The 114,168-nt window shown below is 42.2% G+C and overlaps 6 protein-coding genes across 19 annotated transcripts in view; 4 read left to right on the top strand and 2 right to left on the bottom strand.

The window, feature by feature from the left end:
* Positions 1–15,449, top strand: part of LOC118368469 (APOBEC1 complementation factor-like) — a 23,435-nt gene extending 7,986 nt beyond the window's left edge. For 2 of the 3 annotated variants that reach the window (XM_035752594.2, XM_052491816.1), the window contains 5 exons: positions 4,569–4,848; positions 5,830–6,032; positions 6,254–6,390; positions 12,273–12,409; positions 12,682–15,449. In XM_035752594.2, coding sequence (XP_035608487.1) covers positions 4,569–4,848; positions 5,830–6,032; positions 6,254–6,390; positions 12,273–12,409; positions 12,682–12,833 — 909 coding nt within the window. In that variant the 3' untranslated portion in view covers positions 12,834–15,449. The remainder of the gene's footprint in view (positions 1–4,568; positions 4,849–5,829; positions 6,033–6,253; positions 6,391–12,272; positions 12,410–12,681) is intronic. The other variant, XM_035752611.2, reaches the window with a different exon arrangement.
* Positions 15,450–27,559: 12,110 nt separating this feature from the next.
* Positions 27,560–65,448, bottom strand: LOC118368448 (phosphatidylcholine:ceramide cholinephosphotransferase 1-like). Of its 4 annotated transcripts, none has more exons than XM_035752560.2 (6): positions 65,218–65,448; positions 31,598–32,435; positions 31,320–31,437; positions 29,540–29,693; positions 29,189–29,355; positions 27,560–29,049 (listed from the first exon to the last, which is right to left on the bottom strand). In XM_035752560.2, exons 2-6 carry the CDS (start codon positions 32,206–32,208, stop codon positions 28,870–28,872), a joined length of 1,230 nt encoding a protein of 409 aa, XP_035608453.1. In that variant the 5' UTR covers positions 32,209–32,435; positions 65,218–65,448; the 3' UTR covers positions 27,560–28,869. The 4 variants fall into 4 exon arrangements, with proteins under 4 accessions (XP_035608453.1, XP_035608464.1, XP_035608479.1 ...); XM_035752571.2 differs by lacking the exon at positions 65,218–65,448 and adding an exon at positions 64,418–64,661; XM_035752586.2 differs by lacking the exon at positions 65,218–65,448 and adding an exon at positions 45,767–45,886.
* A 171-nt stretch (positions 65,449–65,619) lies between these two features.
* On the top strand, positions 65,620–74,304 carry LOC118368431 (multiple inositol polyphosphate phosphatase 1-like). 4 transcript variants are annotated; one of them, XM_035752532.2, is made up of 6 exons: positions 65,620–65,702; positions 66,569–66,625; positions 67,742–67,936; positions 68,062–68,159; positions 68,271–68,401; positions 71,222–74,304. In XM_035752532.2, exons 2-6 carry the CDS (start codon positions 66,595–66,597, stop codon positions 71,568–71,570), a joined length of 804 nt encoding a protein of 267 aa, XP_035608425.1. In that variant the 5' UTR covers positions 65,620–65,702; positions 66,569–66,594; the 3' UTR covers positions 71,571–74,304. The 4 variants fall into 4 exon arrangements, with proteins under 4 accessions (XP_035608425.1, XP_035608444.1, XP_035608435.1 ...); XM_035752551.2 differs by having other exon boundaries at positions 65,625–65,696; XM_035752542.2 differs by lacking the exon at positions 65,620–65,702 and adding an exon at positions 65,924–66,223.
* A 104-nt stretch (positions 74,305–74,408) lies between these two features.
* On the top strand, positions 74,409–83,101 carry papss2b (3'-phosphoadenosine 5'-phosphosulfate synthase 2b). Its single transcript, XM_035752469.2, has 12 exons — positions 74,409–74,588; positions 76,269–76,383; positions 76,488–76,723; positions 76,982–77,120; positions 78,037–78,155; positions 78,303–78,416; positions 78,539–78,650; positions 78,877–79,082; positions 79,197–79,332; positions 79,491–79,759; positions 82,018–82,247; positions 82,433–83,101. Exons 1-12 carry the CDS (start codon positions 74,562–74,564, stop codon positions 82,572–82,574), a joined length of 1,845 nt encoding a protein of 614 aa, XP_035608362.1. The 5' UTR covers positions 74,409–74,561; the 3' UTR covers positions 82,575–83,101.
* Positions 83,099–93,650, bottom strand: LOC118368410 (outer mitochondrial transmembrane helix translocase-like). 3 transcript variants are annotated; one of them, XM_035752482.2, is made up of 11 exons: positions 93,632–93,650; positions 92,802–92,877; positions 91,897–92,079; positions 91,658–91,756; positions 89,102–89,222; positions 88,767–88,967; positions 88,528–88,634; positions 88,200–88,289; positions 84,721–84,771; positions 84,505–84,641; positions 83,099–84,325 (listed from the first exon to the last, which is right to left on the bottom strand). In XM_035752482.2, exons 3-11 carry the CDS (start codon positions 92,068–92,070, stop codon positions 84,208–84,210), a joined length of 1,098 nt encoding a protein of 365 aa, XP_035608375.1. In that variant the 5' UTR covers positions 92,071–92,079; positions 92,802–92,877; positions 93,632–93,650; the 3' UTR covers positions 83,099–84,207. The 3 variants fall into 3 exon arrangements, with proteins under 3 accessions (XP_035608375.1, XP_052347715.1, XP_035608383.1); XM_052491755.1 differs by lacking the exon at positions 93,632–93,650 and having other exon boundaries at positions 92,802–92,895; XM_035752490.2 differs by lacking the exons at positions 92,802–92,877; positions 93,632–93,650 and adding an exon at positions 92,483–92,771.
* Positions 93,651–93,853: 203 nt separating this feature from the next.
* LOC118368423 (phosphatidylinositol 3,4,5-trisphosphate 3-phosphatase and dual-specificity protein phosphatase PTEN-like) lies at positions 93,854–111,305 on the top strand. 4 transcript variants are annotated; one of them, XM_052491710.1, is made up of 10 exons: positions 93,856–94,836; positions 97,310–97,394; positions 98,663–98,707; positions 99,466–99,509; positions 99,632–99,870; positions 100,447–100,588; positions 105,855–105,923; positions 106,338–106,504; positions 106,684–106,944; positions 107,309–111,305. In XM_052491710.1, the coding sequence occupies exons 1-10, from the start codon at positions 94,758–94,760 to the stop codon at positions 107,492–107,494; spliced, it is 1,317 nt and encodes a 438-aa protein (XP_052347670.1). In that variant the 5' UTR covers positions 93,856–94,757; the 3' UTR covers positions 107,495–111,305. The 4 variants fall into 4 exon arrangements, with proteins under 4 accessions (XP_052347676.1, XP_052347670.1, XP_052347678.1 ...); XM_052491715.1 differs by having other exon boundaries at positions 93,864–94,836; positions 106,684–106,935; XM_052491716.1 differs by lacking the exon at positions 105,855–105,923 and having other exon boundaries at positions 93,854–94,836.
* Positions 111,306–114,168: the final 2,863 nt, after the last annotated feature.

Genomic DNA, 114,168 nt, shown 5'->3' with positions numbered 1-114,168 from the left:
GGGGAAGATGCCAGAGCTAAGTATGATGTTAAAGAGTTTTAGTATAGCCAGTTGGAATTTGTTGTCTGTATATTTGATCATTTCATTGAGGATACCATCGACACCACAGGCCTTTTTTGGGTTGGAGGGTTTTTATTTTGTCCTGTAACTCATTCAATGTAATTGGAGAATCCAGTGGGTTCTGGTAGTCTTTAATAGTTGATTCTAAGATCTGTAGTTGATCATGTATATGTTTTTGCTCTTTGTTCTTTGTTATAGAACCAAAAGATTGGAGAAGTGGTTTACCCAGACATCTCCATTTTGGATAGATAATTCTTCGTGTTGTTGTTTGTTTAGTGTTTTCCAATTTTCCCAGAAGTGGTTAGAGTCTATGGATTCTTCAATTGCATTGAGCTGATTTCTGACATGCTGTTCCTTCTTTTCCGTAGTGTGTTTCTGTATTGTTTTAGTGATTCACCATAGTGAAGGCGTAGACTCAGGTTTTCCGGGTCTCTATGTTTTTGGTTGGACAGGTTTCTCAATTTCTTTCTTAGATTTTTGCATTCCTCATCAAACCATTTGTCATTATTGTTAATTTTCTTCGGTTTTCTATTTGAGATTTTTAGATTTGATAGGGAAGCTGAGAGGTCAAATATACTGTTAAGATTTTCTACTGCCAAGTTTACACCTTCACTATTACAGTGGAACGTTTTACCCAGGAAATTGTCTAAAAGGGATTGAATTTGTTGTTGCCTAATTGTTTTTGGTAGGTTTCCAAACTGCATTCCTTCCACCTATAGCATTTCTTAATGTTACTCAGTTCCTTTGGCTTTGATGCCTCGTGGTTGAGTATTGCTCTGTTTAAGTAGACTGTGATTTTGCTGTGGTCTGATAGGGGTGTTAGTGGACTGACTGTGAACGCTCTGAGAGATTCTGGGTTGAGGTCAGTGATAAAGTAGTCTACAGTACTACTGCCAAGAGATGAGCTATAGGTGTATCTACCATAGGAGTCCCCTCGAAGCCTACCGTTGACTATGTACATACCCAGCGTGCGACAGAGCTGCAGGAGTTGTGACCCGTTTTTGTTGGTTATGTTGTCATAGTTGTGCCTAGGGGGCATATGTGGGAGGGGATGCTGTCACCTCCAGGCAGATGTTTGTCCCCCTGTGTGCTGAGGGTGTCAGGTTCTTGTCCGGTTCTGGCATTTAGGTCGCCACAGACTAGTACATGTCCCTGGGCCTGGAAATGATTGATTTCGCCCTCCAGGATGGAGAAGCTGTCTTCATTAAAATATGGGGATTCTAGTGGGGGATATAGGTAGCACACAGGAGGACATTTTTCTCTGTTAGGATAATTTCCTTTTGAATTTCTAGCCAAATGTAGAATGTTCCTGTTTTGATTAATTTAATGGAGTGAGTTAGGTCTGCTCTATACCAAATTAGCATACCCCCTGAGTCCCTTCCCTGTTTCACACCTGGTAGTTTGGTGGATGGGACTACCAGCTCTCTGTAACCTAGAGGGCAACCAGTGGGTCCGTCTCCTCTATACCAGGTTTCTTGCAGGATGACAATGTCTGTGTTACCGATTTCTTTGGTGAAGTCCGGGTTTCTGCTCTTTAGGCCAAAGGCAGATGACCTCAGGCCTTGGATATTCCAGGATGATATAGTGAAGGCTTTTTGTTCCATAGAATGTCCAATGTTGTTGGTCGTGTGGTTTGGCCTCAGGCCAGTAAGTGTGAGCAGAGCCTGCTGAGCATCTGGTACATGCTATTGGCTTGGGCGAGTGTGAGAGTGGGGGTTGGGACTGTTTGCCCGCTCACTACCTGGGCGTATGTGTGGCTTCCATGTTGAGGCCGTCTTTGCGGGGTGGGGTGCATGGGGTGGGCAGGAGTGGCATAGGTCTGATCTGAGGGGGCCTAAATGGGGTGTGGGCATGGTTGACGTGGGGGGTGTTGATTGGTTGGGGTGGGGGTGTGGATGTGTCTGGGTGTACTGTGGTCTGGATGTAATTCCTCTTGGCGTGGGTCCTCTATGTGTAGGTCCAGGGGGTCCTGCAGGTCTGGGAGGGTGTCTCGCTGGTCTGGGTGGAGAGTCTATTGATCTGTTGCTCCTGTGTGAAGTGTTGGGGATACGTTTGAGAGCGATGTCCTTTAGGGTCCTGGCAAAGGTGGGCACTGCTGCCTTGTAGAGGTGGACCTGGTCATAGAGGCTGTTCAAGTCCAGGGTGGAGTGGTGGGCCAGGAAAACATTTGGTTTTGAGGCACAGTCACGGGAAATACTTGCGTTTACCCGCTGTATTGTGGCAGGGTGGAAGTCTTTTCGTGGTAGCAGGGTGGAGATAACCACTTGTGCGTTGGGGAAAGTAGAAGAAGCCTTTTCAATCACTCCCTTCAGTGCTGTTGCCACCCTTTCCTGCTGTGCTCTCAGGTCGTTTGTGCCTGTGTGTATTATTATGTGGCTGGGTGAACCTAGTTGGTCCTCAGACAGAAGGTCGAGGGCACGCTGGGTGTTTGGACACCAGAGTTTAGACACACTATGTTTGGGAAAAAGTTTTTTTCTTCTATATATTTCCCATTTGAGTCCATAAGTAGTACAATCTGTGTCTTGTGTTTGTCCTCAGTGGGTGTGAGGGGTTGTCAGAAGGGCTATCAGGGTGGCTGACAGGGGGGGTGCTCGGAGGGGGTGAGAGCCGCTGGGCTTGTGGTTCTTCATTTGTCTGTTCTGCTGTGGTGTCGACTCTATGGTCAGGGTCTGGTGTGGACTGTTCTGCTGTGGTGTCGAAACTTTTGTCAGGTGCTGGGGTGGGCTGTTCTGCTGGCTTCTCTGTGGGGGTGGCCACCTCTCTAGTGGGTTGTTCTCTGTCACACGCCGTCCCCCTCAACCTCTCCTCCGTCCCCCTCAACCTCTCCTCCGTCCCCCTCACCCTCTCCTCCATCCCCCTCAACCTCTCCTCCACCAGCAGTCCGATCCTCTCCTCTAATGCTCTGTTCTTCTCCTGATTCTGCTCTTTCTCCTGTTGAAGTTGTCTCACCACAGTCCAGAGTGCAGATATGTCTCTGTCCACCTCCAGCTCTCCGGGTCTGGTTAAGGGGGTGTTGTTGTGCTGGACTGTTGTCTGGGTCTGTGCTGACTGAAGTGTAATCACCTGCTGTTCCAGCTCCACCTGTCTTACCTCCAGCTGGGTGAATTTGTCCTTCATTTCAATGAGGGAGTGGTAGTCCGTGCTGGGAGGTTGACTCTCCGCTGGGGGTTGCTCGTCTGTGGTGTTACATAATGAAGAGCTCTGGTTTGACCCGCTCGGGGTGGGGGTATCTTTATCAAGGGAGAGCTTCTCCTGTTGGGCTAATACTTTGATTAGGTGAAAGTCCAGCTGAAGCTGTTTGTGGTTACTTTGTACGATCACTGTTCCGGACTTATAGATATTTATATTACATGACTCAGAGTCCTCGTTATCAAGTATTCTGAGTTTCCACCCCTCGGTAATCCCCGCTCTCGTAACAGAGGGGTAGTGTGCTAATATAGCACTGTGCCATGCCCGGGATGGTTTGTGTGGAAGATAAGGTTGCTGATGTTCCCATTTTTGTAATAGTCAGCAAAAAGTGTCTCTTGATTTTCCATAAGGAGCTTCATTTTGTAATCTTTTCTTGACTTCTCATTCTTTACATGCACAGGGTACTGTATTTTAATTGCCTCTGAACAGCGGGAGGGAGCTTCTAAGGCCTCTCCATTTGGTTGGGGTAGACTGTGTGACTCTCCTGCCATTGTTGGGCTAATGGGCTTTGACACCTCTCACTTGACACGTCAGTGCTAGTTGAAGCTGTATCAAGCTTGGCAGAATTATGTTAGAATTCAGTCCTTATAAAGTAATGTTGTGTATTTTTCTTCTTGGCTTTTGGAAATAAGATATAGTTTCAGCCTAAGCATTACTCACTCAGTTCCAGGTTGGATGGTGTTTTCAGGTTTCTGTTGTTTTCCAGAGAATTTGCTGTATAGAGTAAAAATCCTTGGTAGTTGTGAACCTTCCAGGTGATTCCGTAATTCCGTCCAAAATCAGGTTGTAGGTTTTAAGTTTTGATTTGAAGTAGGGGTTATGTTGTAGAGGGTAAAATCCAGTATGTGTTCCAGACAAAAAAATCTAAGTTTATCTGACTCTTAATCTATCTTTTTTAAAGAAAATGCTGAAAAATGCAGGAGCTGATCTGAACCTGACCTCTCTCTCTCTCTACCACACTCTAATTCTCTCTCTCTCTCTCTCTCTCTCTCTCTCTCTCTCTCTCTCCCTCCCTCTCTCCCTCTCTCCCTCTCTCCCTCTCTCCCTCCCTCCCTCCCTCCCTCCCTCCCTCCCTGGCCTCTCTCTCACCGGCCTATCCCAGGACATGTAATGTCATGGTGACACATGCTTTTATCAAAGTGACTCACAGTTAGCACATATTCAACATATTCAGTTCATATGGGAATCAAAGTCTCATCCCTACCAGGCTCCAGCTGAACGATAAGCCATCAGAACCAAGCAATGTCATACAACAATGCATTATCCAGCCACAACCTGCCTCTACACGGAATAGATCCAAATGTCAACTTCTCCCCTAGCTGGTGGATGGCTCTCCCGTGGAGGTGACCCTGGCTAAGCCGGTGGATAAGGACAACTACGTGCGCTACACCCGGGGTACAGGTGGCCGCGGTGGGGCCGTGCTCCAGGGGGAGTACACCTACACACTGGGCCAGGTGTATGACCCCTCAGCAGCCTACCTGGGTCCCCCCGTGTTCTACGCCCCCCAGATATATGCTGCTGTTCCTGATCAGTTCCGCTTCCCCATTGCCAAGGGGCTTGTGGGGGGCCGTGGCCTGGTGCGCACGCCCTCAGTCAGAGGTGGGTACCCTCTCTCTGATTCCTCTCCACAGCTAATCAGTGAGACGGACACACATATATATATATATATGGCATTTATCTACCAATCTGTGTCTTTGAGTAGCTGATAAGGCCAATGGAATCTGCTATAATCACTTGAGATATCCAAATCCAATGCAAACCAGCCTCATAGAGCCTCCCGGGTGGCGCAGTGGTTAAGGGCGCTGTACTGCAGCACCAGCTGTGCCATCAGAGTCCCTGGGTTGGCGCCCAGGCTCTGTCGTAACCGGCCGCGACCGGGAGGTCCGTGGGGCGACGCACAATTGGCCTAGCGTCATCCGGGTTAGGAAGGGCTTGGTCGGTAGGGATGTCCTTGTCTCATCGCGCACCAGCGACTCATCGCGCACTGTGACGGGCCGGGCGCAGTGAACGCTAACCAGGTCGCCAGGTGCACGGTGTTTCCTCCGACACATTGGTGCGGCTGGCTTCCGGGTTGGATGCGTGCTGTGTTAAGAAGCAGTATGGCTGGTTGGATTGTGTTTCGGAGGACGCATGACTTTCAACCTTCGTCTCTCCTGAGCCCATACGGGAGTTGTAGCAATGAGACAAGATAGTAGCTACTACAACAATTGGATATCACGAAAATTGGGAAGAAAAAAAGGGGTAAAATTCACACAAAAAAAAGTTTGATCTCCTAATAGAGATAACGTACGTTCATGCATTGAGCACTATGAATAATGCTGTACTGCTTTATTTTTAGCAGTAAGAGATTTAGTATGCCTGACTGTCATTCAAAATTTGCTCTCCATGGCTGCCATGGCTGCTATGACAAGTACGATCATTCAATCAAGTTGGATTTGGGGGGAAATTTAACATGTCAAAAATGGAATCGCTGTACTGTGCTGGCCTGGATGACCTATGATCAGTCTTTACAAGGTATTGATTGCCTCCCAGGTGATTTCTGGTGATTTGATTCGATATAATGCCTTCTTGCATTCCTAGAAATTTACATGAATGTACCTGTAGGGGCAGCGGGCATACGCGGGATGGGTGGTCGCGGATACCTCGCCTACGCAGGTTTAGGCCGAGGCTACCAGCTAAAGACAGACAAGCACCCCGAGGACAAGCTCTTTGACCTGCTGCCAGGCATGGAACTCACGCCCATGAACCCTGTGAAGCCTCCCGGTATCAAACACACACCACAGGTACACACACACACACACACGTCCAGACCTGATGAGAACTGACGGGACAACAAACACATACGCACTTGAATACTTATTAGCCGTAAATAAGGTATTCATCATTCTGCTCACACGCAATTAATTACTTATAAGCCATAAATAAGGTATTCAGCATTCTGCTGACACAATAATTGAAATGTTTCAGAAAAACACATCTATTGATGTTTCATGTCTTCTTCCAGATCTTGGAGGATGTGTGTCAGAAGAACAACTGGGGGCAGCCAGTTTATCAGCTTCACTCTGCCATCGGACCTGATCAAAGCCAACTGTTCCTCTACAAAGTCACCATTCCGGCTCTGTCCACCCAATACCCTAATGTGTAAGAAACACAGCCACCTAATAGCCACATCTAATGTGTTTCAGTAGTGGCTTCCTATATCAAAGGATAATATAACCCTGTAACTGTCACGCCCTGACCATAGAGAAACTTTTATTTCTCTATTTTGGTTAGGTCAGGGTGTGACTAGGGTGGGTAGTCTAGTTTTTCCTTTTCTATGTTGGCCTGATATGGTTCCCAATCAGAGGCAGCTGTCTAATGGTCTCTGATTTGGGATCATATTTAGGCAGCCTTTTCCCACCTGTTGTTTGTGGGATCTTGAGTTTGTATTGTTGCTTTTCAGCCCGACAAAGCTGCACGTTCGGTTGTTACTCTTTCTTGGTTTTTTTTGCCGGTTATCGTAAATTAAAAATGATGAACCTACTTGGTCCGACCATACCTCCAACAACGATCGTTACAGTAACCTTCTCCTCTAGCATTGCAATTATTTAGCAGACACTTTAATCCACAGTGATTTACAGAAGCAATTAGGTTGAAGTGCCTTGCTCTAGGGCACCCTGGCAGATTTTCACCTGCTTGGCTTGGGGATTCAAACCAGCAACTTTCGGGTTACCGGCCCAACGCTCTTATCCACTAGTCAACCTGCCGTCTCTCTCTCTCTCTCTCTCTCTCTCTCTCTCTCTCTCTCTCTCTCTCTCTCTCTCTCTCTCTCTCTCTCTCTCTCTCTCTCTCTCTCTCTCTCTATGCTGGGTGTTTTTGGAGTTTGAGTGTTTGGTGTGGAAAGCTCTATCCTAACTAACTTTCTTGATTCTATTATTTTCTTTACATGTTATTTTCTATGGTGGAGGGTTAATGCAATATTTGTTTTTAGCGGTATCCAAAGTTTTTTTTTCAAAGTTAGGGTGGAAGAGGACAGAGTAACGTTCCTGGGGGTTGGAAGGTGTAGTGTGCGCAATGGCTTCTCAGCCTAGCGCGGAGGAGACGCTGTCGATACAGCATGGATTCAGGTGTGTTCCTGAGAATGGAGTTAAGGTGGAGGAGGTTCTGCTCGCGGTCGGTGAACAGGTAGGAGCTGAGTTTATACATTCTGCTTCTAGAATGAACAAAGCTGTGGTTGTGTTCATGAAAAGGGCTAATTTGGTCGGTAGGCTAATTGCTAGCGGAATATTTGTAAGGGATGTGTTGGTGTCAATTTCACCTCTCTCTACCCCTTCAACAAGAGTTGTAGTGGCAAATTTGCCTCCGTTTATTACGGATGATCAAATTAGGAAAGAGCTGAGTCGTTTTGGTAAGTTTGCTAGCGGTTTCCGTGTACTGTCAGCAGGTTTTCAGGCAGATGCCGTTAAGCACGTTGTTTCGTTCAGGAGGCAAGTGTTTATGTTTCTGAACAATAATGAGCAACAGCTAAATGTGCATTTTAAAGTGAGGCATGGGGAGGGGCTCTATGCAGGTTTTGCCAGCACAGATAGTCTACGGTGTTTTGAATGTGGGGATTTGGCGCACAAGAGCTTTGCGTGCCCACATAAAGGCCATAGACAAGGATGAGGAGTTATTTTTTTCAGACTCCTCTTCAATTGGCCCGGAGCTGACAGCCAGTCAACTAGAGGGGTCTAAGTACACGTTGAGAGAACTGACAAGGTTCCTGAATGAGACTAAGGGGAAAAAAGTTAATCTTGAGGCTTTTTTTCCTGATCCTAGAAAGTTTGTAAGATCAGTACAACATGCTATGAGAAATGAGGGGCATGGTGTACTCTCACCCAGGAAACGGTTTAGGTTGAGGAAGTGGGTCACAACAGTGCGTAAAGGTTTACCTTCAGACACTGTTTAAATGTTTAATTTCTTACTGACACTGGGGCTTTTTGAGCTTTGCTATTGGTCTATTTCTCTGCTGGCTTTTCTCCCACTTCTTATGGAGACTCTTCGGGTAGGCTCTCTCAATATAAATGGCGCCAGAGATGCGGGAAAGAGGAGTATGTTGAGTGAATATGTAAAACAAAAAAAGTACAGGTGTTGTTTCTGCAGGAGACGCATAGTGATGTGGTGAATTAAGTTGATTGGGGGATCTGGTGGAAAGGGGCAAGTGTGTTGAGCCATGGGACAAATCTTAGTGCAGGGGTGGCAGTCCTTTTTGCACCGGGTCTGGCTGTAAAAATTTGCTCCTCAAAGGAGGTGTGTAGGGGTAGGTTGCTTGTTGTTAAAGCAGAAATTAACAACATGTGTTTTGTCTTTATAAATGTGTATGCGCCTAACACAGGGAGAGAATGAGGGGTTCTATTTGGGAGTCTTAGACAGGAACTCTCACAAGTAGCGCCTGAGGAGACGCTGGTGATCGGTAGGTGACTGGAACTGTACAATGGATTTTACAAAAGACAGAAATGGGGAAGAGCCTCATTCAGTGTCAGTGGGAGTGTTAAGGGACATCTTTAATCAGTTTGACCTAGTGGATGTTTGGAGAACTAAACATCCAAACACAAGACAGTATACGTGGGTGAAGGTTTTTGGGGCTAGGGTGAATGCAGCTCGACTTGATCGTTTTTACATGTCCAGGAATCAGAGCAATAGGCTGCTGGGTGCTACCACTCTCCCAGTGGGGTTTTCGGATCACCACATAACCATGGCTCGGCTGTCTATTTCACCAGGGAGTTAGGCAGGCATCTTATTGGAAGTTCAATGTAAAGCTCTTACAAGATGCCACTTTTTGCTCAGGTTTCCAGACTTTTTGGGAAAGATGGGGGCAGCGAAGAGAGGATTATGAGTCTCTGAGTCAGTGGTGGGATGTGGGGAAAGTGCAAATTCGGCTTTTCTGTCAACAGTACACAGCTCTCTCATCCTCAGAGGCTAGGAGAGTATTGGGGGAACTAGAGCGGTGTATTAGTGAGATGGAGGTAGAGATGGTGGGGCAAGGCAATGTAGGCCTCCAGGCTAACTTTGCCGAATTACGTAGGGACCTGGGCAGTTTTTTCCAGGTTAAAGCAAAGGGAGCACTTGTAAGAGCTAGGTTCTCCATGCTCAAGGAGATGGATGCTCCCAGCTCCTTCTTCTTTGGTTTGGAAAGACAGAGCAGTGAAGCCAAGGGTATGCATTGTCTACGGCTGTCTGATGGGCGGGTGACCTCTGTGGTGGGGGAGATGCGGGAGCGGACTGTGGAGTTTTATACTGAATTGTATAGGGCAGAAATGTGTGATCCTATGTGTGCTCAGGTCTTGTTCGCAGGACTCCCTAAGCTCTCTCGGGCACAGAGGGATGAAATGGACATTCCTCTGTTGTCACATGAACTGGCAGAGGCAGTAACCCAGATGTCCCCCGGTCGTGCACCCGGGGTCGATGGACTTCCAGTGGAATTTTACAAAAAATTCTGGGGAACAATTGGACAGGATTTCTTTTGCATGTTGCGAGAATGCGTCGGGGTAGGAGAGTTGCCGATGAGCTGCCGTCGGGCGGCTCTGACTCTCCTGCCCAAAAAAGGGGACTTGAGTGAACTTAAGAACTGGAGGCCTGTGGCATTACTCTGTGCGGACTACAAGATTTTTGCCAAGGTCCTCTCTAACAGACTGAAGTCCCATCTGGACTCTATAATACACAAGGACCAGACATATTGTGTACCGGGACGCTCAATCACGGACAACTTGTTCTTGATTAGGGACATGTTGGACTTGTCGAGAGGTTCTAATGTGAACTTTGGACTGGTCTCTTTAGATCAAGAGAAGGCTTTTGATAGAGTGGATCATGAGTATCTGTTTAATGTGATGTCTGTGTTTGGGTTTGGGAAGAGTTTTGTGACCTGTGTGAAGCTGTTGTATGCTGGGGCGTCATGTATGGTTAAGGTGGGAGGGGGGCTCAGTAGGCCAGTCTGGGTGAGACGGGGCATAAGACAAGGATGCCCTCTATCTGGGCAGCTGTACACACTAGCCATTGAGCCTTTTTTAGGACTGCTACGCAGGAGACTGCGGGGAGTGTGCTGGACAGGCATGGATGTGGTGACAGGAATTGCAGTCTCAGCATATGTAGATGATGTTTCTGTGATGGTCAGGGATGGGCAAGATATGCAGGAACTAGAGACCAGTCTGAAGGTGTATGAGGGAGCTTCATCAGCTAAGGTAAACTGGAGAAAGAGCAAAGCTCTGTTATGTGGGGCATGGGGGGATAGGGCTCCTCCTCTGCTTCCAGGGGGTTTGCAGTGGAGTTGTGAAGGGCTTAAAGTGTTGGGGGTGTACCTGGGCTCGGAGAGGTGGGTCAGCAAGAACTGGGAGGGGCTGACACAGGCAGTGGTGTCAAGACTGGCCAGGTGGAGGTGGCTCCTGTCCCAAGTGTCATATAGAGGGAGGGTGCTGATAATCAACAACCTGGTGGCATCTTCCTCGTGGCATAAACTGGCTGTCCTCAACCCCCCGCCGGTCTGCTTGCAGACCTGCAACGCAAGCTGGTGGACTTTTTTTGGTCGGGACATCACTGGCTGAAGGCAGCAGTTTTGTACATGACCGTCCACGAAGGAGGACAGGGCCTGGTGGAACTGGAGAGCAGGATGGCTGCTTTCCGACTAAAGGCGGTGCAGAGACTGCTGTACCACACTGCACCACACTGCTGAGGAGAGCTGGCGGATTAGGGTTGGACCGGCAGCTGGTCCTCATGAAGCTGGAGCGGCTGAGTACAGCAGGTCTCTCAGAGTTTTACTCTGCGGTGCTGAGGGCCTGGCAGCTGCTAAGGCCCACACGAGAAGGGGGTGTGGAGCCTGGGCAGTGGGTGTGGGAGGAGCCCATCTTCCACAACCCAGCCATCCCTTTGAGATCGGTTCAGTCGGCCACCTTGCAGAGGCAACTGATGGCAGGGGGTTTACAAAGGCTGGGTGACCTGAGACTGCTGGGAGAGGAGGGGTGGAAAACCCCGGAGGTCTTGGCGCAACAAACAGGAATAACGTCTCTTAGGCTGCTGGAGAGATTCCTGGAGGAGGTCCAGGAGGCACTGTCTGAGCCGGTAAGGGGGGTGTTTGAGAGGCCAAAGGGAGAGGGGCCACCAATGTTCCCGCCACGGCAGGTGACGGCAGAGACTGGAGACTGGCAAGGGGGTCTGGATGACTTGTTAGATTTTAACACTCCGAGCCTGGGGGAGTTTGAGGGGGTGGGAGGTAAAGCCCTCTACAACCTCTGCGTTAAGGTTAGGAGCATTAGAAGCCTAACAGGAGTGAAGGCACATCAGTGGCAGGGGGTATGTGGGGCGGAGAGTATGGTGGGTTTTAGATGGAGGGCGCTCTACAAACCCCCAGTACCAAAGAGGTCAGGGGACCTCCAGTGGAGGGTTCTTCATGGAGCCCTGGCCACTAACAGCTGGTTGGCACGGGTTGATCCGGGAATTGGGCAGGGGTGTCCTTTCTGTCAAATGAAAGAAACTGTAATTCATGTGTTTTCTGTGTGCACCAGGTTAATGCCATTAATGTCTCTGTTGGAATGTGTGTGTGACAGGTTGGGGGTGGTTTTTGCTGTTGGGATGTTTATAATGGGATACAGGTATTCGAGTAAGGAGAAAGAAAAATGTGTTTTGTTGAATTTTCTGTTTGCTCAGGCAAAGTTAGCTATTTGGCTAACAAGGAGGAACAGGGTCAAAGGTGGGGGGATAACAGACCCTTTACTACTGTTTAATGGGATGGTCTCTGCGCGCCTTAGGGTTGAGTTTGAGTTCTATAAAATGATCAAATGTGTGGAGATGTTTGAGGAGATATGGTGTGTTGGGGGGGATGTCTGTATTGCTGGGGAAGATGTTTTGGATATACGGTTGTACATGTATGCAGTATAGGATATATTTTTTATTTATTTTTTTAATTTTATTTTAGGAGTGGGGGGTGATTTTTAAATGAATTAAGAATGTTTCAATAAAGAAATACCAAAAGTCAAAGTCTCTCTCTCTCTCTCTCTCTCCATCCCTCCCTCCAGGCATCCATTCACCCCAGCCAAGCTGTGTACATCTGTGGATGAGGCCAAGGTTCATGCTGCGGAGCACGCCCTGCATACCCTGGGTCTGCAGACAGAAGGAGCTGAGGCCTCCGCTGCAGCCGTTGCTGCATTCCCAGGTATGTTGTGAATGTCCGTAAGACTAACCATCATACCACCATCTCTCTAGAGTAGATTGCTTAGAACCACATGACGGTATACACTACAAATACAAACCAAACCAAAGGCCATACATGAATTACATATACTGGCAAGTGAAAGTTTGTGATAAAAAAAACTTGTTCAAACTGAACATCATACAGACTCCACAATAACGACAATATATGAGCTTGAACAACTGAAATGCAATTTGAATAGCTATCAAACCCATGTCCTGTCTCCTGATCTGCAGGTTACACAATAGCGAACACCTCAGCCTCAGTAGCTGCCTCCCAGCTCAAACAGGCAGTCTCCCTGCACCAGGACATGGCAGCATACACTACCTACGAAGGCTATCCCGCCTTCACCGTGGCAACCCGTGGAGACGGTTATGGAGTGTTCTAGGGCCATCCTGGAACGTCATCCCATTTATCAGCATTCATTCGTAGTTCAGACTATATAAAATTACACTGAACAAAAATATAAATTCAACATGTAAAAGATCCCAGAAATGTTTCATACGCACAACATGTGTTCACATCCCTGTTAGTGAGCATTTCTCCTTTGTCAAAATAATCCATCCACCTGACAGGTGTGGCATATCAAGAAGCTGATTAAACAGCATGATCATTACACAGATGCATCTTGTGCTGGGTGCAATAAAAGGTCACTCTAAAATGTGCAGTTTTGTCATGCGAAACAATGCCACAGATGTCTCAAGTTTTGAGGGAGCGTGCAATTGGCATGCTGACTGCAGGAATGTCCACCAAAGCTGTTGCCAGAGAACTGAATGTTCACTTCTCTGTTATAAGCCACATCCAACGTCATTTTAGAGTATGACCGGCCACACAACCGAAGACCATGTGTAACGACGCCAGCCCAGGACCTCCACACCTGGCTTCTTAACCTACGGGATTTTCTGAGACCAGCCAACCAGACAGCTAATGAAACTGTGGGTTTGCACAACCAAAGAATTTCTGCACAAATTCTCAGAAACCGTCTTAGGGATGCTCATCTGGGTGCTCGTCGTCCTCACCAGGGACTTGACCTGGCTGCAGTTTGGCGTTGTAACCGACTTCAGTGGGTAAATGCTCACCATCATGGCCACTGGCACTCTGGAGAAGTGTGCTCTTCAGGGATGAATCCCGGTTTCAACTGTACCGGGCAGACGGAGGACAGCGTGTATGGAGTGATGTGAGCGAGCGGTTTGCTGATGTCAACGTTGTGAACAGAGTGCCCCATGGTGGAGGTGGGGTTATGGTATGGGCAGGGATAAGCTACAGACAACGAACATAATTGCATTTTATCGATATCGATTTGAATGCACAGAGATTAACGTGACGAGATCCTGAGACCAATTGACGTGCCATTCATCCACCGCCATCGCCTCATGTTTCAGCATGATAATGCACAGCCCCATGTCACAAGGATCTGTACACAATTCCTGAGGCTGAAAATGTCCCAGTTCTTCCATAGCCTGCATACTCACCTGACATGTCACCTATTGAGCATGTTTGGGATGCTCTGGATCGACATGTACGACAGCGTGTTCGAGTTCCCGCCAATATCCAGCAACTTCGCACAGCCATTGGAGAGGAGTGGGACAACATTCCACCAGCCACAATCAACAGCCTGATCAACTCTATGTGAAGGAGATGTGTCGTACTGCATGAGGCAAATGGCGGTCACACCAGAGACTGACTGGTTTTCTGATCCACGTCCCTACTTTTTTTTTTAAGTATCTGTGACAAACCGATGCATATCTGTATTCCCAGTCATGTGAAATCCATAGATTAGGGCATAATTAACCCACTGATTTCCTTATTTGAACTGTAACTCAGTAAAATGATCGCATGTTGCATTTATATTTTTGTTCAGTGTACGTAGTATCCATAATGTGTTTTCATTTGATTGTGTGGATCTATTTAGTTGTAGAGGAGGGCCCTAATTGGATGTTGTAGAGTCAGCAAATTGTCAGAGATCGTTTTGATTGGTTCCTATGTACTTTATCATTATTTTGACAGCCATTACTTTTTTTATACTCATTGTCTATTTTATGACACAGCTGCTGGTTCATAGTGATGGACTAGTGGTCTCCTTTGACCCAATAGTGTAGAAGTTGAAGTTTCCCCATTTAAGTTTATTAAATTATCCCTAAAAGTCTCATTTAGATTCCTTCATAAATCATCTATAGAAATATAGTTTTTAAATGTCAGGGATTTCTAGTTTCAAGGATGGCTTTTACTTTCTACCTAAATGTGCTGCAAGTACCATTTGATGTTGTTGCACGGTTGTACATTGTTACACTAAAAACACTGCCGTGGTTCGGTCACTTTTGATAGTGAGGGGTTTATTTTGTGCTATTTGTGTCTCAGTATTTACAAATGCAAACACAGAATTTGTTTCCCTCTCTTTTCCGATGTTATAGTGTGCGAAAAGGAAATCCATCCAAAGTTGCTGTGAAACTGAACTGCCTATTTTAAGATGTTAAGGGTTTGTCGTCTACGGAAAAGTGTTTGAGTCACGGTATATTTATTGTTCAAAATTTATTGTTTTACGTTGGAGTAATATGTCTGGAGTGTTAGCTATGGACAATCATCTTGACAAAGATCTGTTTCATTCTATTTAGCTTATTTCTCTTATTGCCTTACACCCAACCAAGGCCTGCGAACATGGACATAGGAAGTGTTTAACACCCTTCTCAGCGTACAAAACGACACTCTGATAAGCATAAATGCCTAAGCAGTGACAGTATTAAAGTGTGTATAGCACTTCCAACTTGTTTTTTTTTATACCAGAAATCCGACAATATTTGTATAGTTATATTGTTTTTGGATATTTCAAATTCTTTGTGCCTCAATAATTGATCTAAGAAAAATCACAAAGGAGAGAAATAAATACACATCTGAAATGTAAGGAGAAATGGGAACCCTTTTGTGAAACAACGTGTCCTGCAGCTTGGTAATTCTAACGTTTCATAATCTATAATTGCCTGTGATAAATGAACCAATTGCATTTTGAGACTAGCTTTCTTCACTTTATTCCTTCTACATAAAACTAAGAAGTGTGCCACAATATTTAAATAATTTCATTCTATTCAAAATAAGCACTGTACATAATTACACACACAAAACATGACTCAACTGATCATAAACAAATTAATTTCATTTTCATGGGAAATGAGCTGTGGAATGGCACTGAAGCTGCCCTACATTCAAAACATATTTCCGCCGTCATCCTGTTGGGCACATTCAGCGTAATGGCTTGTTGCCCGTCAACCCAAAGGCCGGTTGCGTATTGAAGCACTGGTCCGCCCCGGGCGGCAGGGTAGCCTAGTGGTTAGAGCGTTGGACTAGTAACTGAAAGTTCATATCCCCGAGCCGACAAGGGACAAATCTGTCGTTCTGCCCCTGAACAGGCACTTAACCCACTGTTCCTAGGCCGTCATTGAAAATAAGAATTTGTTCTTAACTGGCTTGCCTAGTTAAGTAAAGGTAAAATAAATACATTTAGTGCTTCAATGCTGTACATACATTGAACTGCATTGAAATAGAGAATATAAATACATCATCAAATGTGGGTCACAAGAAGTGTACACTACAATGTGCCCTATTTGGTCTTACTCAGTGACCAGCGGTTATTAGTAATACGTTCTTTTGGAGACTCCGAAGAGCTCTGACACACCCCCATTCACTGGAATCACAGGATCTGTGATCCCCTTCCTCTATTTGTCGTGTCCAAAGTGTCTGATCCGGTAGGAGAAAGTCTGGGCTGACAGGAGGATGTGCCACTCAATGGTAACATTACAAGAAATAGAGACAAGAACACTCAGTGCTCACCCCCCCACCACCACCTCTACCTCTGATGTTGTCAGGCTGATGTTGACTGAGCTGATCAAAGAGTCTGTGACCTCGTTACTGTCACACAGAGAGACATCAGGCTGTTGGCACAGGAGAGTTCTGATATTTAGAACACACTCACCATGACCACACAATGGGGGTTAACAGTAGACCAAAAGTGACCTCATTGGACAGGGCTAAATCTAACCCTAATTGGACAGGGCTAAATCTAACCCTAATTGGACAGGGCTAAATCTAACCCTAATTGGACAGGGCTAACTCTAACCCTAATTGGACAGGGCTAAATCTAACCCTAATTGGACAGGGCTAAATCTAACCCTAATTGGACAGGGCTAAATCTAACCCTAATTGGACAGGGCTAAATCTAACCCTAATTGGACAGGGCTAAATCTAACCCTAATTTGGCAAAACAAGCTCTAAAGACCACCCATTAGCAACCATCTGGCCCAACCTGCCTCTGCTTTTCTCAAAAATACTTCTTATGCTTGCAATTAATTAAGACACCCCCCCCCCACACACACACTCAGACCTCACCCAGACAGTCTTAGCAAAATTCTTGCTTGAGAAATTGCTCTTTGCTAAGAAGCTATTTTTGTTTCCTTTTTTACCATTTTAATTGAAAACAATCACAGTAAAGTCTGTCATTAATTGTTACCCAGAAATGATTTGATATTGAGATAGAAACAGCTGCATTGGACCTTTAAGCTGTGTGGTGATAATCAGCTGCATTACTGAATGTTCGCTGAGCCTCCAAGTTCCTTATCAACAAACAAAGGTCAGCTGTATAACACATTCAAATGTAATACCAAAAAATGCAAACAGAATATTTGCCTTAATGAGTGGGTGTGTATGTATGTGTGTGTGTGATATTTGATTCTCACGTGCTTGACGGCCTCTCCTGACATGGTGCTGCAAAACACGAGTAAAGTAAACAGAATGCAACCAACATGTCCTTCAACGCGTCAGCGAAACAAACACTACAGCCCGTCTGTTCCCTTCAAAACAACATGACCTGCGAGTCACAACCTATTCCATCTCAAGTCCAAGTCCAACACATCTGTTCCCTAATCACATTTTCCATGACAGCATTGGAAGGAAAATCAAACGAGGGTTTGTTAAGTTCAACCACTCACACACGTTCACACTGTAGTGGAAACTCACGTCATTTCTCCAGGGACAGCCACAATGGCCACAGGTCCTGTGGTGATCATCTGGACGCCCACAATGTTTGGGTGACACGGGAGGGGCCAGGTCAGCTAGGCCAGAGAGAACAGCACAGCCACATCTCCATGGTGACATCATGTTACAGTACACTGACACACAGTCCTAGCTTTGGAAACACAATTCCCCTAGGGTAACACCACAGTTTAAGCCATTGGAAAGTGTGAGGCTGCGCTGGGGCTACAATGGAAAAAGGCTGAAAAAGAACCGTGCTCACACCTCTCCAGTGCTGAAGAGAACAGGTTTGGGGGGTGGCAGTCCTGTGTCTCATTGCAGGGAGCTCCAAACAGTGTATCTCTAATGCCTTGCCAGGATGGGTCACCCTCAGAAAGCCCCTGTTTCAGAACAATACAATACATTGAAGAGGGGTTATCTGCATGACAATGATCTAAATATAGTACAATGAAAAGCGAAGAAGGGTTGCTAACCTTGAAATTGAGATCTCCTCCGCTTATAGTTTCTGCGGTGAAGCTGTGGCCCAGAGCTGGTTAACAGGTCCTGCTGGGTCAGAATCGCAAAATCACAGAATCCCACACCTCCTGACTGGCCTTACCATCCAGTTCCTGTAGGGGGCAGACACAGCAATACAGCAGTCATAAGACAATGGTAGATGTGGATGATGTCTTGATGGTGAAAAGAACAAACATCTGTCCACGTAACTGGTTCCACAGATCATGGAATTATAATCGGCATCTCACTCCTAGTGACTGGTAAGATTTCTTACCTTTGCAATTTTGTAAATGTTCTCTCCTATGATGGAAGTGGTGTCAAACATGTCAGATCCTGCTGGACAGCGCAACACTTTCTCTGCTATAATGTACACTTTTGAATTTGCATAGGAGTCTGCTCCAGTATTCCATGTATTCCTACAGTTTTGTCCCTCCAATAGGACAAGAGCTGTTGCGGTATTCACAGGGGAGTCCAGTGTTTGCCCAGACACTCAGGTGTCTGGGCAAAGGCTGCCACTGGAACAAGACAGAGTATCACACATACGACCCCTGGAACAAGATGCATTGTCACACATACGACCCCTGGAACAAGACACAATGTCACACATACGGCCCCTGGAACAAGACACAGTGTCACACATACGGCCCCTGGAACAAGATGCATTGTCACACATACGGCCCCTGGAACAAGACACAGTGTCACACATACGACCCCTGGAACAAGACACAGTATCACACATACGGCCCCTGGAACAAGACACAGTATCACACATACGGCCCCTGGAACAAGACGCAGTGTCACACATACGACCCCTGGAACAAGACACAGTATCACACATACGGCCCCTGGAACAAGACGCAGTGTCACACATACGACCCCTGGAACAAGACACAGTATCACACATACGACCCCTGGAACAAGACGCAGTATCACACATACGACCCCTGGAACAAGACACAGTATCACACATACGACCCCTGGAACAAGACGCAGTGTCACACATACGACCCCTGGAACAAGACACAGTATCACACATACGACCCCTGGAACAAGACACAGTATCACACATACGACCCCTGGAACAAGACACAGTATCACACATACGACCCCTGGAACAAGACGCAGTGTCACACATACGACCCCTGGAACAAGACACAGTATCACACATACGACCCCTGGAACAAGACACAGTATCACACATACGACCCCTGGAACAAGACACAGTATCACACATACGACCCCTGGAACAAGACACAGTATCACACATACGACCCCTGGAACAAGACACAGTATCACACATACGACCCCTGGAACAAGACACAGTATCACACATACGACCCCTGGAACAAGACACAGTATCACACATACGACCCCTGGAACAAGACAGAGTGTCACACATACGGCCCCTGGAACAAGACACAGTGTCACACATACGGCCCCTGGAACAAGACACAGTATCACACATACGGCCCCTGGAACAAGACACAGTGTCACACATACGACCCCTGGAACAAGACACAGTATCACACATACGACCCCTGGAACAAGACACAGTATCACACATACGACCCCTGGAACAAGACGCAGTGTCACACATACGACCCCTGGAACAAGACACAGTATCACACATACGACCCCTGGAACAAGACACAGTATCACACATACAACCCCTGGAACAAGACAGAGTGTCACACATACGACCCCTGGAACAAGACACAGTATCACACATACGACCCCTGGAACAAGACACAGTGTCACACATACGGCCCCTGGAACAAGACACAGTGTCACACATACGGCCCCTGGAACAAGACACAGTATCACACATACGGCCCCTGGAACAAGACACAGTGTCACACATACGACCCCTGGAACAAGACACAGTATCACACATACGACCCCTGGAACAAGACACAGTATCACACATACGACCCCTGGAACAAGACGCAGTGTCACACATACGACCCCTGGAACAAGACACAGTATCACACATACGACCCCTGGAACAAGACACAGTATCACACATACAACCCCTGGAACAAGACAGAGTGTCACACATACGACCCCTGGAACAAGACACAGTATCACACATACGACCCCTGGAACAAGACACAGTGTCACACATACGGCCCCTGGAACAAGACACAGTATCACACATACGACCCCTGGAACAAGACACAGTATCACACATACGGCCCCTGGAACAAGACACAGTATCACACATACGACCCCTGGAACAAGACACAGTATCACACATACGACCCCTGGAACAAGACACAGTATCACACATATGGACCCCTGGAACAAGACACAGTATCACACATACGACCCCTGGAACAAGACACAGTATCACACATATGGACCCCTGGAACAAGACACAGTATCACACATACGACCCATGGAACAAGACACAGTATCACACATACGACCCCTGGAACAAGACACAGTATCACACATACGACCCCTGGAACAAGACACAGTATCACACATACGACCCCTGGAACAAGACACAGTATCACACATATGGACCCCTGGAACAAGACACAGTATCACACATATGGACCCCTGGAACAAGACACAGTATCACACATATGGACCCCTGGAACAAGACACAGTATCACACATATGGACCCCTGGAACAAGACACAGTGTCTGAAAAAGAGTGCCACCATGTGGTGGTGGACTTTGATTGAGGTGGTGCTTTACATATGGATGCAACTGTCCCGGCGTCCCGGTTAGAGAACGTAAATGACCAGCGTCGTCCGGGTTTGGCCGGGGTAGGCCGTCATTGTAAATAAGAATTTGTTCTTAATTGACTTGCCTAGTTAAATAAAGGTTAGATTAAATCAATTACAAATACAATCCACACTTTATTACCACACACCGGACACACACACACACCAAACAGAAACACACACCAAACAGACACACACACACCAAACAGACACACACACACCAAACAGACACACACACACCAAACAGTCACACACACACAGAAAACAGGAATAGAGGAGGGAACTAGTGGAAGTGGAACTAGTGGTTGTGGTTTGTAGGTCAGCGATGCACGAACACTAGTGTGAGTTGGGAGAGTCCAGGGAGGACTGCAGGGGAAACGGTCTTTTGGAGTGCTGACGGACGATTGCCACTCACCAGGGGGACATCTCCAGGGGGTCTGGTACAGTCTGCTCTGCTCACCCAACATAATATCATAGGAAAACGTCATCCTGGCAAGTTTCTCGCAAAAAAAGGTCAAATATCACATTATCTGACGTTTTTCTTGATACATTGCAGTCAATGGGAAACGATGAGTGTCACAGGGCTGACGTTTTTGTTGTTTATCTCATGTCTGTCTCTTCTCACACTAACCTCCTCTTTACCCCTCCTCATTCTCTTCTCTCCCCGTTCCTTCACCCTCTCCATCCCGCCATCACTCTACACCTTCTCTCTCTCCTTCTCCCTCCATTCTCTCTCGCTCCTTCTTTCCCTCCCTTGACCTCCTCTCATCTCTCTCCTCTATCTCTCCCTCCTTCACCCTCTCCCTCTCTCTTGTCCCTTCTCTCTTCCTTCTCATCCCCTCCCTCCCTCTCCCCTTCTCTCTCTCTCTCTCTCTCACTTCTTGCTCAGTCACGTCAACCCTGTGACACTCATCTTTTCCCATTGATTGCAATGTATTGAGAAAAACATCAGCTACTGTGACACGTGCCCTTTTTTCCAAAACGTGCCAGGATGAAGTTTTCAAACTGATAATGGGCTGTTTACTGTGGTCCTGCTGTAGGACTGACCGTAGGCACTGGTTCCTCTGAAGTCCCAAAAAATATTACATATCTGTTGTTAACACTATCAAAAAATAAACCCGTTTTTATGAATTAGACTATTATAAATAAACTGAAGATTTTATTCTTGGCCATCATGTGTGAATGAACGTTCCTCGTATTCATAAATGAACCCCATGACAAACCCCTGCTATCTCGCACTAAAAAAAAACTACAAAGTTACCCACGAGCAAAATGAGACAAACATAGAGAAACTCTTACGTGATCTGTCTTCCCAGTGAATAGCCATGACTGAGATTAACAATGACTGAGATTCACTCCGAGCCATGGCACAACGCTACGCGTAACCAACATGGTGTTAATACTGTTAATAAAAACACTTCCTGGGCATGCGAGAAGTGCTTCATGAATGCAAGTCATTCAGCTTAAACCTTGACTGATGCACACCTGACTGATGCACACCCGCAAAAACATCTGCTAAATATGTGTATTTCATTTGATTTGAAATGATAAGCTGTATTAGTCAATTACAGCAAATAGAAGAAAGAGCTGGTTCTTGACACACATACACCCTTATTTAAAAAAATATATAAATATATATATATATATATATAAATATAAATATATATATATATTTTTTTAAATAAGGGTGTATGTGTGTCAAGAACCAGCTCTTATATATTTAACCTTTCTTTAAGCAGGGAGTCACCATTGAGACCAGGGTCTCTTTGACAAGGGAGCCCCGCTTGAGGTAATTCAATGAAATAACGATACATTATGCTTTTGCATGGACGCAATCAAATGGTAAAGGATCAGTATCAGCTGAGTGAATACTTCACCTAGCTCACACTCTGTCTAATATTCAATGACATTTCAAGATAGCAACAGTCAAAAGCAGAATCATTTCTATTACAACCTGGATGGTTTGAGCCCTGAATGCTGATTGGCTGACAGCCGTGGTATATCAGACCATATACCACGGGTCTGACAAAACATTTATTTGTACTGCTCTAATTACATTGGTAACCAGTTTATAATAGCAGTAAGGTACGAGGGTGTGTGGTATATGACCAATATACCACGGCATTGCGTAGTGCCTAAGAACAGTCCTTAGCCGTGATATATTGGCCCTATACCAGCCCCCCGTGCCTTATTGCTTAAGTATGGTACTGAATGACATACAGTGCTTTCAGAAAGTATTTAAACTACTTAACGTATTCCACATATCGTTGTGTTACAGGCTGAAATCAAGAGGTATTGAATATCTTTTTTTTCTCACCCATCTACACACAATGACCCATAATGACAGTGAAAACATGTTTAGACATTTTAGCAAATTTATTGCATATGGAATACAGGAATATCAAATGTCCATAAGTATTTAAACACGTGAGTCAATACTTTGTAGAAGCACCTTTGGCGGCGATTACAGCTTTGAATTGTCTTGGGTATGTCTATCAGCATTGTACATCTGAATTTGGGAATTTCTCCCATTCAGATTGATTTTGTCAAAGCTCTGTTAAGTTATATGGAGAGCAGTGGTGAACAGCAATCTTCAAGTCATTCCACAGATTTTCAATGGGATTCAAGTCTGGGCTTTGGCTGGGCCACTCAAGGACTTTCACATTCTTGCTCTGAAGCCATTCCAGCGTTGCTTTGGCTGTATGCTTGCGGTCATTCTCCTGTTAGAACTGATATCTTCACCTCAGTCTAAGGTCGTTGGCACTCTGAAGCAGGTTCTCATTAAGGATTTGCCTGTATTTGGCTCTATTCATTGTTTCCTCTATCCTTACCAGTCTCCCAGTCCATCCTGCTGAAAAGCATCCCCATAGCATGATGCTGCCACTACCATGCTTCATGGTAGAGATGGTTAGACGGGTGATGAGCTGTGACGGGTTCTCTCCAGACATAGCGTTTTGCATTCAGGCAAAAGAGTTTCATTTTTGTCTCATCAGACCATAGAATATTTTGCCTTATGCTCTGAGTCTTTCACATGCCTTTTGTCAAACTCCAGGCGTCCATCTGCCCATTCTCCCATAAAGCCCAGATTGGTGAAGTACTTCAAAGACTGTTGTCCTTCAGGCAGTTTCTCCCATCTCAGCCAAGGAACTCTGTAGTTCTGTCAGAGTAGTCATTGGGTTCTTGGTCATCTCCCTGATCAAGGTCATTTTTGCCCGGTTGCTCAGTTTGGTCGGATGGTCAGCTCTAGTCAGAGTCTGGGAAGTTCCATATTTTTTTAATTTCCCAATGATGGAGTCCACTATGCTTTTGGAAACTTTCAACACTCAAGAAATTGTTTTATACTCTTCCCCAAATATATGCCTATTCACAATTATATCTTGGAGATCTACAGACAGTTCCTTGTACTTCATGCTATAGTTTCTGCCCTGACATGCAGTGTCAACTGTGGGACCTTATATAGACAGGTATGATTCTTTCTAAATCATGTCCAAAAATAATTTCTCGCACCATTGGTTAGAGCCTGTAAGTAAGCATTTCACTGTTAAATAGCTGTTGTATTCGGCGCACGTGACAAATAAACTTTGATTTGATTTGAAGGAGTTCCCACATATGCTGAGCACTTGTTGGCTGCTTTTCCTTCACTCTACAGTTCGACTCATCCCTAACCATCTCAAATTGGTTGAGGTCAGGGGATTGTGGAGGCCAGGTCATCTGACGCAGCACTCCATCACTCTCCTTCTTGGTAAAATAGCAGTTACACAGCCTGGAGCTGTGTTGGGTCATGGTACTGTTGAAAAAACTAATGATAGTCCCACTAAGCCAAACCACAAGGGATGGAGTATAGCTGCAGAATGCTGTGGTAGCCATGCTGGTTAAGTGTGCCTTGAATTATAAATTCATCACAGACAGTGTCACCAGCAAAGTACCCCCACACCATCACACCTCCTCCTCCATGCTTCACGGTGGGAAATACACATGTGGAGATCATCCGTTCACCCACACCGCATCTCACAAAGACATGGCAGTTGGAACCAAAAATATCAAATTTGGACTCCAGACCAAAGGACAGATTTCCACCAGTCTAATGTCCATTGCTCGTGTTCTTGTCCCAAGCAAGTCTCTTCTTATTGGTGTCCTTTCTTTAGTAGTGGTTTCTTTGCAGCAATTCCACCATGAAGGCCTGATTCAGTCTCCTCTGGACAGTTGATGTTGAGATTTGTCAGTTAGTTGAACTGTGAAGCATTTATTTGGGCTGCAATTTCTGAAGCTGGTGACTCTGGGTCTTCCATTCCTGTGGTGGTCCTCATAAGAGCCAGTTTAGTCATAGCGCTTGATGTTTTTTGCAACTGCACTTGAAGAAACTTTCAAAGTTCTTAAAATATTCGGTATTGACTGCCCTTCATGTCTTAAAGTAATGATGGACTGTCATTTCTCTTTGCTTATTTGAGCTGTTCTTGCCATAATATGGACTTGGTCTTTTTCCAAATAGTCATATCTTCTGTATACCCCCTACCTTGTCACAACACAACCGATTGGCTCAAATGCATTAAGAAGGAAAGAAATTCCACAAATTAAGGCCCACCTGTTAATTGAAATTACAACCTCATGAAGCTGGTTGAGCGAACGCCAAGAGTGTGTGAATCTGTCGTCAAGGTAAAGGGTGGCTATTTGAAGAATCGGTTTTAAGTTTTTGGGTTCCTACATGTGTTATTTCATAGTTTTGATGTCTTCACTATTATTCTACAATGTAGAAAAAAAGTATAAATAAAAACCCTTGAATGAGTCGGTGTTCTAAAACTTTTGACCAGTAGTGTATGTAAATTAGATATTTTTGTATTTCATCTTCAATAAATATGCAAACATTTCTAAAAACATGTTTTCACTTTGTCATTATGGCGGTATTGTATGTGCAGGTGGGTGAGAGGTTAATTTAATTCATTTTGAATTCAGGCTGAAACAACAAAATGGGGAATAAGTCAAGGGGTGTGAATACTTTCTGAAGACACGAACTGCAGAGCATAATGGTTGGTGGACATGGAGTTGGAAATGCCATTACTCATACAGGTGAAGGATCTTACATTTCATCACCATGTTGCAGGAGAACATCCAATGCAGGAAGTGAAAAACTTGTAGCGTATGAGGTTTAAAAAAGCTTCAGAAGTTTTCAGTGGAAATGACAATTTCAGACTTGATTTTCCCCTCACGAAAAATTTACTGTATCAACCTCAACAAAAATGTCTAATTATAATCCACATTTCATGTTGCTGCAGGATTATTTTAGACTGACGAGGTTATAGTGTACAGTCCTGGAACAAAGGCAACATGACTTGATCAGATATTGTTTTACAGCCTGTATTAAAAACAAACTAGCAGTACCATAAAATAAACCTCAGTCTTGTCCAGGCTGTTAAGTTGCACACCTTTCAGATATCCCTTGGAAGTCATTTCACTCCAAAGGTCATAGATATACAGTACGAGTCAAATGTTTGGACACACCTACTCATTGAAGGATTTTTCTTTATTTTTTACTATGTTTTACATTGTAGAATAAAACAGTGAAGACATCAAAACTATGAAATGAAACATATGGAATCATGAAGTAACCAAAAATTGTTTAAAAAAAACATTTTATAGTTTAGATTCTTCAAAGTAGCCAACCTTTGCCTTGAAGACAGCTTTGCACACTTTTGGCATTTTCTCAACCAGCTTTACCTGGAATGCTTTTCCAACAGTCTTGAAGGAGTTCCCACATATGCTGAGCACTTGATGGCTGCTTTGTCTTTGCGCTGCGATCCAACTCATCCCAAACCATCTCAATTGGGTTGAGGTCAGGTGATTGTGGAGGCAGGTCATCTGATGCAGCACTCCACTCTCCTTAGTCAAATAGCCCTTACACAGCCTGGAAGTGTGTTGGTCATTGTCCTGTTGAAAAACAACTGATAGTGGGATTAAGTGCAACCCGATGGAATGGCGTAACACTGCAGAATGCTGTGGTAGGCATGCTGGTTAAGTGTGCCTGGAATTCTAAATAAATCACTGACAGTGTCACCAGCAAAGCACCCCCACACCTCCATGCTTCATGGTGGGAACCACACATGCAGAGATCCTTCATTCACCTACTCTGTGTGTCTCAAATACACAGCAGTTGGAACCCCAAAAAATCTCAAATTTCGACTCATCAGATCAAAAGGACAGATTTCCGTCGGTCTAATGTGCATTGCTCGTGTTTATAGGCCCAAGCAAGTCTCTTCTTCTCATTGGTGTCCTTTAATAGTGGTTTCTTTGCAGCAATTCAACCATGAAAACCTGATACACAGTCTCCTCTGAACATTTGATGTTGAGATATGTCGGAACTCTGAAGCATTTATTTTGGCAGCAATCTGAGGTGAAGTGAACTCTGCTGCAGAGCTTATCCTCTGCACCAGAGGGAACTCTGGGTCTTCCTTTCCTGTGGTGGTCCTCATGAGAGCCAGTTTATCATAGTGCTTGATGGATTTTGCGACTGCACTTGAAACTTTAAAAGTTCTTGAAGTGTTCTGCATCGACTGACCTTCATGTCTTAAAGTAATGGACTTTCGTTTCGCTTTGCTTATTTGAGCTTTTACTTGCCATAATATGAACTTAGCCCATCTTCTGTATTCCAACCCTACCGTGTCACAACACAACTGATTATCTCAAACGCATTAATAAGGGAAGAAATTCCACAATTCAACTTTTAACAAGGCACACCTGTTACTTGAAATGACTACCTCATGAAGCTGGTTGAGAGAACGCCAAGACTGTGCAAAACTGTCATGACCAAATTGTGTGGAGAAAGATCACTTCTCCAGTACATACATTTAAAAAAAAGAATCGCAGATTAAGGTGTGCTAAATATTATTTATTTCCTTTTGGATTAATTTCTTCCATGGTTACACCATAACCAGCTCTTCTCATTGGTTGGTTAACACGACACTTCTGAGGTATACATATACATTGAGAGGAGAGGAGCATTTGGGTCAGTCATCATCAGTAAGCTGAGAAATTGTCAGGACCACTCAATAAAACCTTGCTTTTAACCTCCCTCTCCATCACACTGACCTAATCTTTGGGTCAAAGGACAGCCCAAACAATGCAGCTATTTGGCATAATAGGCAAGAAATTACATGGCAATCCAATATCCCAAGCAAAAACACAAGAAATTATCAATGTAATAAATAAATCAATGGAAAATAAGAAATGTTTTTTTTTTTTAAGCAAACATGACTGACTTGGAAAGACACTAACATGGTTAAAAGAATTTCATGATTCTTTACATTCAGAAACAGGGAGAAAATGTCATGGAGTCGTAATTGCTCAACTGTCTATGCTGTAATCGGTGATCAGCATGAGGTTCATTTAAACACCCTCCTATCTGTTCAAGTGTAAATACTGATGTAGCACTTTAAAAACGGTCATTCAAGTCAACATTAATGAGGACACTGATACACTTACTGTACAATCACAACAAGAAAGGCACTGAGGAATATTGTTACTCATTTATTTTCTCCTTTTTGCTATAGTCTCCTAACTGTAAAAATCTAAAGCATTAATTTGAATAATAAACCTGTTATATGCTTAGAAAATAGTCTACACCTTGGCCAAGCTTATTTTAGACAACTACAAAAATGTAAGTCACTACAAAAAACACCTCCTGCTTCACGACAGGTCAGTTCTCAAAGCTATTTTGAACCAAAACTTGGTAAAACATCTGAGCATGATAACACCAAACTTTTGGAACAGCCCAATCGCTGTGACAAACATGTTTATTTAATAACATTTCAGTAACCGGTTACAGAGGGAGATATTCGCCTTTAACTATAGATTTCCTGTTGCGAGCTGACATAGATCTGGACCCACTTTTGAAATGCTTGCGATCCACCCACTGGAAACCATTACTTTCAGAGTAGCCTCGAGAGGATAGAATGATTGTTTTCCAATGTGAAATTTTTTGGCTGAAACGATGGTTGTCACAGTACTAGCCAGTTGGACTGGAGTGTATGTTACAGGAGGGCGTTAAAGGGAGATGGAACAGCATCAAAGTTCGATAGATAGGGCATCTTCTTGTGATTAGATGTGGCACTTTAAAGAGTGTTGTTAAGAGACCCACCATCATGTCCTCCTGGGGGGGAGGGGGGGGGGGGTCACTTCCTGCTGTCACGGGCACTGTGTGTCAATACGGCTGTACTTCACTAGACTCCATTGGGTCGGTGGCCATGACAGCGGCATCTGGTAGTTCCGAGGGACGATGCCTGTGACATTCTGTTCCAGGTACTGGAAAATTCGGTACCACCACACCCTTGAGAAAAAGTTGCTCTGAGATGATTCCTTCAGCACCTGTGAAACAAGTTAAATGTTCATGAACAACACCATGCCTTAATTGTTGATACACGTTGAACATGCAGGTAATACTAGTCTATTACAGGGTAATTACATTGGTTATTCCACTGGTAAGTGTGACCAAATATAGACTTACTTGCTGGTTGGCCATGGTGTGGTACCACCAGAATAGGCGTGTGGTGATGAAGTAAGCCACCACCACATCTATGGAGTAGTGGTCATGAGCCAAGAGAATGCAGAATAGGCCTACAGCACATAGCAACCAGCAGATCAAATGGTACCACCAGAACCGTTTTGGAGAGTCTGCGAGAAACACAGAAAATACCTTTCAGTCAATGTGACCAATCAGATGTATGCCTGTTGAGAGAACATACATCAGCTCCAACAGCTCGTACAGTTTACCACAGACTGTCTCCTCCAGTCAAAAAATAAACATCACAGACTTCACTAAGAGAGGCTATGCCGTAGTGTTGTGTAGCCTACTTACATTCTTTAATGAAGAGATAGCTGAGTGTCAGCATGACTGTGTGGCCACTGTAAAGGTAGTCCCCACACATGTGGTGCGAGCCAGTGATGGTGAGGCCTCCTCCTGCAATCATCTTCATGACTCGCCGCATTTGGGACTCCCAGTCACCAAACAGCTACAACAGAATAAAAAAAATAAAACACCACAAAAGTATGTGCTGCAGAAAGGCATAAAAACATCCAATCAGATTTACAGTAACAACCTGTGTGTCTGTGAAAGGGGATGTGTGAGCCTACTATTAGGAGCTTGAACAGTACTAACCCTGTTCGCCAGTTAGAAGCTGATCATACATGATCAGACTAACTTGGAACAAGGCCTCCAGTCAGAAACGCTGGCCCACAGCCAACTGCTTTCAACAGTTGGAAAGCTATCACTAATTTGGTTAATTCAGTTAGATTAAATAGGAAATGTGGAATTGTCAGAAATAGATGAGCCGGCAAATTTGGACTGATAACGAATGGTTTCCTCTAAGGGGATATCCTGGCCTGTGGTGTGCTGAGGGGATGCAGATTCTGGCCTTGTTCACTAGTTCTCTACTGTATGCCTCCCACTAACGTGAGGGCAGGAACACTCAAGAGGAACTGTAACGCCACACCCCTGCTTGATGACTGAACAGACCTGCTAAAAGGAGGGAGCATTGAGAAAAGTGGTTGTCACAGTAGGTGAACAAAGTGGTCATACGCAGTCAAATAAATGTTCACAGCCATTGAGTCTTAAGACCATATAAAATGTTGGCTACAGATAAAAAAAACAGTCAACTTAATTTGAGGGAATATATCAGCTTTTACTATAGCATGGCTGCGAAACTGCTGATGACATGGGTCTAAATCAAATTGACAAATGCCATCTACTATCCTTAAAAACATGACTAACATGCCACAAATAAAAAATAAACCTTCAAAGAGGCAAAAATCATCTGTTGTCATTTACCGTGAGAACATCTCCAGTTATTTCTTTTATTTTTTATCTGCCTTTTAAAATCCTGCCTGCATTGGAACATTGGGACCATAAGGGGTCAACAGCTGGAAAATAATTTTGGTTTTCTCATCATCCACATAAAAAAAATGCTATTCTCAGAGCCTTCTCACTCAGCACTTTCAACATCGACCTCTGAGGTTCACAGACATGTTAAGACAAGCTACTAACTACACAGTCATTTCACTTAGTATGCTACAGGTAACTGCCCAAAATAATGGAAACACTTGAGTAATTGAGGGATACAAAGTATATTGAAAGCAGGTGCGTCCACACAAGTCTGGTTCCTGAGTTAATAAAGCAATTAACGTCCCATAATTAGGGTCATGTATAAACATGCTTGGCAGGTCCTTGTTTTTGCTACCATAGCTATGTGGTCCACTGGGTACGAGTGGTCACTGAATGGTTTGATGAGCATGAAAACGATGTAAACCATATGCCATGGCCTTCATCTCAACCCAATTGAACACTTATGGGAGATTCTGGAGAGGGGCTTGAGACAGCATTTTCCACCACCATCATCAACAAAAAAGAATTATGGAATTTAGTGGACCAATGGTGTTGCACCCATCCAATAGAGTTCCAGACACTAGCAGAATATATGCCAAGGCGCACTGAAGCCGTTCTGGCTCGTGGAGGCCCAACGCCCCATTAAGAAACTATGTTGGCATTTTCTTTATTTTGGCAGTTACCTGTATGTTTTTGCATAATTAAATAATGCAACAAAAAGTCTATATTTCTCAGCCCAGGGAGAAGTGGCAAGTACCTTAGGAGAGCACTTGAAATGCATTCCTGGCACAGGGAGTGTGGTTATGTACATGGTGATACACCTGTATAGGTACAGTGTGCCAACTATGAAGAAGAAACGTCGACCAACGATGGACCTGAGGACGAGAAAGTAGTACATACAGAATCAAGACTTGCTGGAGCGCTTAATCAGCACATGGCAAAACATACTTTAACATGGACTGGATCCTTCAATACGTTCCGGATGTTAGAATTCAAGTCGTTATCAAATGATTGTAACTTATCTTGTTCATTTACCTATATTTTAACAGTGTCAACTGTAGAAGCCACAGGCCGACCAGTATCATGCCGTTGATTTCGCATATGGAAAAAGCCCAGTCTACTCGGTCGAAAAAGTCAAAGAACTTGTCTGGTAGGGGCGGAGTAGCCTCTTTGGGAGGCACGCGTTCGTGGACCACAGAGATAATGATGGTGGTGCAGACGAAGCAGACCATGGCATAGATGCAAGCCACGCCAGTCTTCCCCCACTCTTCAGGGAACGGAGAGCGGTTGATCTCAGGCATGTGGATCTGAACCCGTTCCTTGTGAAACCCATTGATCAGACCGTTACTCTTGGGCTTGTTCCCATTTACCTCATTGATGACGGTCAAGATGGAGTGTCCGTTGGCATGCCCATTTTTATGTGCTTCAATGTGGTGCTCTATTCTGAGAGTCTCCAACTTGTCCAAAAGCTGTCTGCCTCTGTCCGAGGTGACAAGGACCAGAGGGGCGGTCTGGAAGTCCGCCTTGGAGAGCTGCAGGAGGCCCTGGCCGTCTAGGTGGAGGAAGGCCTCAGAGTATTCCTGCATTCCCTCATTGGTCAGCCACTGGCGCACGTCCTCCGTTGACCACTGGGCTACTTTCTTCATGTCAGTCCCCGTGCCGTACGAGTGGCAAACGGGGGGAGAAACTTGGGTGGAAGAGTCCAGAAGTGTTAGCGGTTCGGTCTAACAAACCCAGAGTCCTCCTCAGGTCACACTCATCATGTAGAAAGGACATTGGGTGCTGCCGACACCTGGAGTGTCCAATCAGGCAAATCTAGAGGTTAATCCATCCTACCAAGGTTTGGGGTTGAACTTGCTGCGACAATTTTGTCCTAAAATGGGAGAGAAAAAAAATAATTCTTAAAACAATTCAAAACACATTTACAAGCATTCACACATTACTTTGACAAACTGTGTGTTACAAAGCCTATTATATAATGTATGTAATCTATTGAATCGTGTGATGACAAAGCAGATGTATTAATTGTAGAATAAAAAAATGAGCCATCTATAAATGGTAAAAGTCCAATATTCATAATGTAGAGTGCATTAAAAATCACCCATTCAACAGATTCTCTCACACACGTTCAAAGGTTTGGGGTTAGAAATGTCCTTGTTTTTGAAATAAAAGCACATTTTGTCCATTAAAATATAAAAATTGGTCAGAAATACAGTGCAGACAATGTTAATGTTGTAAATGACTATTCTAGCTGGAAATGGCTGATTTTTTTAAATGGAATATCTGCATAGGTGTACAGAGGCCCATTATGAGCAACCATCACTCCTGTGTTCCAATGGCACGCTGAGTTAGCTAATCCAAATGTATCATTTTACAAAGGCTAATTGATCATTAGAAAAACATTTTGCAATTATGTAATCACAGCTGAAAACTTTTCTGATTAAAGAAGCAATAAAACTGGCATTCTTTAGACTAGTTGAGTATCTGGAGCAGTAGTCCCACTGTTGACATAGGGACTACTGTTTTGCAGGTACTATTTAATGAAGCTACTCTAATGTACTTGTCATCTTGCTCAGTTGTGCACCGGGGCCTCCTACTCTTTCTATTCTCATTAGATCCAGTTTGCGCTGTTCTGTGAAGGGACTAGCAGACAGCGTTGTATGAGATTTTCAGTTTCATGGCAATTTCTCACATGGAACAGCCTTCATTTCTCGAACAAGAACAGACTGACGAGTTTCAGAAGAAAGTTTTGTTTCTGGCCAATTTGAGCCTGTAATCGAACCCACAAATGCTGATTCTCCTAATACTCAACTAGTCTTAAAGCCAGTTTTATTGCTCCTTTAAATCAGAACAACCGTTTTCAGCTAACATAATTGCAAAAGGGTTTTCCAATGATCAATTAGCCTTTTGAAATTAGAATCTTGGATTTGCTAACAACACGCCATTGGAACACAGGAGTGATGATTGCTGATAAATGGGCCTCTGTATGCCAATGTTGATAATCCTTATCATTTAAAAAAATAAAAATCAGCAACAATGTCTGCACTTTATTTCTGATCAATTGATGTTATTTTAATGAACAAAATTTTTTTTATTTCAAAAACAAGGACATTTCTAAGTGACCCCAAACGTTTTAATGGTAGCGTACACGCGCAAACACGTAAAGTACTCAAGTCAAATTTCTTTAGAGTCATACTTAAGTAGTTTTGGGGGGCATCTGTACTTTACTATTTATATTTTTTTTATACATATTTTACTTCACTACATTCCTAAAGAAAATTATGTACTTTTTACTTCATACATTATTCCCGACATCAAAAAGTACTCATTACATTTGGAATGCTTAGCAAGAGAGGAAAATGGTCCAACTCCTACACATCAAGGGAACATACCAGGTCATTCCCACTGCCTTTGATCTGGCAGACACACTAAACACACGAGTCATTTGTAAATTATGCCTGAGTGTCGGAGCGTGCCCCTGGCTATCCGTAAATAAAAAATAAAAACAACAGTTCCGTCTAGTTCGCTTAATATAAGGAATTTCAAACTTTTACTTTTGATACTTAAGTACCCTTAAAACCAAATAATTTGAGACTTTTACTCAAGTAGTATTTTACTGGGTGACTCAATGGAACATGGCTCAAGTAAAAGTAGCTTTCATTTTACTCAAATATGACAATAGGGTACTTTTCCCCCAACACTGTATAAATACACACATAATATTGTACACACACAGGACCGCATAATTTCGACAAGCAAGCGTGCTCTCGTTCAGGATACGAGACTGCTAATTTTAGGAAGCAAACTATCCGTTCAAATGCCAGCGAAAAGTGCTTTCAGGTGAGGAATTAGCCCACAGCTCAGTAACAATGTTATTTCATAAAACACACCGCGTCTATGACTTTGTAAGCATTTTGTTATTGCCGTATCAATACAGTATAATGGAGAAAGCAAATTCCGTGTTGAGAGTCGTATTCGTTTAAAATGTGTAGACTACATAATTGACAACAAAACGTGTTACCTTGTTGCTGCTGTGTCGCGGAATGAACAAATCCAGTTTGACAATAAGCTACTCCTCATAAGAAATTCACCAACAGCAAGTTGAGGCAACGTATGTGAAGCGCGGGTATGGGGAAACATCGAACATTCCAACAGTTTGCTCACAGGGTGGGGCACTGTTTACAAATCGGTCTTTGAGGGAGGGGGATGGTTGTTTATATTAGCAAAAGAGGAATAAAAGGCCATAATTGTGCCACTTCTCCAGAAAATTACATCAGAAAATGAAAGAAGCCTCACTTATTTTATGTGGATGGGATGACACCCATATCGTCACACGTTAACTAGTTAAATACAAATCACAGCTAAGACAGTTAAGAACAACTTCTTATTTTCAATGACTGCCTAGTTAACTGCCTGTTCAGGGGCAAATCGATAGATTTGATCGATAGATCAGCTCGGGGATTTGAACTTGCAACCACTAGGCTTCCCTGCCGCCCCATACATACACACAATAGCTCGGATAAAAACTGACAGTAACAGAAAGTGAGCGCTAAGGTGCCGCCCATAATCAATTAACCCCTCAATTACAACGATAGACCCGATTGTGTTCTGAGCCAAATGTAACAGCATCATCTGGATATGTGTGGAACAAAAGTTCAACATTCACCTTCTGCTACCATTTCTGTCAAGCCGTGTACACAGTTTGACGCACACGTTCGATAAGTCCAACATATGCACCACACACCACACTGCTTCAATGCAGCAAGTCAAACGCAGCGTTCCATTGTAAATTAATACAATTCGGGTGTAGAAAACTGCATAAACACTGTCGGTGGTGTGATCGAGGCATAACGATGCGTTCTATGGAAAGTAGCGCGTCATGGAACATACCTTCCACAGAGTTGCATTATTTTCGAGAGAACGCATAGAGTTGATTATGGCTATAATTTAACACATTTGCCCGAGATAAAAATGTGTTCATTTGCCGGTGTTGTGCCGAAAAAAAAAAATCTCCCCCTGCCAGAATCCCCCCCCCCCGCGTTTTTCTTTACTGCGACTTGCTTGCTAGTTGAAATTTCTGCTCTTCACGCCGTTGTCAGTTTAGCCTACATTTCACTGATCCCCAGTTCCGTACCAATGTGCCCAACCGCAGACATTCAAATGTGGCTACAAAGAAAACTAAATGGGACTGTAGCTATTGTGTTGACTTCAAAATCAGGGGTGTGAACTGTTTATATTCAAGCGTTGATCGACATGGTAATGGCTCTATAGTATTGGAGAAAAGTTGGAAAAAAACGGACCCTCAGTTACATCTAGACGTGGCATGTCTTACTTAACGTACAGTATACAGCACGCATAAAGCAACTACTTCTGTCTTACAATCTCTCTCCACCAGGTGTAGCAATTCTCTCATCCTTTAAAAACAAGAATAATATATATAATATATGCCATTTAGCAGACGCTTTTATCCAAAGCGACACAGTCATGTGTGCATACATTCTAGTATGGGTGGTCCCGGGGATTGAACCCACTACCCTGGCGTTACAAGCGCCATGCTCTACCAACTGAGCTACAGAAGGACAGTGACGGGGGATACCTAGTCATTTTTTGCGTCATCATTGTATGCGATAATCATTCTCAAAAACATTGTTTACTTCTAAGATCACTTTATTACCGCCCTAAAAACCCGATTCAAATAGGTATGTAATGACACATCATATAAACTCTTTATAGTGTTTTATTTACATTTTGGAGGCGATAAGGTGATAAATTGGACAGATTGAGTGGAAAAAAAGCAATTTTCCCACATGGACATCTCTCACTATCATGCATTAGTTTCGCTTTGCCACCCGCCATTTTTAAAAAGACCAGACGGGGCTCATTGCCTGCTTGAATTATGCAGAAACGGGTAGTGTTTAGGTCATGTAATTGATTCTCTTGGAAAGGGGAATTTGTGCTTTACAATGGTATTGACATTACAGTTGATCTGGAAGTATTACGTTTTTGGGGCGCTAAAATAAGGGCAATTGTACAGACCAGGGCAATGTACGAGTTTACGTTAGCTAGCCAACGTTAACTTAGCTAGGTGAGACGTAGATAACATTAGCTTGGGTTAGGTTGTCACTTGGTTCTCTGTCTATGTGCACCTGTTTTGTGTACCTTATTAGAAATCATAATGATATAGATTTTTTAAATCACAAAAAAAAAAAAAAACCTGGGTATAAAAAGTCACATTAAACCATCTGGCTAGCTAGCCTGATTGATAGAGGACAGTGTTGAAGTAGGCTAATGTTACGTGGTGCAGTGAGTTTTTTTCTTGTGAAAATTATATGGAAATTAATGACTCCGAGATAAGACATTAGCTCCTAGCTAACCTGTTGATAGGTACACAGTCTAATGAACAACAATCACAGGTAGATTATGTAACGTTATAGGCACCACAGATGTTTGCAAACGGAATAATACAAATGCATTCATTATGTCCCGGGCAAGAAGGCTCCACAAGGAGCCAACTAGTGACTCGCTATGACTTGGCCTCTAATTTTTGTATGTGTAGTGGGTATCTATGGACTGCTTACAGGGTATAGAGTTCCTGAGAGAGTTGAGTGTAAGACTTGGAATAGGGTCTTGTAGGTCAAGTATAGGGTCTTGCGAGTCATGATCCAGGCTGCGAATGAGTGCCTCTGAACTCTTACTAGGACTCATTCTAGCATAGTCATGGTTCCCCTTTCTACAAAGCAACATGCAATTAAAAAAAAAAAAAAAAAAAAGAACAGTCTGCAAACTGTTTGCATTATGACTGAATCTACAGTGATGTAGATCTTTTACTGGATGTTTACACAGCAAACTGTCTTTGGGGTTGGGCTCGTGGAAGCAAGCGGAATTGCCAGATATAAAAATGGTACAAATAAATTAATGTGTTTAATTACATAGATATGTTGAGGATAACTCCTCAACAAAAACTCCTTTGTAGTGAATGTGTAATTCCATACCTCAAATTCTGTAGGGAATGAGTCTTCCCTAAGTGTCACATGTGAATGTCTGATTTTTTACATTTTATTTTGAAATGCCTGCTGCATAAGTAGTGACACTGCCATTTCTCATTCCTGGGAATCTAAAACATACTTTTGGTCATGTAGTGTAAGTGGATATCTGCTCATCGAACATCTCATTCCAAAGTCATGGCCATTAATATGGAGTTGGTCCCCCATTTGTTGCTACAACAGCATCCACCCTTCTGGGAAGCCTTTCCACTATGATTCCATTCAGCCACAAGAGCATTAGTGAGGTTGGGCATGGATGTTGGGCAATTAGGCAATTGCATGGCTGGGTGCTTGATTTTAATACACCCGTCAGCAACAAGTTTGGCTGAAAAAGCCAAATCCTCTCATTTGAAGGGTGTCCACATACTTTTGGTGAGGTAGCGTGTATGTTTCATAATAAACATATTTAATTTAATTTTAATGTGCCTTCAGTTTTGATTATGAATGTATGTGTTAAATGAATACAATCGCATTCTAGTTCTGTGATGTTACAACTAATGAACACTAATTCAAAGTTTTATACCTATGGAAGGTAATTATTAGAATTTAACTCCACTCCTCCGGTTACTTTGTGGCAGTCAGTAAAGGCACATGCACAGGGAATTTATTCACCCTTTTTATTGCTATCCTCATGAAAAAAAAGCATTAATTCATTGCATGCATCTGGCATTACAGTGCAGAAAGTATGCTATAATCAATGCCAATTCTTTACCATTAGAGGGCACTCTAATACAACAAGTTCAAACTTGATTTATTAGATTTTTTTTTACTCTACGTGACACAGGCTAACTCTGAAATCGTAAAACGACAGGCCGTCACTGTCCAAAAGTATCTAGTTTGCTAGGTCGTTGGCTACAGTACAGTTATAGTGCAGAAGACTGAAAAACATTTCCTTTAGAAAGTTATCCAATGTTGTCACGGTGAGTAAAGATCTACAGATTGCATGATTTATTTAACCATGCTGGCTATCTTACCTGCTCAGCTAGCTATGTTTTTAGCATTGAGCTTGCTAAATCAATGACCCGATCAGCTAGCCATCTCGTCTGCAAACTCTTTTCAAAGTCATCAGCCCATTTTAATACAACTTTTATTCTACTTTATTTATCAAGCCATTTCCAAGTCATGTCGTCCAAGACTCGGAAGCCTGGTAACCGTGGCAATCTTAAATCACAATACCAGGTCCGCCATTGCACGTATCCATGAGAATACCAGTTAGACTGACAGGTTTAGAGGTTCCAAGCCCATTCTAGTAATTCTTAGAGCCAGATATTTCACAGGATGTATAAATGTGAAGCATCCAGTTGGGGTTTCCACTCACTACCAAACTTGCTTTCAAAAGCAGCTCAAACATAGGACATGTAAGAATGAACTATAACCATTTAATTCTACCGTGCTGATATACCATGCGTTATTTAAGCAATAAGGCCCGAGTGGGTGTGATATATGGCCAATATACCACAGCTAAGGGCTGTTCTTATGCCCAATGCAATGCCAGGCAATGTTACCACCATAACAGGAAATACATTGTTTTAAGTGTGAGTAACTCGGGGTAGAGCTTAGTCTAAATACACAGTGAGCTAGAGAGGCTGGTGTTTGCAAGATGAGTTAAAGCTTGCCAAGAGCATGAATCAACAACTGCGAGCTGTTGGTCTCAATGTTTTTTTTGTTTTTTTTTAACTAAATTTAGATAGTCATTAAATGCAGAATATAAATTGTGGGCATATTGTCACCTTGACATGCGGTCTGTTAAATTGTACGTGCCACAAACGTGACGATTAAAATGCCCTCAAATCAGTGTGAATGAAAAGCCACAGAGGAGCCGTGGGAAAGAAACCTGAATGCCAAAAAAAAGGGTCAGACTTGGCTGTGTCCACCACCATTGAGATCAGTAATAACATATAGGCCTACAGCAGGGAGAGTAGTTATCGTTCTAAACATAAGGGGTGGCCCAAATGGACTGATTTTAAGCCTTCAACCCTGTAGGCCTCATAGGCCAGTACACTGGACCATACAACACAGGAGGATATAAAATAATGAAGTTATACCCCTTGTTGAATAGTTATGTGAAGCAAGATTGATTTAGGATATCTAAGATAATGAATAACTAACTTGCTAGAGTTATCAGTCTGAGTTACTGTCCCTATTGAAAATCTTTAAAAAAAAAAAAAGAGTTAACATGATCAAGCAGTTTCACAACATAATTCATGATAATCCCACTGTGTGAATCCATGTCATTTCAAACAAAAACATAAATGTGAGGACTTTGAATCAACGTGAAAAAAATACTTTTTGTAAATCCAATCAGTTTAACTCAAATCCAATGACATGGTGACATTTGTTGATTTCAATTTAGTTGACATCAACCAAATGTAAATCAAAACTAGACATTGAACTGACGTCAGCCCAGTGGGATATTATGAGCACCGATTGCTTCATAGGATGAATCAGTTGTTACTGGAAGCCTACGCCTAAAAGTACAAACTAGCCTTAGTACAAAGTTGAAGTAGTAGCCTCTGCAAACTTCAGTTTATTTCCTACTCGGGTCTCTTCAAACCATGCAAGGAAAATAAAACCACTTAACATGTGCATTGCCCACACCAGGAGGCTGGTGGGAAGGATTATAGGAGGACGAGCTCATTGTAATGGCTGGAATTAAATTAATGGAACAGAGTCAGACATGTGGGCTCCATATGTTTGTGTTTGATACCGTTCCATTCCAGCCATTACAAAGATCCTTCCTCCTATAGCTCCTCCCACCAGCCTCCTCTGGCACACACATTCCCAGTGACCTTACATGGAGACAACTAGTTGACAGAATCTCAGTTGGGAACCTATCCTTATTAACAAAAACAGTGTGTGTGTGTGTGTGTATGTGATAAATGTAAAAAAAATAATAAAAAATAAAACACACATACAGCCTTGCAAATGTATTACATTTACATTTAAGTCATTTAGCAGACGCTCTTATCCAGAGCGACTTACAAATTGGTGCATACACCTTATGACATCCAGTGGAACAGCCACTTGCATCTAAATTCATCCCCCTTGGCGTTTTTCCTATTTTGTTGCATTACAACCTGTAATTTGAATGGATTTTTATTTGGATTTCATGTAATGGACATGCAAAATAGTCAAAATTGGTGAAGTGGAAAAAATGACTTGTTTCAATAAATTCAAAAATAAAAAAACCAGGAAAGGTGGTGTGTGCATATGTATTCACCTCCTTTACTATGACGCCCCTAAATAAGATCTGGTGCAACCAATTACCTTCAGAAGTTGCAGAATTAGTTAAATAAAGCCCACCTGTGTGCAATATAAGTGTCACATGATCTCAGTACACATACACACACACCCTGTTCTGAAAGGGCTCAGTCTGCAACACTACTAAGCAAGGTGCACCACCAAGACCAAGGAGCTCTCCAAGCAGGTCAGGGACAAAGTTGTGGAGAAGTACAGATCAGGGTTGGGTTATAAAAAATAAAAAAAATCAGAAACTTTGAACATCCCATGGAGCGCCATTAAATCCATTATTAAAAGATGGAAAGAATATGGCACCACAACAAACCTGCCAAGTGAGGGCTAACCACCTAAACAAAGAGGCCAAAGATGGAGCTGCAAAGCTCCACAGTGGAGATTGGAGTATCTGTCCATAGGACCACTAAGCCGTACACTACACAGAGCTGGGCTTTACGGAAGAGTGGCCAGAAAAAAAGCAATTTCTTAAACAAAATAAGCAAACACGTTTGGTGTTCGCCGAAAGGCATGTGGGAGACTCCCCAAACCTATGGAAGAAGGTACTCTGGTCAGATGAGACAAATTGAGCTTTTTAGCCATCAAGGAAAATGCTATGTCTGGCGCAAACCCAACACCTCTCATCAACCCGAGAACACAATCCCCACAGTGAAGCATGATGGTGGCAGCATCGTGCTGTGGGGGTGTTTTTCCATCGGCAGGGACTGGGAAACTGGTCAGAATTGAAGGAATGATGGATGGCGCTAAATACAGGGAAATTCTTGAAGGCAACCTGTTTCAATCTTCCAGAGATTTGAGACTGGGACGGAGGTTCACCTTCCAGGAGGACAATTTCTTAGATTTTTTTCACCTTTATCTAACCAATGACGCTAAGCATACTGCTAAAGCAACACTCGAGTGGTTTAAGGGGAAACATTTAAATGTCTTGGAATGGCCTAGTCAAAGCCTAGACCTCAATCCAATTGAGAATCTGTGGTATGACTTAGATTGCTGTACACCAGCGGAACCCATCCAGCTTAAAAGGAGCTGGAGCAGTTTTGTCTTGAAGAATGGACAAAAATCCCAGTGGCTAGATGTGCCAAGCTTATAGAGACCATCCCAAGAGACTTGCAGCTGTAATTGCTGCAAAAAGGTAGCTCTACAATGTATTGACTTTAGGGGGGTGAATAGTTATGCACCCTCAAGTTTTGTTTGGTCTTATTTCTTGCTTGTTTCACAATCAAAAATATTTTGCATCTTCGAAGTGGTTGGCATGTGTAAATCAAATGATACAAACCCCTAAAAAAAAAAAATACACATTTCAGGTTATAAGGCAACAAAATAGGAAAAATGCCAGGGGGGTGAATACTTTCGCAAGCCACTGTACCTGTGATATTTAGAGTTTGTGCTGCCTTTTTATTTTACCTTTATTTTACTAGGCAAGTCAAGTTAAGTTAACTTAAGCCCACCCGACACGCAGGCGTCCCATCTAGCCATCAGGAAATGCAAATGCGCCACGCCAAATGCTAATAGCACTCGTTAAAACTCAAACGTTCATTAAAACACACATGCAGGGTACTGAATTAAAGCTACACTCGTTGTGAATCCAGCCAACAAGTCAGATTTTTAAAATGCTTTTCGGCGAAAGCATGAGAAGCTATTATCTGATAGCATGCAACACCCCGAAATACCTGAAGGGGACGTAAACAAAATAATTAGCATAGCCGGCGCTACACAAAACGCAGAAATAAAATATAAAACATTCATTACCTTTGACGAGCTTCTTTGTTGGCACTCCTATATGTCCCATAAACATCACTATTGGGTCTTTTTTTTCAGATTAAATCGGTCCATATATACCCAAAATATCAATCTATGAAGTGTGTGATCCAGAAAAAAACACATGTTTTAATTAAAAAAGTTGACGATAAACTTTCACAAAACACTTTGAAATACTTTTGTAATCCAACTTCAGGTATTAGTAATCGTTAATAATCTATCAAATTGATCACGGGGCGATGTGTATTCAATAGCTCCACGTCTTCAAATCATGGTCGGAAATCTCTCTTCCAAAACATCTTGTCGGAGACCGGAAGGAATGGGGTCTGTCTTCCTCGTTTGACCAAGGAACAACTCCCAGGCAATTGCCAAGACTGGCGACATAGTGTGGAAGCTGTAGGACTTGTAATCTCGGCCCCATCAAATTTGCTGTGCCATAGACAATACATGCAAGTGGCGCATTGATATTTTTTCCACTTTTTGGTGATCAGTTTTCCTTGGGCTTTTCGACGAAACGCACGTTCTGTTATAGTCACAGCCGTGATTTAACCAGTTTTAGAAACGTCAGAGTGTTTTCTATCCACACATACTAAATCATATGCATATACTATATTCCTGGCATGAGTAGCAGGACGCTGAAATGTTGCGCGATTTTTAACAGAATGTTCGAAAAAGTAAGCCCTAAGCTTAAGTGGTTTTAAGAACAAATTCTTATTTTCAATGACGGCCTAGGAACAGTGCCTGTCGTGGTCTTCCTTTTCCCAGTCAGAGGCGCTACAATACAACAACAAAAGCTCTGAGAAAAAAACTGCCCCAACCAGACAGAAAATGTTAATCACTCAACTCCTCAGAATTTCCCCCTGGCTGCGTTGGGCAGTGACACTAAACTCAGACCTTCAGTGAGTCCCACCCATCCTTGGCTGAACAGTCATTCGGAAACACTCAGTTGGTGTAAGCATCCCTGGCTGGCCAGCTCACAGCCCAGGCAGCGCATTTCTACTTTCATAAGAATCGTGAAGGCATGTAGGGGAAGCTGTTAAGCTCTGTTAGCGAGTTGCCTGGTTACGCCTTGCATAATCAGTAACCACACAGAAAGGGATCTTTTAATATTAACTATGCCCCAAAGTCAGGATGTGCTTTCCCAGGGTTAAGTGTAGTGCACATTCTGTTTGCTCTGCAGTAACTCTATACTGCTTTGTTGAGCTCACTGTTTAATCTGGATGATAAACTCTGTTACCCAGAAGTGAAATTATTGCGAAAGTTGTTACGTCCCATTTAACGTTAACCTTCAAATCTGTCCGTGAGATTCTGGATGATAACACAGTGTATATTTCGTGACAATCAAGTGTCAATGAATCAATTAGGAATGACGGCTGATGTGGAATTCTAAAATAATAGGGGACAGGGTGATTTAACCCATTGATACCCTGAACAAAGTCAAACATTTTCTCAAGCCAAAATGAGTTCGTAGTGGTGGTGCCTTTAGTTCAATTAGATAAAGGATTCCTACAGCAGTCAAAATGTATTCCTAGCCAAGTGCTTGGCCACAGGAAAGTCACACCCACTTTCAATCAGTCTTCAGATGTTTTATTCCCTGTGGAATTGTTTACAAAAGGGGTTCTCTGTTACAGAAATGAGACGAAGCTAACAAAAAGTATCTTGCATTGAGCACAAGTATACATACTACTCTCATCTGTATTGAATTTCACATGTCTACGTACTCACCTATGCTTACAAAGCAGTTGCTTATTGCACATTGTAAGGATGAAATAGGCCTACAATCAGAAGACCCAGAAACAAAGCAGCAATATGACACGTAGGCTTTAGGTGTTCAACCCTTCTCTCACGTTCAATGGAAATAGACCTAGCTTACCAGTATGTACATTCAAAGCATTCGCCTCCAGCCACCTAACAGGTGACATTTACTCACTTGGTCCTTCGGCAGTGGTACCGGGGCACCAAAACACTAGCTTTAAAGAATTTGAATATAAGGAACATCCCTTTAAGTGTATGACACAGAAGTAGACGTTCTAAACCAATTAACAGGACAGATAAGCTAATTACTAGAAGAAAATTCTTGACAATGTTCAATAAGACATTGAAGAGGAAAAATTCAGCAGCCATAAAAATAATTTGGTCACTTCACGAGGTCTACAACGTTATCTGCACAGTCTCTCTGATAAAAGTACAGCACTAACTTTGGGATTGAAGTATGCTGAGAGATAAAAAAAAAAGTGGGGAACTTTGCCAGCTTATTCGCCTGTCTCTGCAGTGACCTTTCCAGTTGAACGGCGGAGGACTATTACATACTTTTCAGACAGTATGGATAACTGCCCATGCACTTCACACAGGCATTTATGTGGGAGTGAGCAACTGAACGTTTGACTTCGGTCCACACTTGTCTCAGTTATGACAACTGGGGTTTCAGGCCATAAATGAGTCATGACATTACTGCAACCCAAATGGCTGAATTCAAATTTCTCTACATTCCTTCAACAAACCGTGGTGCTGAAGGCACTACTGTGGCACAGACGGAAATTAAACAACTGCTACAAGGTAAACTGATTTCCATCCACTTTACAAGTACATTTGTTTTGCGGGCCAACAGGACAGCTCCTGGTAGTGCGATTCATAGGGTAAACTGCCAACAGACACAGGGTTTGTGTTTAATTTGCTCAGTCAATTCCCCCATACTATTTGAACTAACCTGTGCTTCTTTACCAACAAAAGCAGCTAGCCAAGATCAAAACTCAAAGATTGGAGACATTGTGAGAGCCTGAAAAGTGCAGTGCGTGACCTTTGATGATCTAAAACCGGCAAGCAAGTTTATCAGCGCTCATGTTGTCACAACAATCTTGACACCACAGCAGTGTGTCCTTTGAACATGAAATTAAATTTGCTGAATGCATGAATCTCCATCTCAAACCACTTCCATCTGGTGGTTAGGAAAGTTGAAGTTAAACATAAAATCGAGCTTGTTTGGTTCAATTATACAGTACGCTAACACATGAAAAGGGCAGGCCAGTTTCAGACAATGGAAGGAAGGAATTCAGATTTTGTTACTGATGCCATTGCAAGCCATGCACAGCTACAAACAAATTAAAACCTCACCGTCTACAGCCATACATTCAAAGAATAGTAGACTACCTACCAAACAAAGGCATTGTCCTTCAGCCAGTCTCCTAGTAGCGTAGGCATTATCCGATGAGAAACTAATCACAGAACAGCCACAAGTAATGATAAACTCCTTGACCCATGAGTGTAGTTTACTCACCACAACACAGGGATCAATTACCATCATTGATTACCTCACTTTGTCTCAGTGGCCCCGAGGTCCTTCCTAACAAGGTCCGAGGACAGTGAATAATGCCGGAACACAATTGGAACTTACATCAGAGACCGAGACAGACACCACCTCTATTTACAGAGTATCTGTACCAAACCAGGGACATAAAGCTCAACCCTCACTGTCAGTCTTGTGTTTATCCATCTGTCAAGCCCAAAATAACCAATGGTGGTTCTATGCGTTGACACAGAAATACATTAGGCCCTAGTTCTACTCTACTTTAGACACAGTAGATATAATTCACCCATTCAAAGTAGGATTAACCATCCAAATATATATATATAAATTATGGTTAGGCCTGAGCCAAACAAGCACAGGACAACAGCCTACCTGGCCTAATTCTGTTTCAGTTTTAACAACCTCCAAGGTAAAACACCATGTTGCAAAGCATTTTTCTGTGAATAATCTGATCCATTGTAGCACAACAAAGGTTAATTATTAATCCAGAGATGGGTTCTATGACAATCTCTGGCATTCTAGTAATGCTGAGAAGTTCTGTCTCACCATAACCTTCTAGTGATTATCAACAGCAGACTTTGGTCAGGCAACAATTTGAGAATAATGATCCCTTCTCATTGACCTGGGTCCTAGACATTTTTAGTTTCCGGTTATAATGATTCTCTGGATCATTGTGAGAGTTTAGGGCTGACCCCAATCAGTCGACTGGTCGATTGTTTGGTCGTTAGGCTGTTGGTTGAACGACATTGTTTTACTGCTCGGCTAAAACACAACTCATCCCAAACCATCTCAATTGGGTTGATGTCGGGTGATTGGAGGCCAGATCATCTTATGCAGCACTCTATCACTCTCCTTCTTGCTCAAATAGCCCTTACACAGCCTGGAGGTGTGTTGTGTCATTGTCCTTTTGAAAAACAAATTATAGTCCTACTACGCGCAAACCAGATTGGGTGGCGTATCGCTGCGGAATGCTGTGGTAACCATGCATACTCAGTGCAGACGCGTTTTGTTCGTCCTCTCGTGTACTTTTGTATTTTTCGTCTTTTTTGTATACATTTCCATTTGCAATCTCTTCTCCATTTTAGTTCAATTATACCTTAGGGTAACCTGCCTCACCCAATGTGATACGGAACCACTATTTTTTTTTTTTAATTTTTAGACCTTATAGCAAGAACCACCTAGCCATTAGAAGCTAACCAGCTAATTAGCTACAAGCTGTTTAGTCATTGTTAGCCACTGCTAGCGGCCTTTACCTTCTGCACAGATACCAGCCCATATATATATATATATATACATACATACATATATATATATACATACATACATATATATACATATATATATATTCTTTAACTTTTTTGGCCTGGATAATACTCGCCAGCCTACCAGTAACGGACCGTCTCTCCACTACAACGCCGGATCCCTGCCGTAATCCCTGGACCATGACTCCTGATCTTCACAACCTAGCTAGCACCCACCAAGTTACCCAGTACCGAAGCTATCCCTGAGGCCCACCTCCCGGCCTACTGAGTTGTTAACCCGGACTCCACCCAAACACGGCTAGAACACACTACTCCACCAGATCCTTGCCGTAAGGTCTGGACCTTGGCACCAGATCACCGCTGCTACCGAGTTGCTAACGCCTCTGCCCCGAAGCTAGCACCAGTTAGCCGTGAGTCAGGTGCATCTCCCGGCTAGAAAACTAAATTACTACAACTACAATACCTCTTTCGGCATCTGGCTTGGATTCTTAGTCAACACGGCACCCCGCTGCACCACCACGACTGGTCTGCCAACGAATACTCCATCCACTGTGCCTTCAACCGGCCTCCGTCGGAGCGGGCGCTTCTACTAGCCCCGGGCTACTAACTTTAAACGCTGTGTCGCCTGCTTGCTAGCGACTACTCGGCAACTTCCCTGTTCCATTTATTGCTGCCCCCTGGACCCTATGATCACTTGGCTACATAGCTGATGCCTGCTAGATTGTCCATTATTCTGTTTATTTTTTTTTATCTGTCAGCCCCAGCCGCGAACTCAGGCCCTGTGTGTAGTTAACCGAGCCTCTCTGTCCATTCACCATTTTACCTGTTGTTTTTTAGCTGACTAGCTGTTGTCTCACCCGTTGTTGATTTGGAGAGCTAGCTAAGACAACACCTGTGATTAATTTATGCCTCGCTGTACGTCTCTCTCATGTCAAAATGCCTTGTATACTGTTGTTTAGTTTAGTTATCATTGTTTTAGTTTACAATGGAGCCCCTAGTTCCACTCATTATACCTCTGATACCTCCTTTGTCCCACCTCCCACACATGCGGTGACCTCACCCATTATAACCAGCTTATCCAGAGATACAACTCTTATCATCACTCAGTGCCTGGGCTTACCTCCGCTGTACCCACACCCCACCATACCCTTGTCTGCACATTATGCCCTGAATCTATTCTACCACGCCCAGAAATCTGCTCCTTTAATTCTTTGTCCCAAACGCTCTAGGCGATGAGTTTTGATAGCCTTTAGCCGTACCCTCATTCTACTCCTCCTCTGTTCCTAGGGTGATGTGGGGGTAAACCCAGGCCCCGCGTGTCCCCAGGCACCCTCATTTGTTGACTTCTGTGATCGAAAAAGCCTTGGTTTCATGCATGTCAACATAAGAAGCCTCCTCCCAAAGTTTGTTTTACTCACTGCTTTAGCACACTCCGCCAACCCTGATGTCCTTGGTGTGTCTGAATCCTGACTTAGGAAGGCCACCAACAATTGAAGTTTCCATACCCAACTACAACATTTTCCGTGAAGATAGAACTGCCAAAGGGGGAGGAGTTGCAATCTACTGCAGAGATAGAATTTTGCAGGCTTTCCAGGTCTATACCCAAACAGTTTGAACTTCTAATTACAAAAATTAACCTCTCCAGAAATAAGTCTCTCACTGTTGCCGCCTGCTATCGACCCCCCTCCAGTCCCAGCTGTGCCCTGGACACCATTTGTGAATTGATCACACCCAATCTAGCTTCAGAGTTTGTTCTGTTAGGTGACCTAAACTGGGATATGCTTAACACCCCGGCAGTCCTACAATCTAAGCTAGATGCCCTCAATCCCACACAAATCATCAAGGAACCCACCAGGCACAACCCTAAATCCGTAAAATGGGCACCCTCAGATATTATCCTGACCAACTTGCCCTCCAAATACACCTCCATTGTTTTCAATCAGCCTCAATGCCTGACCATTTTGAATCCCACCGTACCTTCTCCGCTGTGCAATCCGGTTTCCGAGCCGGTCACGGGTGCACCTCAGCCACGCTCAAGGTACTAAACGATGTCATAACCACCATCGATAAAATACAGTACTGAGCAGCCGTCTTTATCGACCTGGCCAAGGCTTTCGACTCGGTCAATCACCGTATTCTTATCGGCAGACTCAATAGCCTTGGTTTTTCTAATGACTGCCTCGCCTGGTTAACCAACTACTTTGCAGACAGAGTTCAGTGTGTCAAATCGGAGGGCATGTTGTCCGGACCTCTGGCAGTCTATGGGGGTACCACAGGGTTCAATTCTCGGGCCGACTCTTTTCTCTGTATATATCAATGATGTCGCTCTTGCTGCGGGCGATTCCCTGATCCACCTCTACGCAGACGACACCATTCTGTATACTTATGGCCCTTCCTTGGACACTGTGCTAACTAACCTCCAAATGAGCTTCAATGCCATACAACACTCCTTCCGTGGCCTCCAACTGCTCTTAAACGCTAGTAAAACCAAATGCATGCTTTTCAACCGTTTGCTGCCCACACCCGCCTGACTAGCATCACCACCCTGGATGGTTCCGACCTAGAATATGTGGACAACTATAAATACCTAGGTGTCTGTCTAGACTTTAAACTCTCCTTCCAGACTCATATTAAACATCTCCAATCCAAAATCAAATCTAGATTTGGCTTTCTATTTCACAACAAAGCCTCCTACACTCACACCGCCAAACTTACCCAAGTAAAACTGACTATCCTACATGATACATAACATCAAGGCGGTGGCCCGTTCCTGTAGGTTCATGCTCTACAACATCCGCAGAGTACGACCCTGCCTCACACAGGAAGCGGCGCAGGTCCTAATCCAGGCACTTGTCATCTCCCGTCTGGATTACTGCAACTCGCTGTTGGCTGGGCTCCCTGCCTGTGCCATTAAACCCCTACAACTCATCCAGAATGCCACAGCCCGTCTGGTGTTCAACCTTCCCAAGTTCTCTCACGTCACCCCACTCCTCCGCTCTCTCCACTGGCTTCCAGTTGAAGCTTGCATCCGCTACAAGACCATGGTGCTTGCCTACGGAGCTGTGAGGGGAACGGCACCTCAGTACCTCCAGGCTCTGATCAGGCCCTACACCCAAACAAGGGCACTGCGTTCATCCACCTCTGGCCTGCTCGCCTGCCTACCACTGAGGAAGTACAGTTCCCGCTCAGCTCAGTCAAAACTGTTCGCTGCTCTGGTGGAACAAACTCCCTCACGACGCCAGGACAGCGGAGTCAATCACCACCTTCCGGAGACACCTGAAACCCCACCTCTTTAAGGAATACCTAGGATAGGATAAAGTAATCCTTCTCACCCCCCCTTAAAAGATTTAGATGCACTATTGTAAAGTGGCTGTTCCACTGGATGTCATAAGGTGAATGCACCAATTTGTAAGTCGCTCTGGATAAGAGAGTCTGCTAAATGACTTAAATGTAAATGTAATGATGTCATCTACAAAATAGCTTCCAATACTCTACTCAGCAAACTGGATGCAGTCTATCACAGTGCCATCAGTTTAGTTACCAAATCACCTTATACCACCCACCACTGCGACCTGTATGCTCTAGTCGGCTGGCCCTCGCTACATATTCGTCGCCAGACCCACTAGCTTCAGGTCATCTATAAGTCTATGCTAGGTAAAGCTCCGCCTTATCTCAGTTCACAATAACACGTTCCAGCAGGTATACATCTCACTAATCATCCCCAAAGCCAACACCTCATTTGGCTGCCTTATCTTCCAGTTCTCTGCTGCAAGTGACTGGAACAAATGACAAAAATCACTGAAGTTGGAGACTTGTTTCCCCAAACTTTAAACATGAACTATATGAGCAGCTAACCGATCGCTGCAGTTGTACATAGTCCATCAGTAAATCTACCTAACTCATCCCCATACTGTTTTTATTTCATTTACTTTTCTGCTCTTTTGCACACCAGTATCTCTACTTGCACATCATCATCTGCTCATTTATCACTCCAGTGTTAATCTGCTAAATTGTAATCATTCGCTCCTATGGCCTATTTATTGCCTACCTCATGCCTTTTGCACACATTGTATATAGACTCTTTTTTCTACCGTCATTGACTTGTTTGTGTTATCGGCTTGTTTATTGTTTACTCCATGTGTAACTCTGTTGTTGTCTGTGTCACACTGCTTTGCTTTATCTTTGCCAGGTCGCAGTTAAAAATGAGAACTTGTTCTCAACTAGCCTACCTGGTTAAATAAAGTTGGGGGGGGCCTTGAATTCTAAATAAATCATAGACGGTGTCACCAGCAAAGCACCCCCACACGAACATCTCCTCCTCCATGCTTCACAGGGTGAACCACACATGCAGAGATCATCTGTTCGCCGACTCTGCGTCTCAAAGACAATAGCTCAAATTTCAGACGAATAGGACAGATTTCCACCAGTCTAATGTCCATTGCTTGTGTTTCTTAGCCCAAGCAAGTCTCTTCTCATTGGTGTCCTTTAGTAGTGGTTTCTTTGAAACCATGAAGATCTGATTCACGCAGTCTCCTCTGAACAGTTGATGCAGAGATGTCTGTTACTTGAAATCTGAAGCATTTATTTGAGCTGCAATCTGAGGTGCAGTTAACTCTAATGAACTTATCCTGAGTCTTCCTTTCCTGTGGCGGTCCTCATGAGAGCCAGTTTCATCCTAGCATTTGGTTTTTGGGACTGTACTTCAGGAAACTTCTTGTTCTTGAAATGTTGCATATTGACTGACCTTCATGTCTTAAAGTAACAGACTGTCTTTTCTCTTTGCTTATTTGAGCTGTTCTTGCCACAATATGGACTTAGTCTTTTACCAAATAGGGCTATCTTCTGTATACCCACCCTACCTACCTTTATGCCAGCAGCATACCACTGCTGGCTTGCTTCTGAAGCTAAGCAGGGTTGGTCCTGGTCAGTCCCTGGATGGGAGACCAGATGTTGCTGGAAGTGGTGTTGGAGGGCCAGTAAGAGACACTCTTTCCTCTGGTCTAAAAAAATATCCCAATGCCCTGTGTAGGGTGCAGTCTTTCAGATGGGACGTTAACCTGTTAGAACTCTAGGGGCAGTATTTCATTTTTGGATAAAAAGACGTGCCCGTTTTTAGCGCGATATTTTGTCACGAAAAGATGCTCGACTATGCTTGGAATTGATAGTTTTGGAAAGAAGACACTCTGACGTTTCCAGAACTGCAAAGATTTTCACTGTGAGTGCCATAGAACAAAATCTACAGGCAAAACCAAGATGTTTGAGTGACCAGGAAATCAACAGGATTTCTGAAGGCACGTTTTCCATGATCTCCTTATATGGCTGTGAATGCCACAGGAATCAACGGACACTTCCTATCGTTTCCCCCAGGTGTCTGCAGCATTGTGACGTATTTGTAGGCATATCATTGGAAGATTGGCCATAAGAGCCTACAATTACCAAGTGTCCCGCATGGTGTCTGCGTGGAAATTGGTGCGCAAAAGTCAGGTCCCAGTATTTTTCCATCCGAATCAGAGAAGAATGCACGCGTCTAGGACTGGCATTTCAATGAAGAGATATATGACCAAACACCTTGAGGATTGATTCAAACAACGTTTTCCATGTTTCAGTCGATATTATGGAGTTAATTCGGAAAAAAGTTCGACGTTTAGGTGACTGAATTTTCGGTTAGTTTCGGTAGCCAAATGCATAGTAACAAAACGGAACGTTGTGTCCTACACAAGCATCTTTCAGGAAAAACTGGACATCTGCTATGTAACTGAGAGTCTCCTCATTGAAACATCTGAAGTTCTTCAAAGGTAAATTATTTTATTTGATCCCTTTGCTGGTTTTTGTGAATGTTGCGTGCTAAATGCTACGCTAGCTATCACCACTCTTACACAAATTATTGATTTTCTCTGGTTCTAAAGCATATTTTGAAAATCTGAGACGACAGGATTGTTAAGAAAAGGATAAGCTTGAGGACAGGCATATTTATTTCATTTATTTTGCAATTTTCAGAAATCGCTAATGTTGCGTTATGGTAATGAGCTTGAGGCTGTAGTCACAATCCCGGATCCGGGATGGGGCGGCCTAACAGGTTAAACGGTGTCCTGACTCAGAGGTCATTAAAGATCCCATGGCACTTATCGTAAGAGTAGAAGTGTTAACCCCTGTGTCCTGGCTAAATTCCCAATCTGTCCCTCAAACCATCACAGTCACCTAATAATCCCCAGTTTACAATTGGCTCATTCATCCCCCTCCTTTCCCCTGTAACTATTCCCTAGGTCGTTGCTGTAAATGAGAACGTGTTCTCAGTCAAGTTATTTATCCGTTATTTTACCAGGTAAGTTATCACAAAACTGATTGGCTCAAATGCATCAAGGAAGGAAATTTCACAAATGAACTTTAAGGCACACCTGTTAATTGAAATGCATTCCAGGTGACTACCTCATGAAGCTGGTTGAGAGAATGCCAAGAGTGTGCAAAGCTGTCAAGGCAAAGGGTGGCTATTTGAAGAATCTCAAATATATTTTGATTTGTTTAACACTTTTTTGGTTACAACATTATTCCATGTGTTATTTCATAGTTGATGTCTTCACTATTATTCTACAATGTAGAAAATATAGTAAAAATAAAATAAACCCTTAACTTTTAACTGGTACTGTATGTATGCACACACACACTAATCCATTGTGGAGGCCTAGAACTAAAAGCCAATCTATGCTTGATCTGAAAATGAGGTCGGAGGCTCCATTTGGAGGGTTTGACGCAATTGTGGAGCCTCTAGAGTGGCATGCTGAGGCAATTGAGCTCCGTACCGTATCGCCTTGTGCCTCCCAAATTTTGTAACGATGCAGAGAGCTATGTATAGGTCTGCATTGACATGATTGGTTGACGGTAGGTGGGAGCGGTACATCCTGTATAAACACAAACTCACTTCCTTGACAACTCTGCACTGCTCCACAAGAAGTATGAACGCCTTGACTTCCGCTGAGACCAAATCACCATAAAAGTCAGATTAACCATGCACAATTCACTTCTCTCTCCAGAATGTGCTCTCTCCCACCAATTTTTGCAGTCAATATTTCATAGCTTCATTGTGTGAGTTGTTTGTTTGATTGTTAGTGTATATCAATTCCCCATAGTGCCGTCTGAAAGTATTCAAACCCCTTGACTTTTTCCACTTTGATACATTACAGCCTTATTCTAGAATGTATAAAATAAACAAAAACCCTGAATTTACACACACACACACACACACCATAATAAAGTGAAAACAGATTTTAGAAAATTGTTGCAAATTTATTAAAAATAAAGACAGAAATACCATATTTATGTAAGTATTCTGGCACTTTGCTATGAGACTGGAAATTGAGATCAGGTGCATCCTGTTTCCGTTGATCATCCTTGATTTTTCTACAACTTGATTAGAGTCCACCTGTGGTAAATTAATTGGACATGATTTGGAAAGGCACACACCTGTCTATATAAAAAGGTCCCATAGTTGACAGTGTATGTCAGAGCAAAAACCAAGCCACGAGGTTGAAGGAATTGTCCATAGAGCTCTGAGATAAGATTGCGTCGAGGCACAGATCTGGGGAAGGGTATGCCATTCCAGAAAATGGTGTCATGCTTTAGAAGCTTCTGATAGGCTAATTGACATCATTTGAATCAATTGGAGGTGTACCGGTGGATGTATTTCAATGCCTACCTTCAAACTCAGTGCCCCTTTGCTTGACATCATGGGAAAATCAAAAGTAATTCAATTGTAGACCTCAACAAGTCTGTTTCATCCTTGGGAGCAATTTCCAAACGCCTGAAGGTACCACGTTCATCTGTACAAACAATAGTACGCAAGTATAAACACCATGGGACCACGCAGCTGTCATACCGCTCAGGAAGGAGACGCGTTTGGGCAAAGGACCTTGTGAAGATGCTGGAGGAAACAGGTACAAAAGTATAGCCACAGTAAAACAAGTCCTATGTCCACATAACCTGAAAAGCCACTCAGCAAGGAAGAAGCCACTGCTCCAAACCCCCATAAAAAAAGTCAGACTACCATTTGCAACTGCACATGGTGACAAAGATTGTACTTTTTGGAGAAATGTCCTCTAGTCTGATGAAACAAAAATATAACCATTTTGCCATAATGACCATTGTTATGTTTAGAAGAAAAGGGGGAGGCTTGCAACCCAAAGAATACCATCCCAACCGTGAGGCACGGGGGTGGCAGCATCATGTTTTGAGGGTGCTTTGCTGCAGGTTGGACTGGTGCGCTTCACAAAATAGATGGCATCATTCGGAATGAACATTATGTGGATATATTGAAGCAACATCAAGACATCAGTCAGGTTAAAGCTTGGTCGCAAATGGGTCTTCCGGATGGACAATGACCCCAAGCATACTTCTAAAGTTGTGGAAAAATGGCTTAAGGACAACAAAGTCAAGGTATTGGAGTGTGATGAAAGAAATAACTCTGACCGGACTCTCGGACTCTGACCCCCCGACCTAGCCATGGTAATGGCGGCTATCATTAAATCTGAACAGATTGTGCTGGCTAAGGTGGAGTCACTATCCACTGACCTAATCGGCACAAATAGCTATTCTCGCCACCGAGGTCAACATAAAGAAACTCTGTTAAAGACTTGGCGAGACATGACACTCGTCTGAATAGCCTGGAAGTTGGCGCAAATATTTACTCCGACAAAGTGGTGACACTGGAAGAGCAAGTCACCCAGCTATCATCCGATGTCGTCAAATTCACTTCCAAGGTTGAGGACTTTGAGAACAGACAGCGCCGGGGGAACGGTCGCAATTTTCGGTGCGAGAGGGACTCGAGACCATAGGCGGAATGCGGCTTACCCTGTCCATAGCTAAACTGCTACAGGAAAATCTAGGTCTATCATTGGCGACATACCAGCTAGCCATTGTGGGCTCATCCTATGACCCTGCACTAGCCGCCCTAATGCGACCAAGGACCAACTAGTGAATTCATATCTTGATTAGAAATGTGCCTCCACCCTGCTCCTAAAAAAAGACAATTATTCAACATATACCTATACCTCATTGTTTTACTATCTTTCAAATATGCATATTGCATGAGATACCTTACATAACTGAAGTGGTTCCCTCCAGAATCCCTTCCCTAGGTGTAAACTTGATTATGTTGGCCCTGGATAGAGTTCTACTGGGGTTCAGTTTAATGTGGTAGCATTTTGCTCTTGTCTAGGAGAGGTAGATTCAGTCATCCAACTGGGGGAAGGCAAGCATAGGGGTCCAAGGTTTTCTGGGTATTTATTTTTTTATTTTTTTATTTATATTTTATTACTCAGACCCTTCAGCACACTGGCCATGTGATCGTACTAACACATTTCTGATTACTATGACTATGCCTAATTCACATACTCTAGGCTCCACATGCTTTATCAGCTGGGATGCGAAAGGAATTAACCAGGTGGTCAAGTGTAGCCGAGTGTATGCTCATCTTATGTCCGGACATTGTTTTTCTCCCAAGAGACCCATCTCCAGTCCAGCAACCATGATAAACTTAACAGAGGATGGGTAGACCAACTATTTCACTCCTACTTTGGTGCTAAGGCCAGAGGAACAGCCATCCAGCACCCTGTTCGTCTCCTCCAAAGTAATTTCAGATACTAATGGAAGATCTATTAGTGATGGGAAATTATTTAGCAGACAGGTTATTCTGGCTAACCTCTATGGTCCTAATTGGGATGAAGCTCAATTTCTCTGACATCACGACACTTCCTGACCTTAACTCTGATCATTTGATATTGGGCGGAGATTTCAATTGTGTATTGCATCAAAGTCTAGACAGATCCAGACCGAAGCCCAACAATGTAATTTAAAAATCAGGCACAGTAATCAACTCGTTTCTAGAATCCTACAATTTCTCTGATCCATGGAGGAGGAGCAATCCCAATGCTAAACAGTAATCCTTTTTTCCCCCTCCAGTCCACCACTCATTCTTTTCTGCCAAAGTCAATGTTCAAACATCTGGACAGCTACATTTCCAACTTCATTTGGAATATAAATCCACGAATGAGAAAGGTATATCTAGGCTCAATATATCTAAATGTGTTTATTGGGTTTCTACATTTTAAAACAAGGATGGCCCATCACGGAGTTAGTCAAGCCTTCCAACTTCTCCAGTCTCGCTCCTGTGCTCCCCAATGCCCATGAACCTTGGCACCCATGTTTTGAACCCCATTGTTAAGAACTCCCTATTCCAAAGTCACTTTAGCCTTTAACAAGCAAGCGGCTTCTCTCCATTAACATCCAATCATCTCTTCTCAGTGTCACAGATTGACACGGCATTCCAGTTCTGGCATCGGAACGGTCTGGTGGTTTTGTGACCTATTCATTGATAACTCATTTGATACGGAGAGTTGACCATAATATTTCCAATACCCACTTTTTTTTTAAAGATACCTGCAAACTCACAGCTTTGCCAAAAATGGTTTCCCTTCCTTTCCACTGGAGCCTACGATGTGTCCAGTCGAGAGGTGCATAGATCATATTATCAAAACGGTTATATTATTATTATTATTATTATCCTTATCTGAAGGGCACAATCTCCAGATTATACGAGATAATACAGAACAGTAAAACCGCCTTCCTTTGCAAATACAAGAAAGACATAGGTGGAGAGCTACTCGATGATATATGGCAAGAAATGTATTGAGCGTATCCACACTAAAGGTCAACCGATTAATCGGAATGGCCCTCCTGTTCTCCACTCATTACCTGTATTAACTGCACCTGTTTCAACTCGTTACCTGTATAAAAGACACCTGTCCACACACTCAAACAGACTCCAACCTCTCCAAAATGACCAAGACCAGAGAGCTGTGTAAGGACATCAGGGATACAATTTTAGACCTGCACAAGGCTGGGATGGGCTGCAGGACAACAGGCAAGCAGCTTGGTGAGAAGGCAACAACTGTTGGCGCAATTATTAGAAAATGGAAGAAGTTTGAGGTGACGGTCAATCACCCTCGGTCTGGGGCTCCATGCAAGATCTCACCTCGTGGGGCATCAATGATCATGAGGAAGGTGAGGGATCAGCCCAGAACAACACGGCAGGGACCACAGTCTCAAAGAAAACCATTAGTAACACACTACGCCGTCATGAATTAAAATCCTGCAGCACACGCAAGGTCCCCCTGCTCAAGCCAGCGCATGTCCAGGCCCGTCTGAAGTTTGCCAATGACCATCTGGATGATCCAGAGGAGGAATGGGAGAATGTCATGTGGTCTGATGAGACAAATAGAGCTTTTTGGTCTAAACTCCACTCGCTGTGTTTGAAGGAAGAAGGATGAGTACAACCCCAAGAACACCATCCCAACCGTGAAGCGTGGAGGTGGAAACATCATGTATTGCGAGATCTTGGCCAACAACCTCCTTCCCTCAGTAAGAGCATTGAAGATGGGTCGTGGCTGGGTCTTCCAGCATGACGACGACCCGAAACACACAGCCAGGGCAACTAAGGAGTGGCTCCGTAAGAAGCATCTCAAGGTCCTGGAGTGGCCTAGCCAGTCTCCAGACCTGAACCCAATAGAAAATCTTTGGAGGGAGCTGAAAGTCCGTATTGCCCAGCGACAGCCCCGAAATCTGAAGGATCTGGAGAAGGTCTGTATGGAGGAGTGGGCCAAAATCCCTGCTGCAGTGTGTGCAAACCTGGTCAAGAACTACAGGAAACGTATGATCTCTGTAATTGCAAACAAATGTTTCTGTACCAAATATTAAGTTATGCTTTTCTGATGTATCAAATACTTATGTCATGCAATAAAATGCAAATTAATTACTTAAAATCATGTGATTTTCTGTATTTTTGTTTTAGATTCCATCTCTCACAGTTGAAGTGTACCTATGATTTTTTTTAAATACAGACCTCTACATGCTTTGTAAGTAGGAAACACTGTCGATTTTGCAGGTTATCAAATAGTTGTTCTCCCCACTGTACATACATTTACATTACATTTAAGTCATTTAGCAGATAAAAACATTTAAATTATTATAAAAAAATAAAAAAAAGGCAGATTATTCGGTATTGGCTATTTTTGTCCTCCAATAAATCGGTATCAGTATCAGCGTTGAAAAATCATAATCGGTCGACCTCTAATCCACACATCATTTTGCATAAGGCATGGGCTTATTCAGTTTAAGGTTTTGAATCGTCTCCATTACTCAAATTACAGCTGGGTATATTTTTGCCAAAATGTTGACCAAGTGTTTGAGATGCCATCATCTTTGAGAGTCCAGCGACTGACTTATTTTCCACCATTATTTGCAAATAAATTCATTAAAAATCCTACAATGTGATTTTCTGGATTTTTTTTCTCATTTTGTCTGTCATAGTTGAAGTGTACCTATGATAAATTACAGGCCTCATCTTTTTAAGTGGGAGAACTTGCACAATTTGTGGCTGAATAAATACTTTTTTGCCCCACTGTAGTTGATTTCATTAAAACACATAGGGTGTGTCTCACATATATATATATATATATATATATATATATCATTTCCGGTCAACCTCAATTTTCTTTAGGTCGGGACAGCCCTATGTGAGACCAATCATATTGGCATCATGTCATTGTTCTGCCACATGGATGTCAACTCAATTTGAAACTGGCCAGAGGGAAAAATCAGAGGACACTGACATTTTCTATTACTATTTCCTAAGAACACAATGAAATGCTGCAATCTAGACTCAGGGGTAGACGTAACATAGTAAATGAAAATATGGGACACTCAAATTAGTATGATGTGTTATGTTTGGTATGTATTAAATTTGTGGATGTCCATCATCCATTTCTTATGATAGATTACTATTTCTATGATATCGTACAAATTGCAAATCATACAATATGTTAAATTTGCAATACATACAGGTTACAAATTCCAATTTGTTGCGGCTAACATTAGCTAGGTGGCTAACATTAGCTAGGCATTAGGGGTTAATGTTAGGGTTAGCTAACATGCTAAGTAGTTGCAAAGTACCTAAAAAGTAGTATAAAAGTTTCTTACTAGCCAAAATGCTAAAGTTGTCTGTAATGAGATTCTAACAAGCAACCTTTGGGTTGCTCGACGTTCACGTTTTTGCCTTAATTAACCTTCTGTCTCATGTAACCATACCAAATGTAACATTAATTTGAGTGTCCCAGATTTTTTCATTTACTGTATTACGTCTAGTCTATGAGACCAGCCTGGATATTGACACCAAATTTCGTAATACATGGCATGGTATTATTCCATCCAGATGAAAGACAAGAGCAGGCCAACAGCCCTATTGTCCAAAATAGCACCCGACCTTGTAGAATAGAATACATGTTCTCTGTTCTGCATGTTTATATGGTAATAGCTAATTAGACATCATTGTAGATCCAATCACAACCTTTCCCCTGCTGGATCCTTAAGTTAATTAAGATGGTACAGAAGCAGCAGCCCAAGAAGACCGGCAGGAACTTCAGAAAGAGTCTGCTCAAGGCCGACAACATGAAGCCTCAGAATGAACTGCTATACTAGTTAAGCCTATACTATTTCAAACTTTGAAGGTGCAAGTCAATCTGCATCCAAGAGCCCAGGGGCACCGGGGCCTGTCCAAGTTTAATTAATCTGAACGGGAGAGAGAGAAAATAATCAGGGATGTGAAGACAGAAGACGGCAGGGCTGAATCTCTAATTTAATTCAAGCTTAAGAGGCAAGTTATTTTTGCAGCTTCTGTCCCGAGTGCTCATTCATATCCTCAGCAACCATGTGATGGTGGAAACTCATGCACGCTGGAAATCTAGGCCTAACTAGCTACGTGATCAAAGTTTTGATTGAGAAGAAATTAAATGCTCACAGAATATATGCTAATCATTATCTGTTTGTCAACAGTGGTTGGTCTCACTGGCAAAACCAACACCATCTGTCTTCATTGTTTTACCCTACAGCCTTTTGAAATACAATGTTAACATGATCTAGACTCTAGGCTATAGGCAGACACTCACTGTTTACATTACATAACAAGTAGGCCTAAATCCTGGGCATGCATAAACATTCCACCCCCTGAATGTCACCCTGTGTTTTTACAAGATTCACATGACAGGATATAGAATTGACACATCATATACAGTAGCAAGAAAAAGTATGTGAACCCTTTGAATTACCTGGATTTCTGCATGAATTGGTCATAACAATATTCTTCCAAGTCACAACAAGACAAAAACAGTCTGCTTAAACTAATAACAAACAACTAACTATACGTGCGCATGTCTTTATTGAACACACTGTGTAAACATTCACGGTGCAAAAAGTATGTGAACCCTTGGCTTTAATAACTAGTTGACCATCTTTTGGCAGCAATAACATCAAGCAAACATTTTCTGTAGTTGGAGGATCAGACCAGCTCAACGGTCAGGAGGAATTTTGGACCATTCCGCTTTACAAAACTGTTCCAGTTCAGCAATATTCTTGGGATGTCTGGTGTGAACCACTCAAGGTCATGCCACAGCATCTCAAGTCAGGTTGAGGTCAGGACTCTGATTTGGCCACTCCAGAAGGCACATTTTCTTCTGTTGAAGCCATTCCGTTTTTGATTTACTTCTGTGTTTTGGGTAGTTGTCCTGTTGCATCAGCCAACTTCCGTTGACCTTCAAACTCTTAGAGAGCCTTACATTCTCCTGCAAAATGACACCAGTGGCTTCTTCCATGGTGTTCTCTCATGAGTACCATTCTTGTTTAGTGTTTTACGTATTGTAGACTCATCAACAGAGATGTTAACATCTTCCAGAGATTTCTGTAAGTATTTAGCTGACACTCTAGGATTCTTTTAACCTCCCTGAGCACTCTGCGGGGTGCTCTTGCAGTCATCTTTGCAGGACGGCCACTGCTAGGGAGAGTAGCAACAGTGCTGAAACTACTCCATTTATACACAATTTATCTTACCATGGACTGACTTTTAGAGATACGTTTAACCCTTTCCAGCTTTATGCATGTCAACAATTCTTAATCTTAGGTCTTCTGAGATCTATTTTGTTCGAGGCATGGTTCACATCAGGCAATGCTTCTTGTGAATGGCAAACTCAAATTGTGAGTGTTTTTTAATGGGGCAAGGCAGCCCTAACCAACATCTATCTCGTGTCATTGATTGGAATCCAGGTTAGCCGACTCCTGACGCCAATTAGCTTTTGGAGAAGTCATTAGCCTAGGGGTTCACATACTTTTCTACTCTGAATGTTTGAACTTTGCACTCAATAGACAAAAAGATACAATAATTTGTGTGTTATTAGCTTAAGCACACTGCGTTTGCCTATTGTTGTGACTTAGATGAAGATTAGATCAAATGTTATGACCAATTCATGCAGAAATCCAGGTAATTCCAAAAGAGTTCATACTTTTTCTTGCCACTGTAAGGTACGTGCTATATGGATCCCTGGGGCGTCCCTATCCTGCTGAATTACTTTTTTTTTTTTTATGTAAGGGTGGTAATTAAAGTTAGTATAGGGATGTCTCAAGGGTCCCAAATAGCAATGGCCCATCATATATGAAATGGTTTTCTGCTGATCTGTCCTTGAACTGTGATGGTCTAGTAGGCTACCTTGATTTTGGATAGTAATTAAATGTTAACCTTCTTCAAGAGGGTCATTATCATTGTAAACCTCATGCTTCCCGTGTATGTGCTCTGCAAGCAGGTGAGCAATGTGTAGAATCATTGAAAGCAGTGTTTCCTGGCATGGCTAATGTTCGGAGTGTTCAGTTGCTTGTCATGGGCGGCAGGTAGCCAAGTGGTTAAGAGCGTTGAGCCAGTAACCGAAAAGTAGCTGGTTCAAATCCCCAACCGACTAGGTGAAAAATCTGTAGATGTACCCTTGAGCAAGGTACTTAACCTTAATTGCTCCTGTAAGTTGCTCTGGATAAGAGCGTCTGCTGAATGACTCAATTGTAAATGCTTACCACGTGTAGACAAAACATGCTCCACGTCACCTATCCTCTGTGCCCTGGTTGAGTTATAAAATTTGAAAAACATTTATTTAAATCTTGGCACAGCTGCAGACCCATACAAATCATACAATGGATCTATTCCTCCAAGGACAGTTTATTCCTCACAGGCCTTAAGTGTCTCGCTTTTTCCACACACAAAAGCCAAAGCTCTCAATGACCATGTTTAAACAAACCGCAAGGAGACCACACAAGGGGCTATGGTATCTCATTCTGGATGGCTAAAGGAGGCAAAAGTTGCCTTGGAAATTAATACCTCCCCCTGTTTTAAAGCCCAAGTATGCTGCTAAACATCCACTTAGGCTACAATTTGGAATAGTTTATTACCTGCCTGAGGAACATTTATCTGTGATATGTCTTTCATGTTTTTGAACAAAAACATTTTAAAAAGACAATGAAAGTATTTTATATCTATACACTTATGATGATCAACTAGATTCAGCAACAGGACGATTTTTTCATGAGCAGAATAACTTGTAGACTGCAAATTGACTACAAGACGCCAAACTGACATAATATTGGACAAAAATACAATTTCAAGCCTTGCTTACATTTGTATACAATCACGTGTCTCTTATGCAGTGGGAATACTTGGGAACAGATTGCCAAAATTATGTCTTATGTCCAACAAACATTCAAAACAAGTATTTTTTTTTGTGGATGAAAACGTGGGGGCCAAATAATACCACCCACCAGTTGGGGTACCGTGCTATACACCTTTATCGTGTAAAGAAAATCTATATAATGTGATATGTTTAACATTGCAGGATTCATTCTTTATAAACAATAAAAGATTCCTTCCATAATCCTATATTTCACTGCACTAGTGTCACTTCTCTCTGGAGATGGCTCCGGCTGCACCCATTTCTGTTGCCAAGGAAACGAAGGTAAGGAGTGGTTGATGAAAGGTGTCCTCCACTAAATACACCTTGGTGATTTCTAATGAGCCATGTATAGCCACAGACTCCTGGCATAATGTTAACGGAAAATGCCTCTTCGCCATCAGCCACTAGACCAAACAACTGTATTTACAGTCACGTTGATTGCACTGACTGAATATTAATGTCATTGGCAGAATTAGCTATGTAGTTGGCAAAAAGATCGAAAAATCACTGCCACGGGCGCGCCAAGTGAAGACAGATTAATCGAGTCAAATCCCCTACCTTTATGCACTCGCAGCGCCTACTCTCGTTAAACTAGCGATCCAGCAAAAGTTTATGCATGAAAGCTGTTTGGCATCTCATTTCATCCTCACCTTGACCTGAAATGCATCAGGTGTGCAGTCAGAAGCTCCGAGACACGAAACCTGTCAAATAGACCCAGAAAAAGATTGTGTGGCGTACGATAGAAGAGTCCTTGCCTCCGATAAATTGAGAAAATGTAAATGCACCCTATATTCCTACAGCAGTTTCACTAATGCACATCCCAGTTCTCGTTTTTACTGAGCTACTAATCACGAACAGCGACGTAACTGTAAAATCCTGGAAATGTGCAAATCTCGGCGCATGAGAGAAAATGTGCCCCATGCTCAGTGCTCTTTTTATATTGTATGGCCCTCTGGTGGAGAGAAGTGGTATTGTCCTGATAGAAACCATATGGCGGGGAGCAACAAAAAAAATACAAATACATTTTAAATAATGTTCGTTGTTGGACATAAACGACTGTAAAAATCACCAGGTAATCAGTTCAAAGTGATATTAAGTTAGGAAATATTTTCTCAAGTATTCCCACGCATAAATAGAGAGGCATATGTGAGCGTATCCCATTGTAATCAAGGTTTGAAATGATTCTGTTTTTGCCAAACTATATCCGTTTGATATTCTTGCGGTCAATTTGCAGTGTACGAATGATGTATAACTATGTTCCGAACCCCGAACATTCACCCAATGAAAAATCTGCCCACTGCTGAATTTAAATTGGGGGCCATAGCGGGTAATCTTGCCTGTGGAACAGATGGTGAATTTCTAAATACACCGTTTGGAACATGACAGTGTTTGATTCTGGAAATGGTCATTTACAAGCCGGAATGTTGAATACAATTATATTTGAACTTACTCTGCCGACTGTCTGTAGTTTTGGTCCTTCAGCTGGTCGAAAGTTGAGAGAAAATATCCACAGGAAAGTATTGTTTACCCGACCTTTAAGAGCGCCAGTACTGAAGTTGAAATTTATATCACCTGGCACATGCGCAAAATCATGTAAAAACCTTCAAGACATCGTATACTATGAATGGCTCATGTGCAAGAGCAAAACACATATTGATTGCCACACACATAGGCTGTGTTTAGACAGGCTGCACAATTCTGATCTTTTTTCTACAAATTGGTATTTTGACCAAACCATGTTTTAACATCTTTTCTGTGGGCTGATCTGATTGGTCAAAGGGCCAATTAATGAAAAACAAAGAGATCAGAATTGGGCTGGCTGTCTAAAAGCAGCCTGTGTGTAGACCTGTGTTTTGAAGTTGGTTTAATAATAATTTCCTGTGTATATGTTCTCTCTAATTTCAACCAGCTGAGGGACCAACTGGCTGAGTAAGAGTAAATATATTTTTTATTCTACATTCCTGACAGACCAGGGACATTTAGGGTTTTTCTATGTAAATGTATTTTACATTGTCTACATCATTTGAAGACTGGGGGTAATCACCTCAATGACATTCAATCCACTAAGGTATAGACCCCTTTCTGTGTTTACAAACATTTCCAAACCAGGGCGATGCACGCAAGTTGGTGGCAGAACAAGTGGGAGTTCTTATAGAACGCCAGCAAAAAAAAAGCCTATAATTACATGTTGTTTGTGATTGCATTTCACAATACTTTTGGATTATAATTGTATTTTAAGGCTCGTATGAATGTCTTACTCAATATAATGTTCGTCATCGCAAATCGACTGCATACCTCAACCAGTAAAATGGCTCTTTGGCTAGCTTTTGCTACAGCCTATTTCAACGAGCGTGAGCATTCTAGCTAACAACCGCTGCATCCAAAATAGTTATTTTGCAAAGATCACAACCAAATATAATCTTGGCGACTGTCCAAACAAGAATCCAAACATACTTGTAAGTATATGAGAACCACAAAAAAAACAGTATTTTGTTTAGAAGTACTAAAAACAGACTATATTTATGTTGAATGGACGCAGATGGCAATTTCTTTCTTACTGCAGCCAAGAGTCGTGTGTGTATAACGGCAGTGTGTCATGTACTGGAAAAGGGTCTATATGGTTGAGTTGTACGCCATAAACTCTTAAAGAATGATGTTGAAACCACAGGGCTGTTTTTTGAATATTGTTTTTATTTCCTACATCCCTGAACGACTTTTGTTTAATAATCTTGATTTCTGTCCATTTCTAAAAAGGTCATTGATCCAGGGTTTTAGCAAATATTTTTTTTATAACTCAACAGAGACCTGTTGTTTCCAATGGGACAAGATGAATCATCGTGGGCAGGACAAGCAAGGAGGTAGGCAGAGCCAAGCACGAGTCTTCTCCCAATGCCGGCCACTGGGCTTCCTCTCATCACCATATTTGGTGGTGAGTACAAACGCCAAGCGGATGCCTCAGATGTATACATCTGGTTCAACATTGTGGATTTAGTGTGGGCGTCGTAGCACACGAAAACGCAGCGATATATTACGGTTGGCCTGCTGGTGGAGCTCCGTTTTTTGTGTTCAAAGTTTGCAGCGAAACAACAACAACAACAACAACAAAGCAGGAAGCTATGCAATAGCTTAGCTAACTTAGTTTAGTCGTTAAATAATCAATTGTTCCTACCTCAACTAATTTGACGAAATGACAACTGCGTTATCTAAACAAAGTTTGTTGTTCATTACATTTAGTCTTGCTTTGACCAGGTTTTCATACTGCTCAGTTGCAAATGCTAACGTCAATTCAAACATACCTGCGATTGCAAATCATTTTGGAACGAAAGGCAGATATGAGGAGGTTAACCGTTATCTCATTAATGACATTCTCTCGGTAAACAAAAACAAATCCATTTTAAAACCAGGATGTACCAATAGCACGGCTATTCATGTGACCGCCATTATTCGGCATGGTACACGATATCCGTCGACCAAAAATATCAAAATGATGCAACGGCTTTACGACCTTGTTCTAAACGAGGCAATGAATACTGATAAATGGCTGAAGGATATCAAAACCAAGTGGGAAATGTGGTACACCGACGACATGGATGGAAAGCTTGTGGAGAAGGGGCGAGATGACCATAGGCATCTGGCTGTCAGGTTGGCAACATTGTTTCCATCTCTGATATCCGAGGAAAACCTCAGAGCCCACCGTATCCGTTTCATCACTAGCTCTAAACACAGATGCGTGGACAGCATTGTAGCATTTCAAGAGGGCCTGCTCAACCTTTGGAACGTGACAGGGGAGTTTGTTTGTACAGCAAAGCTAGCTAGTTTTGTCGTTTTGGAATTACTTGAATGATATGCCTGAACCGATCACTCACTCTCACACTGATTGCTATTGTTACAACTGAGAGGGATTTGTTGGGGGTGAGATCTGATACAATGTACAATGTTTGGACTTAATGTATTCTCTTTCTGTCTTGTTGCAGAAGTTGGACCCAGCCACAAAATCAACGATGGGTTGATGAGATTCTTTGACCAGTGTCAGAAATTTGTTGAGGACGTAGAGAACAACCAAACTGCCCTGGAAGAGGTCCACCTCTTCAAGGCCTCAGCAGAGATGAAAAGAGTGCAGATGAAGATGGCTGACCAGCTGCAAGTGCCATACAATCGCACCACACCAGGTTGTTTGGTTCCAAATCTTTGCCACTTTGTGTAGTGAAGGGAGTTAATCATGTTACGGCTGAAACTTACTATCCTATTGTGCCAGTTACATTTGTTCACTAATCCTCCCTTTTCTTGTCACCAGATCTGGTGGAGGCTGCATTCTTCCTGTGCTCATATGAGTTTGCCATCAAATCTTTGAACTCCGCCTGGTGCAACCTGTTTGATGAGACTGACGCCCAAGTATGTACACAACATCATGGGAGAGCTATTGCCTCTGCCACAAACAATGAAGAACCCAGTTCCGTCATAAAGATCAAATGTTCATTAATGAAATCGCCTGTAACTTTTCAGGTGCTGGAGTACAAAAATGACCTGAAACAGTACTGGAAGAGGGGCTATGGTCATGATATCAACCGCAAGTCCAGTTGCAATCTCTTTCATGACTTGTTCAATCGTCTTGATCAAGCTGCTCGTGAGATCAGGTGAGTTGGTTGTAAAGTTAAACCACAGTCCACATTAATGTTATTGTCCACCATAATCATATAACTTGGACACAAGTTCTTATAGTGCCTTCAGAATGTATTGACACCCCTTGACTTTTTCCACATTTTGTTGTTACAAAGTGGGATTCAAATGGATTTCATTGTCAATGGTCTACACAAAGTACTCTGTCAAAGAGGAAGAAAAATGCTAACGTTTGTAAAAAATAAAAATAAATGTATATATCTATATCATGGTTACATAACTATTCAACCCCCTGAGTCAATACATGTTAGAATCACCTTTGCCAGTGATTACAGTGGTGTGTATTTCTGCGTAAGTCTAAGAGCTTTGCTCACCTGGATTGTACAAAATGTGCACATTATAAAATTCTTCAAGCTCTCAAGTTGGTTGTTGATCATTGCAAGACAGTCTTGCCATAGATTTTTAAAGCCAATTTTAAGTCAAAACTGTAACTTGGCCACACAGGAACATTCAATGTTGTCTTGGTAAGCAACTCCAGTGTACAGTCGTGGCCAAAAGTGTTGAGAATGACACAAACATTAATTTTCACAAAGTTTGCTGCTTCAGTGTCTTTAGACATTTTTGTCAGATGTTACTATGGAATACTGAAGTATAATTACAAGCATTTCACAAGTGTCAAAGGCTTTTATTGACAATTACATGAAGTTGATGCAGAGTCAATATTTGCAGTGTTTACCCTTCTTTTTCAAGACCTCTGCAATCCGCCCTGGCATGCTGTCAATTAACTTCTGGGCCACATCCTGACTGATGGAAGCCCATTCTTGCATAATCAATGCTTTGAGTGTGTCAGAATTTGTGGGTTTTTGTTTGTCCACCCGCCTCTTGGGGATTGACCACAAGTTCACAATGGGATTAAGGTCTGGGGAGTTTCCTGGCCATGGACCCAAAATGTTGATGTTTTGTTCCCTGAGTCACTTAGTTATCACTTTTGCCTTATGGCAAGGTGCTCCATCATGCTGGAAAAGGCATTGTTTGTCACCAAACTGTTTCTGGATGGTTGGGAGAAGTTGCTCTCAGAGGAGGTGTTCGTACCATTCTTTATTCATGAATGTGTTCTGAGGCAAAATTATAAGTGAGCCCACTCCCTTGGCTGAGAAGCAACCCTACACATGAATGGTCTCAGGATGCTTTACTGTTGGCATGACACAGGACTGGTGGTAGCGCTCACCTGGTCTTCTCCGGACAAGCTTTTTTCCGGATGCCCCAAACAATCAGAAAGGGGATTAATCAGAGAACATGACTTTACCCCAGTCCTCAGCAGTCCAATCCCTGTACCTTTTGCAGAATATCAGTCTGTCCCTGATGTTTTTCCTGAAGAGAAGTGGCTTCTTTGCTGCCCTTCTTGACACCAAGCATCCTCCAAAAGTCTTCGCCTCACTGCTGCCATTCCTGAGCAAGCTCTGTATTAGTGGTGCACCGGTCCCGCAGCTGAATCAACTTTAGGAGACGATCCTGGAACTTGCTGGACTTTCTTGGGCGCCGTGAAGCCTTCTACACAACTATTGATCCGCTCTCCTTGAAGTTATTGATGATCTGATAAATGGTTGTTTTAGGTGCAATCTTACTGGCAGCAATATACTTGCCTGTGAAGCCCTTTTTGTGCAAAGCAATGATGACGGCACGTGTTTCCTTGCAGGTAACCATGGTTGACAGAGAAGAACAATGATTCCAAGCACCACCCTCCTTTTGAAGCTTCCAGTCTGTTATTCGAACTCCATCAGCATGACAGAGTGATCTCCAGCCTTGTCCTTGTCAACACTCGCACCTGTGTTAACGAGAGAATCCCTGACATGTCAGCTGGTCCTTTTGTGGCAGGGCTGAAATGCAGTGTAAATGTTTTTGGGGGATTCAGTTCATTTGCATGGCAAATAGAGACTTTGCAATTAATTGCAATTCATCTGATCACTCTTCATAACATTCTGGAGTATATGCAAATTTCCATCATACAAACTGAGGCAGCAGACTTTGAAAATTCACATTTGTGTCATTCTCTCAACTTTTGGCCACGACTGTATATTTGGCCTTGTTTTAGGTTATTGTTCTGCTGAAAGTTGAATTTGTTTTCCCGTTTCTGTTGGAAAGCTGTCTGAACCAGGTTTTCTTTAGGATTTTGCCTGTGCTTTGCTCTATTCCATTTCTTTTTATTCCAAAAAAACTCCTTAGTCCTTGCCGATGACAAGAATACCCATTACATGATGCAGCCACCACCATGCTTTAAAATAGGAAGTGGTACTCCGTGACATTGTGTTGGAATTCCACTTTTACATTATGGGGTATTGTGTGTAGGTCAGTGACACAATCTCAATGTAATCCATTTTAAATTCAGTCTAACACAACGTGGAAAAACTAGGTGTGAATACTTTCTGAAGACAGTTCCCTTGCTTGTTGTTGAAAAACTATTGGGACCCTGAGAGTATATACAACACTTCCTCTCCCATGGATTGTGTTACACCTGTTTTCAATGGGGAATGTCATTGAATAGATTATTTCTCCCTTTGATGCATTTCACATCACTTCCCTTAGTACTTTTTTATTTAACTAGGCAAGTCAGTTATGAACAAATTCTTATTTACAATGATGGCCAAATCCGGACAACGCTGGGCCAATTGTGCGCCAATCGAGGCCGGATGTGATTCAGCCTGGATTCAAACCAGGAACTGTAGTGTCACCTCTTGCACTGAGACGTAGTGCCTTAAGACCCATGCGCTACTTGGGAGCCCGTGTGGCTGGTTATCACCATGATTTTTGAACTGTGGCTTGTCAATTGTTTCGTTCAGGTTTGGGCATGTATCTGAGGCTGTGACCATCCAGGTGGGTCATGCCGAGACCCTCCTGCCCCTGTTGGCCCTCATGGGCTTCTTCAGAGACGAGACGGCCCTGACTGCTGACAACTTTGACGTGCAAAATGGCCGCACCTTCCGTACCAGCCGCATTGTGCCTTATGCAGCCAACCTGCTCTTTGTGCTATATGACTGCAGCGAAGGACTCCGGCTACAGTTCCTCCTCAACGAGACACCTCAGAACTTCCCCGACATAATTAACCAGGCTCCACTCTACGATACGGTCAGAGAGACCTACAGAGAGCTGCTGCACGGCTGCAATTTTGAAAAAGAGTGCGAGTTGTGAGCATTTGAACGTAAAGGGCTCTCTACAGGGGTTGGAGGATTTCAAATGTCTGTGTCATGCAAGAGAGGGGTTTTGGCCAAAGCAGTTCCTTTATTAATGGTCTAGCTTTTTTGAAGTAATTCAAGTCAGAGGTTTTACAGATATACAGGTTTCACAGATAGCGTTTACAGGTACACACTTTGTTTTAGGTGTTACCTTTTTTCCCTTTACCTTTTATTTAACAAGGCAAGTCAGTTAAGAACAAATTCTTACTTTCAATGACTGTTTAGGAACTGCCTTGTTCAGGGGCAGAACGACAGATTTTTACCTTGTCAGCTCGGGGATTCGATCTTCCAACCTTTCAGTTACTAGTCCAACGCTCTAACCACTAGGCTACCTGACTAGCATATGAGTTATGATTGCTTTCTTTTCCAGGGTCAGAATCCAGGATCTTCATTGAGCACTCTTTTTAGAGGCGTGGGAGCTTTATATTTATGTAATTTCACGATTTTGTATTGATTTATATTATAACATATTTTTTTTATGCATACTACCTTTGTTTGCAGTATTCATTTTCCAAAAGCAGAAAGAAACACCTTGTAAAATGGTATGTCTGCCACTGGATACAGTGAGCTATTCAAGTATTAGGACATTGACATTTTTGTTGTTTTGTCTCTGTTCTCCAGCACTTTGGATTTTAACTCATACAATGATTTGAGGTTAAAGTGTAGACTGTTAGCTTTAATTTGACAGTATTGTCATCCATATCAGGTGAAGTGTTTAGAAATTACAGCACTTTTGGGGGGGGGCTATGTACATCATTTTGGATTTGAAGTGATTCAATGACTGAGGTTTGTGTGGACTGTCTGATTTTAATTAGGGTATTTTCATCCATATCAGGTGAACCATTTTAGAAATTGTTCATAAACACTTCTACAAATGATAACCTCCCCTGTTTTATTGTAATGGGGGGGTTAGCATGTCTTGGGTATGATATTTGTGCTTCTGTCTCACTCATTGTTTTTCAAGATTCATTCAGGACTATCCATTGTCATGGTAGCATCCACATTCATGTGGAAGTGTTTACAAACATATTCTATTCTTATTTACAATGTGTCTCCAAATTCAAACAATTCTAAATGTTCCATTTCTATTGGGCACAAAATAATGTGAAACACAACCAAAAAGAAAATGCATTCAACAGGTTTGTAGAGTCACAAGCTTGATGTAATCATTGCACAAGCAATTTGCTACACTTGCAATAACATCTGCTAACCATGTGTATGTGACCAATAAAATTTGATTTGATCATTGCATGCTTGGAATATGAGACCAAATACTAAACCTTTTGACTACTTTAATACGCATAAGTGAATTTGTGCTAATACTTTTGGTCTCCTAAAATGGGGGGGACTAAGTTTAAAAAATAAAAATGTAAGTGCTGTAATTTCTAAATGGTTCACCAGATATGGATGAAAAAATACCCTGAAAATTAAAAATGACAGTCTCCACTTTAACCTCAGTCATTGTATCAAAACGTGTCACTAACCAGGTTTCCATCCAACCTTTTTATGCAAGTAAAGTACATGTCGGATAAAACATGTAATGACAGGCCTGATGGAGACAGCATGTTTAGGTAAACTTAACAAATGTCGACCAAACAAAATACCCTAGACAAGGTGGGATATTTTTGTGCCGGTAAAATTATTTATACGAGAAAAGTCGGTGGAAACCCTTTCATGCGCAAATATTGATATAATAACCATATCGAAGTTAACTTGGGAGTCACGCGACGACGTTGTGTGGTCCTCCCACTAAGACTACGGTAAAGCATGCAGTTTATTAGGCTACAGATTAATACATTATGGACTTCACTGGGTGACGAAAATGCAAGGCGATGAGCTTGATGCACCTTTCCAATAAATGTCGAGGGTCTTATTCTGGTGACATAATCTATTCATTACTGTTGTTTGACAAATACAAAATTATCTATTTTGTTAATAATAGTACTCTCAACATGTGTGCTATAGTACGTTCTAGCCAACACCGTGAAGCACGTGCAGTAGAGTTGAACCACCAGCAGAGTTGAAAATGCGATGGTAACCCATTTAACGTATTTTTTTTATTTGGTACGTGGCAATTTAACGCAAAATGTATTTTATGTGCACTACGTCATCACGCACAGCCATTTATCTGTAACAAGTCAATTTGATAAACACATCTGGAGGGAAAAGGCTCTTATTTGTTTTTATGTGGATTTTAGAATATTCTCATAATCTGTCGTCAATTGGATGGAAACCTTGCTACTGTCCCAATACTGTTGAAGCTCACTGTATATGCATTGGGTTGGGTTTCCTTGCTGAAAATGACCCTTTGCAATGTTGTTTTTTTTATTTGTGTGGGCTGATTTATATTTATACTCATTTTTTGAAACATTTATTCCAAAATTGGCCTTTTTTTGTTTCAAACATTATTGGGACTGCTTTGTGAGGGGTTACTTTACCGGAGTTATTTTACTTATTTTCTACATTGTCATATGATTTGCGTTGAAATATTTAAAATGAAAGTAAATGCCTTGAGTTTTTCTTTTGTTTTCTTTTGACATATTTTATTCTGCATCAAATACTAATTTAGCAACCAATTTCAAAATCAGTAAATTGTCTACTAACGTTCAAATGTTCCATGACAAACAGTGATTATTTGTATATTAAAATACAATTATAAATCTTCAAATGCCATTAAATGCTTTCTCCGATTTCATGGTTTTGCAGTTTCTTTAGCTCAACCCAGTGTAATGTCGTGGCTCTGACGTTCTGTGAAATTGAGTGGGTACGAAAAAGGCAGGGCTATGAATATGCTACGTGTCGGATTAGAAATCTTCATTGGACGTCTCCCGTCAGATTTATTTCCGATAAATCACACAAACTCGTTTTTTTAGAAGGGAATATAGTTTAATCATTACCAACATAAATTATTAGGTCACCAAACTAAAACGTTTCAGAAGAAGCGGCGATGTCTGGGATTAAAAAACAAAGAACGGTAGGCTATGTCATTTTGTTTGACTTTTGAAATGTTACGTTACTTATTTCATTCGGATCTGTGCTTGTTGGGTGGGGGGCAGACAGTGTATCAAATTGGATAACTTTTTTTCTATCTAAACATGTAGGCTTCGTATGTTGAGCACCGAAAGAGATACATTGGAGCAGAGTCGGAAGTTATTCTATAGCTAGCATTATTTCTAAACTGAAAGTTCTGTAGGAATGTTCTATGTTAAACCCAATTACCTTCCTTCCCCCTTTTCACCAGCTGTGTATAGAAAAATATAGCATAGAATCATTCTTACCTGTTTTTAGTTAGGTGGTCTACACAAGAAAGTGACCCAGTCAGTTTCAGCCACAAATCAGCTTTGGGGGTTCAGTAGACCTGTGGATTGACCGAACACTTCTCGGGAAATCACTGCAATGCAAAACTGATTCTTGGCTAATAAATTCCTTTTCGAGTTATAACAATAGGTAGATTATACGGCCACATTATATAATATTCCACCGATGTTATATACAGTATTTGCATTTTATAGCCTACAGATATTGTACATGTCGTTTATTGTATAGAATGTATTGTAAGTCGTACTATATGATAGTGTATGATGTGCTTCCCTATTTCAAATAGCTGAGATGTTATTAAGGCTTGTGACATATTTAGTGATGGTATCTAGGCTATACATTTGGATCTGTCTTATGGCCTCTCTAAACAGTGAACCAAGTTGTTCCAGATGGACTGGTTTTAATTAAGTTTATCCATGTCCCTAACAACAAGGGCTCATTGAGGAGTTATGTCTGCTGGAGCGAGGCTACAGTAACAGTGAGCCACTATGAGAGTCACTAATGAATGAAGCTCAGATATCACGTGTCTGGGCAGGCCTGGGAGAGGCACAGCCTGGCCTTTGAGGGGTTCCAGCTCGTGAGCATTGGGCCTGACTGCCACACTGCAGGACTGTATGAATGAATAGGCCTGTTTGTTTCCCCCTGTCCCTCTGCAGCCCCCACCAACCTGGTCCGCCTACACACCACACAGTATGGGAAGCCACAAAGATGCAATTAGGCAGGCTGGACAAGGACTTATTAGAAGAGGCTAGAGTGACATGAGTATACCTTGTTGTATCTAGATAATCTGTACAATTAAGGCTTCCCTGGGTTAGGGTTTATATCTTTCTAATGTCTGTATGTGCCTGATCAGTAGTCAAATCCCTTTTACACGGGGCTCTTCAATGTCAGTCCTGGAGAGCTAAAACACTTCTGGTTTTCATCCTCTCCTTCTAATCAGGGATTGGTTCAGACCCAGGACACCAGGTGAGTGCAATTAACTACCAGGTAGAAACCAAAACCAGAAGTGTTTAGACTCTCCAGGAACGGAATTGAACAGCCCTGCGGTTTTACTTCTAACGATGACCCGATGAGCTGTAAACTGAGAGGAATGGCTTTCAGACAGATTGTTCTGCTTGGCATTCAAATAAATGGGAAAGTATACATGTCTTGCAGAGGACTTAAGGCACTCATTATCAAGCTATTACTACAAATTACAGCACAGTTCAGTGTTTCTCAGCTGACTAAAATACTGTGTTCAGTTGCAAACACCTAAGGCAGCATTTCTTTGTCCTGTGCTAATAGCTCGATCAGGAATGTGCAGATGTGCAATGGTGCAGTCTCTCTGTGGTTTCAGGACCTTCAGAGGGCCACTAATGTTGTGTACCAGGCTCACCATGTGAGCCGGTCCAAAAGAGGCCAAGTGGTGGGCACCAGAGAGGGCTTCAGAGGTTGCACGGTCTGGCTCACTGGTAAGCAAATGCCCTCTCTCTTTATCTCTCCAATACTAGACCAGAGTTTCACATAAGCCATGTTGGATAATGGATGTATTGTAAACTGTCACTGTGTACTAAAGGTTTGTCAGGTGCCGGAAAGACGACCGTCGGCTTTGCCCTGGAGGAGTACTTGGTGTTCCATGGTATTCCCTGCTACTCCCTGGATGGGGATAACATCAGACAGGGGCTGAACAGGAACCTTGGCTTCACCTCTGTGGACAGGGAAGAGAACATCAGGCGCATCGCTGAGGTGGCCAAGCTGTTTGCAGACGCAGGATTGGTCTGCATCACCAGCTTCATTTCTCCATTCACTAAGGTGAGTGAGTGACAGTTAAAAAGACACTGTTCAAATTCTACTTGATATGAAATAATCAATTGGAAAATTGTCAAAGGAGCATCACTGTCATTCACTGTGATTGATCCGAGCTCTTGCCTGTATAGCTGCTATACTGTGTCTGATTGCATTCACTTCCGTTGGTATTTGGTTTTGAGAACCTCTTTTTGTTATGGAAGTAAAATCAAGATGGCAAACATGTTGATTTTTGCTACCCCAGTCTCTTTCTCCTGTGCATAGGACCGGCAAGAAGCCAAAAAGATCCATGTACAATCTGGGCTGCCGTTCTTTGAGGTGTTCGTCGACGCTCCCCTGGAGGTGTGTGAGAGCAGAGATGTCAAAGGCCTCTACAAGAAGGCCCGTGCTGGAGAGATTAAAGGTACTGATCAGACTGACTCTGTCCTCCAGCGTTCCAGTTCTCTGTTCCAGTACATTACACACAGCTACATTTACAAGTATATATCACATGGCTTCAAAGTCTACTACTTAACATGCTGTTGAACAAGCAAAAAGTGTGGGGTTATATAATGTACAGCCAAAGCACTCAAATCAAATCAAAATTCGTACATCAGCTGATATCTCAAAGTGCTGTACAGAAACCCAGCCTAAAACCCCAAACAGCAAGCAATGCAGGTGTAGAAGCACTGTGGCTAGGAAAAACTCTCTAGAAAGGCCAAACCCTAGGAAGAAACACAGAGAGGAACCAGGCTATGTGGGGTGGCCAGTCCTCTTCTGGCTGTGCCGGGTGGCGATTATAACAGAACATGGCCAAGATGTTCAAATGTTCATAAATGACCAGCATGGTCCAATAATAATAAGGCAGAACAGTTGAAACTGGAGCAGCAGCACGGCCAGGTGGACTGGGGACAGCAAGGAGCCATCATGTCAGGTAGTCCTGAGGCATGGTCCTAGGGCTCAGGTCCTCCGAGAAAGAGAAAGAAAGAGAAAAAGAGAGAATTAGAGAGAGCACACTTAAATTCACACAGGACACCGAATAGGACAGGAGAAGTACTCCAGATATAACAAACTGACCCTAGCCCCCCGACACATAAACTACTGCAGCATAAATACTGGAGGCTGAGACAGGAGGGGTCAGGAGACACTGTGGCCCCATCCGAGGACACCCCCGGACAGGGCCAAACAGGAAGGATATAACCCCACCCACTTTGCCAAAGCACAGCCCCCACACCACTAGAGGGATGTGTATTGCAGAGTGGCACTATATTGACTCCGCACTAAAGTAGTGTAAATTATTGACAAAGTCCTTAACAGGTATCCTGACCCCCTCCCCTTAGGCTTTACGGGCATTGATTCGCCTTTTGAGAAGCCTGAGTCACCTGATCTTGTGCTGAAGACTGGAGAGATCTCAGCGACTGAGTGCATCCAGCAGGTGGTCGAGCTGCTTAAGGAACAGGTGAGTCTATCTATGGTCCCTGAGCCTTCGCTGGGCCTCGCCTGTCTGTGGTGTATTCATCATTGTATCTCTACGGTGAGGAAAATGTTCTAGTCATTCGAAATTAACTTGTTAATGTGCTATCACAGTGATCCTTTTGTTTTGTAGAATATTGTACCCACTGGTGTGACAGAGGAAGTGACTGAGCTCTTTGTGCCAGAGAACAAGCTGGACTTGGCACTGAGCGACGCCAAGACACTGCCTACCGTCAGCATCACCAAGGTAACAAATCATTCTTATATGCACATTTTGGAGTTTGACACACACAATCTGACCCTTTATGTTGAGTGGTATCACCTGATGGGACCACACCCTACTGACGTTTTGTTCTGTATTTCCTGTAGCTGGACCTCCAGTGGGTGCAGGTGCTGGCGGAGGGCTGGGCCAGCCCCCTCAAGGGCTTCATGAGGGAGAGGGAGTTCCTGCAGGTTCTGCACTTCGACACTCTTCTGGATGGTAATACTGGTATTTTATAACTTCATAGACGACACACTTTAATGTAGCGTATGCTCATATCAATTGAATGGATTGTTCTTAATAGGGCCCATGTTTGTCTGTAATATCGACATGTTATGCACATGTAACAACACCTACCTCACATAAAGTCAATAGCGCTCACAATGAGCCAACAGAGGTCTGTTGACTTTTCTGTCAGTGACATAGAATGACATGTGGTTGGCAGGTGGAAACATCAACCTCTCTGTGCCGATCGTCCTGCCCGTTTCCAAAGAGAGCAAAGAGAAGCTGGACGGGTGCGCAGCGTTCGCCCTTGAGTTCAAAGGTTGCAGAGTGGCAATTCTCCGCAACCCTGAGTTTTATGAACATCGGAAGGAAGAGCGTTGTGCCAGGCAGTGGGGAACCACATGTCCTCAGCATCCTTACATCAAGGTTAGAATTGCCTTTTAGAACTGTCCCTGTTAATATCATGAACTTGCTTGTCAACAGAACATACTTCAATGAGAAATCAGAAATGTAAAAAAATATATATATATAATCTCACAGATGGTTATGGAGGGTGGTGATTGGCTGGTTGGTGGAGATTTGGAGGTGCTAGAGCAAATCAAATGGAATGATGGTCTGGACCAATACCGCTTCACTCCAAGAGAACTGAAGCAAAAGTTCAAGGAAATGAAAGCAGGTGAATAGCTTATTATATTCTGTTTAATATGCACTTCCTGTCTGCTGTCTCTCTTAGTGCTGCATTGTGTATGCTAATGTCTACTTAAAGCAAACACTGAAAAAACACAGTGATGATGAAGAAGACTTAAGGAACCTCCTTTTTTTGCGTTCCCCCAGATGCCGTCTTCGCCTTCCAGCTTCGCAACCCGGTCCACAACGGCCACGCCCTCCTGATGCAAGACACGAAGCGGCGGCTGCTGGAGCGAGGCTACAAGAACCCTGTCCTGCTGCTCCACCCGCTGGGAGGCTGGACCAAAGACGATGACGTGCCTCTGGACTGGCGAATAAAACAGCATGCTGCCGTACTGGAGGAGGGGGTACTGGACCCAGCCAGCACCATCGTGGCCATATTCCCCTCTCCCATGATGTATGCTGGACCCACTGAGGTAGGGCTATGGTTTCCCCTTGGTCTCTACATCTTAGATAGTTCAAACAGTGTAAGTGAAATCTAACTGGATACAAGTGGCGGTTTTATAATGTGAATCTTTATTTATTTATTTATTTTGGACTCAACGTTGTGCTTTGCTCACTTGAACAGGAAGGTGGTGCGGCAGTCCTTCAAGTTTTGTCCTGGAACTTTATCATCAATGTTTGGCATTCTCTGGATTTATGGTGCTTTCAAGACAACTGGGAACTCAGAAAAAACAAGGTTGGATAATAACGTCAGTGATCTTCAGGTCGTAGCTCTAGAAAAAGGCCTGAGTTCCCAACTTGAAATTCCAAGTTGGATGATCGTTCAAAACGTATTTTCCCAGTCAGAGCTCATCGTTTCCCCCCAGAGTTCCCAGTTGTCTTGAACTCACTGAAGTCTGAGATTTCCCAGTTCCGAGTTCCAGTTGTTTTGAACGTGGCAGAATTCATGCTGGCTTGACAGCATGGCCAATGTATTCAAACTTTTATGTTTATCCTTTAAAGCTTGGAAAAGAGTCTCTTAAACGCAGACTTGGACCACACACCCTCTCCGCCGAATAGCAGGCAGCGGAAGCAACATAGTGATTGCTTTGCAACGCTTGCAGTTATCCACGGATTCTTTCCAAACAACTCATGGATAAATTTGCAATTTCCAACTTGTTGTCTAATGTTTATGTCCAATGAGCACCTATATGTTTTATTTCTCTTCATATGACAAAGATTGAAAAGGATTTGTCAACGTGATTCATGATGATGACTTGTTGTCTAGTTTGCTAGCTAAGCTATGGTAGATGTCAAGTGATTTGACGTAATTTTATCTGTGATCAATGACCTTGAGCCTTCTTGGATGGGCACTTCTAATGTAAATCTATGGCAGCACCCAAGGGGGCTTGAACTTTCTATCTCTCCCCGAAGATTTTGCGACAACATAGTGTCCCAATGAATAACAGAACACTGAGCCAATCACTATGCACCTAGAGAAGATTACCAACCCCTGAGCTCTGCAAGGTCTCTGACTTCCTCCCTACAGGCTGTCTCATTGTTGTCAGTGATCAGGCTTACTACCTTTGTCGTTGGCAAACGTAATTATGGTGTTGGAGTCGTCCTTGACCAAGCAGTCATGGTCAACAATGAGTACAGGAAGGGACTAAGCACGCACCCCTGAGGGGCTGTGTGTTGAGGATCAGCGTGGCAGATGGGTTGTTGCCTACCCTTACCAGCTGGGGGCGGCCCATCAGGAAGTCCAGGATCCAGTTGCAGAGGGAGGTGTTTAGTCCCAGGGTCCTTAGCTTAGTGATGAGCTTTGAGGGCAATATGATGTTGAACACTGAGCTGTAGTCAATGAACAGCAGTCTGATGTTGGTGTCCCCTTTGTCCAGGTGGGAAAGGGAAGTGTGAAGTGCAGTAGAGATTGCGTCATCTGTGGATCCGTTGGGGCGGTATGGAAATTGGAGTGGGTCTAGGGTTTATGGGATGATGGTGATGATGTGAGCTATGACCAGCCATTCAAAGCACTTCATGGCTACAGACCTGAGTTCTATGGGTTGGTAGTCATTTAGGTAGGTTACCTTGGTGTTCTTGGGCGCAGGGACTATGGTGGTCTGCTTGAAACATGTAGGTATTACAGACTCGGGCCAAGGTCAGGTTGAAAATGTCAGTGACGACACTTGCCAGTTAGTCAGCGCATTCTCAGAGTACACGTCCTGGTAATCCGTCTTGCCCTGCAGCCTTGTGAATTTTGACCTGTTTAAAGATCATACTCACGTCGGCTACCGAGAGCGTGATCACACAGTCGTCCGGAACAGCTGATGCTCTCATACATGCTTCAGTGTTTCTTGCCTCAAAACGCACGTGACTCATGAAGCTGGTTGAGAGAATCCCAAGAGTGTGCAAAGCTGGCAAGACAAAGGGTGGCTACTTTGAAGAACTTTTTTTGGTTACTACATGATTCCTTATGTATTATTTCATAGTTTTGATGTCTTCACTATTATTCTACAATGTAGAAAATAGTAAAAAATAAAGAACAAATATTGAATGAGTAGGTGTGTCCAAACTTTTGACTGGTACTGTATATTATTATTATATATTGCCCCAACTGCCCTGAATGACAGGTTGCCACTGCTGGACACTAATCTCTGTATAAAATATTTAGTATTTCTAAGCATTGTTTTATTCAGTAGAATCAGATCATATCTGTAGTCACTAGACAGGTGTTTGTTTTTCCACCCGTTAGGTACAGTGGCACTGCCGGGCACGAATGATAGCTGGTGCCAACTTCTACATCGTTGGTCGTGACCCTGCGGGCATGCCTCACCCCGAGACCAAGCAGAGCCTGTATGAGCCCACCCACGGGGCCAAGGTCCTCACCATGGCCCCTGGTCTCCCCTCTGTAGAGATCATCCCCTTCAGAGTGGCTGCCTACAACAAGACTAAAAGATCTATGGACTTCTACGATAAGGAGAGGTACATTGACAGCTAATATTTTGGCCCATACGTTTTTCCGGGCTATGTGGCCTGACCAGGAAAATCTCTGGGCTCTAGTTGTAAGCAATAACTAGGGCTCCGGAAAACCTTTCCTACAATGTCAAAAAGTAACTGAGAGATTGAATCAAGCTGCTTCACTCACTTTGTCTTACCTTCCTTTCCAGACACCAGGAATTTGAGTTCATATCTGGGACCAAGATGAGGAGGATGGCACGTAGCGGAGAGAACCCTCCAGATGGTTTCATGGCCAATAAGGCCTGGAAGGTCCTCACAGAGTACTACAGCTCCCTGCAGAAGGACGAATGAACACACACACACCTTACTTTTAAGCTTCTCTATTTTATATTTTCATTTTAAATCAAGTACTGTAGACATCTAGGCATTAATGAAATACATGCCTGAGCCTTTGTTTTTTTTACAAAATTGAATATCATATAAACTGGAAATTATCTAGTTTGATGTGAGGGTCAAAATAAATCTGTAAGCGGTGTAAAAAAAAAAAGATGGAAGTCAGAGTTGTGAAGAAATCAATATGAATGTTTTAACAGATCACTTTTGTTACCTATGTCTTTACTGCATCTGTACTTCCAAGCTAGTAACTTCAAATGTATGTTTTAGAAGCTGTGAGAAGACTAATTCTGTAGTTGAGTGACCAAGAGTGTGATATGAGTGGAAGGGGTTTTAACTATCCCTGTGTAATGAATGAAACTATATTTATCAAGTGATGCCATGGTACCTAATTTCTAAATGTTCTTATACTGCATCTAGCCTTTTTTATATCATTACTTTTCAGGAAGTTTCAAGCAAATAAATGATTACATGACAATGAACAATATTGGTGTAATTTATTTTAGCAGACACCAGAATTCAGGGTAAGACAAATTCTAAAAATTAGTCAATATAAAAAGCAAAGCAAGCATTTTACCTAAACCAAAGTTCAATAATTATAATTTCCACCAATCCCCCCAAAAAAAAAAAAAATGTCCATAGAAAACTGGTCATTCAAGTCAACTGAATTGGCAATCACACATGTGGTAGATACAGGAAGTTTGTCATGTAGAAATAATCAACCAACCATTTAAGCATCCTGGTAATCACAAGGGATAAACAGAAACTATAAGACATGACGATCACCACAAGCAGTTATTAGATTCTACTGTAAATTAACCCTGGGCTGAAGACCAGGGCATAAAAGCACAATGCAGGTTTCCTGATATATTGAAGTTTGAAAAAGGCCATGTCTCTGCATCTGGTACCATGCTCTCTTCACAACATCCAGTGATAATTCACTTTCAAATAGGCGTTGAATTGTTCTGATAAATATTTTATCATGCATGATAACTTCTGATCTAATTCGTAATTCTGAGAACCACTCAATTGTACAACTAGCTAATAGTTGAACAATGACAGTGCCAACTATAAGTGGCAAATTTTATTACCGATGTTACACTCGTTCGATAAACTGCTTTCCTAGATAAAATAAAAAAAACATACAGTACCAAAAGAAGCAACATGTGATCAGATAAAAGCCCAAGGCTAAGTCAATATTGCTGTGTGTCATAAGTAATAGGGAGGCAATTATGTACTATCACACCTGAAGGGATCCATGGCTGTGCCCATATTTTGCAGTCTCAAGAGCCAGTTTCAGTGAGACCTTGGTTGGCCAGATACATAAGACACTAATGCCAACATAAGTATCACGTAACGCCTAACTTCCACATAACAAATAGAATTGACAGAATTATTTCATGTCAATGCATTGAACTAAATGTTCTTAAAATAGCAAATGAGCTAAGACATTACAAAGTGATGTTATGATAGACATTACACTTATGTATATCTCTTCATGTTCTCTCCACCAGTAAGTACTCTACATACATAAAAAATAATAAGGAAAGCATATCCAGGCGCTTAATAGTTCTCCTTTGCATGTCAAGACTCAATCCAGAGTAGAATGAATCAGAACCGTCTGTCCGTCTGCCGACTTCGACTTCCTCATCTTCTGCCTGGCAGTCTGCATGTCGTCCTGATTGATGGACCGGATTTGATCCTGGATCCTGGAGACAAAGACAAGGTCATTATCTTGCTGGTAACTACAGAAGGCACTCTTAGTGTGAAAATCACTAATCACTACTAATGCTCATATGAAAAGCCAATGTAAAGACATTGGTATTGGGAGATCAAGATAGGTCTCAAGAAGTGCGTATTTATATGTCCAGTCAGAGGGGTGTGGTACCTTTCATCGGCATGGGGGTTATGGACAAAATCCCGCACGCATAACAGAGCAGCATCCCGACACATCTCTCGGAGATCACTTCCTGAGAATCCGTCAGTCTCCTTCGCCATGTCAACAAAGTCAACAGCGGGATCCACCTGAGAAATGCATGGGGAAGTTTAGTGGAAACACAGACAAATGTGTAATTGTGTAATTTAATTACCATGTAAAACTTACATTTTCATTTTTCAATATGAGTTTCAAGATTTCTTCCCTCTGCATGCGATTCTGTAAGACAATAATAGTTTTTGGCAGGAATGTAATACATTTCAGGTAATCTCATATACTACTGCATAAATAACCATAGTTAGGGCTGGCTCAATTACCAAATAACCGTGCTACTGACAGTTATGGATGAAGACAGTCATGAAAAGTAAATAACCGTCATAATATCTATATATTTTTGGGGAGGCCAGGGCGAACAGCTGACTGAAGACAGGACGGCTGGCATTCGTACGGTTGAGTCCGTTTCTGCGATAACAACATGATGAAACTGTGTTGCCCCTTGCTGAAACTAGCAAAGTGTTGTAGCAAACGATGAATAGAATGGGCTTGGCACCTCTAACCATGGCAATCGAACTGGTAAACTCACGGGTAGGGCTGTTGTGGTGACTGTATTACCACCACATATATTATTTAGTTTATGTAAAAACAAGATTAAATCAAGAATACTCTGACGGGTGACAATATTAGCCTATCACTTGTGAATGATATATTATCACTATTCCCAGCAATAGAAACAATGCCTTTTTTATGACCATTTCAAATCATAGTCACACACCTCATGTAGCCTAGCCCATAGTCCTATACATTTTAACAGGTTTGTATCACAACTAATAACTTTTCAAATTAAGCACATTACTCCGCTTAACAAGGGGCGTAGAGCCAAACTGGCATACATCTTTGTAACACTGCAAAAATCTGAAACATTATGTCCAAAAATTACGCAGAAAAACTAATCCATGCTTTTGTCACTACTGCAATGCTCTACTTTCTAGCTACCCGGAGAAAGCACTAAATAAACTTCAGTTAGTGCTAAACACGGCTGCTAGAATCTTGACTAGAACCAAAAGATGTGATCATATTACTCCAGTGCTTGCCTCTAGTTTCCTGTTAAGGCTAGGGCTGATTTCAAAGTTTTACTCCTACCCATCTCTCTGATTTGGTCATGTCCCTAAAATGTCTAAGCAAACAGCTGGTGGCAAGGCTTTCTTCTATAGAGCTCCATTTTTATGGAATGGTCTGCCTATCCATGTGAGAGACACAGACACTGTCTCAACCTTTGTCTTTATTGAAGACTCATCTCTTCAGTAGGTTCTATGATTGAGTGTAGTCTGGACCAGGGGTGCGAATGTGAATGGCAAGGGCGGTTTGCCTCCCCTTCTCTGCACTGGGATTCTCTGCCTCTGATCCTTTTACAGGGGCTGAGTCACTGTCTTACTGGTGCTCTTCCATGCAGTCCCTAAGAGCGGTGCATCACTTGAGTGGTTGAGTCACTGACGTGATCTTCCAGTCCGGGTTGGCACACCCATAGGTTTGTGCCATGGGAGAGATCTTTGTGAGCTATACTCAGCCTTGTCTCAGGGTAGTAAGTTGGTGGTTTATAGATATCCCTCTAGTGGTGTGGGGCTGTTTGGCCTGTATCGTCGGATGGGGCCACAGTGTCTTCCGAACCCCTCGTCACAGCCTCCAGTATCTATGCTGCAATAGTTTGTGTGTCGGGGGGCTAGGGTCAGTCTTAAATCTGGTGTAATTATCCTGTCTTACCCGGTATCCTGTGTGAATTTAAGTATGCTCCCTCTAATTCTCTCTCCCCCCTCCTGGAGGACCTGAGCCCATGCCTCAGGACTACCTGGCCTCCTTGCTGTCTCTAGTCCACCTGGTCGTGCTGCTGCTCCAGTTTCAACTATTCTGCCTGCGGCTATGGAATCCTGACCTGTTCACCGAACGTAAAAATACCATAAAAAAAAATCACCTTAAAAATGCACCTTTATTATAGAACCATTACATGCATAATCGCATTTGCGGTCACTTTTGATAATGGTGTTTCCACTAATGGAACATTCACGCTTCTAGCCTACTGCAGTGTGCACATTACAGCGCTTATGTGAAGAAATTGTTTATCAACATTAAGCTAAACTTTCTGATCTGTTGAATCAGCTACATTGCGTACATTTTTTTTATTTTTTTATCCTAGTGGTTGTATTAATTTGGGATCTATAGCATCCCACAACTGTCCCAGACTATGTTTGGAATATTTATTTCTCGTACAGAATAGGTCGACTTCTGTACTATGGGGGATAGTAGATTAACATAGGCTAGTGCTTTTGCTGTTCGTTAAGGCCTACATGTTGTTGGTTGCGTCCCCAATGTGTCGGTCTTCACTTGTAGCCTGTGAGAAAGACCCAATCACGTGATGGAGCGCGCAGCACTCAGGGAGAAGGGCACAACGGCCACTGGCCTCAAAAGGCATGAATTTTTACGGCCACACAAACGGGATGCCGCCGTGAAATTCAAGGCATTATTAAGTGCTTGTCAAATTGTGAATGAGTGACTGATGTAGTGTTCACAGCCTGCACAAAAAACAAAGCAGAGCTCATGCCTTTCAATCATTAGTCATTAGAGCCTTACAATGTATTAAAACTCAAAACATATTGCCCAATGTTTGTAGATCTACTAAAGTTACATGAATAACTAAATTAAACATATAGGAATACCCATTTCTTTGATAACCGCTCAACACAGAATAGCCGCATGTGCGCACTCCCTCAAAACGTTTGGAGAAAATATCCTTGACATTTTTTTTGCTTGTTCAATTGTATTCATTCTACATACTATAAAATAATGCCACAGAATTCTAAGCAAATCTTGTCTGCTAAATGAACTAGTGTAGCACATAGCCATAGCCGATCTGGACCTAACAAGACAAGAGTATGCTATTTTGTTCTTCTGAAATAAGACTACATTTTCTTCATATCATATCTTTAGACTTGTCTAAAATAAATAATGGATTTATTTTTAAGGTGTAGGCTATATTACATGGATTTATTAGACTTTTTAAAAAGGGAACTGTTCCAAAAGGTCTGCATCAGTGGCTTGTAGGCTGTGTGTGTAAGCCAGGAGATGCTAAATGTGTTTGTTAATTAACGGTCAGACAGACAGTTAATTTCTTGACCATCACCAACTGACGAAATTGTGTGACCGCCACAGCCCTACTCATGGGTACACTCGCAATGGCTGCCTAGTATTGTGACGCAATAATTCCCATGGTAATATAGAATGTTCATTTCAATGATGCTAACTGATGTGGCTCATGCAATGTAGTGTATTTTTTGTCATGCCAATTGAATTGAATCAACAAATTACAGCACATATTGATGGGTACACTTTCTGCTTTGCTCCTATGAGTACACTCGCAATGGCCGCCAGTCCACCAACTACGCCATTATTGACTTGAATGGCGACATCTGTTCTATTCATTCTATTTCTATGGTAGCACATGCAGCCAAGACCAGATTTTGCTATTTGAACGGTTATTACGGAGACAGTGGTCTTTGTCTGGCCAATTACAATCATCCAAAATTCCAGGACCGTCACAGCCCTGTTCATAGTACTGTGTATATACCGATAAACGTGTACAGTTTGAATAGACTCACAGGCTGATTTATGTGAAATCTTGTGGGCATTCTCCTCAGAATGGCGGAGTCGAGATCCTGTGGACGGTTAGTGGCCCCCATAATGATGACCTACATGAGGAAAAGGTGAGAGGCAGTTGAGAGAGACTCAACCAGACAGGAGTCACATGATGATCAATGTATTTAATTACCAACACAACAAAGGCTGCAAAACTGAAACGTCTGTGTACGCTCCCCCTGATGCAGTGAAAATAATAAAAACAAATACAAAATGAAGTAAGCTTTACGCGACATCTTTTGGAGTGTGGACCTGTCGCACCTTTTTGCTTATCCATCATAATGGACCCACCTGGCAGTTGTAGTCCGTCTCAAGCCCATCCCACAAGCTCATGAACTGAGCCTTCATCATGGCTGTGGCCTCGTGGTCAGAGCTGGAACGGCTTCTCAGGAAAGAGTCTGTAACAGAACATTACAGGATCGACAGGAGCCGGGGATGATGACAACATAACTGGCTTAGCTGAAGTACCCAAACCAGATTTAAAGTACTGTAGGGCATCTGTGAAAGATAATGGTAAAATAAGCATTTACCAATCTCATCTATGAAGATGATTGAAGGCTGGAGCTTAATGGCTAGAGAGAAGACGGCAGAAGCCAGTTTCTGGGACTCTCCATACCACTTGTCTGTGAGGGTGGAAGGCTGCAGGTTGATGAAGCGGAAACCAGCATCTTTGGCAGTTGCTTTGGCGATCAGCGTCTTCCCACAGCCAGGTGGTCCATACAGCAGCACACCTGTTATCATAATGAAAGGGTAAGAGGAGTGGCTAAAGACTGAAGGCAGTCCTGTTGAACCTTTATATGCGTGTCTATCTAGGCTTGTGCACCGGTCTCAAAAAGCAAATCTTGTATGAAAACAAGAGACTCACCTTTTGGTGGCTGAAGCAGTCTGGATCCCTTGAACAGGTGTCTCATCTGGATGGGAAGTATGACAGTGTCTTTCAGCTCAGTGATGACTTCATCTAGGCCAGCAATATCACTCCATGTGATCTGTAGAGGGAGCATCACATCAGTTAGTTATGGGGAACAGACATACAGGTGACTGCCAAAATAAAATGAGTAAATGAGGGATGAAGTATATTGAAAGCAGGTGCTTCCACATACAGTGCATTTGGAAAGTATTCAGACCCTTTTACTTTTTACACATTTTGTTACATTACAGCCTTATTCTAAAATGGATTACATTTTTTTTAATCAATCTACACACAAATGAAAGCAAATTTATAGAAAAAAATTAGTATTCAAACTCTTTGCTACGAGACTTGAAATTGAGCTCAGGCGGCATCCTGTTTCCATTGATCATCCTTGAGATGTTCCTAAAACTTGATTGGAGTCCCTCTGTGGTACATTTAACCGATTGAACATGATTTGGAAAGGCACACACCTGTCAATATCAGGTCCCACAGTTCATGTCAGAGCAAAAACCAAGCCATGAGGTCGAAGAGTTGTCCGTAGAGCTCCGAGACAGGATTGCGTTGAGGCACAGATCTGGGGAAGGGTACCAAAACATTTCTGAAGTATTGAAGGTCCCCAAGGCCTCCATCATTCTTAAATGGAAGTTTGGAACCACTAAGACTCTTCCTAGAGCTGGATGCCCGGCCGAACTGAGCAATCGGGGAAGGGCCTTGGTGACCAAGAACCCAATGAGCACTCTGACAGAGCTCCAGAGTTCCTCTGTGGAGATGCGATAACCTTCCAGAAGGACAACAATCTGTGCAGCACTACACCAATCAGGCCTTTATGGTAGAGTGACCAGACAGAAGCCACTCCTCTGTAAAAGGCACATGACTGCCCACTTGGAGTTTGCCAAAAGGAACCTGAAGACTCTCAGACCATGATAAAAAACATTCTCTGGTCTGATGAAACCAAGATTAAACTCTTTGGCCTGAATGCCAAGCGTCATGTCTGGAGGAAACCTCGCACCATCCCCACGGTGGTGGCAGCATCATGCTGTGGGGATGTTTTTCCAGCGTTAGGGACTGGGAGACTAGTCAGGATCGAGGGAAAGATGAGTAGAGCAAAGTAGAGAGATCCTTGATGAAAACCTGCTCCAGAGCGCTCAGGACCTCAGACTGGGGCGAAGGTTCCCCTTCCAACAGGACAACAAACCTAAGCACACAGCCAAGACAATGCAGGAGTGGCTTCGGGACAAGTCTCAATGTCCTTGAGTGGCCCAGCCAGAGCCCAGACTTGAACATCTCTGGAGATACCTGAAAATAGCTGTGCAGCGACACTCCCCATCCAACATGACAGAGCTTGAGAGCATCTGCAGAGAAGAATTGGAGAAACTCCCCAAATAAAGGTGTGCCAAACTTGTAGTGTCATACCCAAGAAGACTCGAGGACGTAATCGCTGCTTCAATACATTTGCTGAAATTTCTAAAAACCCAGTTTTGCTGGGGGTGTACCATTTTTTAATACAGCTGTAATATAACAATGTGGGAAAGGGGTCTGAATACTTTCCAAATGCACTGTAGATGTGGATCCTGAGTTAATAGGGTCAAGTATAAAAATGCCCAGTTGCCCATTATTCTGCCTACCATGGCTAGAAGAGATCTCAGTGACTTTGAAAGAGGGGTCTCAAAGGCACACAGGGGTTTAAAGGGTGTGTGTGCGTCAGTCACAGACCTCAAACCAATTAAAACACTTAAGGGAGATTACGGAGCAGCGCCTCAGACAGTGTTTTCCACCATTTACAAAAAAGTCATTTCTTGTGGAAGAATGGTGTCGTATCCCTCCAATAGCATTCCAGACACTTGTAGAATCTATTCCAAGGCACATTGAATCTGTTCCAACAACCTTAAGACACTTTATGTAGTGCTTCCTTCATTATTTGTTTCTGTTGGAATGTTGTTACCCAGCAAGACACCTAACATTGTAACTCAAACAGAAGGGGGAACTAACAAAGAGTTACTGACAACCAAAACAAAACAGGTGGGGTTCTAGGAATGGTTCTCAAAGACACTCGTCATGTTGTCCACTGAAAGTTGACTAACAACAACAACTGGGACCTAAAAGACACCCACCATGAGCGGCCACTAAATTTGCCCAAGAGGCAAACAAAATTAAACCCACCCCAAACTTAGACAGGAATCAAACCTGAAGGTGGAGCAAAACTACCAGGGAAGAACAGATGAAGGATAATTTATTAGAAATCATAGCGGGAGCGCCAACTAAAGGTGTTAACCCTCCACATCTCTCAAGGTAACTGGAGCACCCGCTCTCAAATATCCCCTGTACCAGCAGATGAAACTCCTTCTGACTAACGAGAAGCCATGCCAGCACAGGTTCAACACATACAGACTAATGAGGTGACACCAATCGATGCACCCAATGTGCTAATGTCCAACCTCAAAATATAAATGGAAAAACCAACACTTGTAACAGTTGGGTTCAAGCAATGGTGTATTGAAGCAGCTCTCTTACCTGCATGGTCAACGGGTCCACCAGATGTGCTGCAATGCTCATCTCATACTCTGAGAGCTTGACATTCTGCACACCGATCTGCTTCATGAGTTTCTCTGCCTGAAAAAAACCCACCTGTCAATAGCCATCTACCTAGCTCTGTACATTCCAATACAGTCCCAACAAACATGATAGATATCCACAGAAAACACTCAGAAGCAAACATTTCAAACTTGGCTACTGTATATTGAAAACTTCACCTGTTTCTGTGCTTCCATTTTCTGTTTCCTTGTGGGATCAATGGCATCAACCATCCACTTTATGGTGAAGTAAGTGACTGCACCAAATATGGTCAGTCGGAAGAGTAAACCAAAGACTTCATTCCGGCCCAAGGGCTGGGAAATACTTTCAGTTGGAATCTCCTTCAACACCATCTTAGATGACTGGGGGATGGAAAACAAAATGACAGTCTCCAAACTTCATCAGTTGAAAGTGAACAACATAGCTTAGCTGCTATACAATTGCTGTACTCTTTATCCAACAAGAACAATGTGTGAATTCCACTTAAATTCAGAAAACCCTCATTGAAAATAGGCTTAGACATTAGCTGAGAAATTACATCAATTCTTAAAAATGTACACTCAATCCTGTTTAGCTAGCTAACATTACATGTTCATGTCCATCCTACAAATATTGTTAGCAGTTAGCTAACATGATGACATATGGCTGTCACAACACTGGCAAGCTAACAATGCCGGTTAAAAATCTCCGTACTGTTGCGTCCTGCTTGACACGACAGCATTTGACAGTTGTTAGCTAGCTAGTAATATGATATGACCTACATACCTGATGATGGAATTGGTGTTATTTTAAGTCTATATCTAAAAATGTTTGACAATAATCGAAACTGTGAAAACACTAGCTAGATAGTAGTTTCACTTTGCATGTTACAAAACCGAAACCTTAATTTTGATAGCTTTGACCTCCAGTTAGCATGCAGCCTCGTGCCTGAACTACAGTCGTTACTTTGTAGAAAAAAAATCCCACTAGCAGGACACCTTGTGAAATGTGTTGTATTGACCCATGTATTTGTAATTAGAACTTTTAAATGATTTACAAAAACAAATTAACCATCACAGTTTGCTGGACTGGTCGTGACACTCACCTAGCGATTCCACTCTTGCTCTTGACCCGTTCAGCGTGAAGCTCGGCGCAATTTGCTTGACAGATGCCCCCTACCGCTTTGGAATAGAAACAGTCAAATAATTTCCTCAATATTTCTGTGGCATGGGACAGCATTGAACGAAGATTCTTCAAGGTAAAGAACAACACATGTAAAACTATGGATTTAATGATGTGGCTACAACCAATATGGTACAAAATAAACTAATCCCCTATCATAAAACGTAACTTTTTTTGTTACTCAATGTGTAGGTCAGGATTCTGTGCTTCATGTTCCAAGCAAATCTGACAGGTGGAGCCCTAACACAACTAACGTTAGTCCAGTGACCACAACTACTGGCTCACAAGCTCCTGTCCGGTTAAAAAGTTAGAAAACGTCAAGGTACCAAGACAGACACTGCATAATGTGCAACAACTGTGTATATTTGTGTTTCCTAGTCCATATGCATAGTGAAAACGCTGCGACACACTGCACAATGTGCAACAACTTTGAAGTTGTCAAGTATCGAAACATTGAAATGATGATAAGCGCAATGCATAGTGTCAGGTACTGTTTATTTATTTATCATTCTTGTTTTATAGTCTATACGCAAAGTGAAAAGGCAACAATGTATTGGCCGTTGCGGCAGGTCGCCTAGTGGTTAGAGCGTTGAACCAGTAACTGAAAGGTTGCAAGATTGAATTCCCGAGCTGACAAGGTAAAAAATCTGTCGTTCTGTTCCTGAACAAGGCAGTTAAGCCACTGCTCCTAGGCTGTAATTGAAAATAAGAATTTGTTCTTAAGCTCTTAATTAAGGTTTAAAAAAAATACACCTGCAATTTGATCCACTGCATCCAGCTTATGCAATGCCATGAGACAATGGAAATGACTTGTTTAAAATGGATACATCAAATGCATCAGGCACACCGCACCGAGTGTATTACACAACGCAAATTCTCTGATTTGATTATATACATGTCAATGTCATGATTCCTAAATTAAATATTGGAAACTTCCCTAATTATAGAAACACGTGACTATAATAGAGAAGCTAGTTCCCTGTTCAGTGCCCATGTCCTTCCGCCACCGACGAAAATAATTTCTTATAAATGCAATTATACAATGAAAGATACATATTTCATGATATAATGTATTGCTTTGTAAAGTTATTCTGCACTATTTTACGTGTTGTCCTAATCGCGTTTCCCCGGATAGATGTTTTTGAAGAACTATTTTACACTGCGGCATAACATTACGTCCAATCGTAGCCTTTCTCATTTGGAGCGGAAGCCATCATGGAAGTTTGCGAGAGCAGCGAGAGGAACGAGTCAGTAGGGAAAGGGACGTGTCAGGGAAGAAGTGCGGGCGAGTAATATAATTACACAGATTTGTTAGCTATGTTTAAGGTGGAGGCTGTCAATTTTCCTGTCATATTTTTTTAGTTCCGACGACGTGGATCGTTTTGTCGGATGAGTTCTTTTTGTTGTTGTTGAAGAATTGACATGCTAACTAGATACGCTAGCCATATCTAGCTACGTGTGTGCAGAGATCGAGTGTGTGTGTCACAGTCACTATTCTGGGCAAGGAACGTCGGGGAGATTTCTCTCCGCTTTTCTGGCATAATCACGGCGCCTTTGGCCAAATCAGATACTTGGTACGCTCTTAAAATACAACGGTTCGAGGGCTGGATAATTAATCACCTATTCATCTGGAGGATTTTGTGTCAAATTGTGGGATCTGGGAAGCCGGGCCTGTGGTGGATCGGAGAGAGGCCCTCCTTTATGACCCAGCAGCAGCAGAAGCTATTCTAGCTAGCACGGCTAGCTTAGCTAACTCACGTTAGCTGTCAACGTTTGACACCAACGGGATTGCGAGGGAGAAATATTGGCAGCATTTCATACAAAGGCAACAACAATACTTTCTCTTAATATAAAAACGTTAAAGACTCCTGTGACAGATATGGCTGCAATCATAAAGGAAATTGTCAGCCGAAACAAAAGGAGATACCAGGAGGATGGGTTTGACTTGGACTTGACTTGTATCCTTTTTGTTGAATGGCCGTAATATTAGCTGGCTAGTTTGTCTGACTATGTTCATCTGTCTCTATTAACGTTACCTCTGTCTCTATTAACGTTACTAGCTATAATACCTAGATTGATAACTTAACCTTTCGACAAAAGATGATTAGCTAGTTAACGTGAACTAATGTTAGTCAGAAGTCAGTGAGCATTAATTTAAAAATATATATATATATATATATTTTAGTTAGCAAGCTGTGAAAAGCTAATGACAGAACGTCTGGTTGGTTGGTTCGCTCCCTCGTCACTGGTTGGTCAACTAGCTGACTACCTAGCTAGGTCAATTAGCAACCAGGTTATATGCTAACCTACTCTGCTAAATTGCTACAGTATTTGACAACGGTGTGTGTGACCTGTGAAACTAAACGCAGAGTCTTGATAACTAGATAAATCTCATAGCTTGCATAACGTTAGCTTCGCTAGCTAGTAGGTTGCACGTCCATCATCATCATGATAACTGAACGAGAGATTCAACATCATGGATAACGTAGCTGGCTAATGTAGTGGTAGTAAACGTTATATCTAGCAAATTGATCTTGATAAGTTGTCTTAATTATTTGGTTGATGTCAACTGAATATGTCACCGGTTAGTTGGCTAATATATAGTTAGCTTCCCCTGGATGGGGAACAAAGAGATCAACCTTTTTGCGACGCATTATTAAGGTCCTCTGGCCTACATAATAATGTAACAAGCTATAATGGATTAGATTCACATTATATTCTCAATCAGTCCTCCTTCTAGCCAGACAAAGACCTAAAAGCATTTGAGTCATTATCAGAGTGCGAGGAAATGGTAGCTTATTAATACGATTTATAATAGCGCTATCTAGTTAGTGGAATGTGCCAATTTCAATGTGCTTGAATGAACATAATTATTGGTTTGGTCGTCTTGAGATATTTTAACTTTTTTTGTCTAGCTTAATGAGCTCAGCATGTTTGTATTGATTTGAGGTATTGTTGGAGATTGTGTTTAGTGACAAAAGACAATTATCAAAATTAATGTTCAGAAGTTAGCTATGTCTGAAATGCGTCACCTAACCTTGCAAGGTATGCAATCAAATGGTGAAAGTGTAGGTGCATGTATAATGCATAGATTAAAAGCCAGTTAAAGGTTATGAGCATAATTGGAGGGAGGAACTGTGGCTTCGTACTGTTGTACAATATTAGCATGTTTAGTTGTAATGTATTGCACTTCAATTGGTAAACTACTCTTTGCTGTGGCTATGACCCTTTGATTGAGGTTCAGTGATCTCAGGAAGCGCTGTGCATTTTATTTTATACAAATAAAAAACAGAACTGGGTTTGCCTAACGTAAGTATTTTTTTAGTTAGATCATGTATGAGCTAAACATGGGATTATAGCTAAATCACCTTGTTCCATCAAACATATTTAGATGCGAGAGAACTATTGTGCCAGTCATTGTGTCGGTCATTGTGGCAGTGTTCGGGAAGGCAGTGTAGCCATGGTTGTTCCTGTTATGTAATGATTCCTCTCCAGTTCTAGGGTTTGGTTTTAAAATAGTGATGAGATTTCACATCGGCAACAATGCCTCTCCACCAGCTCTTAACTGTGCTATTACGAATATGACAATTATTCTGCTAAATGGTGTTGCTGGAAATGGCAGGCTTATTTTATTTAACCTTTTACCTAAGTTCGTCTCATTGAGATAACATCTCATTTTCAAGAGAGACCTGGTCCAACCAAGAGAGAACTATGTTCTGTGAAAATTGAATGGATCCCATTCAGTCCATTTATTTATTTGATTGGAACAGTGAGGCTCTGCTCATGCTGACCAGTGCATTTGTCATTGCAGTCGTCTCGGGTACTTTTGGAGCATGACGTCATTGTGATTTTATGCCAGTTCAAATGTAAAATACACTATCAGGATACGTAAGTGTGTGACAAGACGGCCTGGGTTTCAGTAAATGAACAGTAAACATGGAAGAATCATTTAGAGATCGTGTTTTGTATGCATTTCATATAGTAGTAGCCAATTCTGATGAATTATTTGACCAAATAGGGATTCTTTGTATGCTTAAATAAAAAAATGTGTGCTTGGATATATTTCCCAAGTGAAAAGGCATGTGCAAATTAGAGCAACTTGAGCTTTGCTTATACCTGTATTGATGATGTAATGTTTTTTCTTTCGAAGAGGTGATGATGATGGGTGGGGGGGTCTGGTCTATATTACCCAGGCTCTGTCCTGTTGTCCATACTTCTCTGCTGTGATTGATCTGTCACGATAAGCAATGCATGTCTGATGTAAGCTATGATATAAGCCATCTGTGTTTGGGCATATCAAAGAGCTGTTTGTTTGCATTGTACACCAATTGTATGTGGGTTGTTGTATTGGCCTAGGTGTGTGTAATTCCTTTCTTTAGTCTCTGACCTTTAAGCAGCCAACCTCCTGGTTTCCTTGACTCCTGCGCTCAGATATTTATCCGAACATAATTGCTATGGGCTTTCCTGCTGAAAGACTTGAGGGTGTCTACAGAAACAACATTGATGATGTAGTACGGTAAGTACTTCTCCTAAATGTGCATGTCGACTTCCCTGTCAAAAATAAACAAGGGGTTTCTTAGAACGTAAAGGAATGGGGGGGGAAAAGGTAAACAATAAACAGCAGGTAGTTAACCTACCTTAACCAAACCCTGTGGGAGCAGTTGGCGAGGCTGAACATTTTAGAGGGCCCTGTAATGTAAGCCAATTTCCAACTAATCTCAGAATTTCTCCAGGGAGCTGAGTTATATTTTAGCATTTTAAAAGCAAATTTCCAGGGATTCTACATATTCTGCCATGGCATGTTAGTTCTCAAAGACTTTATTTAAAGTTATAGTTTGATTCATTTTCTCTAAATACTTTATCTGGTTTTAGTTGTTTAAGTTTACACTGAAAATATCCCCCCTCATTAATATTATTATAAATGTTTTAGTTTGGAATCCCTGATCCTTTCTCACTGTTTATCATTATATGGGCGACAGAGGTCGGACTGAATATAATGTTTGAAATGCATGCTGTTGTGCCAGCTTCAGAGGCTTGCCTGATGTGTCAACTGAAACCAAAGGAGTGACCTGCAAGCCACCTGTGAACTTAACCTGACCCTACTTATTTTATTGCGCACCAATTTCCTTCAATTTACGCAGGCCCTAAAAATTGTCAGACTCCAGCCACCCATGTCATAGACTGTTCTTTCAGCTATCGTATGGCAAGCGGTACCGGAGCATCAAGTTTAGGTCCAAAAGGCTCCTTAACAGCGTCTTGCTGTTTATTATCTATGCATAGTCACTTTACCCCTACCTACATGTACATATTACCTCCATTACCTCGGACTAACCTGTATCCCCGCACATTAACTCGGTATTGTAACTTTTTTCACTAGTTTATTTAGTAAATATTTTCTTTACTCTTATTTTCTTAACTGCGTTGTTGGGTAAGGTCTATCTATACCTGTTGTATTCGGCGCATGTGACAAAGAAAATAAAAAAATTGAGGATGTAGACTCATAGGTGAGGCTTTTGGAAAAGTTAAAGGGAGAAAAAAAAGTATTTTTCTTTTCCCAGAAGCTGTTGTTTTTAGATATGTGAGCCAACCTGAACGACCAACACCGTATTATTTAGCTTGTCTGAGATGCCGTTAGTCTGCCCCCCTGTCTGTGCCATTCTGGCATTATCCTCTGTTTTAAGAAGGTGATTTAGAGGGCCGTTTAGTGTTGGAAGGTAAGTTGGATCAGAATTAGCTAAAAATGTGTTCTGGATGGAAAAGTAATTATCCTCTTCTCTCTCTCAGGTTTCTGGACTCGAAGCACAAAAATCATTACAAGATCTATAATCTGTGAGTACCCTGGTATCTGTCTATTTTGCCTGTGCATATGCAGTATGGTAAGCAGCGGTTGCTGTGCTGCAAAGATGTCTGATGTAATGCAGAAAATGTCTGTGGAATATAGCCCTGGAGGAGGAAAAGCCTTTCTGTTTTAGAATGTAAACCACAGTAGCTCTTATTTGCCTTAAGTCATCAGGACCCAGTTGTCTATCCGGCCTATCGTATAGGATTAAATGCATAGAAATTGAGTGAATAGAACGAGAGTCCCCATTCAAGCAATGATTTGTCTATTCTATTTCTATGCGTCTAATCCTATCGGATAGGCGAAATCCAGATAATTTCTTTAATACAGGGCCCAGTGGTTCTTGGTGGATAGGCCCAGGCATTGTGATGACGTTTCAGAACAATCATATCATGGTTACCGTTTGGTATAGTTTTGCCCTGAAAAGGAATTTACAACCATGTTTTCCTCACTCAGTTTGAAGTCGTTACCTAGTAGACTGGCACTGACTGACTTAACTGTGAGCTACAAAGATACTAATGATCACAGGTTTCTCATTGATAACAATCATCTTAACTATTGAGAGAAGTAGAGAGAGCTCAGTAAACACAATGGATATATTATTCAACAGTTGGCTGAATCTGTGTGGAATTCATGAGGTTGCAGTCATTGAAATAATCTGTATGCTGACAGATCGATTGTACAAATGAAAGAATGCTCCCGTTTGTAGTCCACTACTACAGCAACATTTTTGTTTGTCCCTTTATAGGTGCGCTGAGCGACATTATGACGCATCCAAATTCAATTGCAGAGGTGAGACATTACAGTGAAAACATCACTTTCATTCAGGCTGTCATTGAATGAATCAATCTTTAACTAAAAACCCTCCTGTGACATTATCTAACTGAGCTCAGTCTCTCTCCGTCTGTGTCCAGTTGCACAATATCCGTTTGAGGATCATAATCCCCCCCAGCTGGAGCTGATTAAACCGTTCTGCGAAGATCTTGACCAGTGGTTAAGTGAGGATGACAATCACGTGGCGGCGATTCACTGTAAAGCTGGAAAGGGACGTACGGGTGTCATGATCTGTGCATACCTGTTACACCGGGGCAAGTTCCTCAAAGCACAAGAAGCTCTGGACTTCTATGGAGAAGTCAGGACCAGAGATAAGAAGGTACATTTTATTGTTCCAGTCTGGCCCTCTTAAGGCTGCGTTTACACAGGCAGCCCAATTATGATATTTGTCCTCTAAATGGTCTTTTGACCAATTAGATCAACTCTGAAAAAGATCTGATGTGAAAAGATCTGACGTGATTGGTCAACAGACCTATTGTTCAGTGGGAAAAAAATATCAGAATTGGGCTGCATGTGTAAACGCAGCCATACTGTCTTGGAAACGGATCATCCCCATTATCCATTTGAATCATTCATCCCTCTTTCCCAGGCCATTTTCAACGTACCTCACTGGTAACATAAGGGTTAAATGGAGGATTATGATGATAGTCGTCAACTCCACACCATAGGCCTGGTCGTCGTGGTTGATTCTAGTACATCTCTAATCATTATCTTAATTGAAGGATACATTATGAATAGTTGCTTGAGTTAACGCTGATCTTCCTGACTTGAACATTTGTGAGGCTCCTATAAAGGCTTGTTGTCATGATTTGATATTTCAAATTGTAAATGTCCTCTTTACAGACGGAGAAAAAAAACTTCAGTTTCTCTAAGTGTTTTGTCTTTTCCCATTCAGGGAGTGACAATCCCCAGCCAGAGGCGCTATGTCTATTACTATAGCCACCTTCTCAAGAACCAGCTGGATTACAAACCAGTGGCTCTGCTCTTCCACAAGATGGTGTTCGAGACGGTGCCCATGTTCAGTGGCGGAACGTGTCGTAAGTGATTTCCTCGTCATTGGTCTCAATCCTGTTTCTTTCCTGTATCCTCCTGACCTGGGGCTTGTATGCTACTGGCTTTCACACTTTCACAATGTGAGCTTCAATTCATTGTCCTGCCTCCGTCCTCTGCTTTGCACAGCTTTGCTTCTTGATGTTGCATGATCTTTTGCCCTTTTCTCCATGCAAAGCTGACATTAACCACAGTGGAACGGACCGTTTTGTAATGACGGTTATGCTCGTCAGAATTGTGTGGTTTCCCTGCTATTATTTTGCTTGGCTCATTGGTCATTTGACTTGGCTGTATAATCAGAGAATAAGGGGTTTTATTCGTGCGTTCAAGACAGCTGGGAAGTTGGGGGGGCGGACAAGGTCAAATCATGACGTCCGTGATCTTCAGGTCAGAAAGTCGGTGCTCTTGAAAGTTTCCGAAGACTGCTAAAAAAGTTTTTTCCCAGTCTGAGCTCTTTTTAAAAATGTATTATTATTTTTTTTTTTTACCCGAGTTTCCAGTTGTCATTTACACATGGTCATTTCAGAGTTCCCAGTTGTTTGAAGGCAGCCTACACAGTTGAAGTCGGACGTTTACATACACTTAGATTAGTCATTAAAACGCTTTTTTTTTTTTTAACCACTCCACAGATTTCTTGTTAACAAATTGTAGTTTTGGCAAGTCAGTTAGGACATCTACTTTGTGCATGACGTGGAATTTTTCCAACAATTGTTTTCCAGACAGATTATTTCACTTATAATTCACTATCACAATTCCAATGGGTCAGAAGTTTACATAGACGAAGTTGACTGTGCCTTTAAACAGCTTGGGAATTTCCAGAAAATTGTCATGGCTTTAAAGCTTCTGATAGGCTAATTGACATCATTTGAGTCAATTGGAGGTGTTCCTGTGGATGTATTTCAAGGCCTACCTTCAAACTCAGTGCCTCTTTGCTTGACATCATGGGAAAATCTAAAGAAATCAGCCAAGAACTCAGAAGAGAAAAAAATGACCTCCAAGTCTGGTTCATCCTTGGGAGCAATTTCCATGTGCCTGAAGGTATCACGTTCATCTGTACAAACAAAAGTACGCAAGTATAAACACCATGGGACCACGCAGCCGTCATACCGCTCAAGAAGGAGAAGCGTTCTGTCTCTTAGAGATGAATGTACTTTGGTGCGAAAAGTGCAAATCAATCCCAGAATAACCGCAAAGGACATTGGGAAGATGCTGAAGGAAACTGGCACAAAAGTATCTACATAACCTGGAAGGCAGCTCAGCAAGGAAGAAGCCACTGCTCCAAAACCGCCATAAAAAAAGCCAGACTATGGTTTGCAACTGCACATGGGGACAAAGATTGTACTTTTTGGAGAAATTTCCTCTGGTCTGATGAAACAAAAATAACTGTTTGGCCATAATGACCATGGTTATGTTTGGAGGAAAAAGGGGGAGGCTTGCAAGCCAAAGAACACCATCCCAATCAAGAAGCACGGGGTGACAAACGTGTAGGCAGAACTGAAAAGGCGTGTGTGAGCAAGGAGGCCTACAAACCTGACTCAGTTACACCAGCTCTGTCAGGAGGAATGGGCCAAAATTCACTCAATTTATTGTGGGAAGCTTGTGGAAGGCTACCCGAAACGTTTGACCCAAGTTAAACAATTTAAAGGCAATGCTACCAAATGCTAATTGAGTGTATGTAAACTTCTGAACCACTGGGAATATGATGAAAGAAATATAAGTTAAAATAAATCATTCTCTCTACTATTATTCTAACATTTCACATTCTTAAAATAAAGTGGTGATCCTATTGGACCTAAGACAGGGAATTTTTAAGACGATTAAATGTCAGGAATTGTGAAAAACTGAGTTTAAATGTATTTGGCTAAGGTGTATGTAAACTTCTGACTTTAACTGTACCTCACTGGATTACCAGAAGACTTCAAATAGTGACGAGGGTAAAAAAAAAACAATGCATTACATATCACAAAATTATTTAGTAATTATACTCAAAATATAAATCCAACATGTAAAGTGCTGGTCCCATGTTTCATGGCATCTTAAAATATTCCAGAAATGTTTGATACACACAAAAAGCTTATTTCTCTCATGTTGTGCACAAATTAGTTTACATTCCTGTTAGTGAGCATGTCACATTTGCCAAGATAATCTGTCCACCTGACAGGTGTGGCATGTCAAGAAGCTGATTAAACAGCATGCTCATTACACAGGTGCACCTTGTGCTGTGGACTAAAGGTCACTCTACAATGTGCAGTTTTGTTTCACAACACAATGCTGCAGATGTCTCAAGTGTTGAGGGAGCGTGCAATTGGCATGCTGACTGCAGGAATGTCTACCACAGCTGTTGCCAGAATTGAATGTTAATTCCTATAACCATAAGCCAATGTCGTTTTAGAGAATTTGCCAGTGCGTCCAACCGGCCTCACAATCGCAAACCGCGTGTAACCACACCAGCCCAGGACCTCCACATCCGACTTATTCGCCTGCGGGATAGAATGACACCAGCCACTGGGGCAGCTGATGAAAATGAAGTGTATTTCTGTCTGTAATACAAACCCTTTTGGGTGTGAAAACTCATTATCATTGGCTTGGCCTGGCTCCCCAGTGGGTGGGCTTATGCCCTCCCAGGCCCACCCATGGCTGAGCCCCTGCCCAGTCATGTTAAATCCATAGATTATGGGCTAATTCATTTATTTCAATTGACTGGTTTCCTCATATGAACTGTAACTTGTTTTTTTGTTCAGTGTATATTATATTGATACTTTGACTCCAATAATGATACATTTTTTGTTAGCTATCGCTAGTTCGCTGTACCTGCGGCAACAAGTGTTACCCATAGAATTGCTTCCAGCAGCAATGGCAAAGTTGGCGTGGTCGTGGGCATGGCCAATGGCGCTGTCTCCGACCCAATATTTTAGAGGTCCTCCACTTGGCCACAGATTCTACACATTTTGCTATGTTATGCTAACTGAGTCGTGTGTTATCTAGAAAAGATAATGTAGTATAATATTTTAAAATCAGATCATCTTTAAGAACCACCAAAATAAAAATCTAGTCAGGGAAAATCTCAAATTCAAAAAATGTCATGGCGTGGGGCCCCCATTGATAAAAAAAAATATATATATATATTTTTTTTTTAAATAATTTTTTATTTTTTTTAGTTATTTTATATATATATATCATTTTTTTTTTTTTATAATTAAAAAAATAATAATTGTTATATATATATTTTTATTTAAAAAATATATATATTTTAAAAAATTATAACGTTTTATAATAATTATAAAAATAAAAAAATTCAAAAAAAGAAAAGATTATATATATATATCTTTTTTTTATTCTTTTTTATTTATTTTAATATATATATATTTGTATATATTAAAAAAAATTCTAATTTTTTTTAATACTTTTTAAAAATATATATATATATTATTTTATATATATATATATATATATATATATATATATATATATATATAAAAAAACATTTATATATATTTTTTTAAATAATATATATATAACAATTATTTTTTTTTATTATAAAAAAAAATAAAAAATGATATAAAATAAAAAATATATATATATTTTTTTTTATCAATGGGGGCCCCACGCCATGACATTTTTTGAATTTGAGATTTTCCCTGACTAGATTTTTATTTTGGTGGTTCTTAAAGATGATCTGATTTTAAAATATTATACTACATTATCTTTTCTAGATACTTTATATCTGGCTTTTAGTCGTCTTTTAAATTTATATTGAACGTTTTACCATATTGTTTTGGAGTGAAGGCAACGACTTAGCATCAGCAGCCCTCCGCTGCTAAATAAATCTGGGGAAACATTGGGCAAAAGTCTATTTTTAATTTTATCCTATAGCTTGTTCTCCATCTTTTTAAATAGTGAGCCAACGTGTTTTCGGCACTTTTATTACCACTGATCAAAACAAATGTTCTCATGGTCTCATCTCTCTGCAGCAGAGATATAGTGAGCAATATGTTTGGAACATCAAATCGCAGTATCGAATCGCAATACATATAGAACTGTGGTATTATCGTATTTCGAGGTCCCTGGCAGTTTCAAGCCCTACTTTGCTATAACAACCTGTGTGATTGTCATCAGTGGCTGCTCTTTTGTATTTGTATTTATTATGGATCTCCATTAGCTGCTGCCAAGGCAGAAGCTACTTTTCCTGGGGTCCAGAAACACAAGAACGTTACATACAGTTTAAAATAATACATTACATTTCATAACACCTTACCAAACACATTCAGCGTGTTCCCCTCAGGCCACCACTCCACCATCACCATATTTACAATACAACAGCCATGTGCACGTGGGTGTCTTGTCAGCTGTGTCTGGAATTGAACCTCTTCACTTCATTAATCCATATTTCTGTCGGTTGACCTATTGCCTGGGGCACGTGAACTGAGCAGCCTTCTGAGGTTGGCCTATTGGGCAGGTGATTTTAAAAAACAGGTGAAAACATCCAACCTGAAAAGAATGCCAGTAGTATGGCTCATCTTTCTGTTTCCACCCCATTAAGTGAAAGACGGACAATTTTTTGGCAGTCTGTAGAGCAAGTAGAGCCTCCACTGAGATAAAAAAAAAGTAAAAAAAACTGATAAGCTAAATTCAAAGAATTACAGTACTGGTCTTTTCTGATTCTTCCCTTGCGTGTAGGTGTTAGGCAGGCAAAATATGGTACTTCTGCTTGTAAAATGGCTAATTTACATTTTCGGGCAACCAAAAAATACTCTTGACTTGCTGATTGGCAAGTGTCTTTTTGGCTTTAATGTCAAATCCCTGTTATTTTATCCCTATTCTGAACACACAAACCACTATGTGGTGTGTTCCCATTGCAGAACACAAAGTATTGAAGTGGTTTTCATTTCAACGCCAAAGCCCCTCAAATGATTATTAGTAGATGAGAAATTTTGTTTTCTGTCGGTTTTCTTTTTTTGAAGGAAAATGTTAGTTGATGCTTATAAAGGCCTGTATGTTAGGAAATGCATTACTATAAATATTATGATTGCATAAAGGGACGTTCCATAATTGTTCTACTGGTTAAGGTCGTAATAACTTGACAATGGGAAGTTGCTGTCCACATGTTGAAATGGTAAGTTAGAATCTGTTTATGAATGGTTGTAAACATTTATATGCTACAGTATTTGTACATAGCCTTGATAACCCAGCTCTACCCAAGCCCAGGCAGGGCTGCTGCAGGACTCTGTGTTAATCTCCTTTTCTCTTTCTAAGGGGACACTTCCGTTAAAAACAAGAGCGAGCAGATTCCACATGGTTTCAGGAAAGGGAATTGGCACTGGGGTAATAATAATGATCAGCTTTTCATCCAATGTTTCCCTGTTGACTATGAGGTTGTTGTAGATGAAGGTGGTGTTGTTGAACTAGGTTGTAGATTGTTGGTGGTGTTAAACTTCATAAGGTAACTATCAATTCCCCCTCTATCTCAGTGGACTGATCCTAGACCAGAAGTACTCCCTCAAATGAGCTTGGTTTTGGTCAACTCTTCTCTTCTTAGGGCCCTTTATAGCATGTTACTGTAACCGTCTTTTCTATAATTAATATTCCTGGCAGTGGTACTATGTAATTCTGGCCCTTTTTCTTTTCTGTCCTCCATTCCTAATTTACCAAGATGTAAATAATATGTACTTGGTTGTTGTCACTGTGTCTCTCTACCCACCAGGAGAGTGACTGGTGTTCGCTTGTGCTCCCCCACAGATCCTCAGTTTGTGGTGTACCAGCTCAAGGTAAAGATCCACACGTCCAACCCGGTGAACACGCGGAAGGAGGAGAAGTATGTGTTCTTCGAGTTCCCCCAGCCGCTGCCTGTGTGCGGAGACATCAAGGTGGAGTTCTTCCACAAACAGAATAAAATGATGAAGAAGGTAATGAGCCTTGTGGTTCTTGAGTTTTATATGCAAGATTTAACTTAAACACAAGTTCTGATTGGAGTATAGCCTGTGTCGCGGTTGAGATGATGTAACTGAGATGCTGTAACTTTGTAACTGAGTTATTATTAAGTTAGCCTTTTATTCACCCCCCCCTGCATCTATTTTTCCATCAGGACAAGATGTTTCACTTTTGGGTGAATACCTTCTTTGTCCCTGGACCAGAGGAGAACTTTGAGAAGGTTGAGAACGGGACGTTACCAACGGAGACGTTACCAATGGCGACGTTACCAAAGGAGCAGGCAGGAAACCAAACGGGAGGAACTGGGGACAACGACAAGGATTACCTGATCCTCTCACTGACAAAGAACGACCTGGACAAAGCCAACAAGGATAAAGCAAACCGATACTTCTCCCCCAACTTCAAGGTCAGTCAGGTGAATGAGACTTTCTTTGATTGGGGGTTGGGGGAAAATACCTTTTTTATGAATGTTTGGTGAAATATTTGACTGTTTTGTGCCAAGATGAATGCGTGGTACCACTTTATTTGAATAGTCCATCTATAGATGCTCTATAGTCTATCTACTAAACCTAACCTTTATTCTAAACTAAACTGTAACATCAGCAAGCAGTTGCTTATCAACAGATGGTCATACTATCTGTAGAGCATCTACAGATGGATTATCCAAATAGTGTGACCAAATGCTCTCGCTGCTTCGTTCAGATGAAATGTTTCCCCGTTGTATAGATCCATTGGCGTGTTTCAGTTTGTGGATAATAACGTTTTCTCTGGAACTCCAGGTGAAGCTGTACTTTACCAAGACCGTGGAGGACATCTTCAACTCTGAGGCCAGCACTTCCACCTCGCTAACGCCAGACGTTAGTGACAACGAGGCGGACCATTACCGATACTCTGACACCACAGACTCTGACCCGGAGAACGAACCGTTTGACGAAGATCAACACACGCAAATAACGAAAGTGTGAGATTTTTATGGGAAGTAAAAAAAATAAAAAAATAAGTACCTTTCAGAGGGGAAAAGAGGAACTTGAATATAAACTGAAAAGCAAGTACCTTTTTCCCCACCAACCTACAGCAGCAGGACATTTGCTTCACGGAATATGCCACCAATTTTAGGAACAATGCTGACCAAGTTTTCTTTGTTCTTTTGAAATGTTTTGCCCCTCCCCCGCTCGTTCATCCGGAAAGTATTGACACCGTTGTTGAGTGGAAAAAGGTTCAGTAGCTGTAGTGTTATACCGTTTTGTGTCAAAGACCTATAGAAGAAGATTTCCACTATCAGGAGATGTGAGATCCGGTATTGGAAAGGCTTATTGGAAATCATAAATTTCACTGCTCCATCTCCTGTGGAAACCAAGGCCAGTGCTTCTGTCACTTTCTCCCACTTCATTCGTTGCCCTACCACCCCACTTACCACCCCTTCCATCCTGTCTACTGTGAATGCTTCTTGTGCTTTTTGCAGGTGGTCTCACATGAGTTTGTGCAGTGTAAACTGCATGTTAGAATTTCTCCAGTTGGCTTATGATTATTATTGTGATTATTATTATAATTATTAAGCTACATGACATCTAACCAATGTCCATACCTTCTATCATGTCTGTTCAAGGTATGCAGAAACCCAGTGTCCCATGTATTGTTGATGTTTTTATGTTAAGGTAAATGGAACACAAAACGGCAGGGAAGCCAGTGTTGCAATAACGTGAACACTATAGTTAAACGACAAACGGTGTGCATGTTATTGGAATCGTTGTTTAATAAATTGTATACCATGTTTTTCAACAACAACAAAATAGATTTCTAAAGCTGATTTTATTTATAGCCAGGAGGTCAAAAATGGCATCCTTTATTTTCATGGTATCTGCAGGTATAACTTCAGTCTTTTGGCAAGCCATTTAGAATGGCCTTGTGTTTTATGATACAGTACATGGCGTCGCCCCCCTCCCTTTTTAACAGTAACCGGATACAGTTTTGGCCATCATCACAGAGGACAATGTTATCATGTTTTGCATTAATTTTCAGTGTGTAATGTGCTTATAGGGGGGTAATCTGTTCCAAATGTGTACGTTATGACATGCCGTACTACAGCATGTCTCCAAACCTGCATTAGTGCGTCTGGGTCGGTGTCCCCTCAGTCTCTAGAAAGTTTTCCGACACACTGCACTTTTTGTCATCTTAGTCTGTGCATGGACGCACCAGAAGTGGTGATGCTGACCTAGTCTTGACACATGTTCAGGAAGGCCAATAGAGGTGACGCTTGGTAAGAGACCGAGGCGACAGAGTGGGATTGAATGTACAGCTTTCTGTGAACCGATCCAGGGGTGTTTAATGCAGGTTTTGATCAACCCAGGAGTGGATAATATGTGAACTTAGGTGCTCTTTAGGTTGTCTTTTTTTCCTCTTGAGACATCAGATCTTTTACTCCTTGAATGACTTGTTTTGCAGCCTTATCGTATTTGGCCCAATGAGATCCGGATCACTTGTACATCCAACAAAAGGTGCTTAAGCCAAGCTGCATGCTTACGATCCATCAACAACGGAGCCAAGAATCTGTACCTATCCTATGGTGCAAGTAGCTTCAGTGGCATACACTACTTCTGTGTGAGAACTTTTTAATGTGCACCCCCACGTGCATTTTTCTGCAGTTGCTGTCCCTAACTGGTTGGGGTTATTTCCCTTTTTGTTGCGTTTTTCCTTCTCCTTTTCAAAAACAGGTTTCATTCCGTTGGGGAATGAAATTAGCGCAGCTACAGATTTTACAAAGTCTTGTGCTTGCTTATGAAATATAAAGAGCCCTATATATGCGAATATTTAAATATGTATCATTTATTTTCAGCATGCCAAATTTTTTTGTAACAGCTGGCCTCTGTGGCATGCCACGGGCCAGACCCAGGAATCTGCACTGAGGGTAGTGATGTAAGCTGCCTTTTCCTGTACTCTTTGACATGAAGGCTTCCCTCTTTTCAACAATCCATCGCACATGCCGTTTCATCTCGCCTTGTTTTTAGACTACTTTCCTTAGGTGTCTCTGTTTCTTTTGTCTGTTTCTCTTCATCGTAAAGTGTACCCTAGCCAACCCAGGAACACTTCATCTAGAATACTTATTTTTGTTTACATTTTATGACATCACTGAAAACCTGCCAAAAGTAAGCTTGATAATTATTTCTTTTTGTTTGTTTTTCTTTGTTCTTTAAGGTGGGGCCTATGGGAGATGTTCTTTGCCTTACTTGAAGTTGACACAGCTTTCTCTGCTATTGCTTTGAAATCTACCATTCTGCCCAAGCACTGACTTGATAGTTAAAGTACTTATTTAAAGCTACTATTAATAGAGCAATCGACTTTTGCACTGTTACAGGGTTTTGCAGGGTCTCAGTCAGTGAATCAGTCTCCTCACCTGTTGTTCCCCTTAGTAAAACAAAGCCTTGCGATCAGTGAAGGACGGTGGATTAAAATGGCTAGGTGTACCTTAATCTTGTATTCATGCATCCCCCATAGAAACAACAATTTGTTACTTTGACTGAAAATGTCCTGACCCTTTTTTATTATTTTTTTAAAAGAAAATAAATAAACATTTGGAGAAAAAAATGGAATTAACTATTTGACATTCGTGTTTTCTGGTGAAGACTGCAGGTAAACTATCGGGCAAAAAAATATACTATCTGGATCCATTTGCTTCTGGATGTTCAGCAGCTGAAATGTCTGAATCTATTCAATGGCCTCAATATTAAGGAGTGTATGTTTTAAGAGACATTGCTGAATGTTTCATATTCATCTCCAGCACCACCCCAACATCAACACATGTGAATCGTTTTTCTAATGACAACACCGGTGTGCATTGTATTATTATTTTTTTACCAATAATGAGTAGGGTTGTCTAATTGGTTGATGTCGTTGGAAAGCTTAGAGGAAGGTGAGTTTCCAATGACATCAACCAATTAGCAGGCAATGCCTACTCATAATTGGTTAAAGTCACACGATGCACACTGATGTCATTGGAAACACTTGTCTTTTTTTTTTTTTGCTGCAAAACATAGAAACATGCAATTTTCACATGATGTTGGGTTGGTGCTGGATTTAAGGCCACAGGCCATCCCCTAGACATCTCTAGCCCCAATTCTCAAAACATGTTACCACAGTACCTTAAAGTACAAATTCCTAGGGGAACCTTTTGGCATGGGCTAAAACTTGTGGAGTTCACAGGCAGCATACACAAGGTTCAGCTTAAAGACAAAGTAAAATAATTTTAACGGTGCCAGTGTGTAGGTTAAGTTTTGTCACTAGTTTTTAGCTGATTTGTGCAATATGTTATGATGCCTGTGGTTGCCACACATTGCCTCTCATTTACAGTTGGGGGTGAAATCTTGTTAAATACTGTTCTAGAACATGTCATGCATTCAGATGGAAGGGGTGCAATAAATCAAGAGGTGTTACCTGCAGAAGTGGGCGGGGCTACCTCCCTCCCGCCACTCCATTGTTTTGTTTGAGTTTTTTTCTCCCTGGGATTAATTTTGTGCAGAGGTATGTTGGCTATAACTCATTCTATTTTCAATCTTTAAAAAAAATAAACAGCCTTATTCCATTTCAGCCTGTTCGGATACTATTGTGCTGTTCAACAGTTGCTCTGTGTGTAATGCTATGCACTGAGAATACACAACCCACGATGTAAAATAGAAATACATGTACAGGTTATAATTATGCTCATACAAATTAGATGTCTGTTTGTTATTGTATGTGTAAACTGCCCTTTATCTTAGTGTTATAAACTTCACATAAATCCAATCAAGTCTCATTCTTGTCTCTGTGAGATACCTGATTTGTGATCGACCTTCATATTTTACGATGACGATGACCAGTATAACAAGAATTCTTATTGTTTTTGATGTATATTAATGCTTTCTGATTTCAAGTTGAAATAGATCATGAACAGTGCTAGCTATGGAAAAGAGGGTTGAGTCGGGATGACCCTGTGAGTGGGAGCTGGTTTGTAAAGCCTCTAGGTCATTATGGTTTTCTCCACGTCGGGAAATGTTTACTGCTGTGTGTAAATAAGCTTGCTTTTAAGATGCCAGAAGTTTGAGAAAACCATGTCAACGGTCTCGCTTAGGCGACCTACGAGTGGGATAATGAAGTGGTTGTATACACTAACTACAAGCCCTGTACATTTGACTGACCTCTGTTTTGGAAACATTAAGCCGTGTCCTCCAAAAATAATGGTGCCATTGCTGTTCAGTGTGAGTATGATCAGATACTTTCAAGGGCAGTGCTGTGCTATTGAGCGTATTCATTACTTGGGGATCTGTGCATCAAATGTCCTTCACTGATTCTTTAACACAGGAAACTGAGGCGTTCTCTTCATCGTCTGCTAATACTATCCAGTGTTCCTGTTGCCAGTGTTGAAGGGATCACCATTTTCTATCTCTACTGCCTTCGTTGTTCTAGGAGGTGGCAGGCAACAACTGGAATGTGTTGTGCCCACAAAAAAACAGCAATTCACGTGGCCTGGTCTTTTGAAATGATAGAAAATACCTATTTAATGGAATTGTTCTTTGACATTTCCATAGAAACAGGAATTGTGAATACCAAGTATATGAAGAAGTGTGTGTGCTGCCTGCTATCGCGTACATAAACCCCCAAATTATGATAAAATGACATTGATACAGAGGACAGTTAGTCCTAGATGAACGTTCTGTATAACCGACTGCTCTACATTGTTTGTCGTTACAAAACACCACCACAGCCCCGGTGGAATCTGATATTTTCAGCGGATGAAAAAGGAGAAGCGAGAATTTAACATTGAGGCGTGCCTCTTCAGTCTCTTGCTCGTTAATATCTCTAGCCTGTTGATAATCAAATTCCCCATGCGGCGCCCCTCAACTCAACTGCACCATTTTCAGCTCGTTGGTTCCCGTTTCCTTGTTGCCTTCTCTCCAAAGCATTTTAGCAATGGTATCAAGGGTGGTAGCAACCAATGATTAATCATCGTGTGAGTTATGGGTTTTTGCTTCTGTGGTTATACTCAAAGGGACTCTTCTGTGATTTGACAACTGCTAGCATCAGATATGTATTTACAATCCGTATGAACATGTAAATGAAGTATTGGCAGTAGATTGTGTATTAATGTCTGTTGGTTTGAGTACACACAGGATCTGATCATATTTCATCCCTGGTGTCTAATGCAGACAGAAAAAATAAAGTTGTGTAATAGGTCTGGTGAGCTCAACATGTCTTACATGGATGACCCGAGAGACTGAAAATTGGGTCCCTCACTATCTCTTTGACAAATGGTCAAACATCCTTCAGTCAGTCCTTTCATACAGGTTTCGACTGTGAAAGAATAACGAGACAAATGGACTTCCTCAACTTGAATTGGTTCCAGTGAATGGTGCATACAACCACAATATACGACTGGAGCTCGTAAAAACGATCCGGGCCTGATGTTTTGACCCCACAACACTTCTAACGTCACAGCAGAAGTCACAGACCAGTGTCTTTCTGTCTTGTGTCTGTGTTTCAGGCGACTGCATGAGACACCCTCCGTCACCCTCATGTTGCCCTTTTAACCATCATTTGTCTGAGGAGGATAAAAGGATTCTCATTGGCTGAGGGAAAGACAAATGGAAGCCACGAGTACCACAGGAGGTTGGTGGACCCTTAATTAGGGGGGACGGGTTCGTGGTATTGGCTGGAGTGGAATGGTATCAAATACATCACAAGGTTTCCATGTGTTTGATGCCATTCCATTCACTCCGTTCCAGCCATTATTATGAGCCAGCCTCCACTGACTGGTACACAGGGACAACCGCACGTCTACTGCAGTACACACGTCCCCATGACACGGCACATTAGCTTTCAATTAACCTAACCCTCCATGGAATCTGGCTGGTAATGTTGTCTCCCCTATCTATGGTCTCCTACAAAGTTCAAAACAGAGAAGGGTGTCTATATGGGTTTTGTGGGGGGGGTTCTGCTCTGCAGCCTCAGTCAGATACATCTGATGAATAAAGAGTGGCCTGCTTGCCTACCGGTTCAGTCAGTCATGTTTGTTTTGTGAGGCTGTGACTGACTGAGCCTAAGTCACCCAACTAAGCACAGCAGCAGCACCACTAGGGAAACACCCTGAGAGGCCTGTGACATAACTTACATTTATTGTCATGAATCTTGTCCTGGAGGCAGGAGTGAGCGATTTCCTCTATATGAAAATATAAATAAATTGTCATTTAAGCCCAGCTAACACACTTGGTTCCTTGGAAGTTGTGGGAACATGTGTTTTTGGTTTCAATTTGTGGGAACAAAGCCATATGTTTCCTGACCGGTAAAACAGAATGTTTTTTTAAAACGTTCTGAGAACGTTTTATTCTGGTTCCTTCAAAGTTTTCCTAGGAGAAATTATAGGTTACTTTGAGGTTTTTGAGTAACTTCCTTAAAATGTCCACCGAAAGACTTGAAAACACTGCCAGCTTATTTTGGGTAAACTTTCTTGAACTCTAAGCACAGATAGGACACATGTAAATTAATTTTCTTAGACATTAATCATGCAAACACATTACTGTTTTATTGAGACACAGCATCAGTGAGGTTTGAACCTATGATCTTCTGTTCTTCATTCATAAAATTAGTCCACTGCGCCATCAGGATAGAGTTA

The sequence above is a fragment of the Oncorhynchus keta genome, chromosome 3 (genome assembly GCF_023373465.1).
Source record: "Oncorhynchus keta strain PuntledgeMale-10-30-2019 chromosome 3, Oket_V2, whole genome shotgun sequence".
Classification (NCBI taxonomy): domain Eukaryota; kingdom Metazoa; phylum Chordata; class Actinopteri; order Salmoniformes; family Salmonidae; genus Oncorhynchus; species Oncorhynchus keta.
Note: the sequence above shows the minus strand (reverse complement) of the source record. Positions and strands in the feature narration are given on the sequence as shown.

What these genes read in the sequence shown, in the direction of transcription:
- LOC118368410 (XM_035752482.2), bottom strand. Translation starts at nt 92,070, where the DNA reads ATGGTGTTGAAGGAGATTCCAACTGAAAGTATTTCCCAGCCCTTGGGC. An exon ending in ACTGCTTCAGCCACCAAAAG is followed by an intron (nt 88,968 to 89,101) that starts GTGAGTCTCTTG and finishes TTATGATAACAG; the next exon opens with GTGTGCTGCTGTATGGACCA. An exon ending in TCATATTGAAAAATGAAAAT is followed by an intron (nt 84,642 to 84,720) that starts GTAAGTTTTACA and finishes TGCATTTCTCAG; the next exon opens with GTGGATCCCGCTGTTGACTT.
- LOC118368431 (XM_035752522.2), top strand. Translation starts at nt 66,657, where the DNA reads ATGCCGGCCACTGGGCTTCCTCTCATCACCATATTTGGTG. An exon ending in TTGATGAGACTGACGCCCAA is followed by an intron (nt 68,160 to 68,270) that starts GTATGTACACAA and finishes GTAACTTTTCAG; the next exon opens with GTGCTGGAGTACAAAAATGA. An exon ending in CAAGCTGCTCGTGAGATCAG is followed by an intron (nt 68,402 to 71,221) that starts GTGAGTTGGTTG and finishes TGTTTCGTTCAG; the next exon opens with GTTTGGGCATGTATCTGAGG.
- papss2b (XM_035752469.2), top strand. Translation starts at nt 74,562, where the DNA reads ATGTCTGGGATTAAAAAACAAAGAACG. An exon ending in TCATTTCTCCATTCACTAAG is followed by an intron (nt 76,724 to 76,981) that starts GTGAGTGAGTGA and finishes TCCTGTGCATAG; the next exon opens with GACCGGCAAGAAGCCAAAAA. An exon ending in TCGAGCTGCTTAAGGAACAG is followed by an intron (nt 78,156 to 78,302) that starts GTGAGTCTATCT and finishes TTTGTTTTGTAG; the next exon opens with AATATTGTACCCACTGGTGT.
- LOC118368448 (XM_035752560.2), bottom strand. Translation starts at nt 32,208, where the DNA reads ATGAAGAAAGTAGCCCAGTGGTCAACGGAGGACGTGCGCCAGTGGCTG. An exon ending in TTGACACTGTTAAAATATAG is followed by an intron (nt 31,438 to 31,597) that starts GTAAATGAACAA and finishes TCTCGTCCTCAG; the next exon opens with GTCCATCGTTGGTCGACGTT. An exon ending in CTATCTCTTCATTAAAGAAT is followed by an intron (nt 29,356 to 29,539) that starts GTAAGTAGGCTA and finishes TGTTTCTCGCAG; the next exon opens with ACTCTCCAAAACGGTTCTGG.
- LOC118368423 (XM_052491710.1), top strand. Translation starts at nt 94,758, where the DNA reads ATGGCTGCAATCATAAAGGAAATTGTCAGCCGAAACAAAAGGAGATAC. An exon ending in GTTTGACTTGGACTTGACTT is followed by an intron (nt 94,837 to 97,309) that starts GTATCCTTTTTG and finishes TCCTGCGCTCAG; the next exon opens with ATATTTATCCGAACATAATT. An exon ending in ATCCAAATTCAATTGCAGAG is followed by an intron (nt 99,510 to 99,631) that starts GTGAGACATTAC and finishes GTCTGTGTCCAG; the next exon opens with TTGCACAATATCCGTTTGAG.